The sequence below is a fragment of the Poecilia mexicana genome, unplaced genomic scaffold, assembly GCF_051168715.1.
Source record: "Poecilia mexicana isolate PSO_F unplaced genomic scaffold, ASM5116871v1 scaffold_8, whole genome shotgun sequence".
NCBI classification, from domain to species: Eukaryota; Metazoa; Chordata; class Actinopteri; order Cyprinodontiformes; family Poeciliidae; genus Poecilia; species Poecilia mexicana.
The window spans coordinates 11,897,862-12,037,568 of NW_028263377.1; the positions used below are offsets into that span (position 1 = coordinate 11,897,862).

Here is a 139,707-nt window from a genome sequence, read left to right on the forward strand (position 1 = left end):
AAATGATAAATGCTTCTTTGTCATCACAAACTTTACAACTATTTGCAAAAGTTGATCCCAGACAGCAATGCAATAAAAAACAGGGGAAAATTTAAATATGTAAATATATTTACGCAGCATGTACAGAAAACAAATCTTATCTGAAAAAAGGAGTTAAGATGAGGTTGGGGTTTTTTTTCCTCAAAACTATTTTAGAAGTTTTTCACATATAAGCTTGATTTTACACTTGGGGTTCCAAAATAACATCCAGATGTTCGTCATACCTTTTGGATTTCCTAGTGACCAGTTATCACAATAAAAATACTGATTTTTTTAATCTAATTGTGAGACACATTGAAGCAGTTTTTGTCCAATGCAAAGACAACACTATGAAGGCCAAGGAACACAGCAGAGATGTCAGGAGTAAAGTTGTAGACAAGTAGAAATGGACGCTGCCGCATTCATCAAATTGCACTCACCATTTTCACTCACAAAATTCATACAAAGATGTTAGTTGCTTGATACAAAGATTAATCATAGATTGCAAGAGAAAGTTGGAGTCAAACCAACAACTTTCCGATTGTAAGACGAATTTTTGCACGCAATCGCAGTCGGCCCAGTTTAAAGCAGGTTTATTTTAAACTTTGAAACTCAAAGTGGATTATTCAGTTCATCGTCAACAAAAGCTTGACGATGTTCCCCCTGAAAAAGAACTGATTCTAAATTTAGTTCAGAGTGCTTAAAATGAAAACATTTTTGTTTATGCGATGGTTCTAAAAAAGTATTCACTCATTGGGATATTTTACCACTCATCAAGTCCTACCACAAGTTCTCTATTGAATTGAGGTCTGGGCTTTGACTAGGTCACGCCAGAATATCCACCTTGTTATCTTCAAACAATTTCTGTGCACCTTTAGCTGGAAACTTTAGGATGTCAGAGTCATGTTGCATTGACGGTTTCTTGAACACAGATGGGGGAAGCTGCAGGGGGAAGGGCATTACTTTAGGAAAGCTTGTTCGAGGCTACAAAAGAGTTGTAATATGAAAAAGAAAAAGATAAAACAGGATAGAGAAAGGAGATGAATACTTTTAGCTCAATACAGAGTGTATGAATAAAATAAAAGTCTGATGAAGAGATTAGAAACTCCCACTGGAAAGTAATAATCAGCCAGTGACTATAAGTTCAGTTTCTGAAACTGAAAAATTACAAGATGTCCATACAGGAGTCTGCAAAAATAGCATTATCTTAGCTTCAAAATGGATAATCTGACAGTTTAAAAAAAAAAAAAAAATCTCAATTACTACTAACTCATTCAATAGTAATTACATGCCTGAAACTTTAAGGGTAAGACGAGTTAATCATTTTCTAAAGCACGTAGATGGCACTGCACTGTTATAAACCATTTTTATTAAAACCAAATATCTTTGGTGATCACTTTGAGGGCTGCCATTGAACCACTTGTGTCTGAGCTGACCTCTGTTTCAATACCCAGTTTTCTGCCCCATCTTTTTTTAGCCCCTATTACGTTCCACTTCAGCCTCGCGAGGGAATCACACAGCCTCATCGCGGTACTCCAGTGCCTCTAATAGTTGTGCCAGCTGGAGGAAAAACAAGATACGTCACATAAAGTGGCAGGGCATTGAATTAGCTGGCTATTTCTGTACCTTGATGAGCTTTGAAATGTTTATAGTATGAACCAGAGTATTTCCGATCATGCAAGAGGAGAAACGAGAAAGTCAGACACAGATCAATGCCTCGATTGTCGCCGAAAGGACGATTTGGAGGGCAAAGGGAAAAAGCCAAAGTTTGAAACTGAAAACACTGAAATATGTCTGTCACAGTTATTCAGTGAATGAAGACTGAACACTGAATTTGAAACATTTGGACTAAAAGGACAACTGGTTAAATGTTTTTCATCACACTCTTAGTTTTTGTCTTGTTCTTCTGCTCCATCTTTGTACTTGGTGATAATAACATCCTGCCTGTCCTCTCCTTCCCAGAAGTTGACGACTGCTACCAAGTTGTCACCAAACAGAGCTGTGCACCTCTGCCAGAGGGCTCAGCTGTGCATGAGCCAGGCTTGTTGTGTGAAGCCCCCCTGGCTGCGTTTCACTGCGGCATGAGTGTAGGAAGGGCCCACCACCACCACCACAGCTTTCTGTCCTGTGAAGAAGAAGGATTCAGACTCGGCACCATGCCAGCCGTGGGCAGCTTTGGCAATGGCAAGATCCATACGAGACGCAAAGGCCACAGCCGGTTTGTCAACAAGACCGGCCAGTGCAACATCCACTTCTCAAACATGGACGAGAAGTCCCAGAGGTATATGTCGGACATTTTCACCACTTGCGTGGACATCCGCTGGCGGTACATGTTCCTGCTGTTCAGCCTGGTGTTTGTGGTGTCCTGGCTGACGTTCGGCTTGGCCTTCTGGGTCATCGGCCTCCTGCACGGCGACATGGAGAAGAACAGGGGGGATTTTGTTCCCTGCGTCACGCAGGTAAACACCTTCGTGACGGCCTTCTTGTTCTCCATCGAGACCCAGACGACGATCGGTTACGGAGCTCGCTGCGTGACGGAGGAATGCCCAGCGGCCGTCTTCATGGTGGTCTTTCAATCCATCATGGGCTGCATCATCGACGCCTTCATGATTGGCGCCATCATGGCCAAGATGGCGCGGCCAAAGAAGCGTGCCGAGACTCTGCTGTTCAGCCACAACGCGGTGATCGCCATGCGGGACGGGAAGCTGTGCCTCATGTTCAGGGTTGCCAACCTGAGGAAGAGCCACATTGTGGAGGCTCATGTCCGGGCTCAGATGGTGAAGCCCCGCTACACCGAGGAGGGCGAGTACATCCCCCTGGATCAAATCGACATGAACGTTGGCTACGACAAAGGCACCGACCGCCTGTTTTTGGTCGCTCCCCTCACTGTCATCCATGAGATCGACGAAGAGAGTCCCCTGTTTGGCATCAGCAAGCAAGACCTGGAAATGTCCGACTTCGAGATTGTGATCATCCTGGAAGGACTGGTGGAGGCAACGGCCATGACGACGCAAGCGCGAACCTCCTACCTGCCGTCTGAGATCCTGTGGGGCCACCGCTTCGAGCCCATCATCTTCGAGGAGAGGAGCCAGTACCGGATCGATTACGCCTACTTTCACAAAACCTTTGAGGTGCCGTCCACGCCCAGGTGCAGCGCCAAAGACATGGAGGAGAGGAAATTCCCAACGTCTGGCGCCAACTCCTTCTGCTACGAGAACGAGCTGGCCTTCATCAGCAGGGATGAGGAAGGGGATGGAGACGCCGAGACGGAAAAAGACAAAAGTTGTCCGTCGGAGCTAACCCCAGCTGACCGCAATCAGCCATCGTCTCGAAGAGAATCCGCACTTTAACCTTTGTCTGCTGACAGAAGGTCTGTCATGGCTGAAGTGGGTCGGCTTGTGAATGTCGTCCTGTAGACACTGGGACACCGATGGGGACGCCTTCGTAACGGTTTGAAGACCAGTGGTACGCCATGCCTGCCACGCAAGGGATAAATTCAAAACGTCACAAGATGCATGACTTTTTCTTCCTTCTGAGATGGTTCATGAGCTTTATTACATGCAATTGGAAACTGTCCTACTGACGAGGATCTTAAATCTGAAGTGCATGAAAATCAACATGGTTTTATACATACATGTATTTTGAGAAAAAATTCACAGCTTCAACTGGACTACATGCAGCTGCAAAATGACATGACTTTGCAGTGCAGCTGATTTACTAAGCCAAATTTTTAGACTAAACAGATTTTCAGCTCAGCATCATACCGTAACAACTGCCAAGACTCAAAGTAATGCCAGTAACTCACCTTGACCAAAGGGACAAAAACATAAATGACAAATTAACTAGGAAAACTCTTTGCTATAAGTTAATACAGATCTTAAAGTCACCTGAAATCATAAACACACACTACCTTGAGCTTTTCCACATTGTGTCACCGAATCTCAAACTAAGTCCAGACCTATTTCTAACTAACAATAACTTCTTTCAGCCTCTCCTTTGTGTTGTTTTATCACAAAATCCCAGTTAAGCACATTGACATTTGTGCTGTATCATGATAAAATGTGTACTTACTAAAAGAGTAACTGCTCAGAGCCAAAATGCAACAAATATCAAATTGCTAAAAAAATCAAAGATAATGTTTTCTTTTTAAATAAAAATGTTGTTTAGATAGTATAATGCAGTTGTAGCATCTTGTAGTTTTTTTTATGTTAATCAGGATATGTCATCCAACCAAATGGCAGCCGGGGCCCCTGAACTAGTCCAGCAAAGTGAAAGACTGTGCCAATAACGCTGACCTCTAACATAGACGCTTCCAGCTTTCAGAAGAATTACACAAGGGGCTCTTCTGCCGAGGAATCACAGCACAGTTTGCTGCTGAAACAGTTTCACAGTATGGGAGTCAGGGAAATATAGAATAAGTTTTTTTGTTTGTTTGTTTTACCTCTCTCCGTCTATGATTATAGAGGCGAGGTGGAATCTCGTTCAGCTAATGCCCAAAATGAAAAAAATAAAAATAAAAAACTACACAAAAACAAGGAGAAATGTTATGAAACACACAATGATAAATTATAGGAATAAGAAAAAAAAAATCAAGCATGCACATTTTTAATAAAACATCCTCATCCTTGAATGTTTTCCAACAAAAAGCACGGCTCACTTTTTGGTAGAAACGTGTGCTGTCGTTAAATTGACTTGACAGAGTCATCATGTCAGAGGAGATTTTATGCTGTCCTGTTATTTAAAATGTGCAACATTGCAAGATTTGAGCAGTTCTCATCACAATCTGTTCTCACTGGAAACAAACCATGCAAAAAGAAGAAGAAGAAGACAAAAATCTGAAACCTTTGATTTGTTGTTAATGTGAATAGAGGTGGGGAAGATCAACTATGTGTCTCACATAGTTGATCTAAGTAAGACTCCTGATTTGAAATGACCTGCTGATGTAACTCCACATCATTTGCTAAATTACATTTGGCCCCTCCACAGAAACAGACACTTTAAACCCAGGCCCTAAACCTCATAATAGACTCCTAAAGTACTGTTAAAAGACACTTTAAACAGTTCATCTTCACTGTTTGTATTTCTTATAGTAGATAAGTAATAAAGCCTGTAGTTAGGACTCTTGATTCTCTCCTGAGATGAATGACTTTCTCCTCACCATTAGTCAAACCAAAAGCTCTATGTGGGTTAGCTTTGTGCACCTGACGCCCATTTCAGCAGATTTGTTGTGTTTTTTTCAATATATATGTGTTTCGCTGACTTGTGCTGAAAGCAGCAGAACCGGCCGTCTCTGGAAACCAAAGGGTGGTTCCTCTGCACTGAGGTCAGATCTTCCTGAAGAAACACAAAAGTTTAAATCTGTACAGCTGTCTGGAAAACATTTTGTAAATAGTTTGTTTATCTCCCCCTCCCCCCTGTTTTTCTGACTTAAAAGTGAAGAAGACAAAAAAATAAAGGAAAAAAAAACATAATTTCTCCATATATTTTTGCTGAAAAGATTGAAATAATGTTCAAAGACGATTTATTTGTTCTCGATGTCTTCCACTGAATGTATCTGAATTATTCTGATTTTTGCCTTGTTTCGTTTTACTTTGTTGTGTGAAACAACAACTACCTGGAAATGCGCAGAGTACAAATAAAATCTACAGATTACTATAAAAAAACACCACAAAGCCAACCTCTCTGCCTTTTCTTCCTTGCAGCCAGACACCACAGCAACAACAAGCACCTGCTCTGTGTTGAGTTTTAACATAAGATCAGCCGGTGGGGAAGCGTGAACAAGTTGCTTGGAAAAACAGGAGCAGGTTATAATTTACGGTGGTGATTTGCTGAACCCTCTCTGGTTGGGGGGGGCAGGGGGTCAAAGGTCTCCGCTTTCACTCTTATGTAACCCAGCAGGCACGCCTTTCCATGTACATGGAGAAGACGTGGCTGTTCTTCATTCACGTTGAGCTCAGAGAACACATCGCAGACAGAAACGCACATTCAAGATCAGGCAGCAATCTAAGTTCTTTGCACGTCCAAGCTGAAATTTCTACCTCTCTGTCCTTCTTGGCTAAATAGCTCAAGTTTAGTCTGTATTTTAAACATGTTTCTAGGGTGCATTTTTTACTGTCCAATTAGAATCTCATGAAAATGGAAACTGATCGATAAAATGTAAAATGTGTTTATGTTTTGCTAACCATATTTTTTCCCCTTTCATTCTAATTTCACATATAGAACACAAACATCCTGCAAGGTTAACACAATAGCAAACTTTGACACAGCCACTCATTGATTTTGACAAGTTTTTAATCTTTTTCAGATCCATTTTCCTGCAAAGCTTTGATGATTTTGTGCATTTTATTAAAACAATGCATGCTAAGCTATTGGTAAGCAGCTAAACGAAGAACACAGTGAAATTATTATTATTATTATTATTATTATTTGCATTTTTCTCTATATAAAAAAGAAATCTGTAGCTCTTCCAGAGTTACAATGGCCGGCGTGATTTGTGTGCGGTTGTTACCCGACGTCTGAAAGCAGCTGGCTGCACTGGATTTTATTTAGTGGAAGCTGAGAAAAAGGGGGTGGCACACAGATAACAAGAATGCAGAAGGGTCGTAACATGAGAGCATGTGTTGAGGTTCTGGAGGCGTGAGATAGATTTTCAGACGGCAACAGACTTCTTTCTGTCCTTCCAGGAAGGAAATACTAGAAACACATTCGCGTCCCGGTCCTGCCTTCAGACGTCAGATCGGTTTTACTAATTGACCTGACACATGTGACGCCAAAGAGGCATCAAGCTGCAGATAAACATCTACCTTTTTCTTGGTAGATTAAATGAGAACATTACTTGTCACATCCGTGGAGCTGCATCCTCCGAGATGAGCCGCGTGATGGAGGAGATGTCTCCCACCCACTCGGCATGTGTCGGAGGACGAGAAGTCATGCGGGGTCGGTCTCTGAGCGCGCAGAGTGGGCTGCTGAAAGCCGCACTCAGCCCTAATTGTGGCAGCTATCTGTGCTTCCCTTCAGCCGACAGAGAGAGGTGGAGGGCAGAGGAACACGACGCTCCGCTGACAGCTGCAGCTCCTGCGCCTCGACGAAGAAGTCCTGACGCTTCGGCACAACATCGTTTATTTGCTGCTAATGAGCTGCCGTCAAATTAGTGATTACTGTCAGAATTTAATGAGTCTTAATGAGTTAATGGTCTCAGGAAAAAAAAAAGTATGCTAATAAAATTTGTTCCTTTGAGTGATTTACTGTTCTGCGCAGAGGTTTTAAACCACCTTCAATTTCTTAATGATTTTCTTCCAAGCAGAAGAGCTTCCTCTTTATCTTAAAATGTTCTGCAGGTCTTTAGGGGAGCTGCAGACCATTACAAGTTCGGCTGCTTCTTCACATGGCTGTGTTCTGTTCCTTATCTTTGGCACTTTGGTCAGGTTCATCCCAGACGGTGAATCTGAGTCTGCCTTTTCCACTCTAAACCCAGCTTTGATGTGTGTTTGTCATCATGTTGGAACACCCTGATGGTGCGTCCAAGTTTCTGCCACCTACTTGAAGATTTGCAGGAAAAATAAGGAACTTGGCGGAAGCTCTCCTTCATTATTCTATTGACTTTGAGGTTTTTTTGGGAGGGGGAAAAAACACACAGCATGATGCTACCATAACCATGCATGTTGTTTGAAGTCCTCGTTTTGCTCCTACCCAACATATTTCTTATCATTGTGGTCAAGCAGCTCAGTTCTTGCCTTGTTTGACCATGAAATATCTTTGATATTCATGTTACTACTCAACCCCCAAAAACAAATAAATAAAAGTGAAAACCGAAGTTGTTTCAGCCCACAGGTCCCGTCTGAGTCTAAATGAAAACATTAAAATTATCGCTTGGTTATCCCAACTGATTCATCCCAGCCGCCTTTCAAACACATTTGGGTAGATCTCTTTATGTGGATTTGTGTTCACCTTTTTCTCAGCCACATTTCAACGTTTTTAAGGTGGAGGCAATTTCATCTTTTCTATATGCGTTCTTAGCAACAAAAAAAAAAAGTTTCTTAAGTGGACATTTGAGTTGAAAAAATTGCTCCTTTCTTATTCGGCGCTAATTTTAAACTCCTTTCACTGCTGCCCCAGCATCTTCTACTTTAAGCTACAGCTACAAGCCTGGATGTTTGTTTTTTAACATCCTGACCTTTTCTTTTCATGTGACGGCATCAGTTTGTGTCAAACAGATGAAACTTGAATGAAAAACAAATTGGATGATCTAACAGAACAATGGTCACAAAAAAGACATGGGAACTAATTTGGACCTATAACCTTTATTTTATTAATCTGTATCTGTATCTGTGACAGGAAATCAATCGATTGAACTGAGCTCTACTTGTTCTACTAAGAAATAGATCCACACGTCCAACCAGAATTATGCTAGGAGCTTTTTGATGGTTGTAAATAATAGAGCCTTCATGCATAATTTTGACAAACTTACTGCTAATCCACGAAACAATTTAGGTTGCACACCCAATTCTAGTTTTTAACAAAATAACCTTTGAATAAGAATGGTTCAATTAAGCTATTAAAATCACCAATTTTTTCTAACTCTAATAAACATTTGCAAGTATTTAGTACAAAACATGTTTTGGTGCTATTTTTTTTAAAAACTGGCTTCATAAATAAAACAACTCATTGACACTCATGTAAGATAACTTATCCACTTTTCGCTTGGAAATATTTTTTCTATCGATTGCAACAAGATATCGAAGCTGTTCTTGGCTCAAGGAGTCGACATATAATCAAGATATGGTCACGCCAAGGAAACCCACTCTTAGCATTTTCTTGATATTTCATTGCAGGTCCTTTTTCCAACAACCACTGGCATCAAAAGGTTTGGGTGGCATTGTGTTATTCTTCTTGTGGGCGTGAGCAGCTTGAAGGTTAAAGACGATGAACTTTAGGATGGAAGAAAAATCCACCCTGGGTGGGGAAAAGCTGACAAAGGAAACTGGCAATAGGGCTGATCAGAACGGGATAAGGTGTTATCTAACTGCTTCGAAATGACTTCATATGAACTCGTGTTACTTTTTGGTCCTATTTCCAAGCATCTCTAGGACAGTTGCATCTGAAAATCGTTTCAACAGTTTTAATCGTTGAAGAAGAAGAAAAAAAGTATCTTTCCTTATGCTTGTACCAAATTAAACTTGAATCATTCCCAACTTAATAGCAGTTAATTTTAGTCTACAGTATAAAAAGCCATCAGAGGTCAGAAAAAGGGCGCTGAGCTGTCAGTTACCGGTTACTATGGTAACCACCAACTGCCAAGCGCAGCATAACGGAACTTAAAACGCCAATAAATTTCTGGAGAAACAACTTCCCGACCAAACAAAGCAAACTCAAAGAACGACCAATCAAATCTTGACAAACTTCACTGGCAAAATAAAACCCCGTTACATCTGCAACGTGAGCAGTTGTTAAAACTAACAAGTGGAAAAACTCGTTGCAGCAGCTGCTTGAATCGCATTTGCTGCTTCAACTGTTGGTGAAACATGTAGAGATCTCTCACTGTCTGATGCCCTGAGTTATTTAGCTCCTGGAAACATGGGTCCTCCAGCTGAGCACATCACTCAGCGGTGCTCTTTGCTCCTGGCCCTTGACCGCTGCAGACGTTCGGGATTTGATTACAGCGGGAGGCTGATTGGATTACAGGAGACTCTGACTCGAATACCGACAGCAAACACGGCAACTGAAGAACGTCTGACGAGCAGCCGGAGCACCGACCGCTGCTCTGACCTCCGGGACACGATCAGGATGCAAACCTGGAGACGGTATATTTCACAGAGTGTGTTAAAATTTTGAGGCACAAGGAAAAGAATATGTTTTTGTTTTTTCTTTTTTTTTGTTTTTTTTTAAAAAAAAAAAAAAAAAAGAAAAAACTGGAAAGTGTGGTGGGTGTTTGATTTTTTATTTTTTGGCCCACGTGCGAACTAGGTGGTGGCAGCATCAAGCTGTGAGGATGCTTTTCTTCAGAAAAAGGTCAGAACAGGCTGGATAATCAGATGGAGCTAAATACAGAAGACGTGTATTTTATACTGGAAAACAACACTAAACATGCACGTGATGTTCTCTCCAATTAAACACGTGGTGTATGGAAAATGTGGAGATCCTCAAAAGGTTATGAATAAGTTTTGTTCCGATCCAGGTCATTCTAATTGTGAAAATGTATTATTACAGTCATGAATTATATGTCATAAAATCCTGCATTTTTAAGGTCTCTTCGCAGCTTTAGTCAGTCACATTCAATAAACTTGAATATTTTAAAAAAATTTATTGAGTTCCGTAATTCATTTCACCGAGTCAAGCCTGTACTTCTGTTACGATGGCTTTCCACTAACAGTTTATGAGAACATGACATTTAAGATTAAAATATTACATGAGACCAATAAAAAAAGGAATAGTTTTGAACACAAATATGTGGATTTACTGAAGTGTATGCTTAATATATGCTCTATGTCATGTACTAAATGTTTTAATATTATCGAATTAGCATTTCACTGCTTTCACTTCCGGGCCTGCAGAACGCTATAAGAATAAATACATTTATTAAAACTATAAATGTTTTCACTAATATAACATTAACGACTAATAATTTTCGGTTTTATGCAAATTAGCTTTTTTTTTTCAAGTTGTATTCACGGGTGTTTCTGCTTGTCACGTTTTTGTTTTTAAAATCATTTTATATTTGACTTTACAGTTAATTATTGACGCTTTTGAGGTGTTGGTGAGTGGGATCTTTTGAAAAAATAATAAAAAATATAAAACCTGCACATTTATACTTCAGATTGTGTTTTCAATATTTCAGAAGTGAAACAAGATTAGGAATATTCTCAAATTTTAGGCAAATCTAAAAAAAAACGTGTAAAATAACTTTTGTATATGCTCTCAACTATGAAGTACCAAAACTGACATATAAAATAAAAAATAAAAGCAAAAAATCTCTATATTTTTCTTTTTCTTAAACATGTCATTTTCTTTTACATTTATTTTAATCGGAGCTATTTATAACTGTACAGTATTATTTTCTTCTGCTGTAAATTTGCCCCTGCATTGCAGTCTCTTCTTTCAATTTTTAGTTCTTTTAATATTTTTAGCTTCGTGTTTACCTACATTCTTCTATTTGCTTCTCACTAGTACACATGAAATTCTCCGACAGAACAATAAAGGATATTTCTATTCTAAAAACGAGAATATAAACTTTGTTTCAGGCACCTCTGCTGCCCTCTTGTGGTACAACACCACAATAGCATGCACACCTGTATGCTTCATAATCTCAATTTTGCCGCAAGACTTGTTCGATATGCAATATTTTTCAGGATTTAGCAAAAATTTATAATAATTTCATTCCATGTTTGAGACATTAAACTTTACAGGAAAACATTCAGCTGGTAATACCAAGCACCACAAAACAAACAGGGCAGTTTTATTATTAAATACATTTTATTACACAAATGACCATTTTGACCAATACAGTCTAAGTTGCACATTATAGGTATTTTGGTTGAGAGGAACTGCTTAACACATGCTTGCGTTTTTTTCTGTGTTATCTCAGCTTTTATTTCAGTTTTCTGTGTTTCTGTTGAATAAATTCATCTGACTCGACAAACTCCCAGCCGTCCCACGAACAGATCCCTCCCCATCCCCGCCCAGCCATCTCTGCGGACTTTCCCCTTCAGCCCCAGTTGAACTGATCTTCGTCTGTCATGGTCAGGATTTCTGTGACCAGGCCGGTACCGATGGTTTTGTTTCCGTCTCTCAGAGTGAACCTCTGGCCTTTCTCCAGCACCATGGGCTGGCGAAGCGTCAGATTCATCAACATGTCCTCTCCTGGCATCACCATTTCCTTAAACAGAGCAACACAGTCATCGTCCGGCAACAACCCGATTTGCAACTTAGACTCTCGACCCGGTCGAATTGAGACAACAACCCTGGAAGATGCTCACCTTGTCTGCAGGTAGAACGATCCTACAGGCCATGTCCCAGGTGAGGGAAAACATGATGGGCATGAAGTTGGTGACGATCGGCTTGTGTCGGCCTCCCTCCTCTTTACTCAGAATGTAAACCTGGAAAACATTAGACACGCTGTGAATCGTGTTAGCTAATAACCCTCGTTTCAAACTGACACAAACTAAAAATAAAGATTCGTTGATGAAATATTTTGGAGAAGCATACGCTGCTTGGCGTTAATTGAATCCAAAAGTTTGACTTCTGCTGAAACCTACAAAGGCTTTTATAACACAGAAGTGGTTTCTGGGTAATCAGAGGGATTTGATTTCATCATAAAACAACTTCGCCAACTTAGCGGTCTTGACCTTATAACCTCTCCAGAGTGAGTGTGCGCACCAGGAATGAATTAGAAAGGACTATAAAAAAATAAAAAATCTGAATTAGACGTCATTAGTAAGTGATTATTTAAAGAGACACACCTGTGCTTTGACCTTCTGGTGAGGCATGATGGACCCCGGCTTACACATCACCATCCCTCTCCTCACGTCTTCCCTCTTCAGGCCTCGAACCAGAGCGCCCAGGTTATCGCCGGCCTCGGCCCGGTCCAGAGACTTGTGGAACATCTCGATACCTGAACCCGACACCGGCAGACTGCTTCACTCATCATGTTGAAGAAGTTTCCGTGTAAAAGCCCACATGCTGCAGCAGGCCGGGTGTTTCGACATTGTAAAACAAGCATACGCCCCTCGAACTGTTCTCACACTTTGTCCCATTACAAAGGACAAACTTTATTTATTTTTTTTCTTTTATTGGGATTTTATGAAAGGTCAACATAAAGTACTGCATAATCTATTAAGTGGATGGAAAGTTTGCATGATACTTTTTTATGAATGAAAATGACGTGCGTTTATCATCAGCTTCCTCCTGAGTAGTACTCTCCATTCATCTGAGTGAATAGTCCTGATTAGAAATGCATGCCACACCTTTCAGATTTTAACTATAAAATACAATCGAGGTTTGTGGGTGCTACATGACAAAATAATAAAAAAAATAAAAAAAAAGAGCAAATGCTGTTGCAAGGCCACTATATTGGCTCCCTTAGATCTGCTGATACATCATACACATTTTATTTGGTGTCACAAGATGGAGTTGCTCACCTGTAACCACAGTCTTGAAGGAACGGTTGTGACCCATAAACTCACAGTCGTCTCCTTTCTTAATCAGGCCTCTCTCCAATGTCCCGGTCACGACGGTCCCTCTGCCTAAAGTTTGGATTTGTGTTCATTACTTCCAGTGTGCTAAATACTACAGATACGTTTGCACTTTATGTGTAAAGACATACCCCGAGTGTATGAGAGGAGCTTACCTGGGATAGAAAAAACCCCTTCGATGGGCAGGAGGAAAGGCTTTTCCAGCTCTCTTTTGGGCAGAGGAACATAGGAATCCACAACCTCCAGCAGTTTCATCACTGCGTTTTCTCCCAGTTCAGGCTGCTTGTTCTAACACAGGGCAACAGCATCAGCAACACGAAACAACTGGGACACGTCAGGCTGATGATTTTAGTCAATACTAAGCAAACCGATAAAACACAAGGTGCGTCCACATCCTACCTCCAGGGCGCAGAGGGCAGAGCCGATCACAATGGGTGTGTTCTCGCCGTCGTAGCCGAACTCGGTGAGCAACTCGCGCATCTCGATCTCCACCAGCTCCAGCATCTCCTTGTCCTCCACGGCGTCGGCCTTGTTGATGAAAACCACCACGTGCTCAACGCCAATCTGCCTGGCCAGCAGGAGGTGCTCCCGGGTCTGAGGCATCTGGCCGTCGGTGGCCGCCACCACCAGGATGCAGCCGTCCATCTGGGCTGCGCCCGTGATCATGTTCTGAAAGACGGAGAGCAGGGGGGGATCCAGAACTTTTTTTTTTGGTCTCGGGCCACTTTTGCCTCCTTACGGCAGAATTAAGGGATGGAAAGATGGATGAAGAGACTCTTCCGTCAGAGCAACGTTAAGTGTAAAAGTCAGGCCATGTGCCGGGGAGAAGCAAAGCAGATTACCTTGACGTAATCGGCGTGGCCAGGGCAGTCTGTGTGGGCGTAATGTCTGTTGGCTGTCGTGTACTCCACATGAGAGGCGTTGATGGTAATTCCTCTGGCCTTTTCCTCTGGAGCATTGTCTATGTCCTCGTATTTTTTGTAATTTGTACCACCAGCATCAGCGAGCACTGACAAAAAAAGGAGGTGACGATACGGAAATAAATAATAAAGGAAGACTTACTGGATGTCACGGGTTTAATCCGAAGGGATTCTACCTTTTGTGATGGCTGCGGTGAGGGTGGTTTTGCCGTGATCGACGTGGCCGATGGTTCCTATGTTCACGTGAGGCTTCTCTCTGGTGTACGTCTTCTTGGCCTCGACTGCGAAGGTCCGCCGACTCAGAGGCACAGCGCACTGCAGGGAAAAAGACAAACCAGGACTCAGACGCTAAAATCCGAACTGACCGGGCCCGAAAGTGACAATCCGTCTGGTTTCTTACGAGTTTGAACGAGCTGTGCAGAAGGCTCGGCGAAGTAAGCTGTAGGGCTGAGGGCGGAAGATAACAAATGTGTTAAAATGTTACATTTGTTTTAGATTATTGCTGTAGTTTGTGAAGGTAGTTTTTTTTTTCCAGCTGAAAACATGGCTTTTTTTCTGTTTTCACCATTTCATTATTTATTTTATGAGAAAAGTATTAAAATACATAATATTATTTTCATAATTCTCTCCAGGCAAGTTCTTTGGGGTATCGTTGTTGATCAACGATATTCTGAGCAAGAAGGACTTTAATTATAATCAAAATTTAATCTGAGCTTTTTGTTGCCTCTGTGTACCAATTTAATAATATGAGGTATAAATAACCAATGTCTTTTTGTTAAAAAAAATGTATTAGATTATGGTATCTATTTCTATATCAGGTTTTTGTATGAATGCAATGAAGCTCAAACTACATACCTGGTGTTCAGGTGAAAAAAGAAGAAAAAAAAACAATTTTGTGTGATATGTGGAAAAATAACATTTACTTTAGTTTGGAAGCTATCTTTTATTATTATTTTTCGAAGAAATTGTGCATAATCTTGTTAAGCACACCTCTGATCTTAATAGGCCACAGTAATAAAGGCTCATTAATAATAATGATCATTCAAATCTACAAGAGATTGCATTTACGCTTTAAAACATTGTCATTAATCTGACGTGTTCACTTCAAGTCTCGAACACACCAGACTAATTTCCACGCAAATAAACCAGTGTCTGCTCATTTTCGCCACTTGTGTAATAGTTGCCTGTTTTGTTGTTCCGTATTCAATGTTGTTGCACCTCAGAATTTCAAAGCACTAAGCAACATGACTGTATCGATGTAACTTTTGACTGAACTACACCAACAATCTAAATGTTAGGTGATCAACTTCGCAGGATTAGAGTTTAGCTTTTCATCAAGCTTCAAGAAGCTCTGCAGCACCTAGCAAACGAACAAGCCATCTGAACCAACTGTGATCACTACACGACGTTATTCTTCAGATGAAGTGTATGTTTATGTATCAAAATGTCTATTTTTTGGACATTTTTAAAGGCACTTCTTTGTCTCAGACTGTATCCGCATCATATCGTTAGCTAAGCTAACCCTCACCGTGATAACGTGACCTTGCTGTGCTATCGGAAGAGACAGCATCACCTCCTATATTTAATTACTTACATTTATCCTCAGTAAATAATGGTTCTGTGGCTTAATTAGCTTCAATGCAATTAAAAGAAATCACAAAGTACACTAAGAAACTAATATTTTACCAGAGAAACAGGCACGCAGCCCCACAAGCGTCGCCATCTTGGATAGTTAGGCAAACCAAAGATTATGGCAATATCAAGAGGATACACCCACCCCACGCAAAGTTGTCGTGGCGAATATACGTTATCAGTATCTTAATTTTCCTGACTGCGATCCCAAATTTTACTATGCTTTATTGATTTAATCGTAATAATTGAATTGACTGTGAATTTATGTAGTAGTAAATCATTTAGATGTTACTGCACTCCGAACTTTATTGAAATCAAACATATTCGTAAGGTTCACATATTACGCATTTTTATATATATTTTTAGTAATGATTTAGCATACTTAAAATGTAATAAATAATTACACATATTTTAAGCAAGCTTAATTATTTATTGATAATATAATATAATATAATATAATATAATATAATATAATATAATATAATATAATATAATATAATATAATATAATAATATTCCATCCATGGTTAAAGGAGGAGAATTGACTTTAGGCTTCAACTTTACTCTTTGGAAGTTCCGCTGACTCACTTACCTTAAGTACGCTAATATGGTTAACCTTATTTTTGCAGCTTTTAAATATGGGGGTTGTATTTTATAATTATGAATAAATAAACAACCTAAAATGAATAAAACATGCAGATACATAACCTGTTTTGAAGTGGGCTCAGACTTATTTTTAGAAAATGACCGAAGAGCACGCCTCACAAATCTTGCTTGCCCATTGTGTGTTATTTTACGATAAAGCATGGCGGCCCACTCGTGAGCTCAACTAGCTAGAATGTTCTAGCTCTTTCACATGTCTGTGTTTATAGCAGGAGACACGCTCATCCCCTGCTATTTTAGAGAAGAACAGTTTGTCTCGGTACATCAGAACTCCACAAAAGTAAGTTCATGATGCGTATTTCTACCCATTTTAAAGTAGCGAAATGAGAATCCAATTTTGTTCCCAATTTGTTGATAGGATCTTTATGATCATATCATAACCTATCATACAAATTTACCTTGCTAGGTATTTTCCTTGTCAGAATTACTCCTTATAAATAATATCTCTCAGTTTAAAACTGCCCTGGTTTTCTTCTTATATATATGACTTATATTCTTCTCCTGTGTCAAATGTGTCTTTTTGACATGTTTTGTTTCTTTGTGTGCAGGTGTGTAAGTCATGTCAGACGACAGACAGGACAGGAGGTACCCCCAGAACCTTCAAGGGGTCCTGCAGCTGGCAGTGGAGGCAGGGTCAGCGGCTGAGGGTCCAGTCCCTTCAGAGCCAATGTCAGATGAGGTAGGCACAACTACAGCTTTTAATACCTTGACGAAGAATATGATGAACCATACAGTTGTATATTTTTGTCCTGAAGCAATAGGGAAGGTATCATCAGTAAGGTGTAACCAAAATCATAAGTTAGGGTCGTAGGTAGCCATGACTCCTAAATGAGTCATTAAGTAGCTTAACTGTTGTAACACATGCCATGTTGAGTATGAACTTGAGAATAAACAAACATTATCAACGAAAAGCGCATAGAGTACCAGTGAAACATACTATAGTTAATAGTTCTGATTTTTAAAAATCCATGTTGACTGAACGTCCCTCCCTTCAGAGGAAGACATGGCTGAGAGAGGCTCTGTCAGATATCTGCAAAGGTCAGATGGATGAGGTGGAGCAGATGAAGCAGAGCCTGGCTGTCCTGCAGAGAGAAGAGCCAAACGAAAAGGAGCAAGATGGCGAAGAAGAGAGGGAAGAGGATGAGGAAGATGAGCGAGAAATGGCCTTTGAGATGCTGTCTGAGTTGTGTGAGAACCTGGACAATGCCAGAGGTTTGTGAAAGCTGGAATAGTTTGCTATCACATGGAAGCCAGTTAAATATACTTATTTCACCGTTTTCATGCTCTTTCCAGATCTGATGACCCTTGGTGGCCTGGAGCTGTGTGTCTCCAGGTATCTTTGTCACGTCCAGAGCGGGCTGAGGTGGCGGGCCGCCCAGCTCCTCGCCTCCTGTGCTCAGAATATGCCCCAGGTCCAGGAATACCTGCTTAAAGCTGACGTGCTGCCAAAGCTGCTGCAGCTGACGGATTCAGACCCCAATCCCACCGTCAGGGTGAAAGCCCTGTACGCCGTCTCATGTGAGTCCCTGAGGCTTTAGACCCTGATGCCACATTTATGAGCCAACTCTGGAGGTAATGGTACCCAGGAGATGCGGAGCTCTGTTTACTGATCTGTTTTCTGTCTCCTCTGTAGGTTTGGTCCGAGAGCAGGAAGCCGGACTGCAGGCGTTCGTCTCTCACGATGGTTTCTCGGTGCTGATGAGGAGTATGCAGTCTGAAAACGAGAAAGTCCGGACCAAGTCTGCTTTCCTTCTGCTCAACCTGCTGACCTCTAACCCGGAACACAAAGGTGTGAAGGAGAGACACGCCACACTAATGCTGATGTTGTCATTTAATGGTTTCTGTTACAGTTTTGGGAATTAATTTGTTGTAATTTCTCTGATAAATATTTAAATATATATAATAAGTACAGTAATTTAAAAAATCTGTCAATATTTCTACAATTGTATCAGTAATTTAAGAAATACAAAAACAAATAATTAAATGTAACTTAAATCCAAAGTGATTATATTTTAAAATCATATGTATTGTTTACTGTATTGATTGAATTATTTAACATTTCCTGGGCTATGATACATTATTTAATCATTTAAGCTGCTATTTGTGGTTTTTTAAAAAGACCCTAAAATATTACAGCAACATTTTTCTGATTTTCATAAAATGGAAAATGTTAGGGACAACACTAAGTATTTATTTTTTAAAATAAGTTTTTCTCTGTCTTTTTCCATTTCGTAGTTAATAGAACCAAATATTCCACATATTTTACTTCTATAATCGTGGGATTATTCATTTTATTTTCTAGTTTAACGCTGATTCATCGAGTGTGTTAATGCTCTCTAACTTGGCCTCTAACAGAAACGGTTGTGTCGATGGGGATGGTGCAGCAGCTAGTTTCTGTTCTCCGCTCACCGCATTCGCCTTTCCACGAGCACGTGCTTGGTGCTCTCTGCTGGTAAGAAACACTTTGACTTAATGCTCATTGTCAGCAGTAGACGGAAGCAGTTTGCTCCCCAGCAGGGCTATGTAAATGAATACTGTTAAAGTGAATATTAGGTACTGATGTCCGACCTTGATTGCTGCTTGTCTAGTTTGGTTGAGGGCTTTCAACAAGGCCTGGAAGACTGCAGGAACCCGGCTTTGGGTTTGGAGGAATTCCTCAAGCAGCGAACCAAAGAGCTCCAAGGAAAAGAAGAAAGTCAGGTAAATAAAAACTTCTTATCCCACTTTTCCCCATTTTGTCACATACCAGAAACTTCAGTATATTTTATTGTGATTTATGTGATGAATGCATAATTGTACAGTTGAAGGAAGATAGTTTTCAGATTTTGCATTTAAATGCAGATTCTGTTGTCTGGGTGACTATTAGTTTATGCACGCTACAAATATTGCTCTTAAGAAGAAGAAAGCTATAAGAAGTTGCCACAAATCATGTAGGGAAATTGAGCAAATGTATAGAAGATGTTTCTTTGGTCCGATGAAACCAAAATCAAAGTCATACATTATAGAATTAAAAAAAACTTCACATTTCAAAGTCTCAGATTACTTTTAAAACTTTGTCATTTAAAGTCTTCCTGTATCTTGCACCAACAGGAGGAGCTTGACTTCTGTGAGCGTTTGAGAGTTTTGTGCTTCAACGGGCAGCAGACAGATGATGGTGGGATGGATCGCTGAGGGAATTTCTATTTTTAAACCTTGCCTGTTTTTGCTTCTGTATGAAAAGAAAAATATAACAGGACATTCATGAGCCGAATCGTGGATGTGGAGCAACATTTTTTTGTCTGTTACGACAGCTGATGTTGATGTTTTGCATTTACATGTTGGATTTTTACCGTGTAAATAGTTGTTCTGTATAAAGCTTCTGTTCAACTCTTCACTTTCACCTCTCTGTGTTAGTTCTTCTTTTATGCAACACAAAAACCTGCCCATAATAAGTATTTTAATATTTTTGGTGTATGTACAAAGGTGATTTTTCAGCACAAACATTTTATTGATTTAAAGTTAGGAGTTAAGAATTATTTTTAATCAGACTTTTTATATAGAATTCTCACAGTTGTGGACATTGGAAATATTTATTGTAAATAAAATACTGCTGTTCATGCACATTCAATGGGCAGTTTGTATTATGGCATCACATGTGCAAGCTATACATTAACATGAATTTAATGTAAAAATATATTCCCATAAATCCCAGAGTGTACAGTGGCTTACAAAAGTATTCAACCCTCTTAAACTGTTCCACATTTGTCACCATTCAGGCACAAACCTCAACGTTTTTCGCCTTAACGTATGAAAGAGAAGAAAAAATATGCAGTTTTTAACTTTTTTTTTACACAAATAAAAATAGGAACCAAAAATTACTGTTTGCCTTAGTTCTAAAATGCAGTGAGCGTTGTGAAACTAACACTATGCTCTCACACCGAAAGCATCATACTGTGGAAAAACTGGATATTATGTAGGGGTAAATTAAAGAATAACACAACAGCTAGAACTTCAGTGGAGAGATTTGGATGAAAGCATGTCCATGTATTAGAATGGCCTAGTCAAAGTTGCAAAAGTAAATCCAGTTAAGATTTGAATTATTTTGCAATGATGAATGGGCAAACATTTCCACTGAATCCAAACAAAATACATTGAAGTTTGTGATTTTAATTTAACGGAATACAAAGACATTCAAGGAGTGTGAATATTTGATCAAACCACCAGAAATGCGCCACTCTTCCATCCTCAGTCGCTTTAAACATAAATGTGAATGGTCAATCGAAGATGCTCTTCTGATGTTAGGAGCAGCTCAGAGATCCGGTTTAGGACCGCTTCCACTTTGAAAAGTCATCCTTGTCCTCCGCTGCTTTTATATCACCCACAGCAATTAGCAGCTGCGCCAAATAATAAGTCACCATGACAACAATATGACCATGCTCGATTGGTGGCAAAACTTTGAAGACCTGCAGAGCCAGGGAAGCATCAGACACCATGAAGATCAAACTCCCCAATAACGTAGCTACGTGGCCCGTCCGGATGGCTAATGCAGCCATCACGGTGATTAGGACGAAGTAGATCCCTACGCCAGGAGTCAGTAGGTCAGAGTTTGGTGCCTTCTGCAGGAACGGAAAAAGGTAGATGTAGAAAGCTCCTCCCACGATTACAAGGACCAGATGCAGAAAGCGGTTCAAAGACGAGGAGGAGGAGGAGGAGGAGTACGTTGCATAACGACTGGACAGGAAGGTGACGGAGTAGAGCAGATGAGCCACAGCGAAGGCACCCATTCCTGAGACAGATGGTTGATTTTCAACATTAGAAACAAAAACAATCTGCTCGTGATTAAACAAAATGTATCTTTAACAATTGAGGGAAATGTGCTGCTAACTTAGATTTAAGTTGAAGACCCTTACCGTGGATGAAAAGCTCAGGCCACACCAAGCAGCAGTCCCCAACAGCAGAGAAGATCAGCCCCCCTGCCACACCCAGGACACTCTGCCCTCCGTTCCAGCTCAGGACCACCGCGGCCAGCAGCAGAGTCGGGGCCGCTTTGACACCTGCAGACACTACTGATGGGACCAGATCAGGAGTCCAAAGGTAGAAGTATAAAGCCGAGGACAAAAAGAAGGGCAAAAGGGAGAGAAGAAGGGCACAAGACTGGAAAAGACAGACAAATAACAGCAATATTTGTCACATTTTTCTTACGTATTGCACTTTAGTCAGCTTAATTAAATTTTTTTTTTTTTTTACAGAAGTATTAAATTACAAAAAAAATAATAATAAAAAATCGGGGTTAAAGAATACCATGTTTCTCTTTCGGCGCTTGTCATAGGCATCAGTCTCAAGGATGTCCATTTTCACCCTGTTAGCTGAGTTTTGTCTTTTCCTTCACTAATGAACAATAATCTGCATTAAATGACACCAGCATGCAGTCCTCAGATGTTCCCTGTGTCCCTCGCCTTGAATCTGCGCCGTTCCTCTCAGTCCGCTGGACTTCCACGAACATGAACTTTAGACCGGTCCTTCCGGTCCGATTGCTCTCTGATAATCAATGTTCTCCTCGTTTCAAGTTTTCATGGACAAACAGCTGACCTTTCACCTTTCCGGCGGTAATATTTTGATGACATGAGCAAATAGGGGGCAAAGTCAAACTGCACGTTATAGCCGAGAATCTATATGTGCAGTATGGTCAAAAAGTTTAATAAAACTGAAGAGAGATCATTGATGCCATTTAGAAATCTGGCTTTTTGCTTCAGAATCCGTTTGCGACAAATGATGCAAAGGGTGACAGAAAGTCCATGACCTCTAATGCCCCTCGTATTCTAAGAAATTCAGTAACCTTCTGTCTTCACTGCAGTTTTTATTGTCACTGTAACCTGGATTATGGATCTGAAACTGAAATCCAAGTACGTATAGGAAGAGCACTCTGTCTAATACTGTCCAAGGCAAACAATGATTAACTGCAGCTGCTCAGAGTCAAACTTTGTCCTTAGTTTTCCCATGATTCCTTGTTTTGAGTTGTGGCTGGACATTGCTTTTCAGAGAAGGAGACATAGCTGTGGAGAGGCGTAAAGTAATCAGGTAAAGGAGACCAGAAAACAGCAATGATGTTAGAGCTTCAGGTTAAAATGGACGTGAGCATATATAATTGTTGTTACAGTTTGGATTTTTGTTATTCTTCTGTCATCTGCGCAGATTATGGACACTAATTCTTCCACTCTGAGAGTTGGAGTTGTAGGATATGGACACCTAGGTATGAAGCCCATAGTCACACTCTTTGGAGGACTTACTATTGTTTGTCTGACGGCATGTGGTTGGATGTGTATGTGGTTTAGGGAAGTTCCTGGTGGACAAACTCCTTGAAGCTGGAGCTGGTCTTGGTTTGGTTCTGGGCTTTGTCTGGAACCGGAATCCCAACAAGCTCGTGGGTTCAGTCCCTGCTGAGCTGATACTAGAAGACCTGTCGTCCTTCGCAAAGAGGTTTAAATGCACGCATGCGCACTGTCACCAAGTGAAAAAAAAAAAAAAACGGTTAGGAAAAAAAGGGAAAAACAGCAGAGGGTTGTTTTACAAAACCAGGATAGCGGACCAAGCCGGGATTTTCCGGATATCCTGGCTAGCCTCGATTCGGTTTTACAAAAGCAGTGGCACACGAGTTACCATGGTGATTTATCCTATGCAGCGCCTGATATAGACCAAGCTAACAACCAGGCTTAGTTAATCCTGGAGCCTTATCTGTTCAGTGAGCAGTCACACCCGTAAGAAACCAGTATGTTTTGTCAGTGATTCCTTTTCTTATTTATTTGATTTGGTCTTTTTTTTATAGACTTGTATTAAAATACCACTAATTCATCTTGACTTAAAAAGTACAATATAAGTCACACAATACTTAAAACATGCACTTATTTACATCGAAACATACCTTGTGCCTCAATCAATGGGGCTGCTAATAATAGGATGCATTGTTAAAACTTATCTTCTGTCTTTTAATTGCCGTTAAGCTATCTTTGCGCTAACAGTTAAACCGGAAGTGGGTCCTTCAAGATAAAAGCATCACAACTCAAACAGGAAGTTCGCCTTAGTCAAAACTAATTAAGCGCGACGTTTTATCCATATACTGAAAATGTTCTTATATTTATATTAATATCAGTATTTAATTGATAAGAATTGTTTACTGTCAGATTCACACATTGCTTCCGCTGACAAGTAAATTCATGAATACTATGATTATTACGTTTTTTTTTTTCCGCCAATAAACATGTATATTTCAGGCAAATGAAGCTATTCTTTGCTAATATTGCATCAGCGTTTCTGATGTGCTTCAATTCCTCAAAAGTTGCAGTTGCAGAAGACACAGTGAGACATGTGGAAGAAGGTGCTGTAGCTAGATCAGATTATTGTTGGACTATTTGACCTACATGCAAAACAAAACACACAACACCCTTACCACATCAATATCCACCAAGTGAAACATGATGGTGGCAGGATTATGCTGTGGGGATGCAAGGGAAGATGGATGGTGCTAAAGACAGGGTAGTCCAGGGAGAAAACTTGATTTAAAGGACTGGTTTAGATGGATTCATATTCCTGTGAACGACTGAGTCAAACTTCAGACCCCATTCTGACTGAGAAACTGTAGCAGTTTCTGAAAATTTATCTCAACAGATTATTGGTTTCATTCAGTTTGATGGAACTTGAAGTATTTTGCTACGAAGAATTACAAAAATATCAAATGTATGAAGTTGGTTGAGACATATGAAAGAAGAACCAATTTACTACCTCAAAGTTTTGTGTGAACACACACACCATACCTTTTAGACTTGTATTTGTGAAATGTTTTAAAACCAATTAACCTATGATATGAAATCCCCCCAAAATTTATTTACGTTTGTGGTTGTAGCGTGTCAAAATGTGAATAAGTTCAAGGTGTACGAATACTTTTACAAAGTACAATCTTGATTATATTAGAAATGTTTGTTACAGTTGTTTTGCTGGTGGTTTTACAGGCGGTGTGATGTGATTGTAGAGGTGTGTCATCCACAGATTGTGAGAGATTTTGGACTCAAATTTCTCTCTGAGGCTCACTTCATGGTGAGATTATTTTCATTAATAAATAAAATACAAACTTAGCTTACATATTACTTGCTGGTGGTGTCTGGAGTTGTGTATTGCTTTTCTAATTAAAAGATTACAAAGAAACAAATCTTGACTACAAGGATGTTTGTTAGCTGCTTATTTATACCTTGCCAACTGCAGTTTTAAAACAATGTTAAGATGGATGATTAGCCAATTGAAAAATATAATAGGGCTCAGTTTTTGTAAGCAAGAGGAAAATGGATAATCTTTCCACTTGACTACAAACTCTGTATTAATATACAATAAACTTCACAACATGTTAAACCTTTTAGGTGGGCTCTCCGTCTTCCCTTTCTGATCCTGATCTGAACCAGAAACTGCGGCAGGCATCTCTACAACATGGCAGGACGCTTTATGTCCCCAGTGGTGCATTATGGGGAGGCCAGGACATCCAAAGAATGAACGATAGTGGGACATTAAAGGTATGTCTACGCCTGCAATGTTAAGATTTAATAAACTGCCAAAGTAAGCTGCTTATTTTAATGTCTTAACTGTGCTCAGTTCTGTTATGTTTAACAAAACTCAAACCATATGGAGTTAATTGTGTTTTTGTAAGACTTATATAAGAATATTAGCAATAAGAGTTTCTGTTCCCCCCCCCCACCCCAACTAGAAATGTTTCTGAGAAATCTATGGAATCTCTTCAGGCTTTGTTCATAAGAATGTCCAAGCATCCGTCGTGCTTTCGACTGACAGGAGACGTCCTCAGTGACTGGACAGAAGGAGAGGGCAGGCGGGTTTTGTTCAGAGGCTCAGTGGCAGACCTGTGTCCTCTTGCTCCCAACAACGTCAACACCATGGCGGCAGCAGCCGTGGCGGCAGGAAAGCTCGGCTTTACAGGCGTTCAGGGAGAGATCGTGTCAGACACAGCGTGGGTCTTTCTACCTTACAAATCAAAACCAGCACGGCTGATCATTTCTGTTTGAACAATTGGGCTTTATGTCTTGCTCGCCTCAGGCTGAAAGACTTTCATGTGGTGGAGGTGGAGGCGACGGGGCCTGATGGGTTCTCAGTGCACACAGTGAGGAGGAATCCAGCCAAACTCGGCGCCGTGACTGGCAGCGCAACATACAACTCCTTCTGGAACAGCTTACTCAGTGAGTCCCATGTGGTTTCACTCAGTTTTATATTTCATGTGATAGACTAACACAAAGTAGCTCATCGTTTCGACATGGAGGGAACATGATGGATGGTTTTCAATGTCTTTACAACTAATGTCTGTTTTTATTAATCAGGTAACTTCTGAGGTCAATTTGTTGCAGTCTATGGTATTTGTAGGCATCAGAATAGAGGCGGGTGGATTCGAATGATAGCCACACTTTTCAGATTTCTAGTTGAGATACTTTTTGAAAATTATGCATCATTTTCCATCAGCCTTACAGTTGTGCTCTAGTTTGTGTTCTATCACATAAAATTATGAATGCAAGAAAATGCTATAATGTTCCAAGTATGTATAAAATTATTAAATGGATTAATAATAATGAATCTATTATTGAAATAATCAACTAATTTAGTAATCGATTAATCATTAACTGGAGTCAACAGACTCAAAAAGAGGTCAAATGCTGAAAATAAGCATGTAGGATAAAAACACCAATCTATATATTTTGTCCCAAAATTCCTTAAGTGGCATTTTTTTCTATTCACCTGATAGAAATTCACTAAAGGAATGTCATTTTATTGCACTTTAGTTTCTCATTTTAAAACAAAATGAAATGGTTTATTTGCACCTTTTACTGCATTTTAAATATTGCATACAAAAGACTTAAGTGGTTAAATTAGAAAATCTGTTGAATGTACCAATCTAATTGTCAGAATAATTGATAAATTAATCAATAACAAAAAATAATCGTTAGTTGCAGTCCTAGTTCCAGGGAAATGAGTAGTTTTGCAAGGAACAGTAAAAAATACATGAAACCGCTCCATGTTCTTCAGGCTTCAGTTAAGTTTGAAACGTTTCTCTTATAAAAACAAGTCCAACTTTTTGTTCTTCTCAGTTTGCAGAGGTCACGGCGGCAGAGTTTACTTGTGCTGACCCAGGGAGGATTACCTGCAATGTAGGAGGAAGATCCCCGACCAAAGTCCAGATAAATTAAAGAGCTCAGGATGGATACGCTGCATGTATGGTGGATCTCTACATTAGTGCGTTGCTTGGCTTTGTAAACTTGCCGACCTTTCAACGTGTCTCAATGAACCGAATGCTCGGAATAAAACAAAAGACAGAAATCATGTGTAAAATACTAACATATAGAGCTTTCAATTTTATTTTACTGGAGCAAACAATATAACTCATACTGAGGAGAGTCAGTGACAGGACACATCTGGTAAAACCAACATCCGACATTCATTTTGCTTCCCACACAGAGCACAATTCTTCTTCCCTTCTTTCCTCTTTCGTTGAACAAGATAAGCTACCTCCACACAAGTGCATATGTTGTCAGGTAAATGGATGTGACATGTGGCTGATCAGTATCCCTAATTATTAGAAAACTGATACAATAAGGCAAAAAAAAAAAAAAAGATGGAAAAAACACATGATGCTAAGCTCAAGGAGAGGTTTTGTATTCTTACATCTACTGCTACTTGTTACTGGGCATGTATGCGCTCCATCTTTTTCCAATCTGGGACATTTTGCTGTAAAAAGGCATTTGCAAAAAAGCTGTAAAAAAAAGAAGCAAGTTTTGCTTTGAATGAAGAAAAATGACAAGCTTGTAAAAAGATGGAGGCTTATGCCATGCTATTTCTCCTCATTTTGATCCTAGAATCTAGAATAAAGCCCCTCTGTTACTTTATTAATGCTTTATATCTAAATTATTCACAAAACAGGGTTATTTCAATTCACTGGTTCCTGTTTCTATGTTTTTGGCCTACTACTGGTTGCAGTGCTGGTGTGTTTGTAACGATACCAAAAACTGGCCGACAGTTTTAAGGTTCTGAGGTACGCATTGGTTGGGAAGACACAGACAAGTGATGCGTTTTCTTTTTTCACAGAAAGCCACGACTAAAGTAATCACACACATGAACACAGCTGCACCCATTTATCAAGTTTGTAGTGCAAGGATGACTAATGATTGCAACAGAAACAAAAAAAGTTTCACTAGTGAGGTTCAGCATGGATTATAATGAATACGAGTGTGCGTGCGCCTCAGTTTTTCTCGCTCGCCTCGTCCTCGCCGCTCCCGTTGCCTCCGAGGACGGCTTTGCCTTTAACCGGTATGGTATAGGGCTGGCGGATGTTCACGCGGTCCTTTTCGGCCTCAAGCTCCTCGTCGTAACGCTCGTCCTCGTCGTTGTCTTCGGCCTCGCTGTGGTGCGGGGAGGAGTGACGGGACAGAGCCGGAGACGGAGGCACAGAGGCTGGTCGGGGGTAGCGGAAACCTGAAGCCTAAGGAATGAAACAGGATCACTTTTAAAAACAGGACTAAAATAATCATTTTCAGAACTTTTCCACCTTTAAACACGACACATGTATAACTCATTTGAAAGAGGGTTATAAACTACTTTCTATTTATTTTGGAGTCTTTTTTTTTTTTTTTTTACATCATAAAATCCTGGCATTTTAACAGAAGGCCTTGAGGTGTTTTTAACAATTCTTCAGTCAAAATGTCACGTAATCTTACCGAGGAGGGCTCTTGAGGGTCATATACGTAGGTGTCTGGGAAGGCTTTCGCCAAGGCCATATGACGAGCAGCTATATAATACTAAAGAGAAGGGCAAAAATGTCACTTTAAAGTTAGCGGCTAAAAGATTACGTTCAGGATTTGTGTCCATACTCTGCCGAGGTATCTCCAGTCCAGGAGGTCACTCAGGCGCTCTGTGCGATTCCTCTGGATGATCCGCTGGCGTCGGCTCTGTTTGCAGAACTGGAAAAGGAAGGAAGTGAGCTGGTTGCACGACTCGTCAACACCCTTGTAGCGCCGGTCAAGGATGTAAATACCTGTTGGGTAATAATGAGAAATGTGATCTTTCTAATCAATGTGTCGATAACTTTTGAGAAACTAAAGGAAGTGAGTAAAGACACACACACACCGTACGCTGTAGGGTCTGCTATGTGTTCCTCCATGAAACACCCGAAGCCTGACAGATTAGTGGATATGGATGGAATACCCATCACTGTGCACTCAGCTGTCAAATGACAGAAGTATTACAAAGTGAGTCAAATATAACACAGTAAACATATCCAAGATATCAGCATCCATGTGTCATACCCGGAGTATAACCCCAAGGCTCATAGTAAGAAGGGAAGACACCAAGGTGGCAGCCTCTGACAAACTCCTCGTAATCCATGGGAAGCAGAGGAGATGTGGACGAAAGGAACTCTGGGTGGAAGATGATCTGAGGAGGGAGGACAAGCTTTTCAGTACCAGAACAAATGACTGCAGCCTTTCTCACAGCAACCCAAGAAGAAAACTAGTCCTAGTTTACAACGTAAGGCACCTAAAAAGTTACACAGTGAGAGCTTGATCACAACAATTTGTATTGTTTTTCACACAAAATTTCTTGTGTGTAAAAAAAACACATAAGAAAAACGCAACCATGCTTTTCTCCACCAAACATGCCCAACTGCTGGGTTTAAAGTCTGCTAGGACTTATAAATGGACCGACTATCACTATTAATACCGACGACTCAAAACCTTTTTCACTACAGCCACTTTCACCCCATCACACTCACCAACATGAACATGTCATTGTGAAGAGTATCAGTGAGCTTTACTGTAGTTTTAACTTTGTCCTCTTGGGGGGGACACACCTTAACAACAATGTCCATGGTTGTCATGGTGATCCTGCCTTTTCTGGGCAGTTGGTGTGTAAGGGAGAAATGGAGCAGCTGCAATGTCTGGTGGCCAATCGTGGCCCGTTTCTGATTTCTCAGATACAACGGTTAGTTTCTGAAAAACTATTATAAAACAACCTGGAACAGTGAACAGATGCCTAATTTGTCCAAGAACCAAAAGGTAATCTGTGTCTTCATGTGGAGCTCGCTCCCTCCAGGTAATTTATGTTAATCAGTGCTTTGCCATATAAATGTTTTAATGTATATCCAATAAATGAAGTATAGTGTACAACTAATTCATAGGGCGAGTCTCCCGTTTTGTCTCTTACCTTGACTCGGTCAGCAGAGCTGTTGAAAAGGCCGATGCGGCGGACACAGTTAAGGATGGGGTCGCTGCTGTCCTCCAGCATGTTGTGGGTGCAGACTGGAGGCTGGCACTGCCTCTGAGTTGCAAAGATGGCACGCTTCATGATGGTGAAGTCTTCTTTGTCCAGCATCTTCGACACATCTGGCAGCTGACCACTGAAAAACACGTGGGAACAAAACTGTTTTCAGTTTTGGTCCGATCTGACCGGAGCATGTTCTTCCACGTGTCTGCTGTGAGATCTTAAGGCTTTTGTCTTGACACCAATTTTCTAAGAGCCAGAGATTTGTGATTTGTGGTTGTAATGTTAAAAAAAATGGAATATAATAATTTCTCCAAGATTCTCTGAAGCTGGATCTAATAAAATAGATGAGTTATTTATATACTTTGTGTTTTTTTAATGAAAAGTGCGTTCAGTCGCTGAGCATGGTGGTGCCTTAAACGTGGTGAACTTACACTAGGAGTGATTCATAAAGCTTCTTTCCAAAGCGCTCCTTCACAGTCTGGGCTGTGTCCCTGCGAGGAGAGACAGAAACGGAAATATCTTTAGTCACATAAATGGAAGTAGGAAAGGCAGATATTAAACATTTATAATCACCATAGCTGCTTCCGCACTGCTTGGCCCTTCAGCGTCTCCACGTTGAAGTTGTTGGTCCGAGCTGGCATGATGAAGAACGCTATAACGGTCACATCGCTGTGGTTAACCTGAGGAAGAGCATAGAGTACGGTTCAGTTCTTCACACCCGAGGTTCATCACGTTCAGCAAAACCACTTCACTTACTCTCAGTAGATAGTTGAGTCTGGCTAAAGCCTCGAGGAAGATGTCGGCTCCTTTGTTGGAGAACTCATACCTTCCTGCTATGAAGAGGAACAGACACTTGTCCAGGTTGAAGTCAAGGTTCCTGATGGTAAACACAAACTGAGAGATTATTTTCCAATTTTTAGCTTTCAAAATCTTTAACTCGGCAATAACAGACTGAACGAATTCACTGCAAAACGGGTTTTTAGTGCAAATAGCCTAGTCCATTTGAAATAAGACAAAACTAACTTGCAAGTAACTTTTCATCAACCTTATTATTTCACTTATAACAAGACATTCTCCACGTTACAAGTGAAATAATCTGCCACTGGAACTAGTACCATTTCCTCAATATTAAGGAATTAGTTACTTAAAACAAGCTCCAAGATCTTACTAAAAAGTTACTTGCAAATTAGTTTTGTTTTATTTCAAGTGGACTGGGATAGTTGCACTAAAAACTAGACCAATACTTGGTTAGATTTGGTGTTTTTGCAGTGTTCAGACTGTCCACTGTCCTGCGGTGTCATGTTGTCAGGACTGACCCATAGAAGTGACCCCTGACAAACTCCTGAATGCGATTCTTGCTCTGAGCATGGAGGTTTTGAAACTCATGCATCGCAGAGAACTTCTTCACATTGAGGCCATTAGGAGTGACGATGTCTGAGGACAAACGTGAAGAACCATAAGCACATTTCATCCATAATCAGTGAGGTGTTAATTTTCCTTTTCCTGACAGCCGAGTCCAACTCGACATACCGGGCTTCCTCTTGAGCAGGAACTCGGCCTCGATGGCTGTAATTTGTGACACAGTGGTGAAGACGTGAGCGCAGTGTGCAGCCGCCCGCTCCAGACAGTAGCGATGGTAAATTTGCCGATCTCCGGCTTCTTTATCTACATTGAACTGATCGGAGCAGAACGGAGGAAGAACATCGTGTAAACCGCTTTTGCAGACTCTTAAAATCAGCATCACAAACAATTGGCCTTTTATTTTCCTGTCTCTTCTATGTTAAAAAATATATATATATCTATTGTGAGACATTTCTTTCCTTATCAAATGTTGGAATAGAAAAAGTAGCAAAGATGTACCTCTGCCAGGTTGTTGTAGAAGTCCACATTTCCGGCACACAGGTAGCGACCCAGCAGCGTAGCATGGGTGGTGAAAATAGTTGCAACAGGAAGCTGTCTTTGTCTGCACAACACCAGGCCCAGACCTGCCAGCCACTCATGGAACTGGGCTACAATGTGTGGAGGATCCTCAGACTGAGCCGCATACTGCAATATCAGAAAACACCACTTGAATGGCATGCAAGCGTCAGCAGATAGTTTCTGCATATTTGTATGTACATTTTCAGCAGAGGTGGGTAGAGAAGCCAAAAATTAGGAAAAAGTAAAGTCCAAAGTTTGCTCTTCAGTCAGTGAAGTTATTTAAAGTGCACAGAATGGCCAGAAGGTTTACTCAAGTAATGATACTTCATAATATTACTGAAGGAACAGTACAATGTAGTAAAACTGCTCCTAAAAGTACATTTTTATTCAAGTAAATATGTGTAATTACTACACACACACCTCTGGTTTTCAGAGCCCATTACGTTCACACTTCTTTAGATCATTTGTTGTGTTATGAGCTATAGCAGAAGTCAGTTTGTATCACCTTTACTTCCTACTTGTGTTTCCTTTTCAAATCAGATCTTCCCTCAACTATTTGGCTGCAAAACAATCCAAAGCCTTAACCTAATCACCAGTGAGGTTGACAACACATGTTCTTTTCAGAAAACTTTTAATCCCTCTTTCTTTAAACATCTTTACTTCTTTGGTGAAAAGGAGCTTATTCACAAAAATGCTTGAGATATTATTTAGATATCTGCACATTTCTAACTGGGATTTTTAAAAGGAAAGCTAGAATAGCTTTCCACTGATGGAGAGCAAAGGCATCTGCTGACTGCCATGTGGTTTTAGGAGTCAGTACATTTATAGATTTTGTAATTTGAACCACATATTGATGATTGTAAACAAACCACAACTCTTTGAAGTCATTAAAAGCATGGGGTGTTGGTTATTGTGTTAATGAATGTTAAACACAAACATCTACCAGGCTTTTCCCCTCTTCTTTTTGAAGTGAATATTCAGGTTCAGCTTCCAACAACCATAATAAATGTTACTATGCTGAGTTGTAGGACTACTCTCTGATTTTTTTGCAATGCTATTTCTTCTACATTTAATATGTTCACTAATTTAAATCATCTCAGACTTTCAAGGTTCAAAATAAATCAAAAAGCAACATTTTTATTCTAATTATCTATTAAGAACTTTCTATCAGATTTTAAGTATGGTTACTTTGAAACTTTTATGCTATTCGTAATTTAACTAATAAACTTGTATGCAGTTTATAAACTACAGATTTTATCTAATAGTTTTGAAGCAATTTCACTTCTCTTCCCAGTTTTCCATTTTATTTTTGCCTCCTTTTTTTCCCCCACACAAAATCATAAAATCACCATTCATCTTTTTCTTCATGTCTCCTCCTGGTATTTTACCTTTCACCGATTTAAGTAAATACAATAAAAAAAGAAAAAAACTGACTTTCTTATCAAACTTTCACAGTACACGCACTCAAAACCTGCTGCTGACCTCTCCCAAGAGCCAGGCGGTGAGGAAGCCAAACAGAACAGCATCGTTGGCCTCGCGGTCGAACCAAGGCACGCCGATGGCACAGAGGTCCCACAGCTCGCTCTTCCAGCAGTCCAGAGACCAGGCGGTGAAGCCGACATCAATCAGAACGACGTATGGACTGCCTTCAATAAGCCACCGGCCAAAGTAAATCTGCAAAAATATACAGGTTAAGTTTGAAGGTTAAAAATAATGTGCAGCAACACATTGACTGGTGAAGGAGAGATCCCAGAGTATCAATTAATCCAGTTTATTTTTGTATTGCACATTTCAGCAACAAGGCAGCTCAAAGTGCTTTACATCATTAAAACCCCAAAAATACAAAGTCATTAACGACACCAGACAGTAAACAATTGAGAAAACCAGAAAGAAACATTACATTTTGGTGAGTGCCATCATCAAAATCGTCAACACGCATCAAAATGTTGGTTAATGTTTCATTGATTATGGTTCAAAAGCTACTCTGAACAGTTGAATTTTTAGTCTTAAACTCAGTGTTTCAGTTGTTTTGCAGTTTTCTGGAGGTTTGTTCCAGATTTATGGAGCGTAGAAGCTGCATGCCACTTCTTCATGTTTGGTTCTGGTTCTGGGGATGCAGAGCGGACCAGAAACAGAAAACCTGAGAAGTTTCACACAAACAATAACAGATCTTTAATGTATTTTGCTGCTAAGCCGTTCAGGGATTTATAAGCTAACAACAGTATTTTAAAGTCTATTTTCTGAGGTACAAAGAGCCAGTGGAAGTATTTTAAAACTGGTGTTATGTGCTCCATCTTCCTGGTTTTAGTGATGATGCAAGCAGCAGCGTTCTGGCTCAGCTGCAGCTGGAGGGTGATTTTTTTAGGCAGACCTGTGAAGACACTGTTGCAGTAATCAATGCGACTAAAGATATGCATGGATGAGTTTCTCTAGATCTCGCTGAGACATTATTCCTGGAAATGGTGTTCAGGTGATAGAAGGCCAATTTTGTAACTGTCTTCATGTATTTTGTAACAAAGAATGAGTAAAATTGTCAGTCTCTAGATGTGCAATATATCCTACAAAAAAAAGGGAGGAGTGAGTAAAAATACATACCTCAATATTCTTATTTTTATTTGTAAAATCTTGAGAGAGCAACATATTTTCTAACTTCACTGATTGACACTATTTTATGTTGCTTCTTCACCTAAATATCTGTTAATATGTGGTATATAGTTTTTGGTAAAGAAATCATATGAAAATGCTCTGCATTAGTGAATACTTTTGTTAGGCATTATATTTTTCTTTCTTTCTTTCCAACTGTAAACTGTCTATGGTTGACTATATTTTAGTTGTTATTGTTTATATTAAATCACAATAAAGAAAAATATGTTGCTTTTAGCTTTACCTTAGCCTGTTTGAGTAGTTATTCAGATATGTAAATGACTGAAACAACAATTAATTCATTCATTTTAATCCGTTTTATTATGCTCTGATGCATGAGTCTAGGTGAACATTTTACAGGCTTTGTTGAATCGGCTGCACTCATTCTTTAAAAATAGCCCGACCGCAGCTTCTAGCTTTGACACCTAATACCACAGCGAGCTTTGAGTGACACAGCAGAAAACCTTAAAACTATCCCAATCAGTCTTCTATTTCTGGAAAGCATCTGTGGGAAAGCGAGTGGGACACCGATACAGCTCCTAACCTTTGTAGGGAAATGTCACCGGCTTTCGAGTTGTCGTCAGCAACACTAGACTTTGCAGACAGGGAGTGACCCGAATTAAAGAGGGGGTCTGATCATGTTTCATTGACCACTTTCAAAGAATACAATCAAATTTCTCATTTATAATCACTGCAAGCAAAAATGTTTATCCGTGCGAGGAATGTATGCGTGTGTAGTATGTATGATAGTACCTTACAGCCACTGGCGTTCATTTTATCAATGGTCCGCTTCAGGACAGGATTGGTTGGCTCGATCAGCTCCACTTGGGTGCGCACGTTGCTCTCCACATAGGGACCCACCAGGAAATAGTTCTCCCCCCATTCCTCCGCGGTCATACGGGCTTTGGTCTGTATGACTGTGTAAATCCCTCCAACTTAAAGAAAGCCAGACAAAATTAGTCAAGCAAGAGTCAAAGTTTTCCTACTTAATAAAAAATTAAAGTCTGAATTTTAGATTTTAAGGCAAGAAAACACCTGGAAACTTACCTTTGTTGGCTACCTCCCATGCAATTTCAAAAAGAACAGCATCCTCCAACTCAAACTCCTCGTCCCATTCGTCAAGTCCTGATAGGGACGTGACAGACAGGCTGCGAGCCAGCGGCATGCTGGGTAAATATAGAAACACACTCCTTACTACTATGTATACACAAAACGTGACTGTCAGGCAGTCCCACAGGTGGCATTTTGAAATCATAAGGGGAAAAAAAAACACTTGAGACACGAGACATAAAATGTTTCAACTCCATTTGTTACACTTTTATATTTACCATTTCAACACAAGTTTTAACTTCTACTATAACACATTATGTGAAATGCTGTCAACTTCCTCTTGACCAAGTACAACACTAGCTAACTGTGATGTAAACCCCACCTTTCTCAATCCTTTCACAGAATAAACGTCACATATTTGACTCATTTTTCTGAGTCATAATCTGAAAACACTTTTTTTGTTAAGAAGTAACAATTCTAGTATACGTGATACCAGAAGTACCTCGTTTACCTATGGTTTTTGTTTTCGACAGAAAAAAAGACAGGCACTGAGAAGTAGCCAATTATAAAAAAAAGAACAGGTTTGTTTACCAATGTTAATTTACATCTCCTTCTGAAAGCATTTAAAATCCACTCAAATTTTAACACCTCTGTCTTTTTTGTACATATAAGGGAAATAAATATTGCATACTATGCATTATTTTGAATAATCTGAACGTTTGATTTACAATGCTACAATTTTAGCTTTACATTTCACAACGCCAAGCTTCTCTAGAGCAGGGCATGATTCAGACAAGTGGATTCTTCCTGCTTGAGTGAATGAGTGATATTACAACTTATTGTCCTTTACTGTGCAAGACAGGACGAGGTTGCAAAAGAGGCATACGTGATCAAGTACAAACATGATCAAGTGGCTCTTATATTGGCACATCTGATGTTCTCCCTATGAAATGTAATTACATGGAGCTGAGACGCATAGAAAACTACAAACATGGGCCCATGTCCACAGGAACATGCAGCATGGTGGGGGAGGGTTTTTTCCCCAACATATGGAGTTGCTCTACCCACAGCGTTTTATGTATAGTCACATTTCCATTATTTTTGTGCACATACAAATATCATGCAGACTGTGGAAAGGATCTACATAGACACAGACTGACCTTAGGCCTAAACAGAGAAGACCACCAACAAAGCAGCTATAGGGGACCTTTACAATCTGATGTGTAATCTCCTAGATTAACCTATACTATATGTAGAGCAATAATCCTCACTGAATTTGGAGACTTTATGAAAAGAAAATTAGATACAAGTAAAGTAGCAAAGGAATAGGCCAACTTTACTGAAGGTATTTTGATAGTAAACATGACATGCTGAAGCTGAACTTAGAGGCCCGTCAGGTTCCCTATAGGAAGCCACTTCTTACAGATGGTTTCTGATGGACTGAGTCTTATTTGTTCAACAAGTAACCAGTTTATGGAGCATAGCTTTCTGCTTGTATGGCCTCGCCGAGACGTGTGCAACTTCATGGTAAGTGTGGTAATTTTCCAGAAGGCCCGTGCGAACTTAAATTGACTGTTGTGGAAATAACTCCCTAAAATGCGCTTTAAATTCGCGAGCAGAGCTCGCCGTTTGCACAGCATGCCGATGTGCGAATGCTTGAGCTCCTTTAATGAGTTGGTGAACGTGACATGAAGCACCTACAGCAAAGCTCAATGAGAGAGGCCGAGTCCGACAGAGTGTCCTCCCTTATAAGCTCGTCAACAACCGCGGAAGACAAAATACAAAGGTCGACTCACCCTTCGGTTGTGTCCCAACTTCACAAAGACGAACTAAACATTGGCAGCTGTCGCGGTCACTCCGTAAACGAGGAAAACAGTGTTGGCTAGTGAGGGAAAAAGGGGGCGGCGGCTTTGGTTAAATGTCACCGACTCACATTGGTTTGCTGCAAAACGCTGGGAAGATCTAGAGAAGGAGGGCTGAATGCGGAATCCCTGCTGACGCATTATTCATGAGCTTGACGCCTATTGGTTGGGTTTTCGTCACTTTCTCCGCCTCCCCAGATGACGAGAAGATGATTGGATGATTTCTTCATTAGAGGCACGTGATTGGGTGAGAAAAATTAACGGGGTTTAGCTTTTTTATTTATTCAAACGGTTATCGTTCTAAATTTAGGCAGAAATTTAACAGCATAGCTTAGTGCAAATAGTCAAAAATGAACTTTTTGCTTGAATGTAACCATTGTAATAGACTTATGGAATATATGGATTTTTAAAAATTAAATCATATGTATTAATTTAGTCATGTTGTTTGTTGCCTTGTTTATGTTTGTCTGTTCTACAATGTGCTGAATGTTAACATGGGTAAAAAGGCTCCCCGCTGCATGGCTGGGGGACAGGGTAGGAATAAAACAATACAAATAATTTATCTATCATTATGGCTTGAGCAAGATTTTCATTTATTTATTGCATGTTCTATAAACTCACAAAAAGCAAGCACTTCTTTAAATGTTATACATCATGTATGAATCACAGTTAAGGCTGGCAATATTCTGCAAACATGTGAGCTTTTCAAAATAAAGCAGAGACAACGGAGGCATGTAGTGGAACTACACAGGGTCAATTTTACAAACAACTGAACATTGGACATCTTCCATTCTAAAGGGAGATTCTACTTCCTTTCTTACACCACATTATTCAGTTACACATTATTCCAGTCTTACATCACTAATGGGTGGTGTAAGAAGTCTTAGTTTGGCAGTTTCAGAAAAACCAAAAGGTGTCTAAAGAGAAAAATCATAACAGGAATGGAGCAGTGCATCCTGGGTTATTTGATGCATGTCTGAATTGTCACAGCTCGATTTTCTATTTCTTGTTATCTACGTCAATTGGCCCAGATCTGCATATGTGTCAGAGCATTTCCTCATCCTGCTCTGTCTCCTCTGACCTCACTGTGTATGAGTCAGAAAATAACTAATGCACCACAAACATTGAGGGATGTATAAAACAAACCCAGGCCTAGATATTTGCTCTCTACATGACAGCTGATGGAATGCTTCTCATCTGAAATAAAAGCGGACCAGATGCAAGTTATGTGAGCTAAAGTAAAAATACCCTGGTGTAGGTTAACTACTTGTCCACAAGTCTGGTAATACTGCAAAACATAACATGCATAAGCATGGAAAATCATCAACATTTGATAGTCTGACCAAAAGAAGAAACCTTTGCTGTGTCTTCTTAAAATAATGGTTGCTTAAAATGGCTGATATTAGGTAAGTTAAGAATTGTGAAAAATATTGAAAATAATTCAATAATTTTGATTTTCTGAAAATGTTTTAGTCCTTGTTTTATTGTTACAATCAAGATAAATTAAAAAAAGAAAAGAAACAAAATATAAAAAAGAATATTTGTTCAAGACTCAGACCAAGCGATTTTAAATATGAATATTTTTTCTCCAGGATAGACGTCATCACATGTTAATATAAAAAAGAGAGATAAGTCTGATGGTTAAAATTGAGTTATAGTATGCAGATATAAAAAAAAAACATTAGGCCAAAACTCATTCATTAATTCTAAAAATTTTAATGTTATTTTTGAACATTTTAAAAAGGATATAGGTCGGGTGTCACGTGAATTAATCAAGAAGACACTGTCTTTTTCTTGTCCAAGGTGTGGACAAGTGTAGTTTGACTTCCTCTGCGATGCCTATGTAGTTACTCCGACTTCCGCCATATTTGTGACGTCATTGTCCGTTCCTTTAGTTTTACACCTAGTAACTAACTACGCGGAAATTTTTCCGCGCTTTCGACAGCGAAACCCCACAAATTGAAGAAGAGTGGCGGGAGCTGTTGTCGGAAGGGGCTTGTAGAGGAAGATCAAGTTTTACAGGTATTTATAACATCATTAGAAACGCATCGGTCGTTGTTAATGGTTTTGGTAGATTTATATGAGCATAAACCTTCATGTAGTTTAGAGGCATCCTAGCGCGAGACCATATTTATGTTTATATCCGCCGTTTGCTAGCTGGCTTTAGTAGCTTGTTGTAAAGATAGAAGCTGCCCTCGGATTTGAGACGAAAACCACATGTCCCACTGATAAATGATTGTGCTCACTATGCTTAACTTAACATTGAAATGTTAAATGCTTATCCTCGAGTGCGTTTTGACTCCAGTAGTTGGTAACCGTATTGATAACTTGCTATTAAGTGCCTTGTGCATTATGTGAAGCTCATCACGTGCCTTGTGTATTATGTGCCTTGAAAGAATATTCACAACCCGCGAACTTTTTCAAAATTTCAAGTACTTTATTTGTGTTGTATGTGCGAGTCCAATAGAAAATAGTGCTCAGTCTGAAATGCTGCCCTGCATGTGCAGTTAGTCCCTTTGGGATAATACTTTAGCTGCAATAACATTGCCAATACTTCTCGAGTATGAGCAACGAAACATAACCCAAGAGACTTTTTGGATGTCACTTGGGATATGTGCTTAACAGCTTTACTTGGGGACTGACAGTTTTGGAAAACAACTTGGACTCAGTCAGATTTGGTTGAATGTGCAACTAAATATTCTTTGGCTTATACCATTGCTTCTTGGTATAATATTCACCCCAGCTTCTAAAAATTTAGAAGAATGTTGTTAAAGGGTGCTTTGTGAAATGATGAAAGCTTGGGATAATGTTTTATGTCTTTAGACTTACAACTGTATCCCTAATCTGAAACGAATAAGTATTATTGCAACGCGCTTTGCATGTCTGTTGGGTTTGATGAATGTGTATTAAGTTTACTACAATTTCCCCAGCCAAGGATCTGTAGATTAACATCAGTAATTATCTGTCCTTTTTTTATTAATCACCAGCATGTGTTTGCAGCATTATTTTAATATTTTCAATAATATATATTTTCTCAGTCTGCACACAATAAAGCATTCATACAGTTTTTTTTTTCTGTGCTTAATTAAGCATGTTCTGTCTTCTGAATTTTCTGACTTTTTTATTTTGAATTAAATCGCTTGCAGTTATGGACTTCAAGCGACGCAACGGTGGCCCTCTCATGGGTGGTGCATCCCAGGCCAAGCGAGGTAAAGCGACTGGTGACTGGGAGGACAGTCCATCCCAGTTTGAGGAAGAATTGTCAATGTTTGATGACGCAGAGATGGATGTGGAAGACATGGAGGGACAGGCCGGACATGATGTCATTCCCGTGGGTGAGTGTTGGGGTGACTTTAGTCAAAATTTCATAATTAATGTAATTTAGATTTTAATGCCGACTTAACTTCCTGTCCTGTCAGGCGACCTTTTCTCAGCAGACCTAAACCCTCGTTGGAGAAGGCCTCCTGCCCCTTCACTGGATCCATCTTCAGATAAATTGGTGTTCCAGCAGATTGATCTCGACTATTACCTGGGTAGATACATAACGTACATCTGGATAATGCAAGAAAATTCTACTAAACCTCTAGAAGAGACAGATTATGTTATGTACGATGATAGAAAACGACGTGTGTTGTTTTTTTTTTTTCCCCTCCTGCAGGTGGCTCTGTAGCTGGGATGCCTGGTCAGTCACAAGGAAAAGTTCCCATCATTAGGATGTTTGGTGTAACAGATAGTGGGAACAGTGTGTGCTGTCATGTTCATGGCTTTGCGCCTTACTTCTATGTTCCTGCACCAAATGGTGAGTGTTTGACTTTTAGCTGTGGTTTATACGATAAGGTGGATCTTCTGCTATACTTAAACTGGCAGAAAAAGCAACATTGGTTTTCTGACTTGTCAAACTTCTGTATAGTTTATCACTATTTGGTACAAAATCCTGTAACTGATGTTACATTATAATTTTTTGCTCTTCCTTTTTTTTGGAGGGTTCACATCTAATTACCTGGAGGAATTTAAAAGAGAGCTGAACTCTGTTGTTCTTAAGGACATGCGCTCCAATAAGGACAACATCTCCATCACAGTGCTTGCTGTGGACATCTGCCGTAAAGAGAGTAAGTATACAGAAATTGAGCTTTTAAAGGACTTTACCAGCTGTCATGATTTCTGATCAGGCTGTTGGGGAAAAATATGGAATCTGTAAATGAATAAATCAATGTTGGAATAAAAGCCTGCATCAGAGTTGTATTTATTTTGCTTGTTGCTTTCTAGCAATGTGATTTGATAAAAAAAAAAATTTATTCCAAGCTTCTCTTTTCTTTCAACTAAAGGCATATATGGTTACCACGGACAACGCAGCCTTGATTTCTTGCGGATAACGATGGCGATGCCTCGTCTCATCGCACCTGCAAAGCGGCTGCTGGAACAGGGCTTCAAGTTTGGACCTTTTCCCATCCAGAGCTACCAGGCTTATGAGGCCAACATAGATTTTGAAATCAGGTAGGTATGTTTTGTTAAAATAGAGAGAAAAGAGTGTTAAATTAATAGTATTTTTACTAAAAAACTCTACTTAAAAAATATATTGTTTCTATATCACAAGAATAAATAAATAACTAATAATAAACTCCTTTAAAGGCTATTTTCTTCACACTTTATATCTTCTACAATCCAAAATATCAGGACAATTGATACTGTGTCTATAAAATTGTCAATAATTGTAAGGCGGGAGAAAATAATTGATTTATGTTTTTCTAAAATGTATTTATAAATAAATGAGTGTGACAGAGGCATTAAAGCATATCAATGTTTTAGAATAGGTTTATAGTCTCGGTTAAAACCTGTAAAGCATTGTTCTCAGATGCTCACCATCTAATCTACCTTACTTGTTTCATTAAAGCAAGTAAGCAAACATGTGAGGAGTTAATACAAATTCACACTTTTCAATTTTGTTTATGAAATTTCCAATTCTCTTCACAATTTTACATTAACACCCACATCATAATGAAATACATTGCGGTTGACGTGGAACAAAACCAGCTCGCACTGACTAAAGAGCCTGGCAGGCTTCATTTGTGCAGTCTGACAAGCCTGCTCGTGTCTCATAGGTTCATGGTGGACAGTGATGTGGTGGGATGCTGCTGGATTGAACTTCCCAAAGGCAAGTACAGAGTGCGTGAAGAGAAGAGCTCAACGGACGCAGATTCTCAGACTCTAGGAAAGGTCAGTATTGCTTTTATTAGACAAGTATTTTTACCTACCTGCTCTCTTGATCCCACCTTTCTTCATTATTTTGTTGTTTTATATTGTCAACGTTGTAAAGCAGCTGTCCTATTCCGCCTTTTGTGCTTCTCTCGCAGGTTTCTTTGTGCCAGTATGAGGTTGATGTCGGATGGACAGACTTCATAAGTCACCCTGCAGAAGGAGAGTGGCAGAAGATCGCTCCGCTTAGGGTGCTTAGCTTTGACATAGAGTGTGCAGGAAGAAAAGGTCATTTCTTGTCCTTTGCTTTTCTTCCACATTATTTGAACATGAGACAAAGGCCCAGTCAAAGACCTGTTGATGCTGATTTGTTTTAAATGTTGTTGTTTTTCTTTTGTCCAGGAATCTTTCCAGAACCAGATAGAGATCCAGTGATTCAGATAGCCTCTATGGTCCAAAGGCAGGGTGAAATTGAGCCGTTCATTCGCACAGTTTTCACCCTCCAGTCCTGCGCTAGCATCGTTGGCTCTCAGATACTATGCTTCACTCAGGAGAAACAGCTCCTTCAGGTAGAAATCTGCCTCTAGAAGGCAGAATAAGAAACTCTCACAGCAGATTTGTGTGTGTGTGTGTGTGTGTGTGTGTGTGTGTGTGTGTGTGTATATATATATATATATATAATTTTTTTTTTTCATTTGATTTTAAAATATAAATTTTTTTTTTTTTTTTTTTTTTTTTTAATTTCTCTTCTGAGCAGAGCTGGGCGGAGTTCTTGAGGACTGTAGACCCAGACATCATAACTGGATACAATATCCAGAACTTTGACTTTCCCTACTTGCTCAACAGAGCGGCTGCTTTGAAGGTGAGACAAAACCACGTTTAAAAGACTCTGATTCAGTTCCAACTTCTGCTAGACGTTTTGCTTTCTTAAATAGAAAATTGGCAATCAAACAGAATTTGATTTCATTGCAATATAACTAGAATCACTCTTAAAATGCCCACATACTGGAATTTGTTTCAAGTTTTTTTTTTTTTTTTTTTTTTTTTTTTTAGATCTGGTTAAAAATAGAAAAAGAGACTAGAGTGTTTTTGTATTTCTACTTTATTCCTCTGAGCTCAGGGAATTTTCCTCTTGAAGCTGTAATTTCGATTTTAAAAATGAGGAGAAAGTCTTTATCTTGTAAAATGCTCTCAGACACATTTATCGTGAATTAGTTCTGTGCAAATAAACTGAATTTCATTGAATTTTAACATTGACAACATTTTTGGAAAAGTACAAAAAAAAACCCCTATCCAATCAGTTTTCTCAATTTTTATGACATCCTTTCAGGTGAATTATTTTCCATATTTGGGTCGGATGCGGGGCATCAAATCAGTTCTGCGAGAGTTGAGCTTCCAGAGTAAGCAGATGGGGCGCAGGGAGAACAAGACCATCAACATGGAGGGTCGAGTTCAGTTTGATCTGCTGCAGGTCAGCACTCTACGTGTCACTTGTACATTTAATATGTACAATTATTGAATAGGTAAAAAATGTTTCCAGGATTATAGATCGGTGTGTTTCTTGCAGGTTCTTCTAAGGGATTACAAATTACGCTCCTACACTCTGAACGCTGTGAGTTTCCATTTCCTACAAGAACAGAAGGAGGATGTGCAACATTCAATCATCACCGATCTGCAGGTATCCCTGCTTTTGAGCTGTTCTTTTTTCTTTTTAATCATCATGACTGTTTTTCACCACATGCTTGGTTTCACCACCTTCTTCCTTCCACATCAGAATGGAAACGAACAAACACGGCGCCGTTTAGCGGTCTACTGCCTGAAGGACGCCTACCTCCCGCTGCGCCTGCTGCAGAAACTGATGTGTGTGATCAACTACATGGAGATGGCCAGAGTGACAGGAGTGCCTCTCACTTACCTCCTCTCCAGAGGACAGCAGATCAAAGTCGTCTCTCAGCTGCTGCGGCAGGTAAGAAACTCACACGGGATTTACTTCATGTGTGCTTTTTTCCCCCCCCCTTGACAGATACTAAGGTGGACTTGCAAATGAGTCAGATTAGAGAGAGAGGCTGTTTCTCTGCCACACCCTAACAGGGTTGTAGGTCATTTTCTGGTTGGAAAATGAAACAAGAAATGGTTTTAAACTGTGAGAGAGCTTTTTTTTGTTTTCCACCTTTAAAAATCATTGGTCTGCAAGATATTTCGGTCTGTCCTGAGCCACAGCGTTACTTTGTATTGTTTTGATGGTACTGTCAAATATTAATATCCAAAAACCTTCTTGGCTTTTCCACTTTGTTAAATGTGACTCAAAGAGTGAGAGATGCTGGCAGTAATGAATGCATGGATTGATTTCTGAATCCTCTTTTTTAAGGCTATGAAACAGGATCTGGTAATGCCTGTTGTGAAAACCGAGGGGGGCGAAGACTACACAGGAGCAACGGTCATTGAGCCAGAGAAAGGGTCTGTACATCTACAGGTTCTTTTGGCTACCGTGTGTCTCCTCCTACTCTCTGTTGGGTACAGATGTGAAATTTTCCACCATTCTTTATTTTTGCAGCTATTACAGCGTTCCTATTGCCACCCTGGACTTTTCCTCCTTGTATCCGTCCATCATGATGGCTCACAATCTGTGCTACACCACCTTGCTGCAGAAAGGCGCTGCTGAGAAACTGGGGTAAGCCTTTTTCAATCTGGGTTTGTACGTCACCAACCCACAAGGAAGAAATTCAAGGAAAAATCGACTGTTTGCAAAAAGACGTTTGTGGGACCAGGTTGCTCTCATAACACTCTGCAGTGTGGACGCTCTTATTGAGGGAAGAAGTTTTGAAATAGTTCTTCTCAGTATTAGTGAAGTGTGTGAGGAAAACCTAAAACTATTTAAAAACAGACTATTTTCTACAACCTTGTGACAAATCAGGAGTTTACTGAGGCTATAAGAGTCTAAGATTTAAAGCAGATTACAGGATGGCTTCTTGCACAAAATTTCAATCGCTATAAAAAAACACTTTTGTAAAAACAAATGCATGTTTTATGGCAACTGTTTTGCTTTTGAAATAATTATGTAAGGACTACTTAATACAGGGCAGCTGTAAGAAAATGAATATTATTTATGTCTTATTTACTTTGAAAGAAAAATCTGATTCAGCAAATCAAACCCTGTAAAAACCAAATATCAGATGTATGACTCAGAAAGCTCTCAACAGTGCATCTTTTCACAAATGTTTTCAATTAAATTGGCATAAATGACTACTATTTTCAGACCAAGTCTTCTGAGATTTGTTTTTAGTAGCTATGTATGTTTGTATGTTTGCAGATTGTCACCAGATGACTTCATCAAGACTCCCACAGGTGATCAGTTTGTGAAGAGCTCTGTGAGAAAAGGTCTTCTTCCAGAGATCCTGGAGAACCTGCTGTCTGCCCGAAAGAGGTTTGAACTACTTTGAAATCAAAAAAGCGCTGAATTAAGATGCTATATTTACATGAATCTGCAGCTATTTGATATTTAGCATACCCAGTCTAAGAGAGGATGCTCTATGATGCGATTTAACGCAACATATCCCTGCAGTTTTTTTTTTCTCATAGATATTATATAATAGCAGATCACTTAGTTGTGTATTTTAGCTGTGAAGTTTATTCCACATTTGTCCCCACAGGGCCAAAACGGAACTAAAGAAGGAAACGGATCCTTTCAAGAAGCAGGTGCTGGACGGCCGACAGCTAGCCCTGAAAATCAGTGCCAACTCTGTGTACGGCTTCACCGGGGCCCAGGTGGGCAAACTGCCCTGCTTGGAGATCTCACAGGTGAGCACTTGCTTGTTCCAGTTAGTCGGATGGCGAATGGCTCCAGGCGAATAGGCATGGTGCAGGCTTCCAGTTCAGTTTTGGCCTGGATCAGCTGTTTTGTTTTTTCACTCAGTTTTTGCCATATTTTGGTTGTGCACAGATGTGAAGTTGGAGCAGGAACGGTAAGATGCGGGGTTAAGATAAGAAACCACAGAACAGGTGGAGATGTTTAGATGAAACAAGATGACTGTTTTTTTTCTCTCATTGTCTGTAGTTACAACACACTAAACATTTTCTCTTTCAGCTTTCCTCCTCACCAAAATTATTTCTATTTGCTAAATAATGAGAGATATGATGCACTCTTAAAGTCAGAGGTTTACCTTTTTTTTTTACATTTGCTTTCATCTCTTTCAGAGTGTAACTGGTTTTGGAAGACAGATGATTGAGAAAACCAAGCAGCTGGTGGAGTCCAAATACACAATCTCCAACGGATACCAAGCTGACGCCAGGGTGAGACGCAGCTCTGTGTTTTTATTACTGAAAAACAAAAAAACTTGCTTTGTTTTTCAGGGATTCCTTTTTGGATTATTTAAAATAGAATGCTTTTTGTCTCTCTTGAGGTGGTTTATGGAGACACAGACTCCGTCATGGTCAAACTCGGAGTTACAACCGTAAAAGAAGCCATGGAAATCGGGAGGGAAGCAGCTGAGTGGGTGTCGTCGCATTTCACTCCACCCATCAAGCTGGAGTTTGAGAAGGTAACATTTGTCCTTTGCAAGAACAGATGAGGCTAATATGAGTGCAATCAAGTCAGCAGTGTAATTCTGATACAAACAACTGGTAAGTCTTGCTTATGGCAATTGATGCCTTCTATGTATTTGCGAGTGACTGGGAGTCATTGCGCGTATATAAAACCCTGTAAATTCTAGACTAACAGGTAACCAATTAATGCACAAAATCCGCGTAGGACAGCGAAAGTCCTAGCGCAAAATTTTTGCGAAACAGGCGGACGGAGCCTGGTGCTGCAAGGCTGGAGGCCTTGTCCTGTTAGGCTGTGATTTTATTATCTTTTTATTACTTTCTTTTTCTTTCTCACTGTTTAACCCTGTAAATTCTAGACTAACAGGTAACCAATTAATGCACAAAATCCGCGTAGGACAGCGAAAGTCCTAGCGCAAAATTTTCGCGAAACAGGCGGACGGAGCCTGGTGCTGCAAGGCTGGAGGCCTTGTCCTGTTAGGCTGTGATTTTATCTTTTCTTTTTATCTTTTTATTACTTTCTTTTTCTTTCTCACTGTTTAAAATTATGTAAAGCACTTTGAAATGCCTTGCTGCTGAAATGTGCTATACAAATAAAATTTGATTGATTGATTGATTGATAAGTCAGAACCAAGCGTAAACTACAGGATAAACTTCCTGAGAATCTGTGTTTTGCATTTACAAATGTCTTAAATAACGACTTGCATTGCTTTTTTTAATCCTTTAACAACGTTATACTTGTTGTAAGGCATACCTAACATGCTGATGGTATGTCAGCATGTTAGGCATGCTGACATACTTGCATGCTGATAGTGTTTCTTACTATCAGCATGTAAGATGTTGACTTCTATCAGCATCTTACATGCTGATAGTAAGATACACTATCAGCATGCCATAAGATGTACAAAATATATTTTTTTTACACTTACTTTTGTGAAGATGGTTCCTGCAAAGTAACCTAAATTCTGAGATGTAAATATTTTCCAGATCTGGATGAGAATAAAACGATTAATCCATTTAAATATAAGAAATTCTTAAAAAGTTGCTCCAACCAGTGATTCCCCCCCCCCCCTCTTTTTCACTAGTTTTATTTAAATATGTTAACTAGTCAGGCAGTCATTCTTATTTGTGTCTGTTTATCCATGTTTTGACCCGTCACCTGTCTGTCCATCAGTAATGTCTTTTCTTTTTTGTAGTTCTTGTTTGACTGAAAGACTAACTACTATATCACAATTTACTCTAAATTTATTTTAAACTTTGGTTTGTATACTTTATTTTTTTAATTCCACACGTTGATAGTGCTGTAAAGTTGTATTTTGGATATGTACGGGGTTTGGGGATGAAAGATGATTAGAAACCTTGTGAATAATGAGCTGTTTGATCTCCTGTAAATCCTTAGAGTGGGAAACGGTGTTCAGTTTTTCCTTTTGGTCACTTCAAATGTATATAATAAAACGAACATCTGTGTTTTTCGATCTCCACAGGTGTATTACCCATACCTGCTGATCAATAAGAAGCGCTATGCAGGCCTGTACTTCTCCTCCAGTCCAGACACGCATGACAAGATGGACTGCAAAGGCATTGAGACGGTCCGCAGAGACAACTGCCCTCTAGTGGCCAATCTTATTAACACTTGTCTACAAAAGATCCTCATTGAGAGGTACCGTCTGCTTTTACTTGCTGCATTATAAATGATCTCCATGTGTTTCTGTAAGCATTAAAACTACAAGAAATTTCACTTTATGTGAATTTTTGTGCGTTGTTTTCCTTCAGGGATCCTCAGGGTGCGGTGGATCATGCGAAAGAAGTGATCTCAGACCTGCTGTGCAATCGCATTGACATCAGTCAGCTGGTCATCACTAAGGAGCTGACGCGCACAGCCCAGGAGTACGCTGGCAAGCAGGCACACGTGGAGCTGGCCGAAAGGTCGGGTTATTTAATAACTCCTCATTTCAGTGAAGGTTTAGAGAAAAGAAAACGTTTTTGTAGGAAATTCCCTTGTTCATGTTGGTGTGTGTGTGTGTGTTTTTTTTTTTTTTTTTTTACAGGATGAGGAAAAGGGATGCAGGCAGCGCCCCAAACCTGGGAGACAGAGTCCCCTACGTCATCATCAAGGCTGCAAAGGGAGCAGCTGCTTACATGAAGTCAGAGGTATGCAAACACATGTGGTCTGTCGTTTGTTTCTCTTTAACAGACGTTTAATTCTGCTGTCATTCCTAATTCTCAGGACCCAATCTACGTTCTGGAGAACAATATTCCCATCGACACACAGTACTACCTGGAGCAGCAGCTGTCCAAGCCGCTGCTGAGGATATTCGAGCCCATCCTGGGGGAGACCAAGGCGGAGAGCGTCCTGCTAAGTACGAGAACTCACCGGTGTCATCGACCTTTTCTCCGTTGTTTGTTACTAATGCCACGATAACACATTTCGCTGGACGATAAGTTGTCCCAGGATTTATTGCGATAAACGATAATCTTGTTGTTATGAGACTGTTTACAGGTAACATATAACGTCATAACAATGCAGGTTCCCCCTCTCAAAGGCCAATAAACTTTAATTTTCACTGGAACTTTAAAATATTTTAAAACTCCAAAATAAAACGGAAATAAAAACCAGACAGAACTGGAACCAAATGTAAAATGGATTGTGGAATCTCTGTAAAGGGCTCCCTCTGTGTGTTTGTGTCTCCTTTTAGAGGGCGACCACACGCGCTGCAAGACTGTGTTGACCTCAAAGGTCGGAGGCCTCATGGCGTTCGCTCAGAAGAGAAGCACCTGCATCGGCTGCAAAGCCGTGCTCAAGACTGATGGTGTGATTTTGCTTCCTGTGCTTTTTTTTTTTTTTTTTTTTAATTTGATTTTAATCGATATGTTCTTCTCAGGTTGCTTTATATTTAATCTTTGTCCTTCCAGCTGCTGTGTGTGATTTCTGCAAAAAGAAAGAGTCGGAACTTTATCAAAAAGAGGTACCCAAGTGACTGACAGAATGCATTTTTCTTAGTTTTAAATTTTCCCTTTTGACTTTTATTTTTTATAATGGACTAGATCTTCCACCTGAATGCGTTGGAGGAGCGTTTCTCCCGTCTGTGGACTCAGTGCCAGCGCTGCCAGGGTTCGCTCCACGAAGATGTGCTCTGCACCAGGTACAGAAGAAACGCCTGATCCACATTTTTATCTAAACTCGGAAGCTTTCAGCTTTGTTAGCTGTTAAAATGTTAACGCTGTTCTCTGCTCACTGTTCTGCAGTCGTGATTGTCCGATCTTCTACATGAGGAAGAAGGTTCAGAAAGATCTGGATGACCAGAGCAAGCTTGTGTCTCGATTCGGATGGTGATCAAAAACCTCGTCCTGTTGGATACCGAAGTTGGACTCTACTTGTATGCGTCGTTTTTGACTGTAAAAATGCCTTTTTGACACTTTTTCATGTTTTCTATAGATACATTTATTTGTAGTGCCTTTTTGTAAAATAAAATCAAATTTAATTTTGTCAGGTGGAGTCATTTTCTGGTCAGTAACTGAACAGGTGTTTGGGTTAACATGGCATTAACCGCATGCTGAGCTGTATGTTTAACTTTTCGATATTGCGAGGCGTCAGACTGAACTGCTTCAGGGCTGTAAAAGAAGTCGCTCTTTCTCACACCTCAAAACCACAGCTCTTCCTCTGGTTTGTCTGTTGGCTGACAGACAAAAACCTTAGCCTAGTTTAGCTTTGGTACAGACAAAAATAATTGATGGTATTATGCAATAATACCATCTTAAAAGGGCAATATTATGTAAAAATTCCTTTTTGAGTTATGGTATTTCCTCATCAGAAACACAAATGGTGTTTTGATTCTTTCATGCATGTTTGAGGAATCCTTGAATCTCCCATGGCAACCATTTGGGGATGCTTAAATGCTTGCTCCCACAAAGATTTCCACCCAAATCCTCTTTGGAACTGCAGTCTCCAAGCTGAGCCCCCCTTCCCCCCCCAGACTAGCGGCAGCAGCACTCATCAGGTGGGGCTCATTATGTGAGCTACTTCTCAGAACGGTTGTAAATGGCATAATGGAAAAGCATCACTGATTATGTGCTGACGGTTACATGTTGGAAAGAGCAGGAGTTTCTTAAAGAGACAGAGCCCTTATTTCAATTTGTAAAAGTTCTTTTATGTTTGCTGTACACATTTTTATAACTGAAGGTAGTGGCTACATTACATTGTGAAATAACACCAGGAAAACTTCCTAAAATAAACTGCTGCACCGCTTCTGCCTCAAGCTGGTTAACCGCTGATCTGCTAAATGATTTTTACTAATGCAGTTATCAATTTAATGGCTTCCCTGGTAATCACTTGCTCAATTACCATGTGTATGAATATCTCCCAGAGATATGCACGCACTTTGGTTCACAATGCAATGACAGATTGAAATGATAACAGCAGAGGTTTCTAAAGACATCAACTCAAGATGCGACTTTATTTACTTTGCATTCAGCATTGTAATTTTATATATATTTTTTTATTACAGTGGGGGATGCATCAAGTAGTTCTACAAAAATAGAAAACTATTAGTGACATACAATCAAAAACTTGTTTTTTTATATATACTAACCATCCAGCATCTCTCATGATCGGAAAACTGATAAAACACTGGCTTCAGCATGAGTGTGCAAATAACGCGACACGAATGTTTTCACAACTCGCATGCTGTGGCGATGAGGTGACAGAGTGCTGTAACAAAGTGTGCGCAGGCAGTGAATTTTAAACGTAACCAACACTGAGAATGTTGCACACGATGCGAGTGTGCAGGCCTGTAATGCGGATTACTCAGAGCCCGATCAGAAGCATTTTCCTGAGTAAATTTCGAAAGTGGCACAAACTTGTCCTGATGTCTAATGAACACAAATGTATAAAGTTAAGCTGGGACACTAATATTGCCGACATACAAAATAAATCGCAGTTGTGTTTGAGAGGCAACAGACATCTGTTCTGAAATGAGTGGAAAAACCCGACTAAAGCGACGAGCAAAATGTCCTATGAAAAATATACTGAAGGTATTTGTTCTCTTTCAAAGTCAAACACTGACATTTGATAAAAAAAAAAAAAAGTCTCAAAAGTATTTAATGCGAATGCAGCCTGAGCTCCTCACCCATTGTTATTGTGCAAAGTGCAGTTACGCACAGCATACAGTGAAATCCTCCTTAAGCAGATGAACACTGAAGAAATGACGGTCGCAGCGACGAAAATCGATTCTGCACCGTCTGCTTCACCGACGCCTCCACAGTGAGGAAGGGCAGTATGATACAAGTGCTCTCAGGGATGCTGGCTGGATGTGTGTGTGTGTGTGTGTGCGCTATAGTATAATGCAGCGTCTCTGATTGCTCTTCTTGCTCTTCTTGTTGCTGCGGTTGGTCTCCTTGTATTTTCTGATCTCCCGCACCAGCGAATAGAAGGCTTCCTCCACACCCTGCAAGACCAGACAGAAAAAAAAAAACAACATGTAGATTGCACATGAAGGAACCCAAAGTTACCCAATAATTTGTTTGGTAACATTTTCAGATTTTGGTTTCTGGAGAAGTCTTGTTTACGTCGACTTCTTAGTACGTGCGTTAGTGGTGGTGAAATCAATCGCTTTCAAAAAGTGTATTTAATGGTGGTAAACTTTTAGAATTTTATAGTTTTAAAAGGTAACCCAAAATTAGGTTCCTTCGAAATTTGACGCATTACTTAAGAAATAAAAGCATTTTAATAAAGAAATCTGAAGGCCATGTTTACCGTTTTTAAAATCGTGGGAAAAAAATGGACTTGAAGGTTTTCTAGCGGACACTCTCCACAAGTAGGCTAACCCACAAAAGGCCATCGCTAACAAGCTGCTCTTCATAGAGAGCTGCAGCCAAGGGTATTAGTGGAAGGTTTAGTGGAAGAAAAAAGTGCATTAGAAAAACCAAGTAAATTAAGTCAGACCTCTTAATCCTCATATTACAAACAAAACTTATTAAAAATACCATTTTGTGTGCAATCAACCTATTCAATTTCCAAGTGCCACTTTTTGAATTCAACTGCTGAGCGAAATTAACTTTTCCATTAGTCTAGTTGAGTTGAAGCACAGGCGTTTCCACACACCTGTCTGGTTTTGGCGGACGTCTCTACGAACGGCACTCCATATCTCCCTGCCAGCTCCTGAGCATGCTTCGTCTCCACCGTGCGGGAGCTCAGGTCGCTCTTGTTCCCCACCAGCACCATGGGAACGCTGTCGCTGTCCTTCACCCGGTTGATCTGCTCTCTGAGGAGATGACATGTAAAAAGACAAAACAAAAAAACAAAAAAAAAAAACAAATCCTCAGACATTGAGGCTGACCTCGTTCGCAGACACCTATCTGGGTCAGTCACGTATTTTTTAAAAATGTTTTTACGAATAAACTGCAGAGTCTAAACCAGTGTTTCTCAACTCTGGTCCTCACCGCCCCCCTGCTCTGCATGTTTTAGATGTGCCTCTTTTCCAGAACAGCTGATTCAAATGATTGCATGACCATCAAGTACTGCAGAAGCCTGTTAATCACCCAGAGATACAATTCAGGTGTGTGGCAGAAGGGAAAAACCTAAAACATGCAGGATAGGGGGGCGGTGAGGACCAGGGTTGAGAAACACTGGTCTAAACTCTAAAAGAGCCGTTCGTCTTGAAATGAGCAAAGCTACGGGAGCTGCCTTGATTCAAACGGTCACAGAAATTTTAACCGCACTCAGCATGTGCGCTTGAGATAAATGCGCACAGTTCCTGCTCAGCAGGAAATGGCCTTCATAGCTAAACTGTTGAGTCCTGCAGTAATCTGATGTCCTAAAAACAGTAAAGTGTGACTCAAACTGTTCTGAGTCAACACAGTGTCTCTCCAGCACCAATTTACTGCAGATCCAGAATTTCGAGATGTTTTTCTTTTTTAAATCATTCTCTACCTGTAAAGGTGAACGTCATCAAAAGACTTGGTGTTGTTGATGGCAAACACACAGAGGAAGCCCTCTCCAGTCCTCATGTACTGGTCCCTCATGGCGCTGTACTCCTCCTGACCTGCAGTGTCCAGGATGTCCAGCAGACACGTCTCCCCGTCGATCACCACCTGTTTTCTGTATGAGTCCTGCGTCACAGACACGTCATCATCCAAACAATTAGACCGGCTGAAGTCGCATCTTAGTTATTCATCATGCACTAACGGGACGTTAATGATTTATATCTCTGAGCGACACTAAATGAAACCGATAAGATCTTCCATATAAGCTTCAGGATTTCATTTACCAGATGTGAACAGTTTTCTCTTTTCAGCAGAGCTGAGAAAACATTTAAAATTTGGTTCCAATCTGTGTGGGGAAAAAAAAAAAAAAAAAGCTTCGACTTCATTATGCCTCCGCTATGAGGCGTGATGTCCTCTGCATCTATTTCACAGTTACGGTCTCTGCTTAAGAAAAACACTGTCTACATTCAGTATGGGCCTGTTCAGTCGAGGTAAACTGAGCTTTCAGAAAAAGGTAACTCCACAGCGCCCTCTCCCACCCGTTCCTGCACACTGTTGGGTCAGCTGGCTGAAAGAAGGCGGCTACTGCAGTTTGTTTTGCAAACAGAAGACGCATATTTCCAGTGCTGGTCGAGAACAAACAGCCATAATGTGGAAACTAAGTGCACGTCTAGTATTCCTTTTACTGAGGGATCGCGGTTTTGAAACTTTCACAGATGGTGAGCCGGGAGCAGCACATCTGCTAAGCAGACAATTGCAGAGTAGACAAATAACCAACCAATTATTGGCATTAAATAATCATTTGACTTTAGCTGTAGAGTACTGAAAGTAGAATCAAGTTGCAGAGCATGTCTATCGCTCTGAATGTGAGTTTTTAAATTACATTGTTATACATCTACTTGATCTAAAAACAATATTGAAATATAAAAACGAGATCAATTGCAATTTGGTGCTATATGAACGAGCAGAATGGTTTCATGTACTCGCATGTTGCTACCAAGTAGTTTGAAATAAGTGAACAATGCTTTGTTAAATAGACACCTTTACTTAAGACTATCCCATAATCTAAATTCTATCGTAACTTTCCATAATGAAATCAAATTAAAATGCTGCTGTGCACTGCTCGTCAGCTAGATGAAAGACGGCACTTACGCTCGTCTCCAGCTCATAAGACACGCCTTATGGAGTTTCTTCTAGTTACAATAAAAGGCAGTGGAAGTAGTGTGGAAGCAAAAGGAGCACATTTAATGTCTCATAATAAAACTAAAACCATTTTAAAACTGCATGTTATGCTCCAAGCAGCGGTGTGTCAAAAAAGAAGTCCGAGGAATTACCCAGGAAATATGAGTTTGATACATTTCCAGTGCAATCTGCACAGTAAGCAATTCAAAATAACTATCAAAATTTACCATCCGCTTATATTTTTAGCTTAAATCTAAACGTCAAAAAAAAAATTAGCAATGTATTGATGTAAAATTAGAATCTGGAGGAGTAGTTACATAAAAATGCTATTGTACGTTTCTACTCAAGTGTATAATTTTAACCAAATCCCAAAAAAGGCCCGTGATTAATCTGAATAAAATCGTTCTTACATGATTAATGATCTATAAAAATCGGGAGTGGGAAGCTACATGACATTGAAATGAAGCTGAAATTAGATAAATTACTTTTACATAATTACTTTTACTCAAATTTACATTTCTTTTTTGGACTTTAATGTTACACACAGTCCTCTTAAGTTTTGGTGCCAACAACATAAGCTCCAACATGACAGATCAGACTGCAGTGGCCTTTAAAAAGTCATGCAACCATTAACACCAGAATAACCCCCAACACACCCTGATATTTAGAGCAAATACAGCTTCCTGGAGCGGTGATCGCAGTGTGACGGTCGGGTTCTCACCTCGATGGTGGGATCATATTCGTCCACGAAGTGGTTCTGGATCAGCTGGATGGTGAGAGCGCTCTTCCCCACACCTCCAGCACCGACCACCACAAGTTTGTACTCGGTCATGCCTGCAAAAACGAGCCGGGTCAACAGGTGGTCGAGTCTGTTGGAAGTTAAAAGCCGCGATTTCATAATCTCCCTGTCCAGAAAGTATCAGGTGATCATTAACAGATCTTCCCCCAGCGACAATCCGCTCTCTCCTCCCCGAACTGACATGGCGAAGAGTCTAACCCAGATTTATCTCCCCCGTACAAGACGCTTTTATTTAACTTAAGTCAGTTTTATCAGTGCGGAGAGGAGGCGAACGAGGGCGAGAAGTAAGAAAACACGTTCAGCTGCGCTTACCTGTCCGTGGGGCTGTGTAACACTGCGAGTTGAAAGTTGAGTTTCCGACAGATAAATGAGATTAGCTACATAACGTTAGCAAGAGATTATTTCCTTATTCAAAGCACTGGTAGAAACACTTCAGTGTCTGACAATTTATCCGTCAGACTAGATAAAGAAATGACTATTCAAGCTGGACAATCCTCAAAGTGCAAGGAAAAAAATGGTGAACTTAACACAAAGATGTACAAGCAAGAAAATGTAGTAATTTCTACTTCTTCTCAGCTGCGGTTCATTGTAAGTGAAGCCCTAATCGCCTTGTGAGGCAACCAATCAAAAGAAGATATTAACGAACGACGTCTTTTCTGGCCAATCAGAATGAAGCTTTGGATTGTAGTCCCGCCCTAAGATTGCAAAAATCCCCAATCACCAACAGTTTTGTCTTCGTTTGGGCGCGGCTTCCCGGACAGCTTTTCCTTTCTTGCGTCTTTAACTTCGCCTCGGACTCAACATGCTGATGAGCAGTTCTTACAGGCGTTGCGTAACATAAAAAAAAAAAAGAAAAAACCTCCGGTAACACATTTAAACTATTATTTTGGCTTTATTTGAACCCCGCTACCTATTTAGGGGTTATTTTGAAAGTTTTACCAGGGATATGTTTACCTTTATTTTATGACTCTTAGAACGTGTATTCCGAGATGATTAAATATTTACTGCCCTCTGATTGTGGCACTTGATAACTGCAACTCAATATTTACATCTGAAACATCTGTGTTGACAAATATGGACGAAGTAATAAAAATAGTGAATATACAGAACTTACTTCCTTTGCAGCACAGATTCAGTTCAAAGGGTAAAAACATTCCTGAGATTACTTGGACAAATATTGACAGGAGAGCATCACACAGTTGCTGCAGATTTGTTGGTTGGACATGATACTAATTTTCTATTCCATCAAATCCAAAACGGGCCCAGTGAATATTCATTTAGGTCTGTCTGGCACAAACAACACAGAACATTCAATTTCATGGACAAAAATGAAAGAAGCTTGTAGTTTTGTGGTAACAATAATAAAGAAAATAACTAAACAATCATTTCTTTTTGGAATTAGTGTTTTGTGAAATCTCTGTGCAGATATCACATGAAAGTAGGAAACCCTATAAGATTAGCTTTTTAAAATAGTTTTATGTAAAAAACAAACAAACAACAACTTAGTTTTATCTCTTTTGGTATTAACAGCCACTTTAAAATGCCCCGAAGAACTGCATGTAGTTCCGGTTGCAAACCCTTCATTTACAGGAAAGCTTAGTTAGATTTTTTAGGAGTTTCAGTACCCTCTAGTGTTCGTAATGAAGAATTACATTTTTTTAAAGATTTGTTATGAAGAAACAGGATAAAGGGGAGAGATGACCAGCCTCAGGTTTGGCAATTCAGTGTTACTTTTAAAGCTTAAATCATGAGATTAATTAATAAGCTGCAATCTGTCAGATACTGACCACATTAGAGTAAGTGGGATTGTCATACGAGCTTCCGCTTAAAGAAAGATAAAACACAAATAACACTAGAGAAAATGTCAAAGTTGAAATTATTTTTGAAAATCAATACAATTTGTAATATAAAAACAGAGTATTGTAGTTTAAAAAAAAGAAAAGAATGACAAAAAAAAGATATATATATATATATATATATATATATATATATATATATATAAATAAAAATTCCCCAACTTTGACCCAGATCCACAGTGGATGCATGTTCTGGTAGGCCCCACACCCAGATTATGTCCTTCAGTCGGCTGCGCTGCAGTTGACTGTGTGCCCCGCCCTCTGCCTCATCATCCTCACTTCCCTTGTCTTTGACGTCCATGTTTCTGCCTCACGCTTCCCACTGAGTGCATCTGCTCTCCGATCTAATCTTTGCCTAAAATCACAGCAATAATCCTGAATCCATCTGTCCTGATAGAGACGGAGAGAGGCAGAGCAGGAGAGAAAGAGATGCAACTGTGGCCCTCGTGTAAAAGCACTGTGATCCAGCGTGTCACAGTGTCGCAGGACCTTCAGCGTAAATAATGAATCCCTACGACACGATTTCGTTGAAACCATCTGAAGTCGCTCCAATCTTTATTTTACACAAGGTTCATCTCACATGTACAGTTTGTTTTTTATACATAAAATATTTCCACATTTCTGCAAGTTTAAATTATGATTCCTCTTTTTTTCTTCTTCGCACACCAATTCTCACCCAGCAAACCACACATTTCGTCGAGAGAGGAGAGGAGAACATTTGAACAGCCAAAACGTTTGACAAAGAAGAAAATCCATTAAAGATACACCGATACGACACACGGAAACAAATTGTTACACAAGAAATAATCATTCATGTCTCAAACACGTTACACTCAGAACCACATCTGGCTTACCCTTTTAAACAATGATTTGTCCACAGAGGCTACTAACATTGTTGTGCCCTCACATCCGTTTTTTGACATTCTTTGTTGATGACAAACGGGATCTGAAAAGGACTCATTTATACATGTTTTCAGTTGAAAGATGCTACTTAACATTAAAGCAGGAGTTATGTGTGTATTTGAGTATTTGAGCATGCGTACGTTATTTTATTAATTCAGTGCAAAGGTTAGGCAGTTCAGTAGTTCTTCTGCAAGAAAATCCTGAGCGGTCATTGCACCAAAACAGAGATAGACGCTATAACAGGGTGTGCAAAAAGAAACATCTGAATGCATGGTTGTATTTTACACATTCACTGACAATGTTTGCCAGAAAATGCCTGCTTATTGGCAGTGGTGGGTTTCTCCTTTATGATTAAAATCTGTGTCACCATTCTTTCTGCGTGTTTGCACTTGGCTGTGCATGGATGAAATAAACACTCTGTATTTTGTCGTGCATTACGAGTGGAAAAAAAGGAGAGAGAGAGAGAGGGCTGGAAAGTTGTGCAAATTAAAACACGCTCACCGCACAATGTTTCAGCACCGGCATCTGACACAACCGCACACTTGCTGCCACACATGCACACGCGACACCTGGCCCCTTGACACACACACACGACCGAAATTAAGCTAGAAAGGACAGAGAGAAAAATAGAAAGGCAAAGATAGACCAGAAGAGAAGGAGCTCCAGAGACAGAAGGAAAGGCTTGACCCCTTAAAGTGTAAGGTCAGGGTTTACAGCAACCGTTGTTCTGCTAAATAAGCAGTGAAGTCATGACACTTTATTTACTTACATCTCAGATAGGAGGGCGTAAACTTCTGCTTTTATGTGCAGTTCAGGTCAGACGTTTATATACACTCATATGTATATGTTTATATGAAGGGTGGAATCATCGTGCAGCAAACAATTTAATTAAAATGTCCCTTAGCAATTTGCAGAGACGCCACTGACTTTTTGTAGGTTATTGAATAATTCTGTTTGGTTTGGTTAAAGGCACAAATCAAAATTTAAAATGTCCACAATTTTTAAAATAGGGTCAAAGTATCTGCTATTCTTAATGTCAGCCTAATTTTTCCACTCCAAAAGCATTTGTAATGTTTTTTTTAGGGATCACTGTTCTTTTTGTAAATCCATCTGTTTCCAACACCGAACCATCTGGATGTTGGCTTGTGGCGAAGTTGAAGAACGTTTTCCTTTCTCATTATTCCGCTTATTTTGGATAATATACAAATACCAGTGGCACTAAAATCGACCCTCAACATAACACTTCCACTACCATGCTTGACAGCTAATACAGTTTTCTTAGACATAAAAACATCACATCCTACAAATGAACAATTATTATTGCAGGCGCTTCTTTTTTTTTTTTCTTTGGCATCCCGTCAGTCTACGGCAGTGGCTTCAATGTGAATAAAGCTAAGGATCACTCACAGAGAGCTTCAGAAAGATCTGGACAAGCCAGTTTAATACTTGCAGAACAAACTCTGGTGAAATGGAGCCAGAGCTGAACTGTTTGGATGTCGTTACACACACCGTGTCTGGAGAACCAGGTGTGTATGTCCTCCAAACAGAGCTGGTGCTGGAAAAAAGGAATAGTTTGAAAGCATCACTAGGGTGCATGTAAACCTCTGACCTGAACTGTTTATCTTATAGTTGACCCTGTCCTGGGTGAGACACTGCTAAGACCAGGTGCACTTTAACACACACATGCACACGCGCACACACACACACACACACACACACACACACACACACACACACACACACACACACACACACACACACACACACACACACACACACACACACCTTTTCCATCAAAAACACCAAGACCCTCCTTTTCACTGACATGTTTTGTTATTTCTTCTGAAACTATGAAGCTGCACCATTTCACAATGCATTTTTAGTAATTTAAACACTGTTTTATGCCATAAATTGAAAAACAAAATGCTTACAAATAACAATGTAAAAACAACAGAAGACCACCGCTTTTTCTTTCTCACACACAAACTCCTCAGCAACGGCTTGGAAACAAAACTGCTGCAACCTTCACCATGAAGTCAGGATCAGGAAGAAAGTCTGGGAGAGAAGAGTCCAGATTTTGTAAATGAAAATTGTATTTTTCTGCAGATCCACTGCACTGGCTGCTGCACACCCACAAACACACACACACACACACGCACACACACACACACACGCACACACGCACGCACGCACGCACGCACACACCTGCAACATAGCGGATCCAGACTCTTGACATGTGCAGCTGTAAATGTCCTTAAATGTCCTCAGTGTACCTCAGCAGCTCCCTTACAATCCTTCTACACAAACAATCTTCTCATTTACTTATGTTTTTGTTGAAATCACTTCAGTCTTCTATGTCAGCTCCTTCTCCTTCCCTCCACCATGCATGTAAGAATTGTATCCCGGCGGTTGCACGTACTCCTCAGACTTATCCCAGTCTGTAACCCATCCCGCGCCGCCGCCTCCACCGCCGCCGCCTCCTCCTCCATTTGAACCCACCACCGGCTGACCCATGGCCCCGTACTGGCCGCCTCCACGGTAGAGCTCCTCCGTCTCATTGGCCAGTTCGTCCTCGTTGATTATTCCGCATTTCTCCTCGCTCGTGTCCTCTATGTCGGCCCACCACTGCTTCTCCCCGGATGCAAAGATCCCTGAATGGGAGAGGAAGTTCTGTTGCTTCTAAGTGGAACCAAACAGACCATTTCTCGGAGCGGACCATACCTACCGTAGAAAATCACTCCTCCGTAGTGGACGACGGACGCTATGAGGAAGACGTACTGCCACTCCTCACGCGTCTAAAGTTATACAAAAGATCCAACTTAGTTTCAAATTCGACCTAAAACATCGTGAATAGCTTGGAAGAAGTAAATCGGTCACCTTGTGTTTGGTCATGGCCCCCACTATGAGAGGACACACCATTCCTGATAACGTTCCCACTCCGTTGGAGATTCCCATCAGTATGCTGGCATATCGAGGGGCAATATCCAAGTGATTAACGTTAAACCCTTCAAAAGCAAAAACAGACATTGTTAAAAAGAATGCTTTAAAAACCCTAGAATAAATTCATGTTTTTTTTTTTTTGCACTTACATTTTCTGACATATTTTAGAACAACCGAACCTTTAATTTGAGTATTTTAATTCAGTGATAAATTGCTAATCCTCCAGGTAGCTTTGGATGAATATATGGAAATTTAGCTTATGCTTCCTGTTAGAGGACTTGTGATGCCTGTTTCTATTTTTAATGGCATTTGAAACCTAATTAAATCACTAAAATACCAGACAATTATTCATCATTGGGTGTTTTGACGGGACGACAATTTGAAAACATGGGGAATCGACTAAATTTGACAGGTTTCGTCAAACACAGCAGAGAAATCCGGTCACTTGGAAGCAAAAGAAGAAGAAATTAAAAGGACATACAAGAAAAATAAATAAAAGATCATGCTGAAATAACAAAGGAAGCTGGTATACAGAGTGTGAAACAGGCTGATCAAACTTAACAAGACTCTGATACTTATTGACATTTGTTTGCTGGGTTGCAAAGCCTTTGAGCAGACTGAGGGCATAGATGATTCATAAATTATTCTTCACATTGACTGCTGGAGTCTGCTCAGTGAGAGACAGGAGAGCCGCGCTGCGTCTCACAGGAGCTCCGTCAGATTTCAACCTTCTGCTCTTCCTGCTAAAGCTGCAGCTTTTTAAAAATATATATATAACTATGGATTCCAGTAAAGTTGCAGCTCTCCACAAGCAAACTTGTTATTTTTGCTTTTTCATCATAGCTGTCCAGACTGCATTTGCAAATAAGCTAACAGGCTGCACAGCAGTATTATTACATTAATGCTATCAGTCTTCAGCACCCTTTGTAGTCTTTCTTTGTCCTGTTTTTAGAGGGCATTGTTTCACAACGGGACAATATTCTACAATAAATAATCGTTTCCTTGCCTGTGAGTTATAATTTGGATGCTGAAAATCCCAACTCAATCCTCAAAGAAAAGCACTCGGTCACTTTTTGAGTCCCATCGATTTTAATAACTGATTTTCACTGTGGTGTCAGGATTTCCACTCCCAGTTCAGAGAAGAGGACAGTCATGTCTCTACGTCTCAGTCTCAGCGTCTCTTGGAAGTGATAAGAAGTCAAATCTATTTGGTCTTTGACTTTTGAGTTTGTTTTTAAGAGTAAATCCTAACGTTCCTCAGCTCTTAGTGCTGCAAAAGCGGTTTGTCTAATGCTTTAAATTCCTCACTGTGTCCCAGTGGAAGCTGCTTATTTAACTTTTTCTTCTCATTGGATCATCAGACCATTAAAAAAACATAAAAGGATAAACACATAATATTAGCCCACTAGCTCATTTCCAAACTCTCAACTAAAAGACTTCCTCAGTTCTAGTGAACTGATGAGGTGTAAAAACTTTTCAGATTATTCGTACCCAGTGGATTTGCTTTCACATTTGGTCTTGCTACAAGTACATACTTTGGTTTAGAAACGTTTGCTGCGTTTCTGTTCAGTGCCTTGAGTCAGCACTTAATAAACAAGCATTTGCTGCAATTTCCACTGCAAGCCTTTTTTCTTTTTTTTTTTTTTTTTTGCACATTCTTTGCATTTGGGGTGAAAAGCATCTTGCAACAAATTTAAAATTGTACTAAGGCATAGACCTTCATTGGTTAATCCTAACACATGATTATGTTTTTATCTAAAACACCCCCCTGACTGCATGTTCGGGGTTGTTGTCCTGCTGGAAGGTGAATCTCTTGAAAGATTTTTTTTTTTTTTCAGTCTTTGTCAAGTCATCTTCTAGGATTCAAAGCTGTAGTTTGATAAAGTGACATAAGATTACAATAATATAGAGACACTAAAAACATGTTTCCTACCTGAGATTGCAAAGCCGCTGAACCCCACAGCGAGGACCAGGAAAGTAATGGCAATAACTTTAGTGTGAGAAAATCCGACCACCAGAAGGAGGGTGGCCTCCATCCCGAAACCTGAAACAGGAGAACAAATACGCAGTTAAACTCTTTTCTTACCGCGGCGCTGCTCTTGATTACCAAGCGGTGCATCATAAATATGTCAGAAAGGCCAGACGTGTTTTTTTAGCACATGGTGATACGACCTTTAAGCTGTGCTGAAATATTAATATGATTCTGCATACAGCTGCACTTTAAGGCCTTCTAATGGATGCTGAGGAGAGGAGCTGGTGTTGATAAATGAGTCACTTATGTTTATAATGTTGTTAATTTTTAATGTTATTTAACAGTGTTGCGCATTCAGACCACAACACAAGACAGGAAGTGTTTCTTTCAGTTTTTATAACTTATTTTGAGTTTCCTCTTTTTATAATATATCTTAGCAGGTTTTTTGAAAGCAGAAGAAATCACATCTTATAAATATGGGTAATATTACAATTTTTAAATCCTATGTAGTTTTTATTTGACAATGTTCCAATTAAAATAAAATCAAAACAGTGTAAAGAGTCGTGGCTTTCGTCGATCCCACATCTTCTCCACAGATTGTCCTTCCAGGCCTGACGCTCTCTCACCTCCACAGTTCATGAGCTTTCTGACGTTGGTGGTGGACATCAGGTTGTGAGTCCTCAGGTAGTCGGCCAGTTGGCCTCCGATAGGCACGATGATTGTCATCACCAGATGGGGCAAAGCTGACACAATGCCCACCTGACGAGGAAAAATATGTAGAAACAGTGGGAAATAAGAGCGAGCCAGAAAAAAAGACAAAGGGAGAAGGTTTTGTACAGAGAAATTTAACTTCGCAATTACAAGGTATAAAAATACCTCTATAGCTTTTACTATTGAAATAAAACTGCCATGTCTTCATTCTCTGCTTTTTGTTTGGACAGTTTTGTAGGCTTGTTAGAGTCCCGATAAGGCAGAAGTGTAGACTTTAGTAAAACCTATAAAAGACAACGCAGGAACATGTTCTTGACTTATTGGCGGATATGTGGCCTTCAGAGCTCAAGGTAACGAGCTGTTATAAGTTTTTACTGTTTACTTTAAGAGTGATTAACGATTAAATGTTCTCCCTCCACTCATTGGCAACACATGTGAAGACAACCTCAAAACATTCAAAACATTATGTACCAAAAATACAATTTTAGACCATGATAACTAATAAAGAAGATAAAAAACACAGAGGTAAGTGATGATTTTAGCTGGATTTGAAGGCAGCTCTCCATCTAAGCTGGCAACTCCTGGATCTGCCATAGAAACTGATAAAAAATAAAGCTTGAATGGGGTGAAAGGTGAGGAAAAAGGTGGGAGGATTTAACACGTAGGACTTCTGGATTTGACGTGCTTTTGTGCTGTGGCATGTGGAACAAGAGGGAGTGATCTAGGAGTGGCTTTTCTCAAAATGTCACTATTCCCACTAAAAAGACAGCGTCCAAAAGCAGATTAATTTCAGCGTAAAGACAAGTAGATGAAAACAGGATTCACCAACTACACAGACATTTTACAAAAAACCCAAATATTAAATCTTTTGTAGTTGTTGGTACCAAATCATCACGCGGTTCCTTTGTATAAAATAATTTGCTGTTAGCATAAATGCTAGCATGACGTCAGTCGACCTGATATATGGAATATCGATGTACTTTAATTTTGCACTACAAAGAACAATGCTTCCTACACACACACACAGAAAAAATAATTTAAAAAATCTGTAAAGAAAAACACCCACATGAAAACCTAGAAGAACACCTAAAATTATCTTTTTATTTCCTTAGGTGTGGAGAACGTTCGATATATCATTAGTGTTATTGAATAAAGGATTCTAATTTTCTTGTTAAAATATAAAAACTAAAACTGGCGACAATCCCTCATGGTCTAGATTTTTAAACTAATATAATCCAACTTGGAGGCTGCAGGTCAGTGCAGAGGTGGGTGAAGATGCTCTCCCCACTGACTGGATATGAGAAACCTTTTGGGGCGAAACCACACAAGTGACGTCGTGCTTTTTAAATCCTCATATAGAGAACCATATTTCCCATCTACAAAAAAGTGTTCTTAGACTCACCTTGCTGATCTCAAAGCCAAAAACTTCTTCAAAATACGCAGGCTGGCTGATGAGCAGCAGGTAGAAGGTCCAGCTCCTGCAGAAATTGGCCACAATGATGGCGTAGACTGGCATGGAGGTGAAGAAATGTCTCCATGGCGTTTTAAATTTCTGCCATCAAAAGAAAAATGGGAGCAAAATAATTATACCATTCCATTGAGCATTCAACCTCTCTTATTTGTAAATTTATGAATAAAAATCTCTGAGTGTCATGTAGCAGCATACATGAAGGGGATTGAGAAAACCTGCAGATTCTCCGATTGCATCTTCGATGTATTTTCTCTCCTCTGGAGTGATGGTGGGATGGACTGCTGGGCTCTCATATGACACAAGAATCCAGAATAAATACCAGAATATCCCAAAACTGCCTGGGAGAGGACGAGACCACGACAGAGCGGGAACAGCAGAGAAAGAGAAAAAAAAATTAAAGTCTGAAAAGATAACTTACGTTCAGCCACTTTTACTCTGATAATCCAAAACAAAATCCCAGTGCCACTAACCACTTCAAAGACCAGCTCTGTGTTGTTTAATTTAAGTATAAATCCAGCTATTTATGCTAGAAAACATCAGTGAGCAAAACAGCAACAAGAAAACCAGAACCGCTTGCCTTTAAAGTCACAGTTCAGCTTTTTTCTCTGTTTGCCACATTAAAAATCCCCAATAAAATATCACCTAAATACATCTTACAAATAGTGTTTGTAATGAAAAAAAAGAAGCCATAAAGTTCTGTACTTATAGGACGTGCACACATTTGCGAGGCACTGTTTAAGGATACTTACCATAGACATAAAATACAGAAGGCCACCCGATGTATTGCACCAGTATCCCAGCTAAAGGCATGGCCACCACTGCCCCAGCATAGGATCCTAAAGCCCAAACAAACACAAGAAAACAACACAAATGTAAAATAATTTATTTCTCTCTCATTACATTAGCAGGCCTCTATGGTCTTCTAATATTTTATAGTTATCAACTTCACAGGTAGGCCTGTCACAATAATCAATAAATCAATTAATTGCATGATGATCTGTTTCTACCAAAAACTGGATGACAAAAGTCTTCACTTTGGTCTCAACTAGCCGTTTTTTTGAAGGGCAATTTTGTTTACAAAGACCTCAAAATTAATTTTATTTGTTGTTTAATTTATTTTATTTTTGATATTTAAATTGTCCTCCAGTTCCAGTGTTAAATGTTCATTAAAATGTAAAGTTTACTGATCTTCTAGAATGTGCGTTTGCGTTATTATTTCAAAACAACAACATTATCGCTATGGTAATAACTTCTGGAGCAATTTATCATCCAGCAAAATTTGTTATCGTGACAAGCCTCTTCACAGGCCTTCTTCAAATTCAGACATTTTGTTCAAGCAAGCTCCAAAAACTTTACCACAAAAGGCTGTTGTGGCTAATCGACTTCTCTCAAGAGGAGGCGCCCACTTGGCCCAGATCCCGTGGCAGGCTGGGTACGATACACCCTGAAGGACAAAGCACGGTCAGCAAATGCTTGTGCACAAAGTCCAGCATGAAGATCTGCATAGACACACATACTGCACCTCAACAAGGCCTTGACATATCCTCACAAGAATGACGCAGCTGTAGTGGCAGCGAGCTGCAGACGGGATCAGCATGTTGAGGACGGACGTGGCCACGATGGCGAAGCCAAACACTCTTAAAACACACACAAAGGACAAGCAGGTTATACGAGTCGAAACCGAAATCAACGTCAGAAGAAGAAAAGCGGAACGGAAAACACTTAGAAAATGCACCAGAGGAAGTTTGTGTGCAGATCATAGATCAGCTAGAAGTGGGAATATTCACCTGTTGGCTGCAAATTTTTGACATATAAAGCCACCGGGGATCTGTGTGACTATGTAGCCCCAGAAGAAGGAGCCGTGGATCATCCCCACCGTCTCTGGGTCCCAGGTGAACTGTGCAGCCTGAAAGGAAGAATAACATTTTATTGGTTGAAAAAATAACCAACACATTTGTTTTCATTGAACTGCACTGAAGCCCTCATTTGAGCCATCGAAAAAAAGATATTGAAAGTGACCTGAACCAATGATTTACCTTGATAAATAAAACTATGATTTAAACCTTTGTGCTTTTCTATGTTGGTTGTGTCAAAAAAAAAATCAAAAATCAAAAAATAATTAAAGTTTTTTAATGACACTGGAGATGTCTGAATGAATTTTCCTCTTTACTGATTCACAAGAAGTAAAAAAAAATAAAAATATTGAATTGTAATATATTCCAAAGTGATATGTAACCTAATGCATTAAACTATAATATACTGAGAACATGAAAACATGGCTCTTTATTGCCTGTTAGTGCATTCGGTAATTTTCATTTAAACAATAGAAAGAGGTTTCTTTCTTCCTTTATTGTAACACAAAGGGGATTTTTGGGTGTAACAGCAACAATAAATGTAAAGGTTACTATAAAACGTTAAAGTTTTGCTGTTCAAGTAGACATTTTTGTTTTCTGTCTCTGTTTATACCCCTCCTGACACCACTAAGGGACAAGGGTGTAAAAAAAATGGATGGATGGATGTCTCTGTTTATCCACTTGTCTCAAAAGTGACTACCTGTGGTGTGTCCTAATCCTGGTCTGCAAAAAGATTACTCTTATTTTACCAAAAAGTTGCAAACCTTTCATAATTATGACATATAATCTAAATATGTTCATCTAGAACCACAGAAATGTCAAATTAATTGAAAAAAGCTGTATTTTTAAACCTAAATAACATATCTTTACAAAGACCATAAACTGTAAAACTGGCTTGAACAGGACAGGAAGTAGTGTTAGCAATCTTCAGAAATTAGCCTTCACGTTGCTTTTTTTCCCCCCTGCAAAATATGACCTTCAAATTATTTCTCACTACTTACCACAAGCACCTCCTTGTTGCCTTTGTAGACCGTATGGTCATTGACCATGCTAACGATAGCAACACCCAGGTTGCATCGAATACCAAAGGAGATGCAGAAGCCCAGACCGCACAGGATGGCGATGATGTACCGCCTGGGGAGGCCGAAGCAGGTGCAGTCCACCACGGGCAGCTCCTTCTCCTCCACCAGCTCCGGGCGGCCTTCAGCTGATAACTCGATGGTTTCTCCATTGGCCTGTCGTTTCTCAATGAGCCTAAAGCGGGCAGACAAAATAAAGTATATTAAAAAAAGGCCTATGAGCCAACTGTAGCGCTTTCCCAAAGATGGATTGACCAAAAATTTGTTTCTTCTCCTTTTTGGGATTTTTTGTTGTTGTTTGTCTCTATGTTAGATCTAAGTCTGCTTTTTGAACTTGTTTGTTCATTAATAAAAGTTGTGCTTCAGTTTTAGCACAGACTCTAGTAAAAGAGAATCTCACTGAGTGTTTTATCCTGGTTAAAAACAGATTCAACAAAAAGGTTTGAACTCAGATACTTAAAACAAACTAAAAAAAAATATGTATTTCCTTTAAATGTTTTTACAACCGTGCCTCAAGATGGTATGTACTGTGAACTAATGTAAACTAATATTGAATCAAATACTTAGCTGATTTTTAATAGATTTTCAAGACATTGCTCATTCTCCTGTGTCTTCTTTTTCTGTAAAGAATGTTGTTAATTTAGATTCAGTTTTTTAATCAGGCAGGCAGCTGTGAGACTAAAATACCAAAACTTCTGAATTTTCCACATAAAAAAAATAAAAAAGTAGTTAAAGAATCAAGTTTCTCCTGTCCAGCAGAGGTACTGATTTTCTTCGATATCTGAACATTTGACTCTGATTTGGATTTCTTTATTTTAATTATTTCTAAGACTGGATTAGTTGATGATGCGCTCTTGGAATGGTTTTAGTAAATTGATCAATTGCATGAAGGTTTACTACCTAATCCTAAGTTTGATGCATTTAATGGAGAGGTAAAAAAAAAAAAAGATTTTTCAGTGTCTGACCTGGCAATCATTGATCAGAGTTGATCAAGAAAAAATAGTTTGTTCTAGTAAAACTGTCTATGAGGATCATTTGACTGCAATTCCTCAACTTACGACATGAAATATGATGTTGTGTAAAATGACTTAGCTTATAAAAGTTATTACATATTTTAAGTTACAAACCATCATATAAACATATTTTAATCTGTTTTCTTTTCAATCTACTGTCTTCGTATCAGGAAAAAAAACCCATTTTGTTCATCTTTAAAGGAAAATGAACAGCTCTTAGTGGTGTGTATTGTGGTTTGAATATTTGGGATTATTTTTATCATGCTCCAGAGTCACATTTTTCCACAGGAGTCAAACAGAGAAGTCAGAGGAGTGGCCATCTGTGTAACAACAACCTCGCTCGAGATCTCCCCCCGCTAGCAGACGAGCACGAAGCGAGCGGACCTCTGATGAAAGCGAACGCGGCTTCCCCTGTGCTTTCTGTGTGATTGTGAAGGGTAGGTTTTCTTTCATCATGTTTCACTTCACGCGCTCAGACCTCCACTTTGCGTTGTGCTAATCCAGTTAGTCACTGAGCTGGAGAATCATCCAGTCCAGCAGACATGATAACCAGAAGGATAGGAGCTGCAGTGAGGACCCTGGTTGGGTTTTAAAAAAAATAAAAAATAAAATCATAGTGCCGAGGCTGCAGTAGCAAAACTTCTTCAACCTGCCAGAACTCCAGGAAAACTTCTTCAGACTGACTCTGGTGCTGGTCAATTATTAATATGTTTTTGAGTTGCATAAATATTTTACTCCATATGTTTTTCTTTTTTACACCATAATCTGCCACAACCTATCTGTCCACCAGCTTCTGGGTCTTTGAATGTACAATTGGCTCCATCTATGATGTGTTTATATTTCTTATGCTGCTTGCAGATTCCCCTTTACGCCTCTACTTTTCTTTCTTTATACAGCAGGCTCTCTAATCTATTTGCTCATCCATTCAAATCAGTAAATATGTGCAGAACACTTTGAGAAAATCAAGGAAAACCCACTCCAACAGAGTGAGAGGTGCAACAGAAAGTCTCTCATTACATTTGATAAAAAGAACGGAAAATGAAAAATAAAATAAAACACTTGCAAAGCAACATGGTTTTAGAATATAGAAAAGATTAGTGAGGCTGCAGTCTCTCTCTCTCTCTCTCTCTCCCTCTTAATCTGTCACCACATTCAGATTAGGATTACAAAAATGATTTACTTCCGGAAATGAATATGGAGGGACAGGCAGGGGCTTCAGCGTGTTCTACGTTTGGCGCGACGAATGTTTGAGATGCTGAAACGTGATTTATCTGCTTTTGACATCTAATAAACTCTAATTCAACATATTTGTTAGAGTAAACATGGGAAGGCGAGTAAATCAAGAGGTATTTTGATGTCTGTCGTTACAGGTAGTATTTTGAACCAGCCGCAGGATGTGAAATGAAATGAAATGAAATGAAATTTTATTCGAACATGATACAAATATAAAAATAAAATAGTGCACAGTAACAAGAAGTGCATAAGAAAGAAGAGAAAATACAGATTTTTTGTTTCAGTTAACATATCATGCTCAAAATGGGGTAGGAAGAAGTGAGAACTTATAAACTCCTACCCCTAAACACTTGAGACTTTAGAGTTCATTGTGCATTAACATGCAAGTCACAGTACAATAAAAACAAATAGCCATATTTTCATGCCAACATGCTTGTCTCTTAAATGTTTTTGCTCATTTTTAGCCAACTTTCAAAGTTTAAATACAGAAAATTCAACATGAAATCAGGGAAGATATTTCAGGCTTAAAGTACAGAGCATGAAAAAACCCCAACAAAGACAGAAAGGACAGAAAGAAAGAAGGATGGATGAAGGAGAGTAGAAGGATGACAGAAGAGTGAGTAAAGAATGAATGGATACATCGATCACACTATTTTCTTTTAGAGTTAATTTCAAGCAGTTTAGAAATAGTTTGTGTTATTTAAGCCCCTGCAAACTGAGGTCAGGCTGCTACGTTGTTTACACATCTCAGGTTGAGCCAGTTGGTTGCTCTCACACCGCCGTCCTCTGTGTGCTAAACAAATGTGCTGACTCGCCCCCCTGCTCCCCTGATTGGAGCCCAAGCTGAATTTTAGCTCCGCGTTCGCGGAAGCTGCAGGAGGATCCTCATTAGGCGTCAAAAAACAGATTGCAGCTTGACATCCACGCATATGCTGCTAACTAACGAGGGCAGCCCACAGGAAAAGTGGTTGTTAATTACGTGTCTCCCACCAAAGGCCACTCTGTCTCTGCCCTGTGAGCGCTTAAGTGTCCCAACATAGCAAAGCAGATCTATCAGCGTCTGACAGGCTAGCCAGCGTGGAACATTTCTGCACCCGTGCAGGTTTGCGAAAATGAAAGGTGTTTTATTTTGAGGCTCACTGTCACAACGGAGCTGGAGGTTCCATCAGCTGAACTTTCCACTCGGCGTAGCGTACAGCGAGAACCTGGCTGGTCTCAGCTGGCAACAATTAATGAGCAGGAGAGCATGAGCAGGCAGAAGCCCCGCGACCTCAGGCTCTGTGAAATATCGTAATTAGAGCAGGAATGGGCTCGGCGGAGGCTCACGATCCGATGACGGGCCACAGGAATCAGACCCGAGCTTCGTATGTCAAGATGTGTTTACACCGATTCAATCATTAGACTTTAGAAACAAACTTTAATTCTTATTAAATAGTTTTACATGCAACAATTTAACTTTTTTTTTCTGGTTTCTTTACTCTAATGACACCCAGTGGAAATCATTGAATCCAGAAGTGTGCATTTTAAATCAGTATAATTGTTACTCTTCTTTGAGAACAGAAGAGAGGTTTGAGAAAATGAATATCAGAAGACCAGACAGGTAGAATTTGTTTTTTTTTTCTTTTTTGGATATTGTAGGAAAAAGAAGAAGTGTTGAAAGAATCCTGAAGGTGAGAAACATCAGAACTTCAGAGCTGCTGGATCCTTTCTGTATTAACACACAGGAACCCTTAAATGCTTCAGCTATCTTAACTTCTTTAAAGTCGTCCCCAATGAAAATAAGGGTCACTCAGACGAATTACTGTTTGTTGTCAGCCCTACATGTCCTCTTGAAGCTGTAATAAAATATAGTTCTTCATAATTCCTACTTTAGGGAGCTGAGAGCGATTGCATTCCACACGTCTGAGTTTTTTTATTTGAACGAAGCAATTTTTTTTTTTACATGTTCAAAATAAAAATATTGCCTCTCATTTTAAAGCAGAAAAGGACAATTTTATGTCCTACTTTGTGTAGGTCAGTCACATAAATTATTATTCCTACTTATTTGATCTTTTCAAACCTGCACCTGCAGGAGCACGTAGATTAAAATTAAAAATTATACTTTTAACGGCTCCATATTAAGTTACAATCTAAAATGTGCCATATTTACCAGTAGCTTAGTTGTGCGTTTAATGCTGACGTTCGTGTTCAGGGCCTGATTTTACCGTTTAAATTTGCAATGATTTGATATCAGTGATAGGGCAGGAACACCCAGTGACCTCGGTCTTGTCTTTGTGCATCAAATTCACCAGTTCACAGTGTGTTCTGCATAATCCTCTCTTATGAGGATGACAGCGACTGAGTGAAAGCCGGTGATGGAGGGGAGGGGGGACGAAAATATTATATAATGGCACAAGTTCTGGTTAGCTTCTGTTCGCGTTCATGTTGAGAAATTGATCCCCTTTATTTTCTGATTTCAACACTTTGAGATTTTGCACCAAACACTTGATAAAGGAATGTGTTTTATTCGTGATCCTGAAAGTGGTTGCCCCCCCCTCTTCCTTTGTGAGCCGCTCACGCTCCCTGAAGTGAACAGATTGGGTCTCGGTGGGACTGTGTCACCCAGGGAGACACCCTCCTCCCCATCCTGTCACAGCACTTCCCTCCCCCCGCACCCCACTCTCCACACACACACACACTCAAACACACCTCTAGTGTTTGAGTGTCCACACGTGTGACCTTCATACGCTTATCACTTTTAAGGCGCCTTGAATAAACTATCCATTGTTGCCGTGGTGCTGCGGTTAAAACACAGCCAGAACGGTGCGCTGAACAATGCGGCGGAGCTGGACCGACTTCATGCATGCATAACAACACTGCAGCCAAAAAAAAAAAAAAAAAAAAAAGAAGCATGCTGGGTGGATGCAGCTGACTCTCCAAACTGCTCATCTATGTTGCATGCATCATTTGCAAAAAAAAAAAAAACCTTTTAACTTAAACACTTCCACACACATCATTACATGCCAGATTGACCCAGTTAACTATGCCAAACATGATTAAGAGTGCAGTCACATGCACTACCTCCAAAAAAAAAAACCTAAGAAAACCAATTGCTGATGTCCAAACAGAAGTAAATGAAATCATCTTGCCCTTGTCTGAATATTTCATCTCAACAACGAGCAATGAAAGGTAGTAACAGAAAAACGCACTGTGCTCCAAGTCAAGTGGATTAAATATGGATTACCTGTTATTTTCTGTATTGCCTGTTATGTAGTGAACCATAAGCTCTCAAGCATTCAGCTCCCATCTTTTTTATGTTTCATTAGGAGCTGTGTTACATTTCAACGCAGTTTTCATTAGATAACCATAATTCTGCATCATATTTTTAAGTAGTCTCCCTTGCACAAGGCGAGTGGATTATTTCTTCTTTTGAGAGTTCAGCTACTGCGGAAACAAGGAATGTGCTTGACCTTACGCGGCTGAAGTTTGTGCTTACCTAGTGCAGTTTAATATAGAAACAAGAGAGTGAAAAAAACGTTTAAATAATAGATGGACTTCTGGCTGCTTTCATCGAGGGGGGAATCACGGTTTTGTCTGTGCAGAGGAGAGACTGCAAACCCCAGGAACGCCGTGTGTTAGGACACGTTTTGCTGCGCCGTTTGCCCACAGATTCATAATTTTAAATGGAAACGTTAAATCTGTTTCAAATCTTGTGCTGGTGTGACACTAAAAGTCACAAAAACGTTCACTACAACCAATCTGATACTGAGAAGGAGATATAAGAAGTTTTTTTTTTTTTAGATCAGGTGACCCTCAGTTGGTAGTTCGATAGTTCGATGGATGCGTGACGAGGAGGAGGAGGAGGAAGAGACAGGAGGAAGTGACATAGAGCCAGGATGGAGCGAGTGGGAGGGGAGAGTTCAGGGATTTGCATGGCTCGACAGCTGGACTGAAAAAACAGGCTATTTCAGGACGGGATTTGTACGTTTGGTTGCTACCTCAAATCCTGAGAGAGCGGAAGCTTAAAGCGCTGGTTATTGCATGAGGCTCGTTCTATCAGTGTCTTTAATCTCTCCTTTTTCCTCCCAGAAATATCGTCTGCAAACCAGTTTCAGAAGCAACTCTTGAGTTGACATGAAATGCCAAAACATAGCTGCACAACTTCACTGACTTTCTGCAAATACAGATTCAGTTTTACAGTATATGCGTTCTGATTTTAATATCTAAAGTTAAACAATTTAAAACACATAAAGGTCTGTTTCTATATAAACTGAAGAGACACTTGAATACATCATTTAGAGATGGAAAATACTCTTGTTGAGAGGCAGCTTACTTTTTCTCTCCTTTGTTGCAACATTAACATTACTTTTTACATTAAAATGTCAAAAAAAGAGAGACTTGAAGTATCCATATAACATCCTGAAGACTTCATGTTTTGTCCAGGCAAATGCCAACAACTATTTTATTATCTGCTCTTTTTTCCCCTAAGTTATGAATGAAATCTGAAATGCACCTGAAAGTGATCTAGGCTCTTTGTATAAAGGAATGTACATTTACAGTGTACAGTCATGGTAAAACAAAAAGACTGCAACACCTTCAAATTTTAGGGTTTTGTATTTCAGACTTTTTTTTTTTTGAAAAAAGTATTTTTAATTTTTAGCGTGTACCTCAGCTTTTTTTCTGTCTCTCTTTCTCGTTTTACAAACCTTCTTAACTGTGGATTAATGTCCAAAAACGACAGATGATGTGCAACGATTATTATTTTTTTATGTAATAAAATACAGGAATTTGGGTAATTAATGCTAAAATACATGCATATGAAAACGTAAGAGAAGCATAGATAGACAGATATCAGGGAGGCCAATGTATCACGAACATATTATGTAACCAGACTTTCTTTTCAACTAAGGGCCACATCTCATTAGAAAAATGCATTTGGAGAAACATGGAAATGAAAACAATAAAAGAAGAAAAACGACAATTTCCCATTCCCCCTCCAAAAAAAACAAACAAAAAAAAGCAATTGTCTCTCTCCATCAGGTGACCCATTTTTACCCACTTTCTCTTCCAATCATTGCACTCCACAAAGCGATGCACTAAACTACACTTTTGTGGCGTAAAAAAAAATAAAATATATATATATAATTTAAAAACTTTCTAAACTGTAAAAAAATAAAATAAAATAAATAAAGCTGAAATGGTCAGAGCATGGCGCGTCCAAACAGAAAACACGCGTAAAAAGTCAGAATATCAGCCTGAAAATATCAATAACGTTTAGATTGCGTACCTGTGAATTTTCCCCAAGGTTTTCCCCGCCACCGCCTTGAACCTGTCCGGTCGGATCTCCATCCTTGCAGCTCCTTGACCCGGCCGGTGTGCTGATGTCCTGCGCGCCCTGCTGTCCCGCCTGAACGCGCGCTGCTCTCCTCTTTCACACAGTCTATCACTCTCCCTCTCTCATCCCTCCCCAACCGGACCAGCACCGCTGACGGGCTGCGACAGGTGGGAACCTTTAGATTTCTCTGCGCATTCGTGAAATCTGTCAGTGTGCTGGACCGGACCGTGCAGAGGCAAAGGATTTAAAATATTAATGTTCCAAACCTTCGTCATCGCTGCTCACAGAGAGCTGAGAGCTAAAAAACCCCCAAAACAAAACAAAAAAAAACGTAGATGTGTTTTTATTATTATTCCCCCTTTTCTTCATGCGCTCATAAAACTGAATACGTTGCTTTTTTTTTTGTAGTTTGGAATAATTTACACATACGGTGAATTAAGTCAAGCTGGTTGTTTCTACATAAAGTGCAGAATCTGTAGTTCTCAGAAACTAATATTCAAGTAGTATTTACCAGTTTAAGCAAATTAAGTAGCGATTTATTAGAGATGTAATGGACTTACAAATGAACCTAAAACAAATATGACTTTTACAGGCGAACGTAATGTGACTTTCTCTACAGTTTTGAATATCCATCTGTACAATGTTTCAGTTTTTTTATTCTTATTTTTTACACGACTTGCTCTAACCCAGTGGTTTCCAAACATTTTCTGACCCCCCCACAACTCTATGGATTACCAATGACTGTCTGGTTGACAGTCATTTGGTTGGTTTTTTCCATCCAGACGGCTTCCCGCGACCCCCCTGCAATGGCACGGCGCACCCCTCCCCCACCCCCAGGGGGCGCGCCCCACAGTTTGGGAACCTCTTAACCCACAGAAAAAACATATGGGACGAAAGGAGCTGTAATCGATGCTCATTGGGCACATGAAACGTTTTTGAGACATTGACATTTTTTTGTTGTGGAATATCCACCACCAATGTTGGCTTTTGTTTCATTACACTGCTTGAGATGAGGAATCAAATTTGCACGCTTCTACTAAAACGCAACACTTTCACGGCATGATATGTGGCACAAACTTTTTCATTTCTCACAAATTTCACCTGAAAGTCATACATCTCTGGCTTTTTGTGAGCGGTGTAGGCTGGAAGTCTTTACTGAAAGAGATGTAGCAAAAGTTTCTTGAACTCCAGCTGCAATGTGAGCAGCCTGCAAGCACAAACTCAATGTAGAATAAACAAAAGCATGAATTAAAGTCTCGAATTCTTGTAAATGATGATGTAGATCAGTGTTTCTCAACCTTTTTTGGGCCAGCGCCCCCTTAGCCCTTATCCAGGTCCCTCACCACCCCCCACCAAAAAATTTGCAGGCTACTTTGCACTGACCATTATTTTATCATTAATATTACTATCACTATTGTAAATGTTTTGATTTTTATGCTTGTTTCTGTATTTATCATCAAAAATAATTTCCCAGAGAACAAAAAAGCCATGGGAATAGAAATTATTTTCACAGGCGTCTATGAAAAATGCAATGAACATTCTGCTTAAAATTGGTAGGCCTAACAGCAGCCAATCAGAGTGGAAAAATATTCTTGTTTTGTGCCATTTTCTAGTTGTTAAATATTCCACACAATGATCAGATAAAAGATGTTCAACATGCCAGTTTAAACTTTGATCTATTTGCAAAACGACTGAGCTCTGCAGCATTAAAACATGGATAGAACTGTAACTACATTAATCATAGCTCTTCTTCTCTTCAGTGTTTCTGTCAGTTTCTGTTGGTGCAGCTCTGTGCTGCCTTCAGGAGAATGGGACATCAGAGCATCATCCATAAAACTTCACCCACATGGGATTTAGTGTGCAAACCAGAGCTTTCAGTGGAAAAACAAAAGTTCCAGGTCCTTTAATGCCATAGAAATATGAGACAGAAACATTGATTATATCTTTATATAGACCTGTCTATTGATTATAGATTAATAGTTTTACTGGACAGAAATTACAAAGAGCAAATCTGGTTCTTAATCAAATCTAATTAAAAACATGAATAAGTGATAAGTTATTTACTGTTAAGATCTGTAAGACATATTTATTCTCAGTACTAGATGTGGTCTCAACAAACCCATGACATTTCAAGAATATTATTTTACTTTTTATCTGGAAATGGTGTGTTTTTCTTGCCATACATCCTATGTATTAATTATTGATCGAAAGGTCTTGCCATACCAGTTTATTCCTCTGTATTTTACTTAGTTTATTCTTGCATTTTGTTATTCATTCATTTCCATTTAGTTTCCTTTGATTAGTATTATCCTCTCTTGGTTAATTGCTATGTCCACTTTAGTTTATTTCCTGTTTCTAGATTTATTTGATCATGTATTGACGCTCACCATCGGTAATCTTCACTCATCACCTGCTGCGCCGCCTAATCATCATGTGTTTCACATCATGTGTTGATTTTTCCCTGTTCAACGTCGGATTCTCTGTTTTTATGTCATAATTCACATCTAGTTCGTCGCTTCGTTTTATTCCCGCTTCTCCTGTTTCAGAGTTTTGCGCGATGTGCGCGTCTTTTTTTTTTTTTTTAACCCACTAAGGTGCAGGGCGGTCGGGAAGCGTATCGATGGGGAAAAAAGCAGTCTGACAAAAACCTTTTAAAACAACGGAAACAATTTCGGTATTCTGATTATTGAAATTTAAAAGTGCTGTGTTGTTCTATCACCCCCGTCTCATACCGGACCACTTACAGCTCCGGTGTTAACGCTATAAAATGAAGGCTCTCTATCGAGGTATCACTATGGAGAGATTTCTTTATTTGAATGGGTTCATTTTTCAGAGGGATACACAGTGAGGGTATCGTGATTTTAGCTACCAGGAGCAGGAGAACGGAGCCGCGCCAAGAAGCTAACAGAAGCTAACAAACACTGACTAGAAGAGCTGCCATGTATATTGTTGCAGCCAAGCATGGTTTAATGTTACACAATACAGTTTTACCAAGTTGCTCAAAGTCTAAACTGGTATTGTTGTGCATTTAAAGTGTAAAGTTTACCTTCGACCAAACGCCCCCAAAAGCATCCCAGCGCCCCCCTCTTGTAAAAAATGTCCGCCAGCGCCCCCTGCCGTACTCTGAACGCCCCCTGGGGGGCGGTACCGCCCACGTTGAGAACCGCTAATTTAGACAATGTAAACATTGCAGTGCTGTTCATTATTATATAGTCTAAATTCTTGTATGGTCTCAGAGCGCCTCCTGTGGTTGATGGATAATAACACAAGCTTTTAAACTCATTTAAACAGTTTGAAAACAAAATCTAAAAAAATGTAAAGAAACAGTTAATATCCTATCAATTGGAATACTTTTATAATTTGTGTTTATTTTTAATCTTAATTTATTCTGGTCATTAAATACTAATACAAAAACCTAATAAGAAAATAATACATCTTAAAATCTTCTGAACGGAGTTATTTCTTCAATGTGAAGTTTGTATATGTTGGTTGTGACAAATATTAGCGGTTCTCAGGCTCCATTTGTTAAAACTATTCATGCTCTGCGGATTTTTTTTTCAGTGTTTCTGCTTTCTGTGTCACTGTGACTATTGAGCGCAGTAATAAACAGCAGAATCTCCAGCTGTCAGGCTGTTCATCTGCAGATACACCTGACTTCTGCTGTTGTCTCTGGAGATGGTGAACCGGCCTCTTACTGAGTCAGAGTAGTAGATGTAGCCGCTGCCACTGCTGACATAACCGATCCATTCCAGACCTTTTCCAGCTGCCTGTCTAATCCAAGCTACGCTAGGATTGCTACTAAACCCAGAATATGTGCAGGTCAGTCTGTGAGATTCTCCAGGTCTTTTAATCACTGGTTCAGACTCAGTCAGTGTTTGACCGTCAGTTCCTGCAGACATAGAAATCATTAGGTTCTGAGCTATTATTGTTTCTCTATTTATTACCTAAAAGACATTCCTGTAAACAATTTGATTGTCCTTACCTGTCCAGTTAACTGTCAAGATGAGAAAAACAATCACAATTCATGTCCTGAGGGGATTCGTAAAGCTCTGCTGATTGTGCCACTGTGGGAAACCTGGCACAATACCAGTTTGTCATGTCAACAATATACGTTCAAAGCTTTTAGTCAAGCAGTATTTTATTAGATGTAATGTTCAGATTTTACATAGTTATTAACTGATAACAACAAGTTAAAAGAAAAACCAATTTTGAAAAAAAAAAAAGTAAATGTAGATCAGAGCTGGACACACAATGTGCCAAAAAAACTTTATCTTCTACTGATTTCAATACTGTTTGTAGCTTGCATTAAAATCTCAATATTTACCAAGTAATGTAAAGGTGGCACTTTTAATGGACTTTTAATGCAACTTTTAAAGCACATTTGCATTGAACGTATCATTATTTACCGAATGAAACTTCATGACAACAGTCATAAACATTTATAAAGACTCTTTAATGTTCATGACAGATGTTACATCATGTTTATGACAGTGTCATGCCAGTTTTATGTACACTCCATCAAATAAAGTATTACCTCATCTTGTTACCACTTTTTTTTCTAATAATGACAATGAAAACATACCTTTTCATTTTCTTACTTCCTTAAGAAAATTAAACGGTATGTTGTTTTATAAGATAATGTATCTTTTACGGTGCCAGCAGGGGCGCAACTACATATTATTAAGTTGGATGCGAAAACGTACCTTCCTTCGTAGGAAGGTACGTCAGGGTGAAGAAGCGTATAAAACAGCTCGCTCTATAATGTTAGTGAGGATGAACACAGTCAGTCAAAAAAAACACTGCCATAAAATACTGGCGAGTTAAAAATAACTCGCCCTGAACTATCATGATAGATATAATGTATGTAATATTCAATCAAGCTGCTCCTGTCCAATAAACGTGTATCATTAATGAAGGGGGAAAAATTCAATACAGACATTCAGTAAGTTTAGGGTCTGGTTCGCAGAGTATGCAGTTAAATTTGTTTTACAATTATTAATAAAAAAAAAAAAAAAAAAAACTAACTATAGTTAAGTAAATTGTTATCAAAACATTTGGAATTGTAATCATTTCTTTTTTAAAAAAACTAAAAGTTTTCTTTAAAAAACTTTTTTTTAAATTAAATAACTAATTTTTGCCTCGTGAACTTAAAAAGTTATTTGTAAACATAAACTTTTATTTACACACATCAGGAATCTTTTGTTGTGATGTTTAGGCCCTGCCCATGACGTCATGTGAGAATCACAAACAAAACTTTGAATCATAAACAAAAACTTTGAATAGCAAGTAAAGATTTGTGACATGTGCAAAAAAAGTTTGTTTTACTAATAATTTTTTCACATCATAAAACAAAAATTTTTGATTTTAATTTAAATAAAAGTTTTTTAACTCAAACTTTTTTTTTGTGTAAATAAATGTTACACTAAAAATGTTTTGATCACAATTTTATTTAATTGAGGTTATTTAGTATTTTTTATAGAATAATTGTGAAACATCTTGAACCCCAAAGCAGAGGTCACATTTTCTCTGAAATTAATATTATGTTGTGCTACGAACTGAAAAACATATTGGTTTAAACACAAGGGTAAATAAATGGTAGTGTGGTTTAATATCATGTTCTGATCATAATTTATTATGTTTTGATTTTTTCAGTTCAAAGAAAAAACAAAAAAGAAAGGATCTGCTACAAGCAGCCAAAGGTGGTGGGTTGTTGACCAACTGGGTCAGAACGAGGACTGCAGGTAAGAACAAAGAAATAAAGGTTCTTACCATGATCAACATGCAGTTTTTGGTAGTGAACAATATATACTGCTCAAAAAAAATAAAGGGAACATTTCACTTTAATTTTGTGTGTGGCTCCAAATCCAGGCCTCCATTGGTTAATAAATTTGATTTCCATTGATGATTTTTGTGTGATTTTGTTGTCAGCACATTCAACTTTGTACAGAACAAAGTATTTAATGAGAATATTTCATTCATTCAGATCTAGGATGTGTTATTTGAGTGTTGCCTTTATTTTTTTGAGCAGTGTATTTAATATTACAAGGCAGCTGTTATGTTTTTATTATGTTGAAACATAATAAAAACATATTATATTTTAATAATATGTTTTATTAAAACAGATTATTAATGTTTTATTAAATGTTTTATTTATTTTATTAAAACATTAATAAAACATATTCATTAATGTTTTAATAAATATGATATTTATTAAAACATTAACATTACTACTTGTACATTACTCGTAATGTACAACTAGAGATATTCAAGTCTAGTTGTATATCTCACCATTTGTAATTTATCATTGTTTATTAAACTCTGAAAGCTCTGTGACTTTCTTAATATTCTGTCTTAAAACGCGGTTCGATGTGCCCTTTTTTTTGAGCACCTGCCCCTTTACTGGTCTCTGCACGGCCCTGGATGTTGTTCAACGTGGGGGAAGCCGGGGCACCCGGAGTGAACCCACACCTACACGGAGAGACATTTCCCACCGTGCAGTCCTTCTTTTTAATATTAAAATGTCCAATTAAAAATAACCTCAGCTCTTTTTCCAGTTCCTGTTGTTTCCAATTTTACAGGAACCTTTCCTGTTACGTCTTCAGATTTTTCAATGGATGAAGATGAGTTCTGACGTTGTTGAACGTGGGGGAAGCCGGAGCGCCCGGAGTGAACCCACACCTACACGGAGAGACATTTCCCACCGTGCAGTCCTTCTTTTTAATATTAAAATGCCCAATTAACAATAGCACCTCTTGTTTCCAATCAGCCACCCCGTTTTATATCTAATTTACCAGAGATATAAGCCACTACTTTATCTCTACTCTTCATGGACTTCAGATCGATCTTTAAACTGACGGAGACACAATGGCGTTAACGTCTTTTTGATTCGCCTCCACAGTGAAATCCGTTTCTTGGGCCTCTCTTTTTCACAATCATTACTCTGCTTTGCTGACTCTTCAGCAGATTGAGGTTCATATTCCTGAGTTGGTGTTGGGATTACGTCTTCACTGAATGTAACGTCTGTCTGTGCAGGGAAGGGTCTCTGTTTGGGATCAATTTGGATTGAAATAGTTTGTCTATCCGGTTCCGTCTGACTGCTGGTTTCAACGACGTTCATCTCGGTTTGGGTCGAAATAGATTGTCGATCCGGTTCCGTCTGACTGCTGGTTTCAACCACGTTCATCTCGGTTTGCGTCGAAGTTGTTTGTCGATCCGGTTCCGTCTGACTGCTGGTTTCAACGACGTTCATCTCGGTTTGGGTCGAAATAGATTGTCGATCCGGTTCCGTCTGACTGCTGGTTTCAACCACGTTCATCTCGGTTTGGGTCGAAATCGATTGTCGATCCGGTTCCGTCTGACTGCTGGTTTCAACCACGTTCATCTCGGTTTGGGTCGAAATAGTTTGTCGATCCGGTTCCGTCTGACTGCTGGTTTCAACCACGTTCATCTCGGTTTGGGTCGAAATAGTTTGTCGATCCGGTTCAGTCTGACTGCTGGTTTCAACCACGTTCATCTCGGTTTGGATCGAAATTGTTTGTCGATCCGGTTCCGTCTGACTGCTGGCTTCAACCACGTTCATCTCGGTTTGCGTCGAAGTTGTTTGTCGATCCGGTTCCGTCTGACTGCTGGCTTCAACCACGTTCATCTCGGTTTGGGTCGAAATCGTTTTTCGATCCGGTTCCGTCTGACTGCTGGATTCAACCACGTTCATCTCGGTTTGGGTCGAAATTGTACGAGTCACTGTTTTTTTCTGATAACTTTTCTCCTGCACAGCCATGTCCATTTGAATTGAATCCGATTGATGATGAAATGTTCTATGCTCTGCGTTTTCTCTTATGTCTCTCTGAATTTGAGGAGACATCAAATTTCTGCCTTGTCTTCTATCTGATCCGTCATTTCTCATCAGATCTTTCTGACGTCTAAGCTGGTCATTTAATTTGCGATTTATGTCAAACATCTCATCAAGCTGTCTCATTAAGTACTTCTGGACTCTGATATACTCCCTTTCAGATTCCTTAAATTTAGCAAGACATGCACAATTACTTTCATTTTTCAAGGAAGCTGCCTCATTACATTCCTTTGCTGGCATTGACACATTTTGTGTTTCAATATTTTCGATGACCGGCTGTGATGGTTCCACTGGTTCCTCTGTACAACTTTTCATCTCGTTGGACTCGCTCTCAGGTGGCTCTTTTTGGTCCACTGTCTCCAGTGGTCTGGTGATAGTTTTCTTTTTGGTCATCAATGAAGCATCCTGCTGTTCGATTGTTTCAGCAGACTTCTTTTGCTCCTGCAGCTCCAGCCAGACTGCAAATGGCACCTTCTTCTTCTTCCTGGGCTTGAGTGGCTTGGGTATTTGTAATTCTCTTTCAATGTCTTCGTAACTGACCTCTTCATCTCTGGGTTGGTCGGACTGCATTTTAATCGTCTTGTTCCAGGTTATAAAAACTTCTCTAAAAACTCAATAAAGATTTCGCGTTTAGTTTGATGTCAATCTCTACAAGAAATGTTAACCAAACAACGTTGAAAATCTTACTGCGAACTGCTAAATAAATTCTCAGGAGAAATGTATCGACAACGGCTGCTAACAGGTTGTGATGAAAAGAGATCGATGTGAGGAGCTTTTATAATCGCTGGTGATGTTTTGAAGTTCTACTGTGATGTCCCATCATGATGTCACAGTTCCGTTTGATATTCAGAGCGTGCTTGTCTGAGTATCGTGATTTTAGCTACCAGGAGCAGGAGAACGGAGCTGCGCCAAGAAGCTAACAGAAGCTAACAAACACTGACTAGAAGAGCTGCCATGTATATTGTTGCAGCCAAGCATGGTTTAATGTTACACAATACAGTTTTACCAAGTTGCTCAAAGTCTAAACTGGTATTGTTGTGCATTTAAAGTGTAAAGTTTACCTTCGACCAAACGCCCCCCAAAAGCATCCCAGCGCCCCCCTCTTGTAAAAATGTCCGCCAGCGCCCCCTGCCGTACTCTGAACGCCTCCTGGGGGGCGGTACCGCCCACGTTGAGAACCGCTAAGATGTTGACTTTTCATAGAAGCCTTAGCTGGAACAAAAATGTGCTTTGTCAGTTGTTTTAATCTGTTTTCACATTCAAGGGTGCTGGCAGAATTAGATTTGTTTCTGCACATTGTGGTGCAGAAACACTTTCATTATTGAACACAACAAAACTATACATGTATAAACTTCTGTGATCTTCCCAGGTATAATCAGGTAACCTAAAGTTGCTGTCTTACTGTCACATTTTTTTTATTTATTTCAAAAGCAAACCAATTCAGAAAAGATGCACTCAAATCATCCTGATCTCACAGAAAAACTCAAAACAGAGATGAAAACTGTTGCCGCTCATATCCACTGGTTATTTTTGTTTCAAAGAAAGATTTCTCAATAGAACAATCACTTTTAAAAAAAAGATGAAATCACTAGTTTATTAATGTTACATTCATTTTCCGAACAAGGCTACAAAAAAAATACGGAATAACTCAGTACTGAAGAAAAATGATGGAGTTCCCCTGCAATTTGTATTTCTGAAACAAATGCATGAATATGTCTAATTGCCGTACGCAAATGAGTCTGCAGATAAAAGAAAGTGAAACAAAATGTTTTTTTTGTTTCTATAAACTGGCTGGACAAACAATTTAAGAAGGCTGGATAAGAGAAAAATACAGATTGACCAAAAAACAAAAAAACAAGAAAAAAAAACAAAAGTCAAAGCTCCAGCAACATGCATTCAAAACAGAAACCCACCAAAGAAATGAAAGACAGAAGGTTCTGGTGGATTAAAGAGAAGCTGTGGATACCTGGATAAAAGTTTTGTTCTGTTATGAGTCACAAATCTTGTTTTGTAACATTCCAAAGAAACACAGAAAGACTGAAACCCCCCACAATCCTCACAGTTACTGTTCTGCAACAACGTTGGGTTATTCCAGTTTGTTGATGATGAAATGATTTCCCAAGATGATAACGTATCTATCTGCTGAGCTAAGAGCTTTAAAGTCGTTCTTCTGGAAGGAAGTCGACTTAATATAGCCGGCAAAAAGCTCAGATCTCATTTCAATAGAAAATGTCTAATACTAAAAAAACTGTTTTGTGTGATTTGTCAAAATCAGACAAAAATATTGCAACTGCTGCTACCAACAGATATTTCAGTTTCAAAAGGTTACTTTCACAACCACTAAGACATTCAAGATCACTACAATTTTAAGTCTTTGTTAACCAGATGCCAGAGACAGAGCTGGAATGTTTCCACTGGCTGTTTAGAGCAGAGTAGCTGCTGCACACTACTGATCAGCTGGCTGAAAGGAGGCTGCTATCATTCTTTATAGCCTAGAGAAAAAAATTAATTCAGCTGTTTGTTGCTCTTTTAAACAACAAAATGGTATACCTGCTCATTCAAGCAGGTATACCTGCTTGAATGAGCAGGTATACCTGCTCATTCAAGTATACCTGAATGAGCAGGTATACTTGAACACTACAGATAAGTGGCTGGTAATAAGGTATTTCTAATAAGTCTGTGTAATTTAATAAAATAATAAATACATATCATAAACTTAATCACAACTGTAATAGTCAACAATATTTAGAATACTTTGTATTAATAATAATACTAATATGTTGTATTATTTTAGCAGTAGTAGGAATAACTCTTGCTTTCCTGTTTTAAATAAAAGCAAAAACACCATGTTGTCCTTTTTGCATGACATTTTTGTGAAGACACTTTGATACAATAAAGTGTATTTTGGTATTTTGGGTTTTAGCTCAAAGAGATTGAGCTAAAATAATGTTTCACGTTAGCGAAATATATTCTTTACAGAATTAAAGTTGTTAGAATAGCCAAGAGGTGAAACAAAACATAAACTTCTTATTCTGATATTTATTGGTTTAAGTTGATTCCTTTCATCAACACTGATTAATTCTTTATTGTTTTTCATTTACTTAATCCAGAATGTCACTTTTCAACCTGTCAAATAAAATAGTTTTATTTCATATCTGCGACTCATTTTCAACAACAAATTAAAACAACAAAGTTACTCTTTTGAAATGGTCTGTGTGTGTGCTTTGTTTGATGCTCATCAGTTTGGGTGTCGAATGTCCAGGTGGCGGGACGCAGCGGTCCAGTCACCTGGACAGAACCGGTCAGTTGATATCAAAACGTTCAGGAGACAGAATCCTCCCTGAAGCGAACGGTGAGTAAACTCCAAACTATCAAAGTAAAGTTTCATCTTTTTCCTGCCAAGGCATTAAAACGTGCAGCTCCATCCTTTCAACCTCTCTAGTCTGAAGACACTGATCACAAAAATCTAAACGGTTGAATCTCTGTCCGGTTTCACACAGACTAACACCACTATCATACGCAGACATGCAAACATCACAGTTTCTCAAAGCAGAGTTTTTCTTGCAAATTAAAGCCTTATTTATCTAAAAACATACTTCTCGTAGCCGATTGGTGGCTTGATTGACCACCGGCTCAGTTACGACTCCCGCATGAAGTTAAGATGGTGAAAAGAAGTTGCATGTTTCTCTTCAGTCAGTTTAAACGTGGTTCAGAAAGTGGAGTAGGGAGCCAGCTGGAGGAGTTGGATTTCATTTTTAAATACTGAAAATGATTTTGGCTAAAGATATAAAATAGATAATCGTTCTGACGAAGAAAAAAAATACTGTAACGGACTGTTCTCACTTTATTCAGTCCAAAATTTGATCAGCTTGAACATCCCCCTCACACTCCTGTGTCTTCCTCCTCTTCCTCTCCCCCTTCCTCCTCCTCCTGCTGTGGAAGGAGCCGGTACTGCTCGTTGCCCACCGGCAGGAAGGAAGTCCTGGGACGAACCCCGTCTTCCTCACAGGGGGCCGGATGTGAGTTGGAGTCCAGCTGATCGGTGGAGTTGCACTTGGTGTACAGCTCGCGGTGCACCTCGGGGCCGGGGCCCTCCTGGGGGGGGATGTCGAGGGCGGAGCGGCTTTTCAGCACGGAGTGGATGTAGCCGATGGGCACAGGAAGGCTGGCGAACACGATGAGCATGACGATCATAGCCAGGGCCCAGCCTGGGTACGCCAGCGTCATCTCAGAGGCCTGGAAAGACAAACGGCACACAGGAGGATGAAGAAGATTGCACTGGAGTTAATACTAAGCCAAAAAAAATGTTTGTGAAAAGTCAGAGAATTTTAATCTTTCCAAAAACATTTGAAAAGTTGATTAAAATCCCTCCATCTAATACATTTACAACAGAAAGAGTGACATATTTGAAGTGCTTATTCCTGTTATTTCTCATTATCATACCTTATGAATAATACAAACGCAACATTCAGTTTCTCAGAAAATTAGATAACAGACTTTTAAAACAGAGATGTCATGTCACAGTCTCAGCACATTAACACCAAGAACAGTCGAGTTGACAGTCGTTCCTATCGGAACAAGCTCCGATAAGATGGTAAGTGACGTGAGGCTGTATCCATGAACATTAATGCAGCAAAAGAGAAAAGTGTGGGAGATTTAGGAGAGAGTCAACAGTGCAGACAAGCTGAAGGACGATTTTACAGCAACCTGGGCTTCCATTACACCTCAGCAGTGCCATAGGCTGATTTTCTACACACCCAACCAAATATTGACTGAAAATACTGTTGATCTGTTAAGACTTTTCAGCAGATGAACTTCTCTGCATTTGGAATCTGTTTTTTTTTTTTTACTTTGTAATTTTCTACTTTATCTGAATCCAGTGTTATAACAGAAATAAAATCTATAAACTATATATCTGTATGTACTGAATTTAGACAATATATTAAGTTTGTTTCAAACAGAAATGAACAGCATTATGTTCAATCCAGATATATTCAGTTAAAGTAGCTAAAACATATTTTCCATGAAGCAATGAGACAAATGGTCTGGGTGACATCTGTTTCCAGGTCTAAATCTGACTGAGCTGGATTTCACTTTTACATAGACCGAGTCAAAGGTCACCATGACCCCACCGTGAGCTAAACTCAAAGGAGCATGCAGAGAAAGCCTTCAATAACCTCTCTTTAGTACCGACACGTTTCTCATTTCTATACATTTTTGAACAGAACATGACTGACATTCTGGGTTATAATTGTTAAAAAAACACATGTAATTTTAGCCTTAAATATTTTCTAATATGTCTGATTGAAAAGGCAAATCTTACTGCGGTCTGATTCCAGGCAGTGTACGTGGGTGCCTTGAAAACCATTCGAAGTAAACTGGCAGCAAGGAGACCAACCATTGCCAGCAGACACACGTATTTCCAGAGATATTTGTACACCACTGGGGGGCGCCATTTGAGCATGAGTTCAATATCGTCCAGGAAACTGCAGATAGAAAACATTTCACCCAAGGTGGTATTTCTGTTCAAGTTAGGCAAGATGATCATGAAAAAAGATATACAAAGATTTTATCCAAGTATTTTTGCAACCAAATACTGTCTCTTACCGATCAGTGCCATAAACCCATGCCACACTGATTGTTTCAAAAATCACAACAATAACAAGTGGCAGGGTTGCAGAGTAGTCGTCAAACATCGTCACAAAATAATTGCCAGATCGCTGGGTGAACAATAATCCCATTATGAACCCCAAGGCACAGCTGAACACTGAAAAACAAAACAAACAAAAAAAAAAACACAATAAGACAAACATAACTAAACTATCTGAGCACAAAAAATATATTTAATACAATATTTATTCGCTTATATTGTTTAATTTGCTGGTATTTTATGTTTATATGTACCGCTACTGAAAATATACAATCATTCAACCTTTTTAGATTTTGTCACATTATAACCACAAACCTCAACGTATTTTATTACATAGATTAAATTTAAAAGACCAACACAAAGTGCATAAATGTAGCTTTCCTCATAAAAATCTGAAAAGTCTGGAGTGCATTTCTTTTTAAACTCCTTTACTCTCAACTGCCCCAAATAAGTATGATGATGATGATGACACAGAAAAGTAACAAAAACGTTAATAAAAAGCAGAGTCCTTTCAATGCAACCAAACTAAACACTGTCTAAAATAGAGAAACTATGCTTTCACAGACCTGACACCAATAAGACACAAGACTTGAAAATATCATCTTATTTTTACTTCACAATCAAAAGTGTATAAGTCCAATGAAATACAAACAAATATGTGGTTATAATGACATAACATGTGGAAAAGTTCAACTGGAACCTCACACATTTTGCTGGAAAGGCCTGTATTTTTAAATAACGTTCAACAATTCGTTACAATCCCTGCGTGGCTCCCTGTGCACACTGAGTGTTTGAGGACGTGTTGCGGTACCGGTGAGGAGGGTCCGATGGCGGCCCAGCAGTTTAAAGTTGTCCATGAGAGGCGTGAGGATCCCCTGCATGGTCCCGAACATGGTGCTCAGGCCCAGGTTGAAGAGCATCAGGAAGAACAGCGTGGACCAGAAGGGGCTGGCCGGGAAGAGGGCCATGACTTCAGTGAATGCTATGAATGCCAGGCCCGTCCCCTCAATGCCCTGCAGACACAAAGAGGAGGCTGAAACTGTACACATTATGCTGATTATTCCTCCTACAGCTCTTCGTTTGACTCTGCAGATTTTTTACACAACATAAACACAGGGAGATCGCATGATCTCCTCTGTTTCTGTAAAAGCATATTGTATCGGTAACACAAGCCTCCTGCAAGCAGCATGTTCTTATAGCTCCTATTCCTCATCTATGGGTGCAATAAAAATAATGTCTATCTTTAATGCTTTATTTCAACACACATTTATGTGTTTCTATTATTACATCTGATCTACATCAAGCCAAGATAGGAGAACTGTATGAACTATTGACTGATGAGAGTTACTATATGTACATTTACCTACCATATTTCATATGCTATTTTAAGTTAATTCGTTATAAAATCGGGTATATAAGACATTTAATATGCATGTTATAACAGCATATTATTACAGAAGACAAAACCTCAGTAAATTTTGAATTGGCTCACTTTATGCAGCAATTTTATTTCCCGATTTTGATTTGCTGATGTGTTCATTCATAAGTATTTTTTAAATTTAATGATAAACTAAATGTTATTTTTACCGAATTGGTAAATAGAGGGATTTATTATCACTTTTTTATACTTCTAAGAATGTTTAACGGAACTGGAAAGGTTTTTGTGTTTTGCCTGCTTTCATTTTCTCTAATTATTTTATGCTATATGTTTATATTTATATCATAAGGTTAAACTACACAACACAACAATAGAGACCAAGTTTGGGCCTGATTCTCTGTCTTTTTTTAACATCTATAAACCTTTTAGAAGTTGTATAAAAATATTTTCATCTGAAAAATGTTAACTGGATCTGGTTTCACCTGTATATGGAGACTGGAGATAGTTTTCTTTCTTATTATTTATAATAATTGTTCATGCTTCTGTGTTGTCAAAGCAGACATAGAAATAGACCAAAGAAGTAAAATATTCCCATCCGGTTCATTTTCTCTGCTTCTGATTGCATTGCCATGAGGTCAGATAGTAGCGCACAAAAGTTCATCAGCACCCTCACAAATTTTCAAAGCAGTATGTTTATTTTTGAGTTTTTGAGTTGAGTTTATTCGTTCTCAGCGTTACCTTGTTCATCTCCTCCTCCAAATTGCAGTCAGTGAGCTGTGGACCCAGTGTGGAGCCGAGCTCATGGTACCACTGTCTGTATTCAGATAAAGACACGGAGCTCGGATCTGTAACGTTGAACGAGGGCCACCAGCGGTTGCTGGATGCGTTAGAGGACATAAGATTTAACACACCAAGGTTTCTGGAAGAGGTTGAGATAAAGGAACAAATATAAGGAATGCAGGTTTTATGAGAAGATAATAAAATTGTGAAAGTGAGATTGAAACATTACCCTTAGGTATACATACTCAGCAATGCAACGTAGGGCGATGTTTTTGGCCCGGAAACCCAGCACCACGAAAACCACCAGTGAGGCCAGCACAGATGTCATAAAGTTGATGCCGGAGACCATCAGGGCATCCCTGTGGCAGTTGTTGTGGACCGGATTGTAGGAGGAATACGCGATAACGGAGCCATAGCCCAGACCCAATGCGAAAAACACCTGTGTAGCCGCCTGGCGCCATACCTGTACGTTCCCCCAAATCTCAAGCTGTGAAATATCACAGAAGATCTCATTGAGAAAAACTGCCCACTTTGATTTGTTAATACAGATTTTCTAGAACTAAACATATCTGGCCTGTTTACTTTGGGATAAAACATATATGTGATTCCATCTATGGCTCCATCCAACAACATCCCTCTGATGAGGAAAATGAAGAGAACCACATAGGGAAAAACTGAGGAGAAGTACATCACCTAAGGTGAGAAGAAACATAGAAAGATTTATTTCCAAGAATTTTACTTTTCTCTCAAAGCATCCAGATTTTACCAACCAGTGCTCAAAATGAAAATATGTCCCTGAAAGTTTTACAGTTCCTTAAAACACTTAATGATGATGTACGGATTGTTGAGGTTGGTTTTCTCTCACCCTTGCGGAGGACTTGATCCCCTTGATCATAGCCAGCGATACGATTGCCCAAGCAGCCAGTAAGCATCCCGTCATGATGGGGTTAAACTCTCCAGATTCCTCTATCGAATTGGTGATGCTCAGCGCTTTCCTGAACCAGAAATACTGCGTTGGAGAGCTACTCGCACATTCCTTTACTGTTCATTGAAGACAGACAACAGTTTAGATGCTTACATGACATGCTTGATTAAACGTCTCTGTTACGCTCGTACCTGTTTCATTGGTGCCTGCATCAATCGGGCACTGTTCCCACGGCAAAGGATACTGGAAGGAATTTCCCAAGTAGAAAAGACTCCATGCAATGATGACATTATAGTAAAGAGCTACATAAAAACAGACCTGAGGAAGAAGAAAAATGGCTTAAATTGTGACTGTGAACTTGAGAATGATTAATACACTGTGGAAAAAGTCTGCTAGACTGTTAGGAAGAAAGTGGTCCTAAAAGGGCTTTTCGCGATTTTCAAACAAAAGTTAATTTAAAATCTTTCTTTAAACTTTGACTTTTGTTTTAGTAACTCAACATTTGGTATCAGATGCGTTTATGGAAATGCTCTGTTATGCTCTGTTTAAGTGCTGTAGCAATAATTCAGGTGCAACTTAAGAGGTAAAGCAACGTTTCAAATCAACTTAGCAAAGAGCCAAACATTTTGTACCTTCATCCCAGCAGAATAACACAGATGTGATCTATTTAATTAAGTCTATCAAAGTATCAGACAAAACAGTGTTTGCACATGTAAATAAATATTCCCAAGCAGGTATTAAAACTTCAAGAGGTTAACAAAAAATAATAATTTGTTATCTGTTATGGATACTTTTTCTACCTTGACATTTTTTTTTATAATTACCGCATTTTTCGGACTATAAGCCGCTACTTTTTCCCCACGCTTTGAACCACGCGTCTTGTAGCATGGTGTGACTTTTCTGTGGATTTTTCTTTAACCACCAGGGGGCGCTTTAGCAGGAAGTGAATAATTTTAACTCAAAATTGAAAATCAAAGAAGAAAGTGCTAATTTTCATTTAGAACAAGCACAAGCTAGCAGCAGACATGACGGATAAATGTTTTCAAACTCATACCCCCTCATCATGGAAACAACACGAAGAAGCTCATATGACGTCGCTTTTAAGTTGAAGGCTAAAGATCTGGTAGGAAGGAAATAGCTCAGTGTGAACGAATCCATGGTTTGTCGTTGGAGACGTCCTTGCTGCTGCGTCCTTGTGGAAAACCGAGAGCGGTGGAGATACCAGCGCCTTATAGCCCGGTGCGGCTTATATATATGTATGTTTACAGTTTTTTTTCTTAAAAAAACTTTGTAGATGCACCTTATAGTGAGGTGCGCTCTATAGTCGGTAAATAAGGTACCCGTTGCCTTTAAGGCAGGGGTCCCCAAGCTACGGCCTGCGGGCTGGATCCGGCCCGCCTCCTCATTTGGTCTGGCCCCCTGAACAATACCAGAGAGCATTCAGTGTTTTTTTCATATATATGTGGATTTTTCTTCAACCACCAGGGGAGCTCTTGAGCAGATATGAAACTTAGTTTTCCTCAATGGAATATATACTAGTCAGTACCAGTTACCGTTTCGCTCACGGTTTTTTTTCCATTTGCATTCTGGGTAAAAATCTATCTACAAACGCGAATATGTCGTCGGCAGTAATCCAGGCCCCATCCCCCCCCGTCCACAGTTTCACTCCCTCTCCCCCGGTCCACAGTTTCACTCCCCCCCTCCTCCCCCTCTCAACAAAAGTTTTCTAAGGTTTCTTTCTCAAAAAACTAAGACCGGCCCCCGACCAGAAAAGGGAACAGTTATGTGGCCCTCGCATTCAAAACAAAGCACTTCCTGCAGAAAAATACCAATGTTTTACATGTACATTCATTGTTTAACTAGAACAGACCTTTTTAAATTGGAGCCTTTTTTTATTTTTATTAATTAGGATTAGGATTTTTAATTTTAAAAACGCTGTGACTTAAACTAGAATGTCTTGTCAAAATAAACACCATATTGTGACCATCAACCAGTTTTCATCACCAGTCTGAGCAAAGCAGATCCATTCTTCATGCTCTGTTGTGACATGTTTGATGGTTTTCTTGAACATCTGAGGTCAAACCATAAAATCTAAATGAGATCAAGATTCAGGCTTTGACCAGAACTTTCCATTCCTTCACTCCCATTCTGTCATTGGTGGGCTTATTGGTATGTTTTGGGTCATGGTCCTCCTGTAGGATCCAGTTCTGCTTCATATTTTAACAGATAGCCTCATATTTTCCTCAATATTTGACACACATTGTGGAGGTAACCAGGTCCTGCTGCAACAAAGCATCCCAAACCATGACACTTCCACATCCATGCATGCACGTCATTGTTTCCAAATCCATATATACAACATTACAGGAAAAATAATTAAATAGGGGAACCTTAATGTCATTGAGAAGCAATTAAAATATTTCTGTGTTGAGACACAAAGCAAATATAATCTACTGGATTGAAAATGAGGTAAAAAGCAAATGAATATAATTGATTTCTATAAAAAAATATATATATATCGTAAAAATTTTACATATTACTATCTATTCTCTTTGGGCTGTGATTGAGGTTGCCTTGTCTTGTCTGCAGAGAAAAGTGTTACACAAGAGTCTGACAGCAAAAAGCAACAGCGATTTGCTCTGCTCTCAAGTTACAGCATGAAATGAAATCACTACCATCTCTAAGTATATACACACTACCTCTACTGATCAAAAGAGAGTTAGTTCAAAGACCGTGGGACAAAAGAAACACTAGAGGCTAATCAGCAGAAGACACAGGAATCTGCAGATTATTTAATCAGACCAATCTCGGCCCTTCCCTTTAAATATTACTATTACCGATTAATAATCCTTTAACTAACACATGCAAACAGTAAGTACAGTAAGCGGGATTTTCCAGCTACCACATGACTTTTACATGCCTCAACCTAAAGGAGCAACACTCACCACACAGCTGGAGTAGCCGATCCCCACCAGCTTCGGGGAGATGTGCTTCCATACGCCAATGCTTCCCTGTCGAATACTCTGGCCAGCTGCCAGCTCCATAAAAAACAGAGGGACTCCCACAATCAGTAAAAGAAAAACATACAAAAGCATGAAGGCCCCTGGAAGAATTGAAAGAAGAAAGATGTTTCCTTTTCATTTAACAACAAGATTAAATGTTGAAATGTTGAAATGTCTTAAAGGTTTGACTCCAGAGTACTTTCTTTATTGAAAGACCTTTACCTCCTCCATTTTGGTGGCAAAGGTATGGAAACCTCCAGACGTTCCCCAAGCCCACGCTGAAGCCGACCTGAGCCAACACATACTGGATTTTAGAATCCCAGGCTAGTCGATCTTCGTCATTTGGCTCTCTTGGGTCAGGACTGGTTGCAAGCTGGACCTCAGACTGGCCCTCTCCCAGCCAGGCTCTCTCCTCACTGGAATCCAGAGCGGGCTTCTCCATCTAACCAAAAACAAAGAAAGCAGAGTGATAAATCTGAAGGATATCAGTCCAGCTTAGGTAAAATACAACACCCTCCACATGTAATGGGATACCAGGCGAAGATGTCTAAAAAGTCTTGAAATAATTTAGACTGATCTGATCTTGATGTCCAAAGATCTGAGCTTATCTTAGTAAAGATCTCCAAAGTTATTCAGAAATGAATCAGATCCATTCACTGTAAAGAAATACATCATCAGTACTTGTGCCAACTAGTCCAAGCCTGATCAACCTGGTAAATTTAGCTCAAGATAACGTCGATGGCTCTTGGTGTCAAAGTCCGCGACCCCAAACGTACAGCTCATGTTTGACTTGCGTGGGAAGCATGCCAGGAAAAAGTTTGAACCCTCCAAAAACAATATTGGAGTTTGTCAGTGAACCTATAGACGAGGACGTTCTGAAACTTTGCGTTCCTGGAGAGCTCAGTTTAAGGTGAAGCTTCACCTTAAACTGAGCTCTCCAGGAACGCAAAGTTTGATAGACTTTGATCAGACTTTGTTTGATAGACAAGCAGCTGCTTGAGGCAGCAAAAAAATAAAATAAATACAGAGAGAAGAAACATCTTGACCTTGAAGCACGTAAGACCGAAATGCTTTTGAATATCAACTTAATGTGCAAGAATAGAAAAATTAATTTTACTCGGTCAGATTTTCTCTGACACAACATGTATCACAAGGTTCATGTATCACATGATTGATAATAAACATCTACCTTTTAATTATTGTTTTGTATACTGTACACAGGGTGCCTCTTTGTCAGGTCTCCTTGAAAAATAGATTTTATCTAAAGGGACTTCATGGTCAAATAATGATTAAATAAAATAATTTATTAAATGTCAAAGTTGAAATATTTAAATATGCCAAATATTAAATTATCGGTTTCCAGAGCCTTTTTGTTCCTCATTGATCAAAACCTGGTTTCACTTTGTGGGCAAAAGTTATCGTAAAAATTCTGAGTGTGGTTTAATCTATTTTACTCCAAATACATGCAACACCACTGCCATATGTAAGTTTTATTAAAAATATGTTTATCTTTTACATATTTGTTAAAACTATCACTATGTCGTGACAGCATAATATGAGACGGGTAATCTGAAAAAAATAAATAAATGAAGCTCCTCTGCCTTCTCTTATGGTTCTGCAGTTACCTGAACAAATTCACTGCTCTGTTAGAAACAGCCAATCACAATCAGGGGGAGGGGTTTAGCGCTGCCAATCATTCTTTTTTATCGTGTCTATCAAACCACACCACTGAAATGTAGTCAAAAAACCTATAACCTGAAATTTAGTAGACTTACATGAGAGACAGGCACAAACCTCAAAGTCAGCTTTAAAGCCTAATTAAATGTAAAGAATATCACATGCAGCAGCTCACTTATGAGCGGCTGAATCTCCCTGCTGAACGTCCGCAGCTCCAGTCAGCTCAGATGAGCCGGCCTGGTCCAAAACGGATTAACACGACTCAAGACGTCTTTAGGATTTCTGAGCCAGATGGTTGACAAGCCCCCTTTGTCGGTATCAACAAGTCAGAATGGAAAATTACAAGAGGCGTCTGACCCAGAAAGCCTGTTGAAGACACACAGCCAGATAGGGCAGGTGTGTTCAGAAATAAATACACACAGGCAGAGGAGAGCGAGAACGTGACAAAAATATGCATATACGAGTAGAGAGGAGGGGACGCTAGGCTAAGAGCAGCCATTCAGTGGGAGCAGGAGGAGAAAGTCTGTTGGGAGGTGTTGGCTTTGCATTGGTTGGGACTGTGGGTGGTGCTGAGGTGCACGAGAAGGCCATGAAGTAGGAGAAGCTGGGCAAAACGGGGAAGAAAAGCTGTGGTTGATTAATATCGAAACTTAAAACTCATAAGGCTGGGACCTAAAAGTTAAGGTTCAAGATGTAATTCTGTACAAGTTAAAAGGATTACCTCTTGCAGTTCCCATAGTTAGTTACATTTGTTACAGTTGGAGTAAAATAAAATATGTAATGCACTAAACTAAAAACTGAGATAAGGTGTTATTTGAAGTAGGGGTGCACCGATTTATCGGAGCCGATTTCTTTAATTTTGGGAGATTGGCGATCGGCCGGTTTTACATATGAAGCCAATTTTATCCACCGATTGTATCTGCCTTGGCAAAGGTCTAAGAATCAACCACTGTCCTCTTTTGCTCTCCGGTGAGAAAGGTTTGCGTGACAGACCGGCCCACCAGTTATGACTGGACATTTATCATTAACAATAGTGACCCCACTGTTGCCAACTCAACAACTTTCTTGCTATATTGAGCAACATATCAAACAAAAAAAAAAAATCGTATCGGCCAAAATCGGAATCAGCAAGTTAAGCTTTTTAAAAGATCGGTGATCAGCCAGAAAACTGCAATCGGTGCAGCCCTAATTTGAATCAGTACTCATGTTTTTATCATTCTTAAGTTTTCATATAGATGTTCAAAAATACAAATTTGTGATTCTGCTTGTAAAAATAATTCAGACTGACTGGTAACTGAAAAATATAATAAAGTAAAATGTTGATCTAAGTTAAAGTAAATGATGATGATACACCTGATTCAGTTTCAAAACTAAACGTCCAGTTTGAACTCAACAAACCTCTAAACATGCAATCCTACACCATGAATGTAAAGCAAAACAACTAGAACGTATTTTTTTCTCTTTTCTATTCTTGGCTAACCCTAAATTACACTTTTCCCATGGGTCTGTTTCCCCCTGCACACCCACCCATCCCTCACCCACAGAGTCACACAAGCTTTCACAAAGAGTGCTGGTATATTTCTGTTTCTGGTCAAGTGGGAGCTTTCTGTGGGTGTAGGTAGAAAACAGGTGACCACAAACCTGAGCCTAATCCAACCTACAGAACTCAAGCTGTAAAAACCTTCCTATCAGCAGACACTGGATTGTTTTGGGACGCTTCTCTTAAGCATCAATATGACAATGACAAGAAAAGCAGCTTTATGAATGTTAGATCTCTGTCCCGATGACCCACACTTCCCTAAATTTACACTGTAAATAAACATGTACTTTACAAAGAACAAAGTGTCTCAGGGGAACCTATACGCATAAATATTCTTTAAATCAAAAACATCTGGCTGATTTTGATTAAAGGACAAACTTGGGGCTGGGGGTTGCGCCAATCCTCAAGGTTTATGTCAGCTTAAGATATTCAGTTGTTTTTGTCTTTTCATGGTAGTAATAGCTGCAGCATGGAAATATCCAGGTCTTCTATAAACCCCCTTGATATGCAGCACCTGGAAGAACACTTCCTAACTTTTTAACTTTTTCATGTTTTGTCACGTTGTGACCTCAAACTTCAATGTATTCTTGCAAATATTTGGAAAGATAGAGCATCCCATGGAGCGTACTTGTAAAATGGTACATGTCCTTCATTTTTTTAACCAATCAAAATCTTAAAAGCACAGTGTGTCTTTGAATGCAGCTCTATTGAGTCAACGCTTCGTAGAACCACATTTTACTACAATTACAGCTTGTCTATTGAGGTCTCTGCTGTTTCATTGTAACTCTTGCTGTATGTTAGTGTTGCTGGAAAGTGAACCTCCACCATGTTTAGGTAGACAATAATGTCTTTCCCACAACTTTCTCCCTTATTTGTCCTGTATGTTCGCTGGTCTTCAAGCTGCTGTTTGTTCACTAATGTCTTCTACAAATCAAAACATCTGTATTTATAATGAGATTAAATTACACACATAAGTGTCCTCTATTTAACAACCAGGGACTTCTGGAGCTGGCATTTTCAAAACTGTTAAAAATGATGTGTTCCTTTATTTGTGTTGATCTTTAATGTAAAAATCCAAATAAAATACTTTTACATCTGTGGAGTTAACATAGGCTGAAAGGTTTTGCGCAGCTTAAATACTTCTGCCAGGTGTTGTAGATACTGCATACAGTTCTTTGTGTCATGATTAGAGTCATACCGATTGATTTCCCCCCTTGTGCCTATTTGAGGACTTGGGCTAAAAGCAAACTAAGCAGTCCCACTTATCAAAACATCGGCTAACTGAGCGTAGTGCATACGTTAAGCTTACTTTCAAGTCAGCCGAGGAGAGATCAACAAGCAAATCTGCAATGTCAGTGAAGCATTAAGTCATTTTAGCACACAAAAGAAATGTCAAAAGCCGATATCTATTTTAAAAGTGCAGAATAAAAACTACATTGTAAACAATATATTGTTGATTGAGGTGCGAAGCATGAAGCACAATCTTTATTGATCAATTCCTTAAAAAAGTTCCTGCATGTATTAAACCAACGGAATATACAGTATGTATAATGTATATAAGATCCTCCTTCCCTGAACATTGCATAACACATCTGTCAACATGAATGCACACACAACATCCCCCATCTACATTTTTCACTATTGCTCGTTGAAAATCCCTTCACCTGCTGCACATATTACCGTAAATAATAAAAATGCATATTTAATCTTCTTCATATTTTTATTTTTAAATGTCTAAAAGTAACAAGCCTGATTAAAAATAATAAAGATGAAGTTTTAGTAACAGATGTTAGCCTGGATTTCGGGGTATTTTCAATCAAATCAACATGCAGGACGTTATGGTAGTTTGATTATATCAACTAGAGAACCCCCGAGCAGACAGTGCAGTAAATAGACAGAAACAGTGCAAAAAATAGGCTCTGTTTTAACATAAAACTTAGACGCGACTTCCTGTATTTGACTTGGCTGCAGCTGCAGACAGCTGCGTTTTTAAACATGCCGAAAAACATTTTTAGCACTTGGACAGTTTGCATAAAATGCACAGAAACTATTATCTATAGGGAGGTAAACCACAGAGTTAAAGCAACTCCCATAGCTTAACTGATGGAAGAGTTAGCTAACAGTAAGTTAAGTGAGCAATGATGACATTTTACTTTGAAAAATTGGGCTTAGGAGAGTGTGCAGAGGGAGGTAGGACGCTAAAGTCGCGTTTATAGTGAGTGAAGGCAAAACAACGGTGTGTTGTGGACATACCATGTGAGAGAGAGGACGGTCCCCCAGAGGAGTCGCGTTTCCAGGAGTCCTGCTGCGCCTGGTGTTGATTTCTCTGCTCTTCTTCTCACCAGGCTCCCCCCGAGTCTTCTCTGTATTTGGCTTCAGGCTTTATCTGGGTAACACATATGATTTACTGGCTGGGGAACCTTTCCACCGGGCAGTTTTGAGACATTTAAGGGGCACTTTGGTGAGCTGCAACAAACTGTCGACTCAACCGTAAGAAGAAGCGAAGGAGCGGCTCCAACAGCTGAGCCAATGAGGAGACCACGGGGGCTGAGCGAGCCCGTACCAAAAACGGAGCAGCGGGGCAGGACGACGCTGCAGAGGGGAGACTGCTGCCGCTGCTGCTCAGCTGCATGAATTAAAGGGACTGTGACTCCCTGACAGCCTGCTTCTGTCACACTCAGATACAGTGCAGGGGTGTTGGGATATATATATATATATATATATATATATATATATATATTTATCTTAATAGGCATTTGATTGACATGAATACATTAAAAATGTTTGATTATAAAATAAACATACACTGAAAAAAGTGATTTTGGAGAGTGGTAAATATGATCTAAAAAAATCATATAAAATGTAATAGATTTTTTCAGTTAGCTAAGGAATTATAAAATAATGGGTAAATTATACATATGCTACCCATTCGTTAACAGTAAAAACCTGTTGCATAGGAAAATAGAGTAAAATATACCCCCGAATCTTGAGTCCGGTGCACGCGTCCTGATCCACACTCCGTACCAGTAGGTGGCGGTAATGCACACCATTAAGTTGTGCATTACTTAATGGTGTGCAGAAGAAGTCCGTTTTTGAATGAGCGGGACAGGGAACTCTGGATCCTCTCTGCCATCGAACCGTGAGCTGAAGGTAAGCTATTTGTGAATAATAGCGCGAAGGCAAATTGTAATATTTGAAATGAGATATTTCACTTCACTTATATTCAATATGCATCTGTGTAACATGCCATTACTTGAAATCAAAGTTTGAATCTGTCCCTGGCGCCACCATGACCGTTAACTGTCTGGACAACTAAGTTGCAATGAAATGTGTTCGCGGTGTGCTTTTTACAACATTAGCTAGCATGCATGACTGTGTCTGACCGCTGGTTTTAAGGTTAGAAACTAGTCAACTCCAGCTTTTTCTAATATATTGAATGGGCGGATGTTTAGGATAGATTGTAAAGGGGATAGTTCAGCTTTTGCCGAGTGTGGTTAAGGTATAATGGTCATTAAGTATCTGCAGGTCTCTGCTCCCACTTCACGCTGCACCGAAATACACTGCTGTCAATGAGGAACAATTCATTAGTGTATTTTCGCCTCAGTCTTAAAATACTACTATACTAATATGTCGCCAACATATGAAATGACTGACGTGTTTTATGTTGTTTACCTGTTAGCTCTGTTAGCTCCCTTAACATGGCAGCTGGAGTCGGTCTCCGCCGCGGTCTGTTTAAAAACAAAATGATCCGCTCTCCAGATTTCCTGCATGCCCATGCCTATGAGATCTGGTCTCATTTAAAATGTTATTTTTGTCCTTTTATTACCTAGATCAAGGAAGAGTTCAGACGTATCACTACATTTTCGTGGAGGAGACATTCATGCTAAAGCTGCGGTCTAAAGAAGGGGCTGCTGGTTCCAAGATGCGCTGGACACTATAAATGACGTATGTTATTTTACTTTTTTTTCCACAAATATGTCATTATTGATATACGTGAATTAAAAGTGAAATAATTTGTAAAGAATTGCTTTGTTGTGAACAAAGTTGAGCTCCTTACCAACTTAAACTACCCTTTTTTTTTTTAGCAATTCTGTCTTACTGTATGTAATTCTCTCCCCACTCTCCACTAACAGTCTTTTCAGTAAATTGTATCTCCCTACAGACACAGAGCATTGAGAAAAAAAAGGGATGCAGTTGTCTGCTGCCTCATTAACTACCTTGGTGAAAGACTAGAAGATATTTTCCATGACTGCCAGGTATGTCATTGATAACAGATGATTGTTTAACTCAAGGGATCCTCTCTCCCCTTTTCCTTTTATCTTCTAATCACTCCCCTTTGGTCTCCTTTAGATAAGTTGAAATGTATTGAAACAGCATCTTCAATTAAATTAATAATGTGCATCTTCTTTGTTTCTTTCTTTTTAACATGTAGGAATGTGAGGACTACACAGACAAAACAATGAAGGTGATCGTGATGCACAACATCATGGCTGAGGAGGATCCATCAGATGTGTCTAGTGATTGAGGGAAACCAAGTGATGGAAGGATGTGGAAGCTGAACAAAGGCATGTGTGCTGCTGATGGGACTGATATATGCCCTCAATCTTGACTATCCAAAGCAGCTCAAGAACACATTTGAAGCTTTTCAAAAACTTTTTTTGGAATTTGATGGGGTAAAACTACTGAAGAAGGTCCACAGCCTCAAAAACAAGCTCATGCAATAGACATACATTTCCCCTCTCGTTCCAAGAGGATCTTTTGTCTGGACAGATATTTTTAATGGAGTATAGTTTTATATTTTTGTCCTCTTCCCTTCTCTGCTCCACACACAGACACAGAAATATATGTACAGATGGATACATAAGTATGTGGCAGCCTCTCTCAGCCCACTCCATTGTTCTCTGATTTCTCCACATTAACAGAACTGGTAAAGCAATAGAAACTGGCCAGTCTGGTCAATACCACTGAGTGAATCCTGAAGAATTTTGAACTCTCCCTCTTTCCCTCCCCATTTGTTTTCTTTTATTCTCATCCTATCTCTGAGAGTGAGAGCAAGCACAGAAACTAAAGAATGTTGATTTTCTGACTTGTCTTTATCCAGAAATTTGATACTGTACACACACAAACAATCTCATAGAGTTTGTGTGTGGATTTTGTGGCTTTTAAAATAGAATAAGGGGTCTCTGAAAGTGTTGTTCGCACTGACAAATTATCAAGAAAGAAGATTTGAAGCCATTAGCATAGTGAGTTATAAAACGGGTTTATTCATTGAAATGTTGTGTAAAGCTGTTGTACTGCACTTTATTAATTTTTTGGATAATTTAGTGTATTATTGCTGCTTATAAACAAGGCAGTTCAGTTATTTGTGTATAAATACACCTGCAGATTGCTGATTTGCTCAGTCACTGTTGTATGTGGCTGAAGAAACACAAGTAAGAGTTTAGATACAATAAAATCTTCATGTGACTGGACATCCATTGCACCTCTGCTCTGATCACCTCACTTTCATTTTCTCTTCTCTCCTCACTTCTCCTTTTCTCTGATCTACTCCTTTCTTATTGAGCAGTCTGGATGTCCTAAAACAGGAATATGTTTTATTGTCCAACATTTGAAGTTGTTAGGTTATAACGCAGGTTCATTATTTGTAATGTTCTGTGACACTGTTGTGCTGCAATTTATTCTGTGTTTCTGTTTTTGATGACTTTATGGATTAAAAACATTGAAAAGGTGTATGATCTGAATGTCTTTTTTGGGGGTAAATCTTACCTTCTCAGAATAAGTAATGGTTATTAACTGATTTTAATTAACCTTTATTTGTAAACATCAGGTATTACCTACTAGCAAACAAGACATAGTTTTACCTAATTTAGCTGAGTAAGTAGCTGTTGAATATATACATAAATATGAGGTAAATTTTACCCAATTTCTTTAAGTATTTCATATATTTTTTGTTCAGTTATTTTATACTCAATATATGGTACTAAATTTACCACAAAAGAGTGGATGCAAATTGTTACCTCAGATTTATTAGGTAAATTCTATAGCTTACTTTTTTCAGTGTAACGAGTATTGCAACTACCCAGGTGAAACATTAGTGTACGTTACATTTTAACATACTTAAGCATACTTTTAGTAGGACTAATCATGAGTATATTTCAAGTATATTTAGAATTAGTGTGACTTTTTTGAAATACTAATTTGGTGCTTTGCACTTAAGTAGTATTTAAGTAATACTTAAACATTATTTAAAGTGTGCTGAGCATACTTCAACATACTTTTTTTGGACAAACTTAAGTAGTACTTAGTGTACTTTAAGTGTACTGTTTTAAATGTACTAAAAACGTGCCTGATTAGTATATTTTAGGTGTACTATTTTAGTGATTGAATTAGATTCTTATTAGTTTTTTCTTTTGGGGTTTATGTCTCTACTGTCGGGCTGCACAGTGGTGCAGTTGGTAGAGCTGTTGCTTTGCAGCAAGAAGGTCTTGGGTTCAATTCCTGGCCTGGGTCTTTCTGCATAGAGTTTGCATGTTCTCCCTGTCCAGGCATGGGTTCTCTCCAGGTTCTCCGGCTTCCTCCCACAGTCCCAAAACATGACTGTTGGTTAATTGGTTTCTGTAAATTCTCCCTAGGTTTGTGTGTGTTCATGGTTGTCTGTCTCTGTGTTGCCCTGCGACAGACTGGCGACCTGTCCAGGGTGTACCCCCTGTCTCTTGCCCAGAACGTTAGCTGGAGATAGAGTCATGCCAATTGATTTTTTTCCCCCTTGTGCCTATTTGAGGACTTGGGCTAAAAGCAAACTAAGCAGTCCCACTTATCAGAACATCGGCTAACTGAGCGTAGTGCATACGTTAAGCTTACTTTCAAGTCAGCCGAGGAGAGATCAACAAGCAAATCTGCAATGTCAGTGAAGCATTAAGTCATTTTAGCACACAAAAAATGTCAAAAGCCGATATCAGTCTTGAGATATCTATCTCTTTTAAAAGTGCAGAATAAAAACATCATTGTAAACAATATATTGTTGACTGAGGTTGACTGAAGCATGAAGCACATTCTTTGTTCACCAATTCCTTGAAAAAGTTCCTGCATGTATTAAACCAACAGTACAATATGTATACAGTATCCTCTTTCCCTGAACATTGCATAACACAGCTGTCAATCATGAATGCACACAACATCCCCCACCTACATTTTACACTATTGCTCGTTGAAAATACCTTCAGCTGCTGCACATATTACCATAAATAATAACAAATGTGTATTTAATCTTTTTCACATTTTTATTTTTAAATGTCTAAAAGTAACAAGCCTGATTAAAAAGTGAAGGCAAAACAACAGTGTGTTGTGGACATACCATGTGAGAGAGAGAGCACGGTCCCCCAGAGGAGTCGCGTTTCCAGGACTCCTGCTGCTGCTGGTGTTGATTTCTCTGCTCTTCTTCTCACAAGGCTTCCCCGAGTCTTCTCTGTATTTGGCTTCAGGCTTTTTCTGGGTAACACACAGGGGTGAAAGTAGGCGGGTACGGTCGGGTACTGCGTACCCCTAAAAGATTTAGCGGGGGTACGGAGAGGGGAGCAGCTGTCTGCTGTAAATAAATCAATGGGTCCATTGTGCAGCTGTGTGTGCACCCACTAATCAGACGTGACTAATTAGTTTTTCAAGAACAATCTAAAACACGACTTAACCAGTTAATTGAGACATTGTTTCCATCAAAATACAATTTTAAATCGAAAAGGAGAAGATTTAGGGGGAATCATCAGTAATGAGCCTCACAGATGAAAATGAAGAACCTTTTATCAACTGTGACAATTGAAAAGCCTCAACATTGAGGATTTGACCTCTGTTGCTGGATTTTCTTAACTGATCACGATAGGGCTTCGGTCAGAAAGCAGGCTGGTCATCAGGGTGTTTAAATGGTTTACTGAAGAATTACTGACAGGACGGTGCAAATAAATTGAAGCAGTTTCTGAAAATACAATAATAATACAGATTCAAATTACCATTTAAAAATTAACATCAGTGAGCAAACAAACTTTAAATATCAGCATTAATTCCTTTCTAAAGCACTGTTTAAATTTGAATGATGCAGAACAACACCTGGAATCAGTCTATTTCCAACTGCCCAAATCTCAAGACCAACAGTCAAATACAAAGATAGTTTCAACACTAAATTCCAACCATTAAGAGCAAAACAGACATAAACTATAGAACACACTTGTAACTAAATAAGTGCTGTCAGAAGTGACAACCAACATCCACCTATTCATGACACATGGAGTCTTGACTGAAGTTCAGGCTGGAAGACTCTTTTGGCGCACCTGGCCCTGCAATCAGTGCCTCCCTCTCCGCAACCCGGACCTATCAACGCAGGTCCAAGCCTCACTCCAGCCAATCATCGTCCTGGCTCTGGTTCAAAAGGACCTTCACTCCCAGCCTCCTCCGCTTACCAGCCCCGATCAACCCACCGCCACCCCACCTCCACCTTCAGCTCCCGGCTCTCAGGCCTCATCATCCTCTGACCGCCGCCACCAGCACAGGCCCCGGGGGGTTTACATTCCCTCGCTGCATCAGGAATGTTCATCGAGCTTATCGAAGTCCAGCTCGACGTCCCCGGCCGGGGCCTGATCGCCAAAGAACTTTGTGTTTATTTTCACGTTATTTTTGTCATTAAACCCTTTTAACTGCTTCTCTCTCCGTCTGAGTCTCTCCAGATTGAAATGACTAACACCACAACTTACATCGTCAATGACTGCGGCACCAGTCTCAACAGTAAACAACAAACAGATCAACTGAACGTCAAGAAGAAGAAATAAACGGAATTGGTTATTGTTCTGCAACAAAACGTCAGATTTCAGTTTTAACATGACTTTCATAACGGATAGCACAGTCCGATCTGTGTCGATTTCCTCATTTGTTTGTTCCAACAATAGCTTGACATGGCCGTTGTCGTCTTTCACTGCAGGAAGTTTGTGTTGTTTGCTTACATATTAATGTTGCTGCGTGAAAACCTGATGCATTGCATTCCCAAAATTTCCTTCCTCCTGAGCCACCTCAGAGTGCCAAGTATGCACTTCTCTCCGGGGATGTAAGTTGGTCAAGGTCAGCATGCTTCAGGCTCATGGAAAATGTTTCTCAATGGCATAAAGCAACAAGGGCAGAACATTTCTCAATCAAAGCAATCTTTTAGACCCAACATCCACATTGTGGTTTTAAATAACCTGGGTGGGTATTATCAGGAATTGTAGCATTAATTTTCATAGCTAGACATGACAACATGCTGCTCCATGTTGTCATGTCTCCAGGCTTGTGTAGTTTTGTGTTCTTTTCTCATACCTCCTTTAGCCTTGTATAAACAACCTGATGCTGTTCACTTCCTCCGGCAGCAGAACATAACTTGGCAGAAGTTTAAATTAAGTGTAAAAGTTGAAAGCTCTTCTTCTCATTCTGTGGTTAAAATCATTTCCCATATTGTGAAATTACAAACTGCAAGAACTGTTTGGCATTTTTCAATTTAAGAATAAGTTTGAAAAAAAAAACAACAAAAACACAACAACATAATTTTCTGTTATTTTCAATGAAAACATTCTATTAATCATGTCCAGAGTGCATCTGATTCTGTTTTCTGTCTGTATATTGGAAGAGTCACTCTGCTATGTCCACCCAATGGCCAGTTGGTGTCACTCCTCACTTACATAAACGAAACCAGTTCACCTCAACGTTACACTATCCTGTTCAGTAAAACTCAATGCCTAATCTCTGTTTGGACTCTATTGACTACATTTCTGTTATCTTATCAAAAACATTCAGTTTTATCCTGGAACTCTGTGTAGAATCAATCAATCTAATTGTAAGTTTTCAAGATCTGTGTTTCCACTGATACCTACATCTGATACCTAAATCATTAAACTCTTTTCTGCAAATTACCTGTAATGAGTGGATCTGTCCATCCATTTTCTTACACCCTTGTCCCTTGGTGGGGTCAGGAGGGTTGCTGGTGCCTATCTCCAGCTAATGTTCCTGGACAGGCCACCAGTCTGTTGCAGGGCAACACAGAGACAGACAAACAACCATGCACACACACACTCACACATGGGGAGAATTTGGAGAGACCAATTAACCTGACAGTCATGTTTTTGGACTGTGGGAGGAAGCCGGAGTACCTGGAGAGAGCCCACACATGCACAGGGAGAACATGCAGACTCCATGCAGAAAGACCCAGGCCAGGAATTGAACCCAGAAACTTCTTTCTGCAAGGCAACAGCTCTACCAACTGCGCCACTGTGCAGCCCCATGAGTAGATTTCACACTTAAATTATTTGGATTATTTGTTTGATCAAGCATGTTTTTCTAAAGAGTGCATGCCTCAAAAAACCCTACATAACAAAGACTTAAGTCTATATTTTTCAATCCCATTCATCCAACCATTTTCTAACGTCCTCGTCCCTAGTGGGGTCAGGTGGGGTGCTGGTGCCTCTCTCCAGCTAACATTCCGGGCGAGAGGCGGGGTATTTTTCAGTCCCCTCATTCTTTTGTAGATTTCTTTAATGACTGTTTTATTCTGGCTTTTGCTGCAATAGTTTCAAGAGAAACTGCATGTTGGCAGGGTTTTTAAGCAGACTGAAGACAGTCCTGGAATGGTATTTGTTGCACTTTTGGCTGACCTTGTGGCACAAGCCACAGGCAGGTGACACAAATACCTGTCAAAAGGAGGAAGAAACTTCCAATTACCCTGAGAAAGAGAGAGAGAGAGAGGCAGGACGCTATGTGTCCTGCCTCTCAACAGAGAGAGACAGCAGAAGAAAAGCTTGTTTTACTTGTTCTGACACATCTCAGGAAGGTAGGACGTCCTCTTGTAAACAACCAAAACTCTGCGCTCATACAGCTCAGCTGGAGGAGTGGTGACTGCCACTTGGACTTGCAAGCTCACATCTCGCCAAAAGGTACAGTGATGAATCTTGATTTGACCTAAATTTTGTTCTTTTTTTTTTAGATGAGGGGAGAAAATGCTGAAGGAAATGAGAAATGAATACGGAGGTGCACCTGTCGACCAGCAGCTGTTTTTGCCAGTAACAGATTACAGATCTTCTTGGGAAACAAAACGCCAGCTTGTGACATAAGAATAATTTCTTTATTTCATGAAAAATAACAGCATAGGGGGAAAGAAAGATGACGAAAGCCAAAGTGATACCCTGAAACCACACTTGTCTTTTTTTATTCAATGAGTAACAGTTTCTCTTCAGATTCTCATGGTTGTGTCACCTGCATGCCTACTGGTCATGGTGGTTTTTCCTGAATTTACTTATCTGTCATTTTTCTGACAATGTCACCCAGGAGAAAACTTTCCACACAAAACTTCTTTGTTAGGCAATAACCTAAATAAGGAGGTCAGCTAGACAATATTCAAGTTATTTATACCATTTTTAAAAATATTTCAGACAAAATCACCTTTGTGAAAACGTGTCAAAATTGACATAAAGGTTTCCACAAATTATGGAAACCTGACTTAATGGTACACTTTTTAAAGTGCTTTAAAGCACCCAAATGTTCATAATGAGAAGGATTTATCTATATATCACAACATCTGATCTTGTGTTAACCCCCTTTTATGGAAACAGATACAGCATTACCACCTGATGGCTTGACTTTTTTGAAAGGTTTATCTTAACCTAAATCCTGCTCTACTCACACTAACTTAGAGATTTGTAATAAAAAATTCTTCCACAAAAAAGCCTTTTGAGGGAACTGACGGTTCTGAAAGTCCTTTTTCTGAAAACAGATGGTAAGACAAGGCGGCTCACAAATCCTCTAAAATGTGCAAACCGGTGAACTAGTAGAATAATTTTTTACTTAAATACACAGGGTTGCAAAGTATAAGATGTGTAAACATTCCCAAACTAAAAAAAAAATCTTTAACACGAAGTCATTAATCTGACTGAATGTTGGCAAAATTATTGGCACCACTGGATTTCTGTAAAGAACAAATATTATCCAACGTGATACCTTATTTACCTTTTTTTCTCTCTCTCTTGACTACAACCAAATCTATTATCAAGAAATTCAAATCCTTAAACATTTTCAGGCTCATACTATTAAAGGATATTTTCATTTAGGCTTATTGTAAAGCTTTACATGAGGAACCAGCTAATGTTGCCATTCAGTTTTGCTAACTTGTACTGGAAACTTACTTTACTTCGCTCGCGTCTGCATCGCAGAAATGTCGACGTCACCTCCTCAAGTGATTCCAAGGAAGCCTTCAGGGGTCAAAGTGCTGACTCCACTTCAGCAACATCGTCCCAATGGGCTGCCCATCATCACGGACGCTGAGAGAGGTATTTATGGCCACGCTGACAATTTGCACCATATCTTTTGGCTACATGGGTCGAGTTGAACGTCTGAGCCGAGTGCATCTGTAAAGTCTTTCAGTTTTTTTTGTTTTTTTTTGCGTAAATGTGGCTGTTTTGTTTCGGCACAGAGAACGGCACAAGCGGGAAGTCAAGCCACAAAAAGCTGATGACTGCAGAAAGAGAAGTTGTAAGTCTGAAACATTTGGATACTTGGTAAAGTCCGACATTTCCCTTGTTATCGTATCTGCAGATTAAATCTGATAAAGCAAGAAGAAAATAAGAATATGTATCATTAACATTGACCGACAGTGAAAAGAAATGCAGAATTAAAGGTACATTTCATGATATGCTAAATGTTTTTTGCTTATTGGTAATTACGTAATATTATCTTCAAAAATCCTGAGAATGGAGGCATCTATCTGAAAATATTTTTGACATTTAAGGTGTTATTTTACACATCTTGTGTAGCGATTGGCTACTTAGCAACAACATCGGTTTAATATTTCAAAGGAAATCTTGAATCACTGCTTTGATGACATCGAGAGGTTCATGGCTCGCCTCCAACAAACCGCGGAGGCCCGGAGCATTCTCAACCAAAGGACCAAAAGGAGCGCCAAGAAAAGCACCAAAAATGACAAACAAGGTACAAGCTTTTACATGCAAATTAAACTGTTGGCCACAAAGCTGGGCATCTAAAAAAAAAACTGATCTGAGACTCGGTTTATTAGTTCTAAGTATTTAGAGCAGAAAGAGGCAAAGAGCAAACTTTTTAGCATTCACTAAAACAAGCCAGTGGGCAGATTGCTGAAAAAAACTCCTAGGTTATTCAGAAGATTCTTGTATTTGCTGAAACACCCCGCCTTTTGTCTTCAGGGCAGGACAAACCAATCCTAGAGAGGAGCTTATTGACTTGGGATGGTCAACCTGTAATGTTGCTCTTCCTACTTGATTAATCACTCAGCTAATGTTACTTTGGTTTTGTTCTCATCTTATGCAACTCTGTACACACCTACAGTCACACCAAATCATTATCCATTGTTTACTAAATCTAATTTCATTGTAAAGATGGCGCTATGTAATTCAATTTGTGAGGCTAAGACGTAAAAAATAAAAGGAGAAATCGCCTAAATCAGAACAGGTAGATCCTGACATTGTTGTTATGGAGGTTTGATGTCAACATAACCTGTCGTTCTTTAGCAGTAGGTGGATTTATTGGACTTTATATATATATATATATATATATATATATATATATATTTTTTTTTATGTGAGGGACAAAAAGGGTTATGTGCCTTCGGAAATGTTTTAACCACACACATATTCACAGCGATTAAAAATAAACTTTTTATAAAGATGAACTGTAAACAAAAATAATTTGACTGTAAAATTGACAGTATTGTTTAAAATGTAAAACACTGTGAAAGGCAACCTCCATGCATTTTTTTTCCTGTGGACTTTTAGCAAACTCAACTAATTCAACATAAAATGTTATTATTTTTTTCGCTGTGAAGGTTAAAATGACATAATTAAGAAGCCTCATTTCATTTGAGGGTGTGAGTCTTTAAATATTGTTTTAAATTCACATTTTCTTTCTGTGTAGGACTTCGTAGTGAGTACGTCACTCGGAAATAAAGCATGTCTGTTGTGTTTTCTTACACAGGCAATTACACTCCTGTCAGATGAGTCACAATATTTAAACACCTACCCATGTTTGCAATAGTTTTCAAACAGTGACGGCTCTGTGTCCGTGGTTAAGTGCACGCTCTGCAGCTTTGGCTGTGATTGCTCTCTCTTGTCTTGCAGGAGACTTGCTGACCAAGAAAGCGAGTCCTCCGTCTGAGCAGGAATTTGTGGACATCTTTCAGAAAATCAAGTACTCCTTCTGTTTACTGGTAAGCATCCACGCAACATTCTTGGAAGTTATTAGAAAGCATGTTATGTTACTATGCGTAAAACTATTTCCCATTTGATCTAGGATCGCTTGAAGTCGTCCATCTCACAACCAGATGCACCAGATCTGCTCCACCACATCTTTTTACCTCTGAACTTGGTAGGAGCGACTTTATGACACTTAGTTTGATTTGGGGTTTCCCTTTTTTTTTTTTTTAAATCTAACTTGAGTGGCACCCACTGTCTGTTTTACAGATGGTGAAGACCACTGAGACATTAGCTGCATCCGTGAAGAGTCCATGCATGACCAGAGGAGCCGTTTCTCTGCTCCGAGAGCACCTGACTGGAGAGGAAAAGGAGCTGTGGAAATCACTGGGACCCAACTGGACCTCAGACGCGTCTGTGTCCCTCTCTCTGCACCAACCTCTGCTTCAGCTCACAGCGCCTCTGTTCTAACAAGACCCGCTCTCTCTCCCACCCTCAGTTCGCAGCAGACCGTTTCTGCTCCTCCATATTCGCCTGTCTTCCTGGATGGGTGGCAGCCTCAGGCTAACGACTCAGCTGGTCGGCTGCTGGAAGATCCCGTCCAGTTGCAGCACAAAGAGGACGCTTTTAATGAAAGCGTGCGGAAGCAAAGTCAACAGGAACATGTCCAGCCTGCGTCCAAGAACTACAGGGAAGGGACCGAAAAAGCGTAAGGGTTTTTTTTCTGCAGCATGAGCCACTGGGAAAATATATTTGGTGTGTGGTGTTTATTTCTGTTAATTATGATGATTTTTTTTCAGTTTGCAGCTAATGAAAATGTGACATTTAGGAGTAGAACATTACATTAGATCAATAAAGAAAATGTTAATGCAGAAATGAGGAATTAATGAAAAGTATGCTCAGCACCCACTTAAATTTAGCTATTTTTAAAAGGCAGATTTATTGTGAACAATGAGGTCTCATTGGAAAGCATATTTTTAATTTATTGCATAAGATTTAATATAATTGTTAAGGACATTCAGTCAGAATGTTATGAAACTTCATTGAGTTCTCCCCCATGGCATCCAGCACCTCCTGCTCCTTCAAATGTCACCGGATAGCAACACATTTTGGAATCCTCATTTTTGTTTGCCGTTTTTTTTCCAGCCACCTTACTGTTTCTGCCTCAAATATCTGAATCCTCACAGTCTCTGTTATTTCTCTTAGTAGTACACGTGGGAGGTTTCTGCACCATAACCATCAGCTCCAGCCTTACCAGAGTGGTGAAGGAGACACCATTAGGGCTTTCATCAAACTTTTAGCAGCATAAGAGGATGATTGTTTAGTAGTTATTTTTACAAACTGCTTTTCATGGCATCCCGGAAAATTATTTCAACCATCATGAGTTGTGGAAAAGTCAGCCTTTTTTTTTTCTTTTACTCCTGGTCCTCTTTTTGGCTAAAGATGTTTCTAGGGCTTTTCTTCAACAGTGAAAGAAACACATAATGCTTTTAAAGCTGCAGCATGAGCAGTTTTAAAAGCTCAGGTGAACTTTATTGACCTGAATTTGGGAGGTTTGGATTCAGATTGGTGTGAAGGAAGGACAAATAAAAGCAAACGAAAGCAAAAGAAATCAGACTTCACTTGGACAATGTTGTTATTTTATGAGCTGCGAAATTTCTGAATGTAATTTCAGAAATAAAAATGGGATCCCACCAAATGGAAAGAGAATGTATCACTGCAATTACGACTTTGTGGCCAGAAACAACGATGAACTCTCCGTACTACATGGGGAAGCGCTAGAGGTACAGCGCACCCCCACAAGTGATCTCAGTATTCATGGACTGACCTGTAAAGGCAGAAACTGATTTAACTTATCTTCCTTTAGGTCCTTGAATTATCATCGGACCGCTTTTGGAAGTGCCGGAATAGCTATGACGAGATCGGACTTGTTCCGTGTAACATCCTGGAGCCTCTGTCTGCGCTGAACAACACTGAGAGAATCCATCCGGTGCTTCGAACAGAGTCAAAGGTACGAACACGGCGTAGTTTGTGTTTCTGAAAATACTCTGCGGCCTCGGTGTTGAATAAGTCCCGCTTTGTTCTCAACAGAGAACAGCTCTCACCCCTCGGTGTTTCTCGTACGCCCCATCGAGCAGCGACGGGTTCAGGCCGACCGCGACCAACCGAGCAGAGCGACATCAGAGCATGGTTCTGCCATCGAACATGACAAGAGAAGATGGCAGCCGAGGTAACACGCCACTCCATGCAATGCAGTACTATTGAAGTAGTGGCAAAAAAAAAAAAAAAACAACAGATCTTGTTTGCTTCCTCTCTGTTCCTTTGTGTTAAACATGCAGTTATGTCCTAAAATAATTAGATGTTTACACGTTATTAGAAACGTTTCAATATTTATGCTAATGGTACATAGAACCTTCAAATGCAGGCATTTAAATATGAAAACTGAAATCAGTGTAAAAAATATAAATGATATATTTATGTTTGGAATGTAAATCTTTAAGAAACTTGGAGAGTTTGCACAAGATTTAATTTCAGACTTCTATTGTGTTTTCTTTTCTTCATTTTTCTTCTTTATCCTTATCTCCTTTCACTGGTAAGTTTTTACCTCACCTCTCTTCCTTCCTTTCTCCCTTTCTTTTCCTTCTCCTCATTCATTGCTTGCACTTGGAATAAATCTAAAGCATTATAGTGAAATCAGTAACACTCCACTTATGATTTGTAAATCTGTCGGGCGTCAAACAACTCTGATTCAAACAATCAGAGTTGTTTGAATTTAATCAAACAACTCTGATTAAATTCAGATATACTTATACTTCAGCATATCTGAATTTAATTAATGGGAATTTCATTATTCAGATCTACATCACCTAAACTTCACATCTTTTAACCTTATAACCACAATTTTTTATTTTTTGTTTGTATTTTTGAGGGTTTTAAGACACCATCTGCAATAAATGACAGGATTGTAAAATAATATACAAACAAAAATCAAATAAAGACCAGAGAGAACCTTAGAAATGCATCAAACTTCGGATTATTTGCTTTCAGTCAGCAGATCCTCATTCATTCACCTTACAGCCAAATTATGCTAAATTTGTAACGCTTGTATTGATGTAGGACCAGATTTTTTTCTTCCTGATCGAATTTAAAGTTGTTTATTTTCCTGAGGTTTTTATACAAGACATAAAATGGGAGAAAAAGCAGTCAGGACATTGTATTTCAGAAAATCTCTCTCTATTCCAAGTCTGAATAGCATTGCTTCTTTCCCCCCTCTTCTAACAGTCATGGCTATGAACAATGAGCTTCTGCAGCGGCTGGCTAAGAAAAGGAACTCGCTTGAAGATACGGAGGTTTCCTCCACAGCTGGCATCCCGATCCCCCTGAACTACCACTCCCCAAGCTCTGCGGTGAAGTCCTGGCTCTCTGCGAAGGGCTTCAGTCAGGGGTGAGTGTTGATTTCACTAGACATATGATGATGTTGCTATGTGGTAACAATGTTCTTTTTGTTGGCAATCAGCCTTATCCGTTCAGAAAGTCGGTTTATTTGATCACTTTGAGGATCAGCTGGGGTCAGAGTCACCAACGCATCCGCATCGCTACAAATGCTGCTGTTTGAAAAATGGGATGCAATCCCTCAGCAGCGTGCGTGTGACTAAGCTGGTGACCATCATGGGAAGGAGGTGGTGTGTTTCCTATAGTTCTTCCACGCATTGCTGGAAGACTCACCACCATCAGTGGGTGAATGATTGACTGTAGTGCAAACTCTCCTGTGTTATTTAGTATCTCTCTGAGGTGGTATGAAAATGTTTGGAATCAGATTAAACCACTCGCTGCTTTTCCTTGAGCATCTTTTTTTTTTTTTTTTTTTTTAAATCGTGCTCTCTCTAAACTAAACCTCTTCTTTCACAATCCCTCCGTTAGGACCGTGGAGACCCTGGGAGTTTTGAACGGAGCTCAGCTCTTCTCCTTAAAGAACGAGGAGCTCTGCAGTGTGTGTCCTCTGGAAGGAGAGAGTATTTACCTGCAGGTGCTGGGACAGAAGTCCCTTCTCGAGGTTTGTACGCTGCTGTTCTGGATGCGTTTGTTTGTCTCTGTTGTCACTCGGTTCTGGTCCGGCGTTTATTTGCTCGGCCTTGGCTGATGCACAGACTTGCGTCACTTTGCCAAATTGTTACTGAACTGACCTACATTCAAAATGAGCACGGACAAGAAAGTAATCAACTCTGATCCCGTTTCATTTTTTTTTAATCTTATAGTGCTTATAGAATATATTGTAAATTTGTTTATACTGAAGATATCAAAACCTTTAGATTTGGAGTTTGAGGTGAGGCAGATAGTGACAGAGTTGGAGACCCTTTGACCTATAAACAGTGGTATTTGTGTGAATCTGCTAATGTCAAAAATTGCTTCATTGCACAAAAAAGGACTTTACAGTATCACAGTTGTACTTTTAAAGCCGAGATTCACTTAACCATTAGCAAAAATGACATAAAAATGTTGGAGAAAATACTTTGCTTGAATTCTGTGACAAACCAACAACAAATTTCCATTTGGGTAAAAGTAAGGGAAAATAAAGTAGAAATCATACAACATATTCACTCTGATGGTGCATTTTGTTAAATCAAGTTTAACAGAAGGTAATGATAACTGTTTGTGTTAGAAATTGAGCTGATTTAACTTTCCATCTCTATTGAAGAAACAGCAAAACAGGCTGAATTTTGTCATCTTTTGCTTTAAAGAAGTAATTATAATTTTGTTCTATTGAACCGACGTATCGTTTGCTTCTTACCAGGACGTGCGCAAAGTTTCTGAACTAGAGACGGTGGCGGAGAAGTGAAACCTGATGACTGACCTGGATTGGTAAACGTCACGATATTTGACGAAGAAATCACTAATAACTTAAAGAGATACGAGACCAATCTGTTGTACATGAAGGCTATTTAAATTCATCAGCTGCACAGTAACATGAAGATTACATACATGTATTAATTATAGAGCAATATCTGCACTGGCAAGAACATTTAACTTTTTTTTTTTTAAATAAACTGCTAACTTTGTTCTGTTTTCATTTTGCTAGTTTTATGTCTTTTTTAATATGCTGTTAGCCATTATGCTCATTGTATCAAAAAGCATCCTGAACACAGCATTAGGATATAAGTAAGGCCTTGTATTATTGCACATGAAGGTTACATAAACTACGTATTAATGATGCAGCCCTATTGGCCGCAACTGACATGCAAAATGTTCTCAAAATAAACTTCTCTTAGCGTTTCTATTTTGTTGTAGTCACACGTCTTAGTTGATATTCTATGGATACTAACAATGTAAATAAAATAAACGAGACAAAATTCATGTAAAATGATGACAGTTGTCCATTAACAGAAAACCTCTACAGATTGTCCACTTTTCGCATTCATTGATGTTTATTTCACATTCATTTTTATTATGTCACTTTGTACAGCCACATGTTGTTTCAGTCTAAATGTACAAACACATCACATTAAAACAACAACAAAAAAAACATTAGTGTTGATTTTCTGTTGTGTTCAAGTCAGTGAGGTGATTATTTGCTCTGTTAATTATTGCAGAAATATTCATATTTGGAATATTCACATCTCACCAGCAGAGGTCAATAGATGCATTTGTAATGCTTATTTTAAATCCTCTAACTCATTATATCTCTCAATACTAAACTCAGCATGAGCTTTCAAGTCTTTTTCTACCAGTTGTGAAAAGTTTTTGACCCTGTGACCCCTCATACGTCAGCACATGCAAAAAAACAAACAAAAAAAACAAACACCCATCCAGGTACACAAGCAGAGGGTGAACCAACATGATGTGAACATAACGTTGCTTCACCAGTTTTACAAATAACTTTCACCAGAGGTCAAATTTTACCACGTAAACAACTGACCTTTCAGATTACCCTGTGTTGGTTTTGCAAGCCTGTCCTGATCTGCCTTCCTCACAGGGATGAAGATGCACCTACTTTCTAAATTTATTGCTCATTTTAGATATTTTGACACATAACATTTTACAAATGTGCCATTGATGTGTCCTGTTTGAGAGCGGTCATAGAACGATATCCAAGTGTGGGCTCTCCTTGGGGAGAGTCTTAAGGAAGATTTAAGCTAGCAGGTAACATTGTGAGGAATGAAAATCAGTCCTATGAAGGAAAGGATGAGGGAAAAATGTTCAATTGACAGCATTGCTTATCAGCAATTATTGTGTGTGAATCCAACTTTTAAACTCCTTCTGCACAGCAAAAATCATTTTGAAACTATGTTTTATCTTGTCCTCAGCTTTGAATATGGCCATTTCTCCATGCTTTATTTTGCAGTGATCAGAATGTGGAAAAAATGTCCTAAAAAATACAGATATGATTGAAACCCCTCCCCCCACCCCCCACCCCCCAAAAAAAAAAAAAAAAAAAATGAGCCCCTGACCACACTAACCTGCTTATATTTTTGGGTTTATTGCTTTAGCACCTCTAAGGAAAATATGTCATTATCTACTTAAACATTATTCTGGTTTTATTTCATTTTTTAAAAACTTTTAACCATTTTTGCTCTTTTATTAATACTTTCAGTGCATGGTCAAATTATGGCCTCAAAACAAATCTTGCCAAATGTAGAAAAAGTTTGCCAAAATGCAACATTCTTACCTTGTGACAAAAAAGCCAGTCTGAAAAGTGTGTGTAAAAAGTGTTTCTTCACTAAAAGATTCAAACAGAACATTCTTAAAAAATACAATCATAATAAATGGACTTTGTGTACTCTTAAGTCAACATTCTGCATCTTAAACCTTTAAGTAGCTTAACCATTAAACAGAAACATGTTGATTACAAATTAATAAAATATGCACCGGCTCAAACAAGGATTAAAAACTGACAGAACAACAACATTTTCATTTTGAGTGCACTTCTGAGGTAAATCACTGAGATCACTGAATACGGCTCATGGTTTACAATCGCCTTTGGCCGCACTGAAGTGACGGACCACTGAGCAGCAGGGAAAGAGGCAGTAAATCTCACTTCCTTCGATTCATGCCATCTTCACACATCGCCGGTGCTGGTCTGGTCCCAGGAGTCCCAGTCCAAAAGGTCTTTTGTTTGAAACCACAGCTGGATCTCCTTCTGAGCCCCCTCCACCGAGTCACTGGCATGGACCACGTTCCTTTAAATGAGCAACGCTTGTGATTACTCTATCGACGTGAGTTGATAGTGGGCGTTTACGGACATTGAATTGCAAAACTAAAAAGCTGTGTTGAATGCGTAACAAACAGCTGTTGCGTTTCACCTGAGCTGTGAATCTTTGCAGCTCCTTCAGAGCTACCATTAGGTATCTTGGCTCCTTCTCTGACTAAAGTTTGTCTCCTATTAATCCTGTGACTGTAATTATTTTGTAAGGTTTTGTAAAAACAAGACAAGATGAAAAGAAATGAGTTTACCTGCTGACATGAATGCTGAAATCTCCTCTGACGGTTCCTGCCTGGGCCTCAGCCGGGTTAGTGTTTCCCACCATAGTCCGTGATGTCTGAACGACGTTGTGCCCTTCCCATACCTAAACATAGATAAACGCATCACTCACGCATTGCAGCGGACTGATAAGCAAGTGCGAGATAAAGCAAACACAATGTAAAAACTGCAAGGAGCCCAAAGCCGGGCGGAGAAGAAGGGAAGCCCTCACCATCACAACCAGGGGTCCAGAGGTCATGTAGCGCACCAGACTGTTGTAGAACGGCTTGGTCCTCAGGTCACAGTAGTGCTCGGACAGGACATCCTGAGACGCCTTTACAGCAAATATAGCTGGAGTTAGGAGTTAGAAAGGAGAGGGTGTTTTCTTCACACAGAGCTTGTTTACCTGCAGCATCTTCAGCCCGACCAATTTGAAACCTCGCTGCTCGAACCGATGGATGATCTGTCCAACAAGGCGACGCTGGACTCCGTCTGGCTTTATGGCGATGAGAGTCCGCTCCCTCACATCTGGGAGACCTGATGAACGTAGGAGTTCATATACAGCTGAAATGCATAGCTACATGGATCAGCAGCAGTTATCCAACAGGGAGGATGAGTATCGATTATCCAAATTCAACATCATGGAGCAAGAAAACACATTTCCAAGTGCAACCCTACAACCAAACGTGGTTGTCTTCCTGCCCTGGCGAACAGCATGCCAACTAGACCTAATTGCTTGGCCTTGAAATGTTCTGTATTGTGATGTCAGTCTTTATCAACTTTGATCCCTTTCCTTGTTTAAGCCACACAAAAAGCACGCCAGTAAAGTCCACAACTGAATGACTCCAAAATTAACAAAAAAATTGATCAAATTAACAACTCTACAAACACAATTACACAACCTGACAGCAGTTGTTGTTATTAAAGGTGGTACATCCCATAATTAAGCTCAGGAGGTCATTAATCTTTCAAGTAAAAAAAAAATGTAAGAGTGCGAATACTTTTTTTTTTTTCCAACATTTTCTATACCATTTTCACTTAAACAAACCATGTAACCTGCTCATCCCTCATGAACGTTTACACACGTCAGCTCCTGTTTTAAACCAGTTCAGTTGTACTCCATGACTCCTGACAGGGGCCACAACACCAGGAGCGCATGAATGACTGCATGCGATCCATTAACAACACACGAGACCCGCCACGAGAGCAGCTGAGAAGCGGCGCGCCGGTCGGCGTCACGCGAGACATGAACAATGACGTATCGGCCGGGAGCTCGAATCCGTAAACGTTCAAATCTACGCGATGATGCTGTACCGCCGACAAAAAAGTGTAGATCCTTACTGAATCCGCGTACCTCTGGGCATTTTCTGTTGCCACAAGGTCACCCACGTCACAGCCACGAACCTTTAACACACTAACCCAGTGGTGCCCAAAGTCGGTCCTGCATGTTTTAGTTCTCTCCCTGGTTTAACGCACCAGGATCAAATGATGTCCCATTAGAAGGGCTAAGAAGAACGTCGACATACATGCTGAAAAGGTTGTTACTACCATAGGGAGAGAGCTAAAACATGCAGAATGCCGGGCCAAGAGGACCGACTTTGGGTACCCCTGCACTAGCCCGTCTCTGGCCCATGACACCGTTCGTCTGGCGGGCGGGTTTGTTGTCAAATATTGTCGTTGGGTTTTGGGGGAAAAAAAAAACTTTGCGCTTCGGGATTAAAGTCTGACTCGAGTGAACTCTGTCCGGAGAGATTCGCGTCTTCCATTCAAAATGAAAAGCAGAGTTACTCGGAGAGGAAGTGGATGAAAGATAACAAATAACCACCACTTATAAAGTGTGTGGGGGACACGCAAAAAGGAATGCACAAATAACTCCAACTTGTCACCTCCTCTAATCTTCCACACAAAAAAAAATAAAATAAAAAAAATAAAACTCTCTTCACTTACTTGATTTGTGCCTGTGCAAGACGAGCCTCTGTCCCCACGTCAGCGCACAGAGGAGCCCACATGGCAGAGCTCGTTTGGTTTCTTGAGTCCCTGTGAAAAAGTGCTTAAGAGCCGTGTGGAAAACCCTGCGCTGCAACATGACCGTGCGCTTCACGCGTGTTTTGTCAGCCCCTGGAGTGAAGTCAACCCTCCCCAATAAAAACTCACGAGTCATCCCCCCCCCCCCACACTCCCCTCCTACCCCTCTGCCCGGCTCCACTCATTGACACTCGCTCCTCAATATTTAACTCTACTCATGCCAGATCCCTCTTCCTTCACGCATTCTAAGCGATTCAGGAAAAAAAAAGATACATAAAGTCAATCTCATCTTCCTCCAGAACGCCTTTTCGCCCTGCGGCCACTGTCTAAGTGTGTGATAACTTTGAATCAATCACTGGTCTTCTTGTCCTCCCAAGAGTGTCTAAGTGTAGAAAGAAAGACCTTATACGCAAATAAACAAACTATTGTGGAAAAAAGGAACATTTGAAGCAGAATAACCGGTCAAGTCACAACTGGAGTTGAGCCCAACCTCTTTCACCATTCAATGCTGGTCAAGTCTGTTAAAAAAACAAAAACAAAAAAAAAACCTGCACCTGTTAGAACCATACAGACCATAAAGATTCTCCTAATTTGGGAGGATATTCAATAACAAAATTCAACTACGAACTGATAGTTTTTAAGAGGGGATCTGCAAAAATCAAGGAATTAAGAATGTTAATTTCTTACCCTTATTGTTTTTGAAGCGGTTAAAGTCACTGCTTCTGCTTTAGCATGAAGATCTTATCCTCCATTTCACAGGAAATCTTTGCTCTCAGCAGACAGGCCTCAAATTGTTCTCAGATTTTACTCACTGTTTTACACTCTTTTTGTACGTAAAGGTTTTTATTAAACCCATTTGTCCAACAATCTTTATTTTGCAGGTACAGGTTTTACCTCTTATATTAACTTTTGTCTTTAACTTACTGTTAAATCTTGTTTATTGCTTTGTTTGTCTTGTAAATCATTTTTAAATGAGGCGCTATAAAAATACAAGCAAGTTGAGATGATGATGCAGCTTTTTAAAATCACATCAGACGTAGGTTAAAAGATTTAAAAACCCATTTCCCTCTAGATCAGTGGCTCTTAAACCAAAGAGCCACTTCCACTTCAGTCCTGCAAAATAAAACTATTTTAGAGCCGCGTGTTACATAAGCTTTTAAGAAAAAACAAAACTTTTTGATAAATATTTCCATTTTGAAGTTTTAAAATAAAGGAAAACCTTTTAAAAAAAATACAAATAGAGGATTTCTACATTATTTTCTTTTGGATGTTTATATTTATGGGAAACAAATACACACACAAAAGCACTTAGTTTCCAATCGGACTAGAAAAGAATATTAAAAATTCTGTATTTGTTATGTCATCTAGATATTTTAAAAAAAGTGTTTCTGAACATTTTAGCCAAATCATTATTAGGTATTGTGCTTAATCAAATGTTGCGGATTGTGAATATATGAAAATGCTGGAAGTATTATATATATTCATATATATACATTGATGTAAATCCACACTTATTAGAATGCACCCCATTCCTGTTAATAATCTAATTGCTGAAAATAAACAGCATGCAAGCAGTTTGTTGATTTTACCTTTCCCTATACAACATGTGTTTCCCTGTGGGGATGTACAATAGTTTCTACCAGAACAGCCATTGTTCAAGTAAAGTTAACTTTCTTTTGCCATTTTTAAGCACAACCACATGGCGTCGCTCAGGTGGAAATGAAATTAGGTATGGCAAGTCATTTGCTTAAAAAAAAAGGTGGCATGCTGTTATTTTCCCCTCAGTCTGCATATTTTCCCACATCACTGTAACAGAAGGTTGGCATGCAATGATGTCTCAACAACTTTGAATTAAAATTAGAGAAGTTGAGATGCTCCAGGATTAGACAAGTTAAATTTAATCTGTAACAATATTTGTAAAAAAAAAAAAAAAAAAAAAAACTTCAGTCAAGATAGTTTGGCAGTTCTGTTCACGAAGAAATTTCATTTTCATTTCATCCTGGTTTAAAAGTCACCAACTGATGATAATATTATGTAATATTTAAATTGCACACAAAATTTGACCAAGTATTTTTGGTGTACTTTCTGGTGCAAATATCTCAGTACACTTGAAATAATACAAAACTAATTCACAAGTACCTTTTCAGCGAGATATAAGAGCTTGTTATAAGTCCACTGGAAGATTACGTCATAACAAGACATTTCTTCTCATATTATAAGTGAAACAATATGAAAGTGGAAACTGTATTTTTTAATCAATATTAAGGAATTACTGACTTAAAACAAGCTTGCATCTTATTGAAAAGGTACTGAGGTTTCACTAGAAACTAAAAAATAGTTACGATTGCGTTTTTTTAAGTGTTAAAACCACCATTACTATGACACCAACACTAAACAGACAAATCCCAGAAATAATAATAATAATAAAAAAAAGAGAGACAAGCTGTAGTAAAAAAAAAAAAAGCAATTTATTAAATCAAGCAGTTTTCACGTCTTCAGAATGGAATGATATGAAAGATCTTAAGTTGAGATTCGGTCTCCTTTGGAGATGAAAAAGGCAAAAATGAATAAAAGCAGACATTTTAAAAAACTCATAATGAGTTGAAAGTGCTCAGTCCCAGCCCAGCTTTTATTGCAGCAGAATGGGAGAGAAGGCCTGGCTCAGACAGCTCCAGGTCTGCGCAAGATGCTAACTGCAGACCAGGTTTACATTTCCTCATCAACTGTTCATTGGCAAGACACTAAAGGAGGACACTGCTCACAGAAAAAGACCAATGTGCCGACCTTTTACAGTAGAAATAAAAAAAAAAAAACAAAAACACAAAACGACATCAGCAGCATGCTCACCCTCCCGCTACTCAACCAAGAAATGTGTGTGTCGCTCCTTGCCGTTTGCTTTGAGTGTGGCGAAGCCGAAGTGGAGGAGTGTTGGTCGGAGTGGTCAGCACAGGCAGTCTTTGAAGATCACAGCTGACGGGTGGAGCGGTTCCAGCAGTCGTTCTGCTATAGCTTGATGGTGCCAGTGGGCAAACTACTGTTACACAGTCTGTAGTAGCGAAGGTCGTTCACCAGCCTCTGCACGCTTTGAGTGAAGGAGGGCAGGTCCTGGAGTAAAGGTGGGAAACAAATTCATTAACAGATGGACTCGTGTCGAATTAGCGCTTTAAGGATACAAAAACTCAACTCAAAAGTGTTTTGTCCTCTAAAAGGCCCTTTTTATGTGACAAAAGGAGGATTTCCTGAAGTGGAATGCAATGCTCGACACATATCTTGGTGTTAATGAACGATGGAAAGACAATGCCTTGATGTTAGTTGGTGTTTTCAATTACAGTCCTGCTGAAAGTGAAGAACGTAGGAGGAGCTGCTGGTTCAAAAGTGTGAACATGTGACATCCCGAGGTGAGAGTGAAATGTTAATATGGTGTTTAATTAGCACCTTATTTTTGAAATACTTTTCAGTACGAAAAGGGTAAAAAAGGCAAGAAAACAAATATCTGCCACACTTTCACAAATTCATTTGTATAAAACAAAACAAGACTAGAAAAGTAAACTACATCAGTGAAACACTGAGGTTTGTGGCTACAGCAGGAGAAAAAGTGGAACAAGGGGTGTGGATATTTTGTTAAGATGTCCTATTCACTTAAGAAACAAGATAACAGGATTTAGGATTTATTTATATTTACAAAGATCAATGATAAATGATGAGAACGTTGAGCATGAATCAGAGATGTTCTATCTGGATTTCCATGAATGTAGATGTTTGTTAAAGTGCTGAGTGTTTTTTAATCACATGCAGTTATTTGAAATGGTTACAAGCTAAGATGGGGAAGAAAAAACAAAAAAACTTGTTTATTCATCACTGTTATCAAAACCACCTTCATTATGCCCCATTCTAAAGAAAATGTGCATCAGAAAGTGGTGAGTTAAAGTGATTTTATCTTAAAAAAAAATAATTTTTTTTTACCTGTTCCAGCTTGAAGTTGCGTGCGAGGACGGCCCGCTGATTGCTGTCCACACCTTGACAACCGTTCAGGAACTGCGGCATGAAAACCGAGTAGAAGGCATCGAAGTCAACAGAGGCCATGTTGTAAATGGCCAGCGTCATTTCCTCCTGGAGGAGGTCGTGACTTTTGTGCAGAAGGACTTGGAGGAGCACGTTGATGAAGTGGAAGAGCATCGAGGTCCGGAAAAGCTTCTGGAGATTAAAAACAATAAAATATATAAATATACTATCAGAAAAAGAGTTATAGAAGACTGTGTTTTCCATTGTTTGAATATTATTCAAGTTTTACTTCTCTTGGATATTCTCTGTGTGTTTTTTGTTACTTAAATATGTAAAAGTTGGAAGAAAAGCTGGACGTACTCTGTGGTACAACTTGTGCTTGCTGTTTAGCGACTCCAGGTACGACAGATTCTGCTTGAAGATGTGGATATCAGTTTGCAGGAAGGACTGTCCAAAAGCCTGACGAGATATTTCAGCAGAGGAACAGGAAGTCAATCAGATGCAAATGATGCTGAATAAACTCAAATCCCTAAAATTCAATCTCTTCTTTTAGTTGCTGTACTGATTAATGGGATTTTACACAAACACACCTGCATGGCTGCCGTGAACTGGGCCTCATTCTCCATGGTGTCGTCAACGCCTCCTTTTTGCACACTCGTCAAGACTGAGGTTTTGAAGAAGTACCTCCAGTTTTGGTGAAGTATTTGGTAAAGCAACTCAAACATTTCTGCCTTGACATCTGGCGAGGATCGCTGAGCAAGAGAAATCAGAAACATAGTCAAGTCATCAGGTCAAGGATTTGTTTTTACCTCCATTATCTACTATGAGACGTTGCCTGCTGCTCCAGGACTTCAAAGAAGAACGACGACATTTTCATCCAATAAGGTTTTAAATATATTCAGTTGACCCTCAGAGCATTTTTAACCTTGTAACTTTCACTCTGAACCCATTTTGGTTAAGTAGAGGAAGTCATCTTCACCGTTACAAACAATACAAAATACCGTGTGCTCATGACGTAGCTCAAACAACTGATGGATATCTTGAGCAACAAAATAATCTAAACTACCAAGTAACAGATAGCCACTTTATTATATTAATCAACATTTTGTCATTTTGACAGGATTAGTTACAATCCTGAAAAACAATCTGACAAACACAGCAGGCTATGATCAGCCACTTTATTAGGTACATAAAAAAAAAATGAAAGTGATCAGCCAATCATATGACAGCAACTCGATCCATTTAGATGTTTAGATGAAACTGAGTGTCAGAATAAGAAAGAAGAGGGATTGAAGTAACTTTGAAGGTGCAAGTTGCAGATATGTGAACAGAAACCGCCTCACTGGTGCAGGAGGTAAGAGAACGGGCGGGATGGTTTGAGGTGATACAAACAAGAAATTGTAACAGGTTTCTAACCACTTGTTGCAACTGAGATATGTGGAATACCGTCTCTGAGCCCACGACAAGCAGAAACCATGAAGCAAATTCTAAACAAAATCATTTTTATTTTCTTGTTTTTACTGGTAAATTATTTTTAAATTCTAGTCAAAATGTATAAAACAATTAAAAGTCAGCAGAATTCAGCTTTTTTTTTTTTTTTAAACATTACGTTTGGCATTGTTAAAGAAAATTATGCCCCCTGGTGGTTCTGAAACCTGGTGCAACAGCACTGCTTCGCTTTTCTCACTTCCAATTTAGTTTGGACAAAATGATGTACTAATTAACAGCAACGCATTGCAAAAAAAAAAAAAAAAAAAAAAAAGAGTAAAAGTCAAGAGTGACTTTTTTCCCCAAATACCAACTGACCTCTGCCACCACTGGGTAGACCTGCTCCATGCACAGTGACAGGATGCTGGGCAGGAAGGGCTTGAAAGCTTGACCGGGTTCTTGCACCACCACCTGCAGAATTTTCAGGAACTTCTGCACCACCCTGCATCCGGCGCTGCCTTCCTGCAAGATGCTGGCAGCCAGCTGCTCCCTGAGGAAGCATCGCATCAGGTCACTTAACATTTCCAATCAAACGGGATTGGTATTCGTCATCTCCCTGACAACAACTGATACGGTTTTATTTTTTGAACAAAAACTGATGTTAATTTTCATTTCTACCTCGTGAACATGCTGAGGAAAGTGTGAATGATCTGCCCTGTGAAAGCAACACCCATTTGGACTCGCAACGCTTGAAACAGAGTCAAGAAGAAGGCCAGCATCTCGTCCGTCACATCTGCAACAGAAGAAGAGATGATTACAAAAGCAGAAGTCGAAGAGCTTAAAAGAGGTTAGTGAAATTATTTTTTAGCATTACTTTCACAACACTTCATCATGGTACTTGTCTTAGTATGTCTTTTACAAGCCAATTCATAGAGTTATTATAAACTTGGTTCATAATGTTTAGCTGGTGAAATATGTACGTTAATTCACTTAAACTTGGGTAAGCAGAACTTAGAAGCAGCTATTGGTAAAAAGTGACCGACGGCTGCATATATTTAAGTGTTTTAATAAACAAATAGTTCATTTGCATGAAGTTTGAATAAAAAGTTTTCTGCAAACGCTACAAATATTAAGATGATTTAAACAAAAACCACTTTAAACAGCTAAACTACATAGGATACTGTATATCCGAAATACGAGGAGGCATCCACTGGTTGTGCATGTATACCATGGTTGGCATGTACACAGAGTAATTCAACCCCCAAAACACACCAGATTCAAACGTTCGCATGGTGTCAGCAGAACTAGACGGTGAGGATTAAAATCGGTCATTTTTGCGAGCCAACGGTCTTTTCTTTACAGTCGTCAATTATTTTTGTTTGAAACCACGTTTGACCAACACACCTGGCTGCTGAATGAAAACCGGGAACAGGTTAAGAGTCACTTGGACCGACTCCTGAAGACTCTGGTAACAGATCTGACGAGATTTTGTGGATTCACTCGAAATGCTGTCGACTATATCCCTGAGCACAGATAGGGTCTGCTGTATCACCGCTTTCACTGCAGAGGAGGCGACAGTAGGGAGAAAACGTTAGAAGGATGAGTCACTTTCTAACAGAAAGCAACAGAGCAATGCGGGAGATACACCGACCGTTGTCCAGGCCCGGCTGTCGTGGACTAATGTTCACCGTTCCTCTTAAAATGCGGTATTCCCGAGTGAGCGCGGCCACGAGGCTGGCGTGGCTGTTGGAGCGCGTCTGCCACTGCTGCTCGCTCTCCGGTAAGTTTGGCCACGGGAGCAACAGCATGTTGGACAAAGCTCTGCAGACGAGCATGTGAGCCTGGACCAAAACACAGACAGACGCGTTGGTTATTTCAGTTCCTGAAAAGTTTTATATATATAAAAAAAATGTTCCATCGTTTAAAACCCAGAAATAAAACAGTCAACTATAACCTGCAGCCGTACGAGACGCAGAAGACGGTTTCCAAAACAAATGCTGTAAAATATGAAAATGACGTTATACAGATGCTACATAAAATGAGCTAAGTTTACCTCTTGGGGAAGTCTTTGGCTCTGGTTCTCTGTAGTAATCCGGTTGAAGATGTTCTGAATGGCCGGCAAAGTGACCAGAAACACCGGCCTCACTGTGGCAGTGATGGAAACCATCAGATGGCAGGCAGAGAGCAGCAACTTCTCAGGTACCTGGATTATAAAGCGTAGTGAAAATTAGAAAACATTTGTAAGCAATAGCTCACAAGAGTGTTTACTCCAAATGAGTTTTTTGTAGGAAGGGAAATTGTTCATTTTTAAACCTAATATTGAGATAAAGAATTAATTTTACACATCCTCCGACAGCTGCGTTCAACTTCATTTGCGCCTTGGAATAAAAAAAATAAATAAATAAATAAAAAAAAAAATCTTATTTTGGTTTGATTTCACAGCGTTTTTGTTTTTCGTCAGGGACTGGCTCTACCACTTTCACTTCCGATTGAAAGATTGACAAAAGGGCCGAGTTAAAGAGTTAAGGTTGGCAACAAAAAAAAAACACCTGATCCTGTTCTACAGCCTGAAGTTTACAAAATCAGAGAGCGACTGCGGAGATTAAACATGAGATAGCAAAAAGGAAGGCGAGTATGACTACAAAATGATGAAACATATACAGTAAAGGACATAAACATTTTGTTTTTTTTTGGCTGTTGTTAGAGAAACATCAACAACAAATTCCCAAAACTGGAAGACCCGGTAAGCGGAGCACCTCTAGTCATTTTTTTAATGTGTTAAGGTTCAAACTCAGGTTGGTAGTTGTGACACATTACTTCCTCGTTAGCAAACCACTGTTGCAACATGAAACTGCTTCAGCTATTATTATTAGAAATAACTGTAAACATATACACACACCAACATAAGAGACTCCAGATCCAACATAGATAGGAATGACAAACAACATTTTGTAATTAAAATCACCTAGTGAGCGTAATCGTGACTAATTAGTAATGTAATTTATAAGTTGCTAGTATGCATTTCTATACACAATAATGCTGCTGTTGTAGCTGGTAGATTTACCAGCCTGGCATGTGACGTTGCCAGCTGATGTGTTCCAGGAACAACTAACCGCACCAGTTTCCTCTTCCCCAACACTGTTACAGTTAAAATGCACGGTGATTAAAAATCTTTCTGAAAAATCTCATATTTGACAGCAGTTTATTTTCGTCATAAGCTGCGTTATTCAAACCCATATCCTTCCTCATAATGCATTTAATACATGGCTGACAAAATGAGTAAATCTCCAAGGAGACGTTGCAATTTGCATCGATTCTCAAACGGTTCACTTTAAGGACTTTAGAGAGGTCTTATCCTCTTACTGAGACTTTAAAGTGTGTCAGTGACTGGAGATTTAACTGTGGTACGACGCACATGCTAACACACTAAACCCCCTACTCCACCAGATGCTGCACACTGTTGACCAGCTTGCTAAAAGAAGATTCCTATGCTTTTCTCTCAGTTACAAAGGTCTAAACCAGGGGTCTCATTCTCGCGGCCCGCGGGACGATTTTTTGCGGCCCTCACCCTCATGTTAAAGTATAATATTAGTGCGGCCCTCAGGGAGAGTGGACCTCTGAAGGAGCCCCAGCTGTTCCCACTGTTCCTCATCCTTGCTGACATTCTGTGCTAGATTAAGCTACACCGACTTAATGCACACTATGCTTGTAACAACAGTGCGTCAAAAGCGCCGCACGGTTGCAGCGCTTCAGTGCGACCGCGGGGCGCGGGGAGGGGGGCTTCCCCCACCTCCCTTGCGGTCGCTATTCCGGTATCTTCTACCATCAACAAATGCCACGATCAAACACAGAGACAGGCGGCTGCTACCGGGCTGCCCGTCGTCCGCCTCACCGCTGCAACCAATAGAATCGAAAATGACGTCACGCGTCGAGACGTTCTCCGTGCGTCGCTAGCTAGCTAAACACTTCTATGAAACGTGAAACAAGAGCAACGCCAAGTGAAATAAAGTAAATTTTGTCACACCCTCATCATGTCTTTGTCAAAGCCTGCAGTGAAGAGAAAGATAAGTGAGGAGCACAGACAATTTCAGCAAAGGTGGGAGACGCAGTATTTCTTTGTGGAGCACAGGGGCATCCCGACATGCCTTATTTGCGCTGAAAAAGTTGCAGTGCACAAGGAATACAACCTGAAACGTCATTATTCAACTAAACATGCTGATGAATATGCAAAATACCAGGGGGATGAGAGAGCCAACCAGGTTGCCAGCCTTAAAACATGCCTAGTGAGGCAACAATGTTTCTTCAAGAAAGCAACCAAAGAGAATGCTGCAGCAGTCGAAGCCAGCTATATGGTTAGTGAGATGATTGCCAAGGCTGGAAAACCATTCACAGAAGGAGAGTTTGTAAAAAAATGCATATTACAGGCTGCAAGTATAGTTTGTCCGGAAAAGAAAAGTCAGTTCAGCAACATCAGCCTTTCTGCCAACACAGTGGCAGAGCGCATTTCTGACCTGTCAAGTGACATTTATCATCAACTGTGTGAGAAAGCCAAATGTTTTGATGCATATTCAGTTGCTCTTGATGAGAGCACAGACATAACTGACACTGCTCAGCTCACAATTTATGTCCGTGGTGTTGATTGCAATTGTGAAGTGACAGAGGAGTTGCTCAGAGTAATTCCAATGCATGGCCAGACCACTGCTCATGAGATATTTCACCAGCTGTGTGATGCCATTGAGAATGCAGGTTTGCCATGGAATAGGTTTGTTGGAATAACAACTGACGGAGCGCCATCAATGACGGGGAGGAAAAATGGAGTGGTGGCACTTGTTCAAAAAAAAAACTTGAGGAGGAGGGTGTAGAAGAGGCCATTGCTCTGCACTGCATTATCCACCAGCAGGCCCTTTGCAGCAAATGCCTGAAGTGTGACAATGTGATGTCTGTTGTTGTGAAATGCATCAACCACATCAGATCCAGGGCTTTAAAGCACAGGAGGTTCCGTGCTTTTTTAGAGGAATTGGAGTCAGAATATGAAGATGTGCTCTATTTCACTGAGGTACGTTGGCTCAGCAGGGGAAATGTATTGAAAAGATTTTTTGATCTGAGAGAAGAAGTGAAAGCCTTCATGGAGAAGGATGGGATGGCTGTTCCTGAGTTGAATGATCAGAAATGGCTCATGGACTTAGCTTTTCTTGTCGACATCACACAGGAGCTGAATGCACTAAACAAGAAGTTACAAGGCCAGGGGCAGCTTGTCAGTGCTGCCTATGACAACGTGAGAGCATTCTCCACAAAACTTGTATTATGGAAAGCCCAGCTCTCTCAGACAAACCTTTGTCATTTCCCAGCATGTAAGGCACTTATGGATGCAGGCACACCATTCAGTGGTGAGAAGTATGTTAATGCTATTTTGAAGCTACAGAATGAATTTGATCACAGATTTGGAGACTTCAAGAAGCACAGAGCCACTTTTCAAATTTTTGCAGACCCCTTCACCTTTGATGTGCAAGATGCCCCTCATGTGCTTCAGATGGAGCTTATTGACCTGCAATGCAACTCTGACCTCAAGGCCAAATTTAGGGAGGTGAATGGAAAAGCAGACAAACATGGGCAATTTTTGAGAGAACTGGCCCCCAGCTTCCCCAAGCTTTCCCGAATATTCAAGCGGACCATGTGCCTTTTTGGAAGCACATATTTGTGTGAAAAGTTCTTCTCCACCCTGAACTTTAACAAGTCCAAGTACAGGTCGAGACTTACTGCTGATCATCTTCAAGCCATACTGAGGGTCTCAAGTGCCTCCTCTCTCAAGCCAAATGTGGCACGGATATGTGAGAGGAAGCGTTGTCAAGTCTCTGGCAGCAAGGAGTAAAGCTGAAGAAGCTATGTTCTGAAGAACAGTTCATGATCTTCATTCGTTCCATTAATGTGTTCAGGAAAGTTCATGTATTGGAGAAATCATTAAATGTTGATGACGTTTGAGGATATTTTGTTAATGTTTTTTGTGGAATCCTTCATGCGGCCCAGCCTCACCCAGACTTTGTGCTCCAGCGGCCCCCGGGTAAATTGAGTTTGAGACCCCTGGTCTAAACTTTCTGCTAAACTTGGTAGGGCTTTATTCTACATTTTACTAAGCCTTATTAAAAATTAAGTATACAAGGGTAAAAACAAAGGCAATTTAGTTTTTCTTAAATTACCACTTAATTATTGCACAACCATGGGAATGTCAAACTGGTGCTGACAAACCTGAAGCACCATCATAGCAAAATAAAAAAGTCTGATCTGCCACCCACACAAAAAAGGCAACAATCAAATGTGTTCAAATGTGTGAAATGTTAGAAAAAGGTCATTTTTGTAGAATAAAGAGCAGCCAATTGTTTTTGGAAGGACGTGTGTCAAATATTCTCACAAAAAAAAAAAAAACTACATGTATGTACAATCTGGTGAAACATGTAGGGCAGATCAAAGATTTAAAAACAAATCCTTACACCCTTATAAATCTAAAAGAAAGAATATATCCGTGTGAAGTACCTTAGTTGTGATGAGTGGGCTGCTAGCATTTACTGCAGAAGTGATGAGGTTGATGAACTGGCTCTGGTTCTGACTGTGGACTTCACTGTAGAACTGAGTGAGCCAGTGGGAATAGGCTTGCAAAGCAGCCAGAGCCTGCGCATGTCTGTAAGAAAGAAAAGCATAAGGAGAGAATGAAACACTTTTTGGAAAGATCTCGTTGAGCCCTACAGGGTCCGACATAACTGATCAACACTAAAAACGACCAACAAAAGACAGAACATATAAAGAAAGAACACCTTAGGGTTGAGAAGAGAGATATTTGAACATTTAAAGCAGGAAACATGTTTATTATGCAAACTCAAAAGCCTCTCTAAACAGGAACCAACTCCTCCCCCCACCCCCGCCCTGCAAGCTATTGGGGTGGCTTTTCAGCATTTTCATACATTCACAGTCCGCAACATTTGAATTCACGTCATTTTTCACTATTCACACTCGGCTCGGCTTCTCTCGAGCTGGAACGCTGCGTTTGGCAAGCCAGCAGTGCTCGGAGTGAATCGCAATACGACATGTGATACTCACACGTCGGTGAGGTCAGGTTTGAGCACAGAAGGCACAGCCGTCTCCAGGTCATAAAGGCTGGTCTGGGAGCCGTAGCAAGTCACTTCAACCAACCTAAGAGAGGAAGGAAATCATCCATTATATGCCCCATATTTCATAAAAACACCACAAAAAAAAAGATAAAAACATTTTCAAAAGTATAAACCACAACTGAGATGTTGGTACATTCAGTGCAAAAAAAAAGAAGGAACCGTTTCATATGCAAAGGTGTTTATTAACGCTAGCACTCTGACTCCCACGTTATAGAAAACATAAAGCACGCACCTCTCCACCACGGCCAGAGCATCGGCGAAGCGTGCGGCAAACACCTCTCCAATGAAATGCTCAGCTAAGCGTCCCACTGCCTGTAGCAGCGAGCTGAGGTCCCTGAGAGAACAGTGGAGTCTGCGACAGTCATTCTCCGCTGTTATGTTCAGTCTTTGGCCTGAAAGCAAAATTACATCATCGTTCAGTAATGACACTCAAATTAAGTCAACAAACTTCAGAAATGCGCCACGCTGTACGCACTCGAGCCAGTGGTGACGATGAACTGCCGCAAGCCCAGGTACACGTCCAAATTTTCCTGCAGGACTGGAAACTTGAAAGGCAAAGTAGGAATAAATAAGACTTTTGGAAAACGTGCATATGTCAAATTAACAGTCGTGTGACAAAAAGAAAAGAAGTGCTTTTTAAGTATAGTTTAAGGTTTCATCATCTTAGGCTGAATATGCATCAAAACCAGCATTTACAAGATTAGGACAGTACACAATTGTAAGAAAAACACACAGAATGAAGAGTTTGAAGCAAATACACAGTAAAATGTCTCTGAGAAGGAAGTGGGTTAAAAAAGGAACTATTTCAAAGGTAACGCAATTCAAAGTCAGTGTTTTGAGCTGAGTAAATAAGCCATGACCATAAAGCGGTCGCAACACAGAATACACAGCTTTTAATATGCGTCTGTAATCTCAATGAACTGATTGAACGCAACATTTGGCAGGATATATTTAATTTGCTATGCATTCACGCTGTGAATATCTATGATGTATTTGACGAATCTACTTGACTCCAGCTTCACTCCACCAGTAATATTTTAGTAATTAAGATGCAAAACCTAATGGTATGGTGGGGAAATCATGTAATAATAATAATTAAAAAAAAGTGTCAGGAAAAAGAAAAATGCCTATTTTCCTAGATTATGATACTGTGCTTGCCTATTATGTAGTAAAATTTAGTCAAAGAAAAATTCTGAATTGAAAATCTAAATATTAAGTTTTGTATCAAAAGTTCGCTTTGCATTAGAAGTTTAGCAGATGATCCTCCAAGAGCAACTGCATCTCGTTTTTTTGCATCATTCAGATTCACACGATTACTGATGTAGTAATTCCGGGGGGGAAATGCACAGCAGTTCCTTTCAAAATAAAAGCGGAACATTTGGATCAAAGAGGAGATTTAAAAACTTATTCAGGTTTAATTACAGACTTTCCCACTGACCAAATCTGTATAAAGTCAACCATCTTACCAGTGTAGAAAATGCATGGGATGGCAGCAGTTCCATCACCTTGGCAACCACCTCCAGACTCTGACGTAGGTACCTTTGCCACTCCGTCTGTTGCTATAGTGATGGAATGAAGAAGAAGATTTAGGCTTTGAAATAAGGGAGAGATTTGTCTTCAGAGCAGGTCAAAAGAGTTCATGGATCATCGTGATACCACTATACATCTTAAATCTAAACCGTATAACCGATGGAACGGGAGAACGAGGATTCATGACATGCATTTACATTTGTTAAATATTCTTACATCATCATCCAGAGTCTCATCGTCCAGCTCCTCCAACTGGGCCTGGTTGAACCTGAACTGGATGCGATTGAGAATTTCCCTCAGCAGAAGAACTAAGGCATCTTTGTACCTGTCAAATACCATGTGAATGTAATTTAATCACAATAAATAAGGATAGAAACATATTTAAAAGAAAAAAAAATCTGTCTGACTGACGTGCTGTCTGCAGCAGATCGGACCTACCTGTTAAGTACACTTTCTCTGTCAGCGAGTCTGCTTTTTATTTTGGTCGTCAGAAAATCCAAAAACACACTCCAAATGTCCAAACAAGCAAAGTATCCCTCGTGGGTAGGCTGTCGGTTCGAGGATGAGAAGGTGTAAATAAGCTCTGCAGCAATTATTCAGCACGATAATTACTGATGAAACCGTCATTACCTGGTTGAAGGTGTACTTGAAAAGCAGACCCAGAAACTCCACAATTGGAAACTGAGGACTTGACTCGATCCGTCTCAAGTGAACGCTCACAAACAGGCGCAGGAAATCTGTAAACTTTTCCAAGTAACTGCAAGATTACAAAGACTTCATTAATACAAGACGTTCACTACATGAAGAGTTATTAGCAAAAGTGTTCATAGGACCTGATCATATCTTGTCTAGTTAAAACCTTAATGTAATTAATTTGCATTTTGGTGATGGGAAACATAAAGTAATACACTTCTCCATGATTTTTTTCCCTAGCCTATCTCTGAATCTCTCTTGGCAAGAATTGGCTGCACTGAGTTTTATTGAAGGGTATAACAATACATATGATCGCAACACTTTTTCAATTGTCGTTTGAAAATAATTCTGAAAACAATGCATTTTGTTTCCTTCCGCTTGGTCTCTCACACAAATCTCATCAGAGTAATTGACATATGTGGTTGTAATTTTGCAAATATTAAGGGGTAACAATATGTCTGCAAAGCACTATATTCTGTGGTTAGAAGTTGCTTCACAGAATCATCTAGTTTATGTTAATATAAAACCATAGAGCTAGCTGGTCATGTTCTATTTCCCATTCTGAATGCAAACCACAAACATTGTCAAACCACATCAAAAGTCTGTTTGATAAACAATCCTGAAGAAAAAAGAAAAAAAGATGGAGGTTGTAAATGTAAGAGACAGTTAAAGTTGGGCTACTGATACTGAAAGGCTGCAGTTTTTTTTTCCTGAATGTCGTCAATCATATATTTATTGGTTGTTTTAATTCAATATTAAGTTTTTCCTTTGGACTACAACTCTAACACAATTGTGTTGACTTTTCCAAACTTGGTTTAAAAGATAATTAACGAAAGCTGGAGCGATTCCAGGTCACCGTTAACAGCAGCACTCACTAGTGTGGCTACCATTACATCCTGTGCTCAAGTCAGAGGAAGCACACAGGGCTGTAAGAAATTATTAAAAGACAAATATTTAAACAAAGCACAAGAATTTAGTGGGAGTAGATTCAAGTCTCTCTGTTTTATCCATTTTATCTTTCAACCACAGTCTGAATTCATCATACCCTGCATAGCAAATTGCTGGCAGCTTTTACCAGATAACAGCTTCAAAACAAGGGTCTGCATTTTTCTGAGCATACATAAGAAATGATAATTACGCTAACCTTGCTAATTACTAAAATGTTAGCAAACCATGCTTTAGATAGAGTGAAAGCTCCATCTCAAAGGTGATGTAAAATCGGCTCTTTTTTTTCCTTAAAATAAAACAATTAAAAATCACCAGATAACTATGGAAAAAAAATGTTTTATATAATTTCTTCTATGTGTGTTAACTCTTTTATGAGAAACCAAACCACCATCAGAATTGGTACATTTTACCATAAACAGAGAAAGTCTGTCATTTGGTTGGGGTTAGCTTAAAAATAAAAAAAAACTGTCTGTATTAACCATATTGGACCCTTAAGCTTTTTCCCAATGGACCACAGACATGAGGTCAAACTCAGACAAGAAAATAAATGGTGTAAATAAATACGAGGCACTTTTTCAAACAAAAAGACACATGGCTTCAAAGAATCCATGCAGAAAATGACAAAGATAAAGAAAGAGGGTTTTCATAGCTGGACTATCAAGAAAATAGAAGGGAAACAAGTTTTAGATGGTTTTAGAGTAAAACTAAATATACCCAATGTATCTGTGAAAGCACACCGACATTTTCAAACTTTATGCAAAAAAACAATCTGCTTCTGCACTGAGGCATACCTCTCATCGAGTTCCTGTAAGCGGCTCTTGACTGTATGAGCATTGTTCTCTCGCGTCAGCCTTTGCAGAAGAAAGAACGTCTGCTGGAACATTCGCAGCAGGTACTCCTCAAAGTCCATTGGCACGCAGTTCTTTGACACCAGTTCATTGACACAGGTCATGGCAAGCACGCCGATGCGAGCGCGATCCGCCTTATTGACCTCGCTCTGCTGTCCGTTTCGACCCTCCCCGTTTGTCGTTGGCACAGCCCCGGGGTTGAGCGGTCCGTTGGAAGTGGAGGAGATGAGCGCTCCCGTCTTGGCCTTTGTCCGTAGATCGCAGCCGAAACGTGCGAAGTGGAAAATGGATGCCAGCAGGGTGGGCGTAATACTTGTGGACAGTGGGATCCAGCTGAACAGGTGGGCCAAGCACTCCAAAACAAGACAACAGAGCTGATGACTCTCATT

The 139,707-nt window shown here is 39.5% G+C and overlaps 13 protein-coding genes across 16 annotated transcripts in view; 5 read left to right on the forward strand and 8 right to left on the reverse strand.

The window, feature by feature from the left end:
• Positions 1-917: 917 nt before the first annotated feature.
• On the forward strand, positions 918-5,695 carry kcnj12b (potassium inwardly rectifying channel subfamily J member 12b). The gene has a single exon (XM_015013813.2). The coding sequence runs from the start codon at positions 1,887-1,889 to the stop codon at positions 3,366-3,368; it is 1,482 nt and encodes a 493-aa protein (XP_014869299.2). The 5' UTR covers positions 918-1,886; the 3' UTR covers positions 3,369-5,695.
• A 5,773-nt stretch (positions 5,696-11,468) lies between these two features.
• On the reverse strand, positions 11,469-15,890 carry tufm (Tu translation elongation factor, mitochondrial). Its single transcript, XM_014979825.2, has 10 exons — positions 15,812-15,890; positions 14,526-14,572; positions 14,302-14,440; positions 14,048-14,214; positions 13,605-13,874; positions 13,361-13,493; positions 13,152-13,256; positions 12,474-12,625; positions 11,991-12,110; positions 11,469-11,890 (listed from the first exon to the last, which is right to left on the reverse strand). The coding sequence occupies exons 1-10, from the start codon at positions 15,846-15,848 to the stop codon at positions 11,720-11,722; spliced, it is 1,341 nt and encodes a 446-aa protein (XP_014835311.1). The 5' UTR covers positions 15,849-15,890; the 3' UTR covers positions 11,469-11,719.
• A 672-nt stretch (positions 15,891-16,562) lies between these two features.
• hspbp1 (HSPA (heat shock 70kDa) binding protein, cytoplasmic cochaperone 1) lies at positions 16,563-19,792 on the forward strand. The gene is made up of 8 exons (XM_015009163.2): positions 16,563-16,699; positions 16,968-17,098; positions 17,415-17,631; positions 17,713-17,937; positions 18,053-18,208; positions 18,775-18,871; positions 19,008-19,119; positions 19,510-19,792. Exons 2-8 carry the CDS (start codon positions 16,979-16,981, stop codon positions 19,588-19,590), a joined length of 1,008 nt encoding a protein of 335 aa, XP_014864649.2. The 5' UTR covers positions 16,563-16,699; positions 16,968-16,978; the 3' UTR covers positions 19,591-19,792.
• A 177-nt stretch (positions 19,793-19,969) lies between these two features.
• On the reverse strand, positions 19,970-21,975 carry tmem86b (transmembrane protein 86B). Its single transcript, XM_015009167.2, has 3 exons — positions 21,700-21,975; positions 21,309-21,552; positions 19,970-21,184 (listed from the first exon to the last, which is right to left on the reverse strand). The coding sequence occupies exons 1-3, from the start codon at positions 21,748-21,750 to the stop codon at positions 20,721-20,723; spliced, it is 759 nt and encodes a 252-aa protein (XP_014864653.2). The 5' UTR covers positions 21,751-21,975; the 3' UTR covers positions 19,970-20,720.
• Positions 21,976-22,386: 411 nt separating this feature from the next.
• Positions 22,387-26,757, forward strand: aspdh (aspartate dehydrogenase domain containing). The gene is made up of 8 exons (XM_015009165.2): positions 22,387-22,476; positions 22,591-22,648; positions 22,731-22,875; positions 24,402-24,486; positions 24,804-24,953; positions 25,179-25,402; positions 25,489-25,628; positions 26,529-26,757. Exons 2-8 carry the CDS (start codon positions 22,594-22,596, stop codon positions 26,564-26,566), a joined length of 837 nt encoding a protein of 278 aa, XP_014864651.1. The 5' UTR covers positions 22,387-22,476; positions 22,591-22,593; the 3' UTR covers positions 26,567-26,757.
• Positions 26,758-26,764: 7 nt separating this feature from the next.
• On the reverse strand, positions 26,765-37,265 carry gys1 (glycogen synthase 1 (muscle)). The gene is made up of 16 exons (XM_088008259.1): positions 37,104-37,265; positions 35,305-35,423; positions 35,011-35,192; positions 33,097-33,288; positions 31,555-31,740; positions 31,225-31,369; positions 31,011-31,128; positions 30,451-30,571; positions 30,268-30,374; positions 30,126-30,185; positions 29,635-29,827; positions 28,740-28,866; positions 28,561-28,656; positions 28,305-28,468; positions 28,152-28,232; positions 26,765-27,916 (listed from the first exon to the last, which is right to left on the reverse strand). The coding sequence occupies exons 2-16, from the start codon at positions 35,420-35,422 to the stop codon at positions 27,677-27,679; spliced, it is 2,130 nt and encodes a 709-aa protein (XP_087864385.1). The 5' UTR covers position 35,423; positions 37,104-37,265; the 3' UTR covers positions 26,765-27,676.
• Positions 37,266-39,038: 1,773 nt separating this feature from the next.
• On the forward strand, positions 39,039-50,388 carry pold1 (polymerase (DNA directed), delta 1, catalytic subunit). The gene is made up of 27 exons (XM_015009182.2): positions 39,039-39,191; positions 40,316-40,504; positions 40,589-40,702; positions 40,828-40,968; positions 41,153-41,278; positions 41,495-41,663; positions 42,269-42,383; positions 42,521-42,650; positions 42,765-42,931; positions 43,120-43,224; positions 43,693-43,833; positions 43,930-44,040; positions 44,137-44,328; positions 44,731-44,819; positions 44,917-45,033; positions 45,673-45,786; positions 46,013-46,160; positions 46,557-46,652; positions 46,763-46,900; positions 48,386-48,561; positions 48,675-48,827; positions 48,950-49,052; positions 49,129-49,261; positions 49,598-49,711; positions 49,815-49,867; positions 49,947-50,044; positions 50,148-50,388. Exons 2-27 carry the CDS (start codon positions 40,318-40,320, stop codon positions 50,233-50,235), a joined length of 3,318 nt encoding a protein of 1,105 aa, XP_014864668.2. The 5' UTR covers positions 39,039-39,191; positions 40,316-40,317; the 3' UTR covers positions 50,236-50,388.
• Positions 50,389-51,324: 936 nt separating this feature from the next.
• LOC106931194 (GTPase KRas) lies at positions 51,325-56,604 on the reverse strand. Of its 2 annotated transcripts, none has more exons than XM_015009171.2 (5): positions 56,176-56,604; positions 55,786-55,933; positions 53,830-54,008; positions 53,002-53,161; positions 51,325-52,345 (listed from the first exon to the last, which is right to left on the reverse strand). In XM_015009171.2, the coding sequence occupies exons 2-5, from the start codon at positions 55,894-55,896 to the stop codon at positions 52,232-52,234; spliced, it is 564 nt and encodes a 187-aa protein (XP_014864657.1). In that variant the 5' UTR covers positions 55,897-55,933; positions 56,176-56,604; the 3' UTR covers positions 51,325-52,231. The 2 variants fall into 2 exon arrangements, with proteins under 2 accessions (XP_014864657.1, XP_014864656.1); XM_015009170.2 differs by having other exon boundaries at positions 55,786-55,898; positions 56,176-56,492.
• A 1,637-nt stretch (positions 56,605-58,241) lies between these two features.
• On the reverse strand, positions 58,242-76,569 carry slc17a7a (solute carrier family 17 member 7a). The gene is made up of 13 exons (XM_015009168.2): positions 76,161-76,569; positions 68,571-68,823; positions 67,504-67,622; positions 67,239-67,353; positions 67,073-67,160; positions 66,466-66,552; positions 65,912-66,054; positions 65,648-65,797; positions 64,161-64,293; positions 63,496-63,606; positions 61,500-61,627; positions 61,348-61,417; positions 58,242-61,273 (listed from the first exon to the last, which is right to left on the reverse strand). The coding sequence occupies exons 1-13, from the start codon at positions 76,220-76,222 to the stop codon at positions 60,975-60,977; spliced, it is 1,758 nt and encodes a 585-aa protein (XP_014864654.1). The 5' UTR covers positions 76,223-76,569; the 3' UTR covers positions 58,242-60,974.
• An 8,878-nt stretch (positions 76,570-85,447) lies between these two features.
• slc6a16a (solute carrier family 6 member 16a) lies at positions 85,448-101,644 on the reverse strand. The gene is made up of 12 exons (XM_015009179.2): positions 101,263-101,644; positions 96,015-96,234; positions 95,736-95,893; positions 92,982-93,108; positions 92,731-92,906; positions 92,448-92,558; positions 92,111-92,352; positions 91,824-92,004; positions 90,519-90,720; positions 89,665-89,824; positions 89,381-89,543; positions 85,448-88,293 (listed from the first exon to the last, which is right to left on the reverse strand). The coding sequence occupies exons 1-12, from the start codon at positions 101,263-101,265 to the stop codon at positions 87,940-87,942; spliced, it is 2,097 nt and encodes a 698-aa protein (XP_014864665.2). The 5' UTR covers positions 101,266-101,644; the 3' UTR covers positions 85,448-87,939.
• Positions 101,645-109,814: 8,170 nt separating this feature from the next.
• Positions 109,815-118,263, forward strand: eps8l1a (EPS8 signaling adaptor L1a). Of its 2 annotated transcripts, XM_015009175.2 has the most exons (14): positions 109,816-109,949; positions 111,222-111,338; positions 111,482-111,540; positions 111,864-111,996; positions 113,157-113,245; positions 113,329-113,403; positions 113,499-113,641; positions 113,728-113,937; positions 114,904-115,012; positions 115,096-115,239; positions 115,320-115,458; positions 116,511-116,673; positions 117,150-117,282; positions 118,021-118,263. In XM_015009175.2, exons 2-14 carry the CDS (start codon positions 111,224-111,226, stop codon positions 118,063-118,065), a joined length of 1,557 nt encoding a protein of 518 aa, XP_014864661.2. In that variant the 5' UTR covers positions 109,816-109,949; positions 111,222-111,223; the 3' UTR covers positions 118,066-118,263. The 2 variants fall into 2 exon arrangements, with proteins under 2 accessions (XP_087864387.1, XP_014864661.2); XM_088008261.1 differs by lacking the exons at positions 116,511-116,673; positions 117,150-117,282; positions 118,021-118,263 and adding an exon at positions 115,827-116,225 and having other exon boundaries at positions 109,815-109,949.
• Positions 118,264-118,632: 369 nt separating this feature from the next.
• nme4 (NME/NM23 nucleoside diphosphate kinase 4) lies at positions 118,633-122,860 on the reverse strand. Of its 2 annotated transcripts, none has more exons than XM_015009176.2 (5): positions 122,632-122,860; positions 121,091-121,221; positions 120,917-121,018; positions 120,678-120,790; positions 118,633-120,403 (listed from the first exon to the last, which is right to left on the reverse strand). In XM_015009176.2, exons 1-5 carry the CDS (start codon positions 122,843-122,845, stop codon positions 120,283-120,285), a joined length of 681 nt encoding a protein of 226 aa, XP_014864662.2. In that variant the 5' UTR covers positions 122,846-122,860; the 3' UTR covers positions 118,633-120,282. The 2 variants fall into 2 exon arrangements, with proteins under 2 accessions (XP_014864662.2, XP_014864664.2); XM_015009178.2 differs by lacking the exon at positions 122,632-122,860 and adding an exon at positions 122,039-122,617.
• Positions 122,861-125,153: 2,293 nt separating this feature from the next.
• xpo6 (exportin 6) overlaps positions 125,154-139,707 on the reverse strand; it is a 20,794-nt gene continuing 6,240 nt past the window's right edge. The window contains exons 7-24 of the mRNA XM_015009172.2: positions 139,262-139,707; positions 137,460-137,586; positions 137,268-137,377; positions 137,046-137,154; positions 136,766-136,858; positions 135,775-135,844; positions 135,532-135,691; positions 135,229-135,321; positions 134,668-134,812; positions 130,193-130,342; positions 129,791-129,980; positions 129,544-129,699; positions 128,818-128,932; positions 128,518-128,689; positions 127,302-127,463; positions 127,072-127,170; positions 126,673-126,903; positions 125,154-125,814 (exon numbers count right to left, since the gene is read on the reverse strand). The exon at positions 139,262-139,707 is cut by the window's right edge and continues 74 nt beyond it. Of these exons, the coding sequence (XP_014864658.2) occupies positions 125,713-125,814; positions 126,673-126,903; positions 127,072-127,170; positions 127,302-127,463; positions 128,518-128,689; positions 128,818-128,932; positions 129,544-129,699; positions 129,791-129,980; positions 130,193-130,342; positions 134,668-134,812; positions 135,229-135,321; positions 135,532-135,691; positions 135,775-135,844; positions 136,766-136,858; positions 137,046-137,154; positions 137,268-137,377; positions 137,460-137,586; positions 139,262-139,707 (2,730 nt within the window). The 3' untranslated portion in view covers positions 125,154-125,712. The remainder of the gene's footprint in view (positions 125,815-126,672; positions 126,904-127,071; positions 127,171-127,301; positions 127,464-128,517; positions 128,690-128,817; positions 128,933-129,543; positions 129,700-129,790; positions 129,981-130,192; positions 130,343-134,667; positions 134,813-135,228; positions 135,322-135,531; positions 135,692-135,774; positions 135,845-136,765; positions 136,859-137,045; positions 137,155-137,267; positions 137,378-137,459; positions 137,587-139,261) is intronic.

Coding starts and splice junctions, on each gene's coding strand:
- kcnj12b (XM_015013813.2), top strand. CDS start 1,887: ATGTTTTTCATCACACTCTTAGTTTTTGTCTTGTTCTTCTGCTCCATC.
- slc6a16a (XM_015009179.2), bottom strand. Junction 92,907..92,981: donor TGCAGGCACCAATGAAACAG/GTACGAGCGTAA, acceptor TTCAATGAACAG/TAAAGGAATGTGCGAGTAGC. Junction 88,294..89,380: donor CTGCCTGGAATCAGACCGCA/GTAAGATTTGCC, acceptor TTGTCTTTCCAG/GCCTCTGAGATGACGCTGGC.
- tufm (XM_014979825.2), bottom strand. CDS start 15,848: ATGGCGACGCTTGTGGGGCTGCGTGCCTGTTTCTCTG. Junction 14,573..15,811: donor GCTGCGTGCCTGTTTCTCTG/GTAAAATATTAG, acceptor TTCCGCCCTCAG/CCCTACAGCTTACTTCGCCG. Junction 14,215..14,301: donor CACCGCAGCCATCACAAAAG/GTAGAATCCCTT, acceptor TTTTTTTGTCAG/TGCTCGCTGATGCTGGTGGT.
- tmem86b (XM_015009167.2), bottom strand. CDS start 21,750: ATGGACATCCTTGAGACTGATGCCTATGACAAGCGCCGAAAGAGAAAC. Junction 21,553..21,699: donor AGCGCCGAAAGAGAAACATG/GTATTCTTTAAC, acceptor TGTCTTTTCCAG/TCTTGTGCCCTTCTTCTCTC. Junction 21,185..21,308: donor GCCTGAGCTTTTCATCCACG/GTAAGGGTCTTC, acceptor CATCTGTCTCAG/GAATGGGTGCCTTCGCTGTG.
- nme4 (XM_015009176.2), bottom strand. CDS start 122,845: ATGACTCGTGAGTTTTTATTGGGGAGGGTTGACTTCACTCCAGGGGCT. Junction 121,222..122,631: donor CTTGCACAGGCACAAATCAA/GTAAGTGAAGAG, acceptor TACGTTCATCAG/GTCTCCCAGATGTGAGGGAG. Junction 121,019..121,090: donor TCGGGCTGAAGATGCTGCAG/GTAAACAAGCTC, acceptor TTTGCTGTAAAG/GCGTCTCAGGATGTCCTGTC.
- eps8l1a (XM_015009175.2), top strand. CDS start 111,224: ATGTCGACGTCACCTCCTCAAGTGATTCCAAGGAAGCCTTCAGGGGTC. Junction 111,541..111,863: donor TGACTGCAGAAAGAGAAGTT/GTAAGTCTGAAA, acceptor AATATTTCAAAG/GAAATCTTGAATCACTGCTT. Junction 116,674..117,149: donor GCGAAGGGCTTCAGTCAGGG/GTGAGTGTTGAT, acceptor TCCCTCCGTTAG/GACCGTGGAGACCCTGGGAG.
- aspdh (XM_015009165.2), top strand. CDS start 22,594: ATGGACACTAATTCTTCCACTCTGAGAGTTGGAGTTGTAGGATATGGA. Junction 22,876..24,401: donor CTGTCGTCCTTCGCAAAGAG/GTTTAAATGCAC, acceptor GTGGTTTTACAG/GCGGTGTGATGTGATTGTAG. Junction 25,629..26,528: donor CTTCTGGAACAGCTTACTCA/GTGAGTCCCATG, acceptor TGTTCTTCTCAG/TTTGCAGAGGTCACGGCGGC.
- gys1 (XM_088008259.1), bottom strand. CDS start 35,422: ATGCCGCTGGCTCGCAGCCTGTCTGTCACGTCCCTATCAGGACTTGAC. Junction 30,375..30,450: donor GACTCAACTATCTACTGAGA/GTAAGTGAAGTG, acceptor GCTCTTCCTCAG/GTTAACCACAGCGATGTGAC. Junction 28,469..28,560: donor AGCAGACCCTACAGCGTACG/GTGTGTGTGTGT, acceptor ATTACCCAACAG/GTATTTACATCCTTGACCGG.
- hspbp1 (XM_015009163.2), top strand. CDS start 16,979: ATGTCAGACGACAGACAGGACAGGAGGTACCCCCAGAACCTTCAAGGG. Junction 17,099..17,414: donor CAGAGCCAATGTCAGATGAG/GTAGGCACAACT, acceptor CCCTCCCTTCAG/AGGAAGACATGGCTGAGAGA. Junction 17,632..17,712: donor GAACCTGGACAATGCCAGAG/GTTTGTGAAAGC, acceptor TGCTCTTTCCAG/ATCTGATGACCCTTGGTGGC.
- slc17a7a (XM_015009168.2), bottom strand. CDS start 76,222: ATGGAGATCCGACCGGACAGGTTCAAGGCGGTGGCGGGGAAAACCTTG. Junction 66,055..66,465: donor TTCTGTATTTTATGTCTATG/GTAAGTATCCTT, acceptor GTCCTCTCCCAG/GCAGTTTTGGGATATTCTGG. Junction 61,274..61,347: donor CGGAGGAGTGATTTTCTACG/GTAGGTATGGTC, acceptor TCTCCCATTCAG/GGATCTTTGCATCCGGGGAG.
- pold1 (XM_015009182.2), top strand. CDS start 40,318: ATGGACTTCAAGCGACGCAACGGTGGCCCTCTCATGGGTGGTGCATCC. Junction 40,505..40,588: donor ACATGATGTCATTCCCGTGG/GTGAGTGTTGGG, acceptor CTGTCCTGTCAG/GCGACCTTTTCTCAGCAGAC. Junction 45,034..45,672: donor GGCGCTGCTGAGAAACTGGG/GTAAGCCTTTTT, acceptor GTATGTTTGCAG/ATTGTCACCAGATGACTTCA.
- LOC106931194 (XM_015009171.2), bottom strand. CDS start 55,896: ATGACCGAGTACAAACTTGTGGTGGTCGGTGCTGGAGGTGTGGGGAAG. Junction 54,009..55,785: donor AATATGATCCCACCATCGAG/GTGAGAACCCGA, acceptor TCTGTGACGCAG/GACTCATACAGAAAACAGGT. Junction 53,162..53,829: donor GATGACGTTCACCTTTACAG/GTAGAGAATGAT, acceptor TCATCTCCTCAG/AGAGCAGATCAACCGGGTGA.